The 118,739-nt window shown below is 42.8% G+C and overlaps 1 protein-coding gene across 1 annotated transcript; it reads right to left on the reverse strand.

Annotated features, from left to right (window-relative positions):
• Positions 1 to 12,395: 12,395 nt before the first annotated feature.
• LOC126272482 (trypsin-1-like) lies at positions 12,396 to 93,103 on the reverse strand. The gene is made up of 6 exons (XM_049975402.1): positions 93,058 to 93,103; positions 70,759 to 70,915; positions 39,343 to 39,481; positions 35,917 to 36,033; positions 17,256 to 17,405; positions 12,396 to 12,574 (listed from the first exon to the last, which is right to left on the reverse strand). The coding sequence occupies exons 1-6, from the start codon at positions 93,101 to 93,103 to the stop codon at positions 12,431 to 12,433; spliced, it is 753 nt and encodes a 250-aa protein (XP_049831359.1). The 3' UTR covers positions 12,396 to 12,430.
• Positions 93,104 to 118,739: the final 25,636 nt, after the last annotated feature.

Here is a 118,739-nt window from a genome sequence, read left to right on the forward strand (position 1 = left end):
ATACAAATTTTCATGTATTTAGCTTCAAAAAATTTGCATAATGAAAAATTTACTTAAAGACTCTCTATTTCATTCTCATAGGGAATGAATTTCCAAAAATAGTTAAACACATCTGTCTTACTTCGAGAAGCGAAATTCAAAATTTCATTAATTTAGCGTTATAAATTCATCATAATGAAATAATTTCATAAAAAATTACATGCCCTATTTCGCCCCCATAGAGCTTGAACTTCCAAAAACAGTGAACTACAATTTTTTCGTTTGTAACTGAGAAGACAAGTACCAGTTTCCATAAATGTAACTTCAAAAATACTTCAGTAATTCTTTTACAACGACTTATTTAAAAAAACTGTTCTTGTTGTTGTGGTCTTCAGTCCTGAGACTGGTTTGATGCAGCTCTCCATGCTACTCTATCTTGTGCAAGCTTCTTCATCTCCCACCTACTGCAACCTACATCCTTCTGAATCTGCTTAGTGTAGTCATCTCTTGGTCTCCCTCTACGATTTTTACCCTCCAAGCTTCCCTTCAATACTAAATTGGTGATCCCTTGATGCCTCAGACTATCACCCATTATTTCAGCCCTAGAATGTTATAGCACATATTTATTAATTTCCGACCGATAAGCAAATACAAATTTTCGTAGGTTTAGCTTCAAGTTTTCCCTCTTCTAAGGATAGAATTTCGAAAACCTCTTCTTAAACCACAGTAGGTATCAACAACTTCTCCAAATTTTAAGTTTCTATCGTTAGCTGTTTGAGCTGGACGATGATGAGTCAGTGAGTGAGTGAGACAGGCAGTCGGTACATGGCCTTTTCTTTAGAGAAGATAACAATAACTGTTTTTATTTTATTTACAGAAACTTCTCCTTTCATCCCAAGCAGATGACTATTACGAAGCATTTGAAAGCGGAGCCGACGGTATTCGGCTTAGATGGGAGCTGCTAACATACTGCGTGCTACCTCTCCGTTATGCGGGCGGATGCCACGGCGGCTGCGGGTGTGGCCCAGCTACCTGCTTGGAGCCGTAATTGCAGGCCGAGGCTGCGCCGTGGGAACGTGTGTGATTCACTGCTGCATTTAATCCAGCCGCCTCTTAATTAATCCGGACGGAGCAGCGGCAACAGTAATCCCACCGTAATATCTGAGAATGAAAGCGCAAATAGCAGTGTGTGCTGTTCGCTGAGTCGCCAGCGTTCGCCGCCTGGTGATCTTATTACGATTACAGCTGGCTTTTGTGTTGTTTGCAATGCGTTCTGAATGCCTCGCTGTTCAGCTTTGTGGTGCTCAGAGGTGCCGCTAAGGGCTGCTGTAGTATTTCTCTCACAGACTGGGGTGAGGCCGTACCTTAAGGAAATCACACACTTTGACACTTCTCAACTACAACGTAATGTTCCTCGAAAGATCAACCTCGAAGTCAAAGGAATATTAATGTTGCCATCTGAAACGACCTACGAAGCACAGGGGCTTGAAGCACTGTTGCTTCACATCTGTCCAAGTTTAGTATACAGGGTGAAAATTACTGAGGTATATGAAAAATAACGTAAATAAGTTACAAACTATGGCGTTCTCACACTGTATTGAACATATAAACCTCACTACAGATATTTGGATTCAGTGGCGATGATGTGGCGCAGACGAATAGCGAAATTCTGCATAACCCGCTGAAGTGTTGGTGCATCGATGCTTCAATGACCCCTGAACGGCTGTTTTAGCTCAGCAATTATTATGGGGTTGTTAGTGTACAACGTGTCTTCACTATAGCCTCACAAAAAAGAGTCGGATTATATGGTGTCCGGTCGAGGCCCATGGCAGTGGTCTCTGGGTGCACCAGAGCCAGAATGCGTTCCCCAAAGTGCTCCTCCAGGGCATCAAACCGCCTCTTACTTCAATGGGGTCGACCTCCGTCTTGCATCACTCGTCCTGTCGGAATCAGCGTCACTCTGAACAGTCGGGGTGAAATCATCTTCCAAAACCAACACGTATCGTTCAGTTGTCACTGCGTCATCAAGGAATATCGCACCAATTCTTCTGTGACTGCACATTGCACGCGACACAGTCACCCATTGAGGGTGAACAGACTTCCCGATCGCGAAATGTGGATTGTCAGTCCCTCACATGCGCCAGTTTTGCTTATTGACGAACCCATCCGAATGAAAGAGGGCTTCGTCGCTAAAACAAACCATGCTTGCTCATATTAATTCCCATCATATCCTGCGGCCAACTAAGCAGTTTGAAAATCCTAACGCAAACCGTTCAGAAGTTACGACTATTTTTTTCATGTAGTTCAATAACTGTCGCCCAGTATGGGTGACAGCGAAAGAAGTGTTGTGGATTACTATACACATAAAGTGCTAGACATCAGATGTGTGCCGTGCCACGAACATCGAATGTCGTGTCACTCCTTAAACGACGTCTTCGCTTAAGCGAAATGGAAGTGGTCTGGGACAGCAAGCAGAGGCGGCAGCTCTGAGTTGGTTCTTGACGGGCTTGGAGGAACGAGGGCGGGGACAGGCCTGGGTACGGCGTGTTTGCTGAGTTGGCCGTGTGGCATCGGCAGCGGCGCGTCCTGAGCCCGTCACTGCATCGAGGAGTGCTGACCATGCTTTGGGTATGCTAGGAAGGGTGGTAGGGTACGTCGACCAGGCTTGGATTGCTCGCACCTTTCCAGTGGAGTTCCCAGTCGTCTTCTGCGGCAACGTCTTGGTGTCAGCTGTAAGGCACACCCGTGTCCACTCCGGCCACTGCACGCTTCTGCCCTGACTTAGTTTCTGTGAATCGCCACAAGTTCTATTTATTTGGTGAACGGACTGTAATGTTACTGAATCTTCTCAACATTTTGTGGTACACGTAATGTTAGCCTGTCCATCGAGTTATGTTCAACTTCACAAAGAAAGCTAGTGATTTTCTTGGGATCTAAAAGTGCTTCCTTGAATTGTTAAAATTAATATTCACGATTTGCTGAAACATTTTCTTAATCAAGTCAGCTGTAAGGTAATAAGAAAACTGTGATGATATTAATAAATGCTTGTATATGTAATCGTTACAACGATGTTTAGTTTCTTAACGGCCCAGTTCTTAATTTCTTCCAACGAATGTGTGGGAATCAACGCTCCCAGAAAAGATGTTGTTTCATTGACGCCCTTTCTGCCACCCACGGAGGCCATTTGCGTCTCTTCCGAGCGTCGGTGCGTCTGAAGCGTTTTCCTCGGCAGCCCACAGTAAAACCGCGTGATTCCAGCTCCGGGTGTCGCGATTCTGAACTGCATCGCAGAGACCTCAAGAGAAGGGGTGAAATTTGGGCAAGATGTGGTGTCACGACTTCCCCAACGCGTGACACATCTACGGTGGCATTGGGCAGAATTGCGGTGAAATTTGATGCCAAAGCGATATATTGAACACGCCCGTCACTTCACATGAACCTCTGACCTGTGGCCATTTTTTCTCATGTCGACACCATGCTGTTTGAGGAATCTCAGAGTCCGAGGTGACGTTTCAGGAGGCACGCTTTTGGGCCATTAGAAACGATGGTTGTAGGGACGTTTGAGCCAATTTCAAACTTTTTCGTCTCCACTATAGAGAGACATTTACGTGGTTTGAAGGACCAACTTTTGTTGTGTTTCGCAGTGTAAGCAGAAATAGCAGTCGTGGTGGTAGTACTGTTCCTGCAGGTAATTTTCAGATGTGGAAATGAAAATATAGAGTAGAAATACGCCAAAATACCATTTACACCTCTGAACGCAAGGAACCCTATCGGTCTCGCATAGAACCCATTTAAAGTTCGACATCAAAAAATAAATTTTCCAATATCCTTCCAACCAAACCTCAAGGAAATTAATTCATCCTGGAAGGATCTTTGCTCTTGACCAGTCTGTTAATATAGCCGCCTTAGGCATATGTTGTTGGCCCGCCCTTAGCCTTGATGACAGCTTCGACTCACACAGGCATACGTCCAATCAGGTGCTGGAAGGTTTCTTGGGGAATGGCAGCCCATTCTTCATGGAGAGCTGCACTGAGGAGGGGTGTCGATGTCAGTCGCTGAGGCCTGGCACGAAGTCGGCGTTCCAAACCATCTCAAAGGTGTTCTATAGGGTTCGGGTCAGGACTGTGTGCATGCCAGTCCATTACAGGGGTGTTATTGTCGTGTAACCACTCCGCCATAGACAGTGCATTATGAACAGGTGTTCGATCGTGTTGAAAGATGCACTCCCCATCCCCAAATTGCTCTTCAACAGTGGGAAGCAAGAAGGTGCTTAAAACATCAAAGTAGGCCTGTGCTGTGATTGACACGCAAAAAAACAAGGGTTGCAAAGCCCCCTCCATGAAGGACACGACTACCCCATAGCACTACCGCCTCCGAATTTTACTGTTGGCATTACATACGCTGGCAGATGACGCTCACCGGACATTTGCCATATCCACACCCTGCCATCGGATCGCCACTTTGTGTACCGTGATTCGCCACTCCACACAACGTTTTCCCACTGTTCAATCCTTACACCAAGTGAGGTGTCGTTTGGCGTTTACCGGCGTGATGTGTGGTTTATGAGCACCCGCTCGACCATTAAATTCAAGTTTTCTCACCTCCCGCCTAACAGTCATTGTTATTGCAGTGGATTCTGATGGTGTTTGGAATTTCTGTGTCATGGTCTGAATAGATGCCTGCCTATTACACATTACGACCCTCTTCAACTGTCGGCGATCTCTGTCCGTCAACAGATGACGTCGGCCTGTAAGCTTTTCTGCTGCAGGTGTCCTTTCACGTTTCCACTTCACTATCACTTAAGAAACAGTGGACCTAGGGATGCTTAAGAGTGTGGAAATATCGAGCACAGACTTATGACACAAGTGAAACACAGTCACCGGAGCACCCCATTCTGCTCTCTCACGATGTCTAATGACTACTGAGGTCGCTGGTATGGAGTACGTGGCAGTGGCTGCCAGCACAATGCACCTAATATGAAAAGCGTAAGATTTGGTGGTATCCGGATACTTTTGATCACTTACTGTGAGTCAGTTCACTGAGATACCGTTTCGATATAAGAGAAACGGTCTCCCTCAAGAGCTGCAAGCGTAAGAAGGAAACCTAAAATGTGAAACAAAGATCTGCGGAGGTCACTGCGGGGAGGAAGTTGGGAATTTGGGCCTAACGGGAGGCGATTCCACATGTCTGTTGCGGTTATGGCTACAGTTCTAGAGAAACTAAAACATCCGGGTTCGAGTCCAGTTCCGCCACAAATTTTCAACTCTCGCCCTTACTCTGCCGCATTGCTCTCTGTGGCTGGAAGTCATTATTTATTCCCTATCCCGTGACCTTTCCATTTCTTTCGCCCCCGTTATTCATGACCACGGATTTTCCCAGAGCTGGAACTAACAACAAACATGTTACTATCAATAGGGCCATGAGATCAACTGTGTTATGTCGTGTAGTGTTTGATAAACATGATAAGTTTCTAGAACATGTGGTACAGTGCACCGTCAGCCCACTCTTATTCACCATAACACAGAGCTTTTAGTACTCACTGCTTGCAAGTGCCTTCCTAATAGAATGGGAACAGAGTCTTACAACAATAATAATAGTAGCTATGAAAGACTTTTACAAATTAGCTTCTGACGACCAAACTATTTATATAAACCTCATATCCGCCAGAGGCATGGCCACGCCGTCATTGGGACGCGTATTGTCAATATTTACTCCCCCTCAGGCTCCACCCTCAGACGCGACAGGGCACACTTCTATTCAGAAGAAATAGCCGCTTCGTTTCTTGGACGCTGTGATGACTACTTGCTTGGGGGTGACTTTAATTGTCCTGCACCCTGAGGGTAAAATGCCCCACTACAACACCTGTCAGCAACTGCGCCTTGTCGTCTGAGACTTGTTGCTCCGCGACACTCGAAAAGTTCGGCACGGCGACGCACCTGAACATACTTACCAGACGAGTCACTCCGCGAGCCGCCATGATAGGATTTATGTCTCTGGGGAACTCACACCTGCAGTTTAAGGTGCAGAACTCTGGCCCTTGACTTTTCGGACCACTGTGCCTACATGTGCAAACGATCTCCTCCCGTAACAAGTAATGTAGCGCGTTCGTGCATCGCGAAAGCTAAACACCTTCCCATCTTTATGATCCCGAATATCTTCAACGTCTTACCAAGTCATGGGCCACCTGTGAACGTCCATTACCTAAGTACTGCACAACCTTGACTTGGTGGCCCGGAATGTGCCAAACCTGCAATTCTGCGTATCTCGATTCAGTATGGCAAGGAAGTAGCTGCGTGGCGCCGGCACACTACCGACTATTTCTACGCCGTTCTCCGCGGACTGGACGCCCAGCCGCCCACCCCTGGAACCCAGAGGGAACGCAGCAGAATTAAGGCACAAATTGTAACGTTAAAACGCCGTAGACTGCAGGGGGCGATCGTGCGGAGCCGACGTCAAGATTCGGCGTAGGAAGAAAATCCCACCATGCATCATATAATGTCCGACACAAGAAACACCGACGACAACGACTCATCACCGAGATCTACACCTGTCGCGCCCAGCAAGTCACTCGCCAGGCCGAAATCTTCAATGCCTTTGTAGAGCACTACCGCACAAGGTACCAGGAGGAGACTACCAACAACCACGCTGAGTAGTTTGTTACCACACGTAACTCGTATCCTCGTCAGTGACGAAGCGGACGAGCTGATGGAGCCACGTACGCACGATGAAGTCCACGATGGAATCAACAAAGGTGCTCTGAATATGCCACCATTTGTCGACGGATTTCCGATAGAATTTTATCGCTCTTTCCTAGTGCTAATGGCGTTACGGTGGACGACGATGTTTCATGAACTGATGATTATGGGGATAACGTCACGGGAGTTATTATACTCATCCAGAAAGCGACCCCGGCAATGACGACAGCACATTACCGTCTCCTGACTCTGCATAACGTAGACTATAAAATTTCTACACGACTCCTGGCAACGCGATGCCGCAAGATCCTGTCTACCATTCTATCCCCGGAACAGGCAACTCCGGGGGGCGCAGTTAATAAACTGCCACGGGAGAACGTCGAGGTTTAATTGCACTGGCAGGGGCGAGCAGAATCCGCGCCGCGGTGGTTGCCGTTGCTTGTGACAGCGTATTCGACAAGGTGCGTCACCGTTTTCTGTTCTCAGTAATGAGCCGAATGGGTTTTCCACCAGGCTTTAACGATGTCATCCGGCTCCTGTACGGAACCGCTGAATCGCTGATTCAGGTTAATGGCAATGTGGCGCGACCAGTGACGACCCAGTGATCTACTTGTACAAGGCAAGGTTGCACACTTTCGACCCCACTCTATGCCATAAACCTGGAGCCACTCATCGGGAGTCTGACGAGCAACTTTTCTGGTCTCACTATGCGACAGCATAGTTTTCTATGTCGTCCGTATACCGACCATCTCCTCCTGTTGGTCTGCCCACGGAATGTGAGCCGTGGTAAAATTTGCCGTTTTGAAGAGCGCGCCACAGCGCGTAGTGTAAAGCAGTCGCCTTCCGTTTCTGGCTGTGGCGCCGCTGTGGCAATAGCAGCTTTGGTGTCTCCCACTGGTGGGAAAGGGGAAAACTTGCCTGTTCACGTGCATTTAAGGGCCGCTATGAGCTCGGTAGTCGGTCAGTCTAAGTCGGCGGTGCTGATTAGTTGGTCAGCCAAGTTAGTCTGCGTCTGTCTCTCGCCCGCATTGGTGAGGCGGTTAGTATCTGTCAGTCGTCCGGAGTGCTAGTATGTGTTAGGCCGCCAGTCTGCTCGAGTTGCCTCAGGCAATGGGCATTGGCGGTTGGATCGATTGGTTGGTCGGCCGCGCACTGGGACACAAGATGACTTGTCCGCCTGGAGCGTCGGCGCATGTGAGGTCGCCACTTGTGTCCAGTGGCCGCGCCGTATAGCGAGGGGTAGTGGCTTTGCGGCCGGCACGAGAGCAACAGGAGTGAACCCACGACCTCGGTCTGGCAGGGGCGAGCTGCGACGCCGTGAGACGGGAGATCAGAGCACCTTCTTGCGTCCGTTGAAGTGGCTCGCAGCGGAAGGTTCGAGAGAGCGTTTTGGAGATGCTGCGCCAGATATTCGCCAGAAATCGCAGGTTATTAGAAGTTAAGTGACTGGAGATATGTTGTGTCATTTAGTTGTTAAATTCTACTTGCTTTTTTGGCCAGTCTCTCATCTGTCTGTCGTCCGCATTTGTTAGGCATTTAGTGTCTGTCTGTCTCTTCGGTCTGTCGTACGTTAATAGCTGCGGATTCGGTGTTAACGAATTTATAGAATTAAGGTGTAAAGGCCTAATTCTTGAAATATGTTTTTATCTTGCCTATCATCTTGGCAGGCGGTATATATGTAATGTAGAACACGTTGTCCATTTTATGTGAGTCTGAATTTCATGGGTTTTATTTAAATAGCAATTTTTATAAAGTTGCCACCCTTCCACCGTAAGAGTCATTTTAAAAACAAATTGCACTTTCGCTGGCAAATAATTTCGTAGTGTGAGTGTTTGTATCATTTCCATCCATCTTACGAGGTGCATAGTTAATCTGTTTGTGTGAGTTGTTAAAATTGTTAGTTTAAAGTGATCTAGTGTGTTGCAGATTTGCACCAGTGCTGTCTTTTAGACGTTGTTGTGAGCGGTCGTGATTACGCCCGTGTTGAAAGGAAGCGGCAATCTTCTCAGCCCGAAGGCTCATACTGTCAATATTGTTCTTCTGCCTCGAAATAAAATTTTAACTTGATGTTTCGATTGTGCTTTTCTGCTTATAAATTTTAAATCTGTTTTTGAAAAGGATTTTATGAATAAAATTCCCATTTGTTGAAAGTAATTTCATTTTCATCAGTTACTCCATGGCAACTACATCCAAGCTCACCTAGTGTGATTAAATGTGTTTATGTTCTTGATTAATCGCTAGTAAATAAAGTAAATTCTTTAAGAAAAGATTTTAAAAGTAAATTCACGGTTCAGAATTAAACACAATCGGTGTTTGATTTGATATCAACGTACGGAACTGCAGCGGGCAGTACCATGAATGTGGCTAAATCCACTGCTATGTCCTCTCACACGACGACTTACCACCTCTCCCGTGTGTACAGCATCTACGATATCTTGGTATCATTCTCACCTCCACCTTGCGCCGCTCCGCTGCCATATATTTTACGTACACTTCAAATAATCCGCACTGTGCTGCGTCAAAATCTCCTCCGCCGACTCGATTCTTCACAACGGATCCAATACCTCAATCAACTTGTGGCGTCCAGAATGGTCCACATCCCTCAGGTACTCCTGCTGTCATCAACTATTGGACGCAGCCTCCAGGCTGCTTTCCGATACTTTCGTACCGCTGGTAAGCTCTTTAGGTCCGTTACGAAACTCTCACGCTGCCCCCATCCCCCTCCCCCCCCCCCCCCCCCCCACCTTCCCGCGAGCGGGAGGTCTCGGCCTTATCAATGTGCGACTCCGAGCGGCGTCCTTGTACGTGTCCACCATGCACAAGCAGTGGAATCTAACTTATACTAACTTACGCTAAGGACGACACAAACACACATGCCCGAGAGAGGACTCGAACCTCTGACGAAGGGAGGCGCGCGGACCGTCACAAGACGCCCAAGGCCGCGCGGCAAAACTGTGTGTCGGACAGAGACTCGAACTCGGGACCTTTGTCTTTCGCGGGCAAGTGCTCTACCATCTGAGCTACTCGAGCGCTTCGCAATAAACAGTTTCAATCACGGAAGAGGCACAGGCTTTCAAATACGTTCCAGGATATAATGACACAAATTAGCCGTCACAAACAGTTTTGCAAAGAGTATTGCAAACGTTTTGTTGAACGTGAAGTCCAACATACAGTGACGGGGCCGACCAGTGGTGGTTCTGACAAGTCCGGAGGAGAAGCGCATATAAGATGCTGGATGGACAGGAAGGTGACAGAGGGTGAGATTGTGACAACCTTATTTACTTAAGTATAGATTAAAGCATGTAATAAGTAGAAAGCTGCCTCCACCTTCAAAACTGCCAGTTAATTCTTGTTCATAAACAGCAGTAACTGGAATGAGTGTTTAGCCTATTAATGCAAATAAGTGGAGTAGTTATAGTTAAATAGAGTATAGGAGACTGATAAAGGACTAATTGTGCTGTGGTTTCGTAGATAGTAGATCAGGCCCATTCCCTTCGCAGTAGAGGCGAGAACTTGCCCTCTTAAGGTCGTGCAAAGTGCCGGATTAATATGGCTCTGAGCACTATGGGACTTAACTACTGTGGTCATCAGTCCCCTAGAACTTAGAACTACTTAAACCTAACTAACCTAAGGACATCACACACATCCATGCCCGAGGCAGGACTCGAAACCTGCGACCGTACAGTCACGCAGTTCCGGACTACGCGCCTAGAACCGCTAGACCACCGCGACCACCGGATTAAACTGCAACCGTTTATATCCCGTCTAAAGTAGGACAGAAACCACAAGAGCGATTCTTGGCGTGACTAGTAGAGTCCCATGTTGTATTTAGAGTGGGACTGTTTGACGTAACAATCAAAACTTAAGGAAAAGACAGTCTTCTTTACCTAAATGTATCCATATTTCTCCAAGTAGCTATGATTCATATCTTGTTACCATGGATGCTTTTCCAGTCGCCTGAACACTTCTTCATTGTAGAGTCCTAATTACTACAGAAGTGTAATATCAGCTTTGTAGACGAAGCAATTTAAATGATTCCGTACTCAAATTCGTGGAGCATAAGAAACGACAATAAACGTAACTCTCTGCCTATTCGCTATGCACCATATTGTCCGTGTATGTAGCGAATGCCACCGGGATGAAAATGTGTAACGGTATCGCCATGAGGAATCCGAGAAGGTCCTAATTAAAGTAAGGAACAAGTGGAGATGCTCGTGTGCAGACAGTAGGATATTATGTAACTATCATCTCCGCAGAAACGACTCTTTCATCTCTTTCAAGTGTTACGCTAACCATCTCAGTCGTAAAGTCACTTATTAAGTGTCCTCAGAAGCTTGTAGAGTGTTACTCAGCAAATGTGCACAACACTCTCTCCGTTTTGAATCACTTGTCACTTTAGTTTCTTCTTGACAAAAATTTAAAACAATTAGTTGCATCTTTCCATAAACCTAATATTTATGCCAACTGAAAAGTATGAGGGTTTAGTTAACACCATTTACTATCTCATCTGTATAGATCATGAACAGCAGTGACGAAACGCTTACCGCAATTAACCAATAGGAATATACTGTAAACAGTGCACCTGCCGATCGAAGTCAAACTACTCTAAAAAACTGAATAGTGAGTTTGTGTGTAGTGATATGTGACATTCATTAAAACACATATGAATAATATAAATGAGATTATACTTACAAGACTACTGTTAAACCATGTATGGAGACCGAAATCATAATTTTTACATGTTTTTTTGCCTTATTTATTACAAAATCTACACTATTACTTTAAACTTGCTCCTTGATTCATCCAGGCAAAATATAGTGATGTGGGACGGTGATTTTATACGTTATTCCTGTTTTGCATTGGGCCATTCTTCTTCTCATTCGTTTGTTGTTGAGGAGCATTGTTGCATATTTTGGTTTTAATTTTATATTGCTCGATTTCAGTGTCCTAGGACAGGGAGTAACTGTATCCTACTCTCAGTACAGCTAAGGTCGTTTCTTTGAGCTGCGACAAATACCGACGGATCTCACCCGTAGTAGTCACTGCAGTCTTCAAGCGTTGTGCTCCACACATAACTATACCAGAACGTAGCTCCCACTCTGCGGCACAGAATAAGCTATAATGTAACATCTTGAACTATGTCTAGGTTTCATGGTGGTGCTCTACCGATTGAACCATTCAGGCACTCCCAAAAGTTTGTTTGCCAGAGTACACTTCACTACGCCTCAAAGCTGCAGTCTGCAGGTATACATTGCGGAGTGGAAGATTCAGTCAAGGAAGTACCCTTCTTCTTTGTCTTTCGCCACAACATAAAGCTACCTGGAATATACTCTGTAGAGTTTCCTCAAAAGAGCAAGGGACCGTCTTGGACTGCCGGTTTTTATCTTTGTTTTCTCGGACTGTCTCATTTTGTTCATTGCATTTGTTCGGGGCGGACGTTCCGTGACACCCGTTCAAGTTCATAGTTGATCCAGTCACTCAGTTTTTTTTTTAATTATAGAGGGTAGCTAATTCTTTGACCGAACACGCTGAGCTACCATGCCGGCGGTCGGTCACATAGTTTCAGTTTTATCGAAACTATAAAAGAAGGAGTTACATGATAGTTTGGTCAGTAACATGAACTTGAAAAATGCTTTGGATAACGTGAAATGCAGATAAGTTGTTAATTATTGAGACAGCAAATAAGAAAGGGTAAAAATAAAACACCTCTTCCCATCGCCTATGATTTTCCTTTATTTATTTTTGAAGGCGATCCACTACTGTGCGTTTTCTTTGATCCAGTCGACAAACACTGGGACCCTGGTGTAGACGCTCGGTGGTGTGAGGCCTGAACAGTACCGAGAAAAGGAAACCAGGCCCACGAGCTGCTCGTTCACATAAAGAGGTCCTCCAGAATCACCCTGCAAACATATTGCTGCATTACAAAATAGAAATAAACAACAACAAACTTCAGCCTTATTCACATTATCAGAAAGCACAAATACACTGCGTATTTTGTGGTGAGCTTTCAATGCGTTAATGTTATGTGGCCTTGAATTCTAATATCTATTGAATACCTGTTACTGGGCGATGTTCACAGTCAGATAAAGCATTTTATCAAACATCTTTGTCTATCTCGACTGCTCATATTCAAACTTTGGCCTTTTTCAAGAGGATTGCTATTACAATTTACATACTTTAATACAAGTTAGAACTTAAAAAGCCATATATACATTGTTCGATATTCTCAAATTTAGAAATTTTTCGCTGTATTCCAACTGATAATAGGCAACGACCGAGGGTGCAGTTGTGGACATAATAAATAAATAATTTTTAACGGTGGCTTTTTAACGATGTCTTTTAAAACGCAATATATATATTTTTTTTACTTTACCTTGTAAGAACCCCCACTCCTACTAAACCTCCAGATATGTCTCAGTTTTGCAGGTGAGTCCGTAGATGGTAGTATAAGGGCGTACACTATAAGTGGCCACGGTTCCCCACCCGAGTTTTGCGATAATTAAGCCACTCCGTCCTTGAACTGGCTCAGTAAGCCGCCGCGTAGGAATTCTTTATATCCGTTATGTGGAGATGCTCTCGTAGTTTTGCGTCTCCTTGCAGAGCCGTAGCAACGCTGTCGTATTCCGGAAGTGCAATACTGCTGTCTATGTTTTACGCAATGTAGCGGGAAGGTCTTCTTTGTGCAAATTTTTTTTACACAGGATGCCACTATAGTTCGTTTATTTAAGAAACTCCATAAAATGAACTTGTTCACACTGATCATAAGCTATTAACGGTACGACAGCATGGTCTACCACATGGCAAAGTCGAAAAACATCCTATCGACGACTGCCGACTATGGCGCAGTTCTGTAACACGAGCGTACAATTGATGTAGTTATATAAGATCGTACATCTTCGGTTATGCTAAAGTTATTCATTTATTTATTAATGGCAAGAAGCAAATTTTCTTAGCAAATTTATTAATAACAATTACTTGATTCGCGTCAGAATAAATGTACATCCCCTGAATATCTCTTTGCTGACATCACGAGCGATTTCTGCAATACCGCCTCATACCACTGGCTCTGAAAGTGCCAGATGCTCAGTTGCACCTCCTAGCCTTACAACGAAGAGAACTAATCCAATAGAAACTGATTGCGATGTTGGTGGTGAACATCTGGAGCACATTACATCGTACAACCATTTAGGAATAATTGTAAGCCGACCGTAGTGGCCGAGCGGTTCTAGGCGCTACAGTCTGACCGCTACGGTCGCAGGTTCGAATCCTGCCTCGGGCATGGATGTGTGTGATGTCCTTAGGTTAGTTAGGTTTAAGTAGTTCTACGTTGTAGGGGACTGATGACCTCAGAAGTTAAGTCCCATAGCGCTCAGAGCCATTTGAATCATTGTAAGAAACGCTGTTGTCGGTATAAACAAGTAAACTCAGCATTGAGGAAAGGAAAGAGAAGGCTTCAAATAGTCTGAGGGGTTCTGCAAGGTGGCAATGCAAAGGCTCAGTTTAGATGTAGTAGGGGTCAGTGAAGTACAATGGAAAGAAGAGAAGGATTACTGGTCAGTTAAGTACAGGGTAAAATCAACAAAATCAGAAAATAGTATAATAGGAGCAGGACTCGTTATGAATAGGAAGGTAGGGCAGAGAGTGTATTACTGTGAACAATTCAGTGATAGGATTGTTCTCATCAGAATCGGTAGCAAACCAACACCGATAACGATATTTCAGGTATACATGTTGACGTCGCAAGCGAAATCTGAAGAGATAGGGGAACTATATATGAGGATGTTGAAACGGTAATACAGTACGCAATGGGGGACTGGAATGTAGTTATAGGGGAAGGAAAGTTTACAGGAGAATGTGGGCTTGAGGTTCAGGAATGACAGAGGACAAACATTAGTTGATTTCTGTAGTAAGTTCGATAAAGAAGTACTACGTAATGACGAGATATGCTTCAAGTTCTCTTAGGCTATAGATTCAGCAATAAGAATTTGTTCAGTAGGCAGTACAGTTGAAGAGGAATAGACATCTCTATAAAGGGCAATCACAGAATTTGGAAAGATAAACATAGGTACAAAGAAGGTAAATGCGAGGAAGCCATGGGAAAGAGAAGAAATGCTTCAGTTGCTAGATGAAAGACGGAAGTACAAAATAGTTTAGGGAAATTTAGAAATTCTGAAATACAAGTCGCTGAGGGATGAAATAAATAGGAAAGGCAGGGAAGCTCTGACGAAATGTCTGCATGAAAAAAGTGAAAAAATCTAAAAAGAAATGATTGTCGGACGGTCTGACTCAGCTTACAGGGAAGTCAAAACAACCTTCGGTGAAATTAAAAGAGTGTTAAGATTAAGAGTTCTACGGGAATGCCACTGTTAAATACAGAGGAAGAGTGGATATGTGGAAAGAGTACTCTGAGGGCCCCTATGAGGGAGAAGATTTTTCTTATGTGATAAAAGAAGAAACCGGAGTCGATATAGAAGAGACAGTGGATCCAGTATTACTAGAGTCATAATTTTAAAGGGCTTTGGGGGGGACTTGAGTTCAAAATAGGCTGAACGGATAGATAATACACCATCATTATTTCTAAAATCATTGGGGGAAGTGGCAAAGAGAAAAGACTATTCCCGCTGCTGTGTAGAATGTACGAGCCTGGCTATATACCATCCTACTTTCGGAAAAATATTATGCACACAATTCCGAAGGCTGCAGGAGCTGCCGAGTGCGAGATTTATCACACAAATGTCTTAACTGCTCATGCATCGAAGTTGCTGACAAGAATAATAAATAGAAGAATGTAAAACAAATCGAGGATCTGTTACATGATGATCAGTTTGTCATTAGGAAAGGTAAAAGCAGTACACCGCCAATTCTGACGTTGTGTTGGCAATGGAAGCAAGATTAAAGAAAAATCAAGACACTTTCATAGGATTTGTCGACCTGGAAAAAGCGTTCGACGGTGTAAAATGATGCTTTATGTTCTAAATTCTGAGAAAAATAGTGGTAAGCTATAGGAAGAGACGGGTAATATACAATGTGTAGAAGAGCCAAGACGGAGTAACAAGATTGGACGACCAAAAACGAGGTGTTCGGATTGAAAAGGAAGTAAGACAAGGATATGGTCATTCGCCCCTAATGTTCCATCTGTACATCAAAGAGGCAATGATGGAAAAAAAAGGAAGTTTTTGGAGTGGAAGTAAAATTCAAGGTGAATGAATACTAGTGATACGGTTCGCTGATGACATTGCTATCCTGAGTGAAAGGGAAGAAGAATTACATGATCTGCTGAATAGAATGGACAGTCTAATGAGTACAGAGTGCGGGTTGAAAGCAAATCGAAGAAAAACGAAGGTAATGAGGAGTAGTAGAATTGAGAGCAGCGAGAAAATTTGCATCAGGAATGATGGCCCGAAGTAGCTGAAGTGAAGGAATTCTGTACCTAGACAGTAAAATAACCAATGACGAACGGAGCAAGGAGGACTTCAAAAGCAGACTAGCACTGGCAAAAAGGGCATTCCTAATATCAAATATCAGCCTTAATCTGATGAAGAAATTTCTGATAATGTACGTCTGGAGTACAGCATTGTATGGTAGTGAAATATGGACTGTGGGAAAATCGGAATGGAAGAGAATCAAAGCATTTGAGATGTAGTGCTACAGACGAATGCTGAAAATTTGGTGGACTGATAAGGTAAGAAATGAGGAGTGCCGCGCAGAATCGGAGAGGAAGGGAATGTGTTCAAAATACTGACAAGGAGAAGGGACAGGATGATGGACATCTGCTAAGACATCAGGGAATGACATCTATGGTACTGAAGGGAGCTGTAGAGGGCAGAAACTGTACAGGAAATACATCCAGCAAATAATTGACGACACTGGTTGCAAGTGCTACTCTGAGATCAAGAGATTGGCTCAGGAGAGGAATTCTTGGCGGACCTCACCAAACCAATCAGAATATTGATGACCAGAAAAAAAGTAAGACGGATGGGAATGCTACAGGTATAAAAACTCATTTGGTAGGTTGGTATTGAAAGGTTTGTGGATCTATATTAGATCTGTGATTGAATAGTGAACGTGAAGGATGAAATGGGAGGTAAGGAAGGTAAGGACCGAATAAACAGCTGGCCAGCAATGCTATAAATGTTGGCAATATAAGTGGTTGTCTGTCTCGTACTTGTGTACAGTCATTTTCAAACACATTTACACACTCACTCACACACACACACACACACACACACACACACACACACACACACACAAACACACACACAAACGCGTGCGCTAATCAAGAAATATAAATGAAATATACAGAAATAAGAGAAACATGCTATCATTGATTTGGAGTTGTACAATGAATTACTTTTATATCTTCCATTTGGTGTTATTTGACAGGTATTTCCTTTGTCATGCCGTTGGAGAGAAGTGGATGTAACGTAAAAATCTCAGGAACACGATTTCCAGGTATTTCTGTTTAGTTTTAACAGAAGTTAGCAGAGTATTTTTTAGTATAAACAGTAACTATTATTCCCGTAGTTGTCTAGAACATCCATATGCTTGATTATCAAGGCAAAAAAATTGAAAATTACTTACACCACAAATCCCGGAATAACGGTCTCCCGCGCAAACGTGCTCTGGCAGGATGAGATTAAAACTGTAGTCTTTCTGACATTCCTGGTTGTTCACGATTGTTAAGTTGGTTTTCTGAAGCCATGGCGCCAGCGTGTCGTTCCCGTAATCACTCTGCAAAAAAAGTTTATTACTGGAATTCTGCATGTAATTGTGAAATGTTTTCAAAGGCACTTCATCATACCTCGGCCTAGAAGTAAAAGACTGCGCTTCTTATGTAGAATCTGTAATTATATGTGGACACAGTCCATTTTAGCTCAATTCTCATTGTCAGAAAGTTTCTGCAGTAAGTTGACTCCCTCACTGAAGTGTAGATCGGGGTTAGTGCAAAATGTATAGCCACAGTTGCCATAACCTAATTGCTAGAGCCAGAAACAGTGGCAACCACAAGCTCTTTAGATGTGGGCAGAGATGGAAGTCATAGGGGTCGACATCTAGGTTTCTATGTGGATATTAGCCCAATTCGTATATTAAATTCCTTAGAGTTCTGTGAAAGCAGGGGACTTGCTTTTCGACTTATCTCGCAGCTTCAGAGACATTTAAACCAAAACATCTTGATATATTCGCGCTTTTCAATTGTTAGTATTAGTACCCGTGCCATATAATTAATACACTGCATGAAATAAAGGAACATGATACGTGATATCATGATGCATAACATGACACACGTGTTCCAGTCATTCAGTATGGCATTTGTCATATCGTGCAGTAGGACACAAATAGCCATTAAAATTTAGGATGCATGCATCCCCACTCTTGGATACTACCTATTGTAGATTCTTCTCACTCTCTAGAAGCATATAATTTTGTGTCTGTTCTCACACCACTAACAATACGTGTATTGTGTATAGGGAGAGTATCTGGGGGGCCAAGTAGTCTCCTCGCGGAAAACTTAACCAATCCCACCTACAAAAATTTAAAAAAATTAGCGTCCCCAAAGAATATATCCACACCCAAATATTTCATCCTCGCAGAAAAACTTGTTTAGCTATCACATGTATGTATGCTCTTTATCCATATGATATTGTACAAGTATTTACTATGATTGGCAAATATTTTGAGCATCCCCCCCCCCCCCCTCCGAGAAACCATGGACCTCGCAATCGACAATGGGGAGATTAGCATGCCTTAGCGATCCGACGAAAGGGTACTTGTTGAGAGGCCAGACAAAAGTATGGATCCTGAAGAGGGGCAGTAGCCTTAACAGTAGTTACAGGGGCAACAGTCTGGATGATAGACTGATCTGATCTGACATCAACCGAAACGGCATTGCTGTGCTGGTACTGCGAAACTGTTGAAAGCAACTTCAAACTACAGCCGTAATTTTCCCGAGGGCATACAGCGCTACTGTATGGTTAAATGACGATGCTATGCCCCGGGTAAAATATTCCGGAGGTAAAGTTGTCCCCCCTTAGGATCTCCGAGCGAGGATTACTCAGGAGGGTGTCGCAATCAGGTGAAACAAAACTAATGTTCTACGGATCAGAGGCTGGAATGTTAGATTCCTTATTCGGGCAGGTAGGTTGGAAAATTTAAAAATGAAAATGGATAGGAGGAACTTCGAAATAGTGGGAGTTGGTGAGGATCGGTGGCAGGGGCAACAGGACTTCAGGTCAGGTGAGTACTGAGTCATATATCCAAAATCAAATACGAGTAATGCAGCGGTAGGTATAATAACGAATAAGCTACTACGATCAGCATACTGAACGCAGTATCGTACTCAAGACAGACACCACAGTACAAATTTATACGCGAAATAGCTCCGCAGATACGAAGAGATTAAAAAAAAGTGTGCTGAGATGAGAGAAATTATTCAGATACACTCCTGGAAATTGAAATAAGAACACCGTGAATTCATTGTCCCAGGAAGGGGAAACTTTATTGACACATTCCTGGGGTCAGATACATCACATGATCACACTGACAGAACCACAGGCACATAGACACAGGCAACAGAGCATGCACAATGTCGGCACTAGTACAGTGTATATCCACCTTTCGCAGCAATGCAGGCTGCCATTCTCCCATGGAGACGATCGTAGAGATGCTGGATGTAGTCCTGTGGAACGGCTTGCCATGCCATTTCCACCTGGCGCCTCAGTTGGACCAGCGTTCGTGCTGGACCTGCAGATCGCGTGAGACGACGCTTCATCCAGTCCCAAACATGCTCAATGGGGGACAGATCCGGAGATCTTGCTGGCCAGGGTAGTTGACTTACACCTTCTACAGCACGTTGGGTGGCACGGGATACATGCGGACGTGCATTGTCCTGTTGGAACAGCAAGTTCCCTTGCCGGTCTAGGAATGGTAGAACGATGGGTTCGATGACGGTTTGGATGTACCGTGCACTTTTCAGTGTCCCCTCGACGATCACCAGAGGTGTACGGCCAGTGTAGGAGATCGCTCCCCACACCATGATGTCAGGTGTTGGCCCTGTGTCCCTCGGTCGTATGCAGTCCTGATTGTGGCGCTCACCTGCACGGCGCCAAACACGCATACGACCATCATTGGCACCAAGGAAGAAGAGACTCTCATCGCTGAAGACGACACGTCTTCATTCGTCCCTCCATTCACGCCTTTCGCGACACTACTGGAGGCGGGCTGCACGATGTTGGGGCGTGAGCGGAAGACGGCCTAACGGTGTGCGGGACCGTAGCCCAGCTTCATGGAGACGGTTGCGAATGGTCCTCGCCGATACCGCAGAAGCAACAGTGTCCCTAATTTGCTGGGAAGTGGCGGTGCGGTCCCCTACGGCACTGCGTAGGATCCTACGGTCTTGGCGTGCATCCGTGCGTCGCTGCGGTCCGGTCCCAGGTCGACAGACACGTGCACCTTCCGCCGACCACTGGCGACAACATCGATGTACTGTGGAGACCTCACGCCCCACGTGTTGAGCAATTCGGCGGTACGTCCACCCGGCCTCCCGCATGCCCACTATACGCCCTCGCTCAACTTCCGTCAACTGCACATAAGGTTCATGTCCACGCTGTCGCGGCATGCTATCAGCATTAAAGACTGCGATGGAGCTCCGTATGCCACGGCAAACTGGCTGACACTGACGGCGGCGGTGCACAAATGCTGCGCAGCTAGCGCCATTCGACGGCCAACACCTCGGTTCCTGGTGTGTCCGCTGTGCCGTGCGTGTGATCATTGCTTGTACAGCCCTCTCGCCGTGTCCGGAGCAAGTATGGTGGGTCTGACACACCGGTGTCAATGTGTTCTTTTTTCCATTTCCAGGAGTGTAGTTAGGGGACACAAAAATTTAATAGTTATTCGGGACTGGAATTTGATAGTAGGAAAAGGAGGAGTAAAAATATTAGGAGACTATGGACTTCGGGGAAAGGAATGAAAGAGGAAGCCGCCTGGTAGATTTTCGAAGAGAACGTAATCCTCGCCAACACTTGGCTTAAGGATTACAAAAGAAGTATTCATGGAGGAGACCTAGAGACACCTGAAGGTTCTAGATGGATTATACACTGACGGAAAGAAATTGCAACACCAAGCCATAATTAATGTAGAGTAATAATATTTTGGGAACACATTTATCTAGGTAAAATATCTAAGTGAATAACACTGCAAGATCGCAGGTTAATTTAAGAGAGAAATAAGCCCTTGAAAATGTGAAATATTGGTACATTAATAACTAGTGTAACTGCCGGTACGTAATGAAAGCATGCAAACGTAAGCGCATTCTGTTTTATAGGCCCCGGATGTCACTTTGTGACGTGCTGTTCCATACCTGTTACACTTGGTCAGTCAATACATGGTCAGTTAATGATGTTTTATGGATGATTCTCGAGTTGTCATCCGATGATGTCGCATTTGTGCTCGAGTTTGGCAGATGGAGTAATCGAGCAGGCCAAGGCAGCATCTCGACAGTCAGTAGAGCACGTTGGGTTAAAACGGCGGTATATTGGCGAGCGGTATTCTGTTAGTTAAACATTGGTTCATAAATGATAGCAGAACAGGTCAAATAAATAGACCACATTCCAACTCGTAGCTCCACGTACAGAGGCCCTCAAATAGCCTCATTTCCAGCACATGACCAACACTGGCACCAAGGAAGAACGAGCTATCACCAGAAAACACAACCGATCTCCAACCTTTCCTCCTATGCGCTTGCGCTTGAAGTCGCAAATGGTGGTGGTTTGGAGTCAGTGGAATGAGCGCTACATGGTATTTGGATCGGAGCTGCCCTTGAAGTAACCGATTCGTAACAGTTCGTTGCGTGACTGTGGGGCAAACTGCTGACCAAATGTTGTTGTTGTCTTCAGTCCTGAGACTGGTTTGATGCAGCTCTCCATGCTACTCTATTGTGTGCAAGCGTCTTCATCTCTCCGTACTTACTCCAACCTATATCCTTCTGAATCTGCTTAGTGTATTCATCTCTTGGTCTCCCTCTACGATTTTTACCCTCCACGCTGCCCTCCAATTCTAAATTTGTGATCCCTTGATGCCTCAGAACATGTCCTACCAACCGGTCCCTTCTTCATGTCAAGTTGTGCCACAAACTCCTCTTCTCCCCAATTCTATTCAATACCTCCTCATTAGTTATGTGATCTACCCATCTAATCTTCAGCAATCTTCTGTAGCACCACATTTCGAAAGCTTCTATTGTCTTCTTGTACAAACTATTTATGGTCCATGCTTCACTTCCATACATGGCTACGCTCCATACAAATACTTTCAGAAATGACTTCCTGACACTTAAATCTATACTCGATGTTAACAAATTTCTCTTCTTCAGAAACACTTTCCTTGCCATTGCCAGTCTACATTTTATATCCTCTCTAGTTCGACCACCATCAGTTATTTTGCTCCCCAAATAGCAAAACTCCTTTACTACTTTAAGTGTCTCATTTCTTAATCTAATTCCCTCAGCATCACCCGACTTAATTCGACTACATTCCATTATCCTCGTTTTGCTATTGTTGATGTTCATCTTATATCCTCCTTTCAAGCCACTGCCCATTCCGTTCAACAGCTCGTCCAAGTACTTTGCTATCTTTGACAGAATTACAATGTCATCGGCGAACCTCGACGTTTTTATTTCTTCTCCGTGATCTTTAATAGCTACTCCGGATTTTTCTTTTGTTTCCTTTACTGCTTGCTCAATATACAGATTGAATAACATCGGGGACAGGCTACAACCACGTGTCACTCCCTTCCCAACCGCTGCTTCCCTTTCATGTCCTGCGACTCTTATAACTGCCATCTGGTTTCTGTACAAATTGTAAATAGTCTTTCGCTCCCAGTATTCTTCCCATGCCACCCTCAGAATTTGAAAGAGAGTATTCCAGTCAACATTGTCAAAAGTTTTCCTAAATCTACTAATGCTAGAAATGTAGGTTTGCCTTTCCTTAATCTATTTTTGATGATAAGTCGTAGAGTCAGTATTGCCTCACGTGTTCCAACATTTCTGCGCAATCCAAACTGATCTTCCCCGAGGTCGACTTCTACTAGCTTTTCCATTCGTCTTTAAGGAATTCGCGTTAGTATTTTGCATCTGTGACTTATTAAACTGATAGTTCAGTAATTTTCACATCTGTTAACACCTGCTTTCTTTGGGATTGGAATTATTATATTCTTCTTGAAGTCTGAGGGTATTTCGCCTGTCTCATACATCTTGCTCACCAGATGGTAGATTTTTGTCAGGACTGGTTCTCCCAAGGCCGTCAGTGGTTCTAATGGAATATTGTCTACTCCCGGGGCCTTGTTTCGACTCTGGTTTCTCAGTGCTCTGTCAAACTCTTCACTCAGTGTTGTATCTCACATTTCATCTTCATCTACATTCTCTTCCCTTTCCAGAATATAGTCCTCAAGTACGTCGCCCTTGTAAAGACCCAGTGTACACTCCGTCCACCTTTCTGCTTTCCCTTGTTTGCTTAGAACTGGGTTTCCATCTGAGCTATCGATATTCATACAAGTGGCTCCCTTTTCTCCAAAGGTCTCTTTAATTTTCCTGTAGGCAGTATCTAACTTAGCCCTCATGAGGTAAGCCTGTACATCCTTGCATTTGTCCTCTAGCCATCCCTGCTTAGCCGTTTTGCACTTCCTGTCGATATCATTTTTGAGACGTCTGCATTCCTTATTGCCTCCTTCATTTACTGCGTTTTTATATTTTCTCCTTTCATCAATTAAATTCAATATTTCTCCTGTTACCGAAGGATTTCTACTAGCCCTCGTCTTTTTACCTCTGCTGGCTTCACTATTTCATCCCTCAGAGTTACCCATTCTTCTTCTATTGTATTTCTTTCCCCCATTGCTGTCAATTGTTCCCTTATGCTCTCCCTAAAACTCTGTACAACCACTGGTTCTTTCAGTTTATCCAGGTCCCATTTCCTTAAATTCCCACATTTTTGTAATTTCTTCAGTTTTAATCTACTGTTCATAACCAATATATTGTGGTCAGAGTCCACATCTGCCCCTGTAAATGTCTTACAATTTAAAACCTGGTTCCTTAATCTCTGTCTTACCATTATATAATCTATCTGATACCTTTTAGTATCTCCAGGATTCTTCCATGTATACATCCTTCTTTTATGATTCTTGAACCAAGTGTTAGCTTTGATTAAGTTATGCTCTGTGCAAAATCATATCAGACGGCTTCCTCTTTCATTTCTGTCCCCCAATCCATATTCACCCACTATGTTTCCTTCTCTCCCTTTTCCTACTCTCGAATACCAGTCACGCATGACTATCAAATTTTCGTCTCCCTTCACTACCTGAATAATTTCTTTTATCTCATCATACATTTCATCAATTTCTTCATCATCTGCAGAGCTAGTTGGCATATAAACTTGTACTACTGTAGTAGGCATGGGCTTCGTGTTTATCTTGGCCACAATAATGCGTTCACTATGCTGTTGGTAGTAGCTTACTCGCATTCCTATTTTCCTATTCATTATTAAACCTACTCCAGCAATACCCCTATTTGATTTTGTATTTATAACCCTGTATTCACTGACCAAAAGTCTTGTTTCTCCTGCCACCGAACTTCACTAATTCCCACTATATCTAACTTTAATCTATCCATTTTCCTTTTTAAGATTTCTAACCTACCTGCCCGATTAAGGGATCTGACATTCCACGCTCCGTTCCGTAGACCGCCAGTGTTCTTTCTCCTGATAAGGACGTCCTCTTGAGTAGTCCCCGACCGGAGATCCGAATGGGGGACTATTTCACCTCCGGAATATTTTACCCAATAGGACGCCATCATCATTTAACCATACAGTAAAACTGCATGCCCTCGGGAAAAATTACGGCTGTAGTTTCCCCTTGCTTTCAGCGGCTCACATTACCAGCACAGTAAGGCCGTTTTGGTTAGCGTTGCAAGGCCAGATCAGCCAATCATCCAGACTGTTGCCCCTGCAACTACTGAAAAGGCTGTTGCCCCTCTTCAGAATCCACACGTTTGTCTGACCTCTCAACAGATGCCCCTCCATTGTGGTTGCAGCTACGGTACGGCCATCGGTATCGCTGAGGCACGCAAGCCTACCCACCAACGGCAAGGTCCACGGTTCATGGGGGTAGCTGACCAAATAGCTACTGCAAATGCAGTACGATCCGCCAGAGCCATACGCCGAACACGATGATCCTCCCTATCCGAAGTGCTACATGGCCGTATCTCTTGCGACCACACATTCTCGTGACCACCGCTGCCAGCCATCATGTTCAGTGGCTACATTCTCTCCTAGTCTTCCCGCTATGTCATACAAAGAACAACCAGTTTCTAGAAGACCTATTTCACGACCTAATTCAAACTCAATAAGGTGTTGATAATAGTGTGCACTTTGTCATCTAAAAGTTATTCCTGATTAACATCAACTGAACACGTCAACTCTCAAAGGTAACCGATGCTCACGGCCGTCACAGCGCATATTTAAAGAAAACCTGATTTGTATCCTCATAGCGGCGCTACTACCGCCACTTTTTTTGCGACTGGCGCGAAATCTGAGTGGATATAATGGTTCAAATGTAGAAATACGTCTACCAGATTTCATTTACATCGCACAACTCTTTATTGGTGTTGCCGTTTTTTTCCGTCAGTTTACAATGGTAAGACAAACTTTTCGGTACCAGATTTTAAACTCTAAGGCATCTCCAGGTGCAGATGTGGTCTCTGACCACAATGTTTTGGTTGTTAATTGTAAATTAAAACTGAACAAATTGGAAAAACGTAGGGCAACGAAGGACCTGGATAAGTAGGATGAACCAAAGGTTACAATTCAAAAAGAAGTTTCAGAGGGAGCATCAGACAATAGTTGACTAGAACAGGGGAAGTAGACAGTAGAATACGAGTGGGTAGCTCTCAAAGGAAATAGTGAAGGCAGTAGGGGATCAAATAGGGAGAAAGACAACGCCTAAAACCAAGAGTTGGACAATACAGGAGGTATTTAATTTAACCAATGAAAGGAGAAAATATAAAAATGGGGCAAATGAAGCAGGTGAAAGGTAATACAAACGTCTAAAAAATGCTACTGGAAAGATGTGCATAATATGTAAGCAAGAATGACTAGATGACAAATGTAATGATTTAAAAGGATATATCACTAAGTCTACAGAAAATTAAAGATACCTTTGGAGGAAAGAGAAACAGCTAACTAGTTCTAGACGAAAAGGGAAAACTGCACGTTCGAAGGCGTGTACGGGAGGTCTACACACGTGTGAAGTACTTTAAGGCAATATTATAGAAATGGAGAAGGATGTAAATGAAAATGAGAGGGGAGGTACGATACTACTAGATAAATTTCACAGAGCACCGAAATACTTAAGGCGAAAGAAGGTCCCTGAAGTAGAAGACATTCCACTAATAGCGTTGGGTGAGTCACACAAGGCAAATCTTCACGATCTGGTGCAAGACGAATGAGAGGAAAAATACGATTACACTTCAAAAAGAATATAATAATTTCAAATTCAAAAGGATGCAGGTGCCGAGGGATGTATATATTACTGAACTACCATTAAATAAGTCATGATTGCAAAATGCTAAGAAGAATGGAAAAACAGGTAGAAGACGGCCTCAGGAGAGATCAGTTTGGATTCCGGAAAAGTGCGGGAACACGAGAGGCAACACTGACTCTACGACATAACGAGAAAAGCCAAACCCACGTTTATAGCATTTGCAGGCTTCAAGAGAACTTTTCAGAACGTTGACTGGAATACCCTCTTGGAAATTCTGAGGGTATCAGGGGTAAAATACAGCGAACGATGGGTATTGACAGCTTGTACAGAAGCCAGACGGTTGTTACAACAGTCGAGGGGCATGAAAGGGATGCAGTGTTTAAGAAGGGAGAAAGACAGGGTTGTTGTTCAAATAACTGGTGGCTCAATTTGTGTGTAGGTATACAGACAGAGTATAATTATATTAAGAAAGCAACTGGTGTAACTGCCAGAAAAACAGCCCCTCTGAAGCCCAAAGCAAGTGAAGTCATTATTGATGTAGGTCTTGTCACTAGGGCCTTCCGTCGGTTAGACCGTTCGCCGATGCAAGTCTTTCGATTTGATGCCACTTTGGAGACTTGCGCCTCGATGTGGATGAAATGATGATGATTATGACAACACAACACCCAGTCCCTGAGCGGAGAAAATCTCCAAACCAGCCGGGAATCGAACCTGGGCACTTAGGATTGACAGTCTGTCGCGCTGACCACTGAACTACCGGGGGCGGTCATTGATCTAGGTAAGCAGGTGGAACGCTGGGTTGAACACTACCTCGAGTTGTGTACAGCGGAGAATGAAGTTGTCAGAGATAAAATGGTTCAAATGGCTCTGAGCACTATGGGACTTAACATCTATGGTCAGCAGTCCCCTAGAACTTAGAACTACTTAAACCTAACTAACCTAAGGACATCACACACATCCATGCCCGTAGCAGGATTCGAACCTGCGACAGTAGCGGTCGCGCGGTTCCAGACTGAAAGGCCTAGAACCGATCGGCCACAACTGACGCCATCACACAAATGGTACTTATAGAATAACTACATGCAATGCCTACTATGGAAAACCCAGTAAACCGATATATTCTCCTGCTAGTGGAAAGACTCTACGTGAAGATGGGATCTTTGCAGATATTATTAAATAAAACAAGTCTGCCCCTCTCAGACACCTACACTCACGTCTCACAACCAGCCAGGAAGAAGGTTACAACTCAGTGAGTATGCGGAATTGGAAGATTAGTGTTCTGTATAAAAAAAAAGAGGGCAGAAGTGATTGCAACAGTTACCGACGAACGACACTGCCAACTGTACCTGGTAAAGGATATGCAAGATCCATCTTAATATGATTACAGATCCTAGCTTCCAGGATCTGTCCAGCAAGTCTGTGCTGATTCATACCTGGCCGATAAAAGGTGGATATGATCTCTCTACGTCAGCTGCAAGCGAGGAGCCGGGAGAAGCAGTGACTACTTCAAGAACAGAGTACGCCACAATGGACTGCTGAAATAAAAACTAAATTACATGTAAACAACACTTGTTATCAGCACCCTTCTCAATAGCTGTGAAAAATGGGCATCTCTTGCTAAGCAAGAATCGCGGCTGAACAACTTCCACCTCCACTGTCTCCGAAGGATTCTTCAGATCACATGGAAGAGCTACAGTATGCAACTCCGAAATCGTACAGCTCGCAAGAACAACCAGCATTCAAGCCCTCCTGAGATATCGAATTCGAAGATCACAGGGGCATTTTACTATCAAAAACAGTCTTGATCACAATTTATTTTATTACGGTGTTTGTAACACATTGATCACCGTTCACTCACACAATATATTCAAAAGTAATCAACTGGGACATGTCTATAACATGTATTCTGAGCGAATACCGAAAAAACTGCTGTGTGGAGTACTCCAGGAGGGTGTGAAGCTAGTCGGAAGATCGCACCTTCGCTTCAAGGACGTCTGCAAGAGAGACCTGACAAGCCGGTATTAATACAAATCACCGGAGAAGTGTCTGGCCATGGCAGCTGAGTGGTCAGCTCTACGGAATGTCATATCCAACAGCCCGGGATCGATTCCCGGCTGGGTCGGAGATTTTCTTATCTCAGGGACTGGGTGTTGTGTTGTCCTTATCATCATTCCATCCCCATCGACTTCAAGTCGCCGAAGTGGCGTCAAATCGAAAGACTTGTACCACTTGAACGGTCTACCCGACCGGGGAGGTACTGCTGATCTGCTGATGATCGTGTCATGTGGCGACTAACTGCGCGAAATGGGGTCAAGCTTGCACAGGACGAACGCACACATGAACAAATCAGAACACTTTCGAATGGGACTTTTCAGCCACAGCTGATGCTGCAGGCTCTGAACTGCGTATTCTACACCATCACCCTTCGATGGTCGACGGATGCCACCACAATGAGCAAAGAGTAAAGAAACCAAAGAAAAATTTGGAATATGAATTAAAGTTCAGGAAGCAAAAATAAAAACTTTGAGCTTTACCGATTACATTGTAACTGTGTCAGAGACAGGAAAGTACTTGGAAGAGCAGTTGAAACAAATGAACGTCTTGAAAGGAGAATATAAGATGAATATCAACAAAGGCAGAGCAAGGATAACGAATCAAGTCAAATGAAATCAGGTGATGCTTAGGACAATACATTAAGAAAACAGATATTTAAAGTAGTGTCTGAGTTTCGCTTTTCGGCTGAAGTAGAGAGGATGTAAAATGTAGAATGGTAATGGCAAGAAAAGCGTAATAGAAAATATGGACGAGAGACAGTTTAGACAAGAAGAAAATATAGGCTTTTAGCCTATAAACTGCATGATGCAGGTGTACTAACACCTTGCAACTTGGAGTGCTCACTGTGCTGGGAAAATAGGTTAACTCGTGAAAAAGATCGAATACGTGAAGATGTTTTGTTTAAATGGTTTTGGTACAACCAGATAAGTCGGAAGGCTAGTTCCTTTCTTTAACATCCCAAACTGTGGACAGGTCGTACTCGCCATTTTTTGTGCTATAATGGGAGCGTTTTTCATTCCCGGCTCCAACTTTCACTCTGCTGCGAAATGCTGCAACAAAAGGAGTTCGGATTTTGTATGAGTATGATTGGCTGAAACAAGCAGAACTATGAAACAAATTACTCACGACAAAAGATCGTGAGCTTTTCAGACCTTTACGAAAACTGACAAAGTAAGCTTATCTTGTCTGGAAATAACTTTTCTACGAGACAGCATAGTATTTTTTTGAAGATATTACGTGTATTTCATCTGTCACTTTAGACTGCTAATCGTGAGAACGGATGAAGATTTCACAAAACAACAGGATAACCATTAATTACATGTATTTGTCTACTTGCTCAGAAAATTTGAACTGGTTCGCGCAACTCTGAAACACAGAAGTGATGCGTGAAAGAAACCTCACGAAAAAATGTTTATTGCACGTAATATCCGAATGAAGCTGGATTTCTGAAAGCGAGTTTTTAATTTTATCGTAATAAAGCATTTTTATTTATCTGATACACTTTAAATCGTTTCCGAGTACTCAGTTCACATACGAACGACATTTATGTGCTTTGTTCATCTCGACTTTAAGCCATTATATGTGGACAAGGGATGAAGATTACTGGATAGAAAATTTCATTTTGACTTTATCTCTGTGTCTATCTTCGTGCAAAATCTGAAAGGATTCCTATAAGTTTAAACTATGGAAGAGCATTGTTTTCATTCTGTTGTAGGTAAAATGTGGGTGGTAGCCGTAGTACAAACGGCGCCATTAGCTAAGCATTAATTTTAACACAATTGATATCTTTTGCAAAAGGAATTAATTGATTAGCACTGTTTCCCTTGGCACGATCTCCGGTTCGAGTTCAAACTTTGCTTAATACAGGGTGTTACAAAAAGGTACGGCCAAACTTTCAGGAAACATTCCTCACACATAAATAAAGAAAAGAAGTTATGTGGACATGTGTCCGGAAACGCTTAATTTCCATGTTAGAGCTCATTTTAGTTTCGTCCGTATGTACTGTGCTTCCTCGATTCACCCCCAGTTGGCCCAACTGAAGAAAGGTAATGTTGACTTCGGTGCTCACGTCATCAACACAGATTTTCTGTGAACGTATGGGCAGGCATTGTTGGTGATGTCTGGATTCGGCCCCATGTTCTTCCACCTACGCTCAATGGAGCACGTTATCATGATTTCATACGGGATACTCTACCTGTGCTGCTAGAACATGTGCCTTTACAAGTACGACACAACATGTGGTTCATGCACGATGGAGCTCCTGCACATTTCAGTCGAAGTGTTCGTACGCTTCTCAACAACAGATGCGGTGACCGATGCATTGGTAGAGGCGGACAAATTCCATGGCCTCCACGCTCTCCTGAACTCAATCCTCTTGACTTTCATTTATGGGGGCATTTGAAAGCTCTTGTATACAAAACCCCGGTACCAAATGTAGAGACTCTTCGTGCTCGCATGGCGGCTGGTGAGAGCTAAACCAAATGTTCCTGGCTCAAATAAGAACCGACCACCAAGACTCCTACGAAACCTCGATTATTCGCGCAGCCTTTTCAGTCCTATTTGTTACAGTACGGATTCTGTACTGTTCGGTTACATCTCTTTTTTCCGTTACTGTTAGTTGTACGTTATCAGTGATACAGAGCGAAATATGGATAGGTTCACTATTGTAGAGTTTGTCGGCATGCATCTCGTGCAATGTTCATTAAAGCTACGGAAGAGCTTCGCATAGACGCTTTGCTAAACTGATCCCACGGCCGTGGCAGTCATATCACAGTAGTTTTTTATCTGCCCATAGACACCTACAGGGAAGTGTATCCTTTTGTGTTAGAATGATTGGCATACTACACAGTTTATCGTTGTGTGAAGACATTCCAAAGAAACGTAAGTAATCTGTGTAACAAACCGAGTAAATCGTAATTACACTGAAGACTATTTGTCACCTGCACGAAAATACCCAGAAAGTATCCCTCTGGCGCTCAAATATTTTATCGGTAGAGTTCAGCTTCATCCTGTATGGAAATGTCACTTAAAGTACCAACACAATAGAAGGTGGCGTATAGTGGCGTATGTCCAGCCAAACATTGTGACAAATATCACAGGCTTAACTGAAAGATTAGTGTGCGAGTACCGGATGCTATATGAAGTACCTAAAAGAGTGTTTGTTGCATTTCACGACGAGGACGATACTTTTCTGCGTATGGGGGACGTTACTGTAATCAGTACGAAAGCCATACTCTTATAAAAGTAATGTATTCTTCTGTATTACTTCTACGTAAAATTTAGCTACTTATTGATGGTGGCATTCCAAGACTACACAATTAGTATTTATTTCGATTTCGTGTTATGTTCCGTGTCGTTAAAATATTTTGATCTTATTCATACTGAAACACATCAACGAAGGTAAATTTCTTTTCCACAATTCGACAACATTCCATATGTTTTGTTTTATGTCTCAGTTGTTATTAATGAGGTTATAAAGTTCGTTACTACTTTTATTGCATAAGAAGCTGACTCTGTTGTCCAGACTTAAATCACTGACTACTGTGCAGGGAGTTATTTGTCGTGGACGACATGACCGAATTTAACTACACTAGAGAAGAAGTGTTGTGTCTCTCGTGATGTTTAAGTTGTGTGACCATTACGATATGGATTTATTACTGTACGACAGCTCTTAAGCCTATTTAAACACTGAGCAAACCCTTAATAGTATCCACAATCATCAAACCAGAGGGCTGTGTGCTAATACATCGTTTTCAGTCCACTTAATTCAAGACAGTAATTTACCTGCTTGATAAGGAAAATATAATGAAGTAAAGTAATTGGAAATGATTAATTCTCAAAACACGGGTAAATCGCCATTTATGTGAATTAACAACTGTTACAATTCGTTATTTCATATCCAATACCATCTAAAAATTTTATTTGTAAAATATGTTCATCTAATTCGCCTTTGTTTCAAAAAGTCTTACATCAATAATTACTTTTGTCTTCAACCACTTGCTTACTCGTCGCGACCAGAGGAATGCAGGCTGGCTACGATGCGGAATGCTTCTGCGACAGCTTAATACAGCTGCATGTCCACCAGTGTAGAAAACTACTCAGGTCGTGTCATTGGAGAAATGAGATGCTTCCATACGAAATCAGTACCAGACAGAAATAAGCAAAGTTAGAAGTGCCCCTGTCTTCCTAAAAAGACGTTTGCCAGTGGAGTATCAGTAGTATCGAACGAGTACAATTTCAAGAATTCTGTTCAGTAAACTTAATGAATAGCCCCTTGGGGAAGATGTAAACAAATTTGTAAATCAATTTCCTTGTTCCGGCTGCTTCATGTTTCTTATTCCTTTAACTACCAACTAGCAGCAGAGGCGAGTCTGCCATTTTATATCTTTTCTATTAGCAGCTATACATTTAACTTGATCACTTCGCCTAATTTGTCTTGTCAGTCGAGAGTTCCGGAATATAATTACCAAAGTTTAATTATGGCTTTATGTTGACGTGTTGGTTCACGTTTCCACGCCAGCCTGTGTGGTTAGAAGCAATTTTTAAAAACCTGTATGCTCGGAACAGTCTGCCATTATATGTGGACTCTGCTCAAAGTTGCTATAAGAATTATATTATAAAAACACTTACTCATGGGAGAGTCTTATGTATGGACCACGGAATCTCAGCCCGAAAGTGTTAAGTGATGAAAACACTTACTGTTGAATAAGCCACCACTAGAAATATTAAATGTTTTTTTAAAATTCAAACTTCAAACAATCAACGTTATTTTAAATTATTTGTACCTATAAGGTGGTCTACGTCATAATTAGTCAATATGTTTTCAGTTTTTGTCAATTTAAACAACATATGCCCGAGGGGCCCGAGCAGAGTGATATACAGGGTGAGTCACCTAACATCACCGCTGTATATATTTCGTAAACCACATCAAATACTGACGAACCGATTCCACAGACCGAACGTGAGGAGAGGGGCTAGTGTAATTGCTTAATACAAACCATACAAAAATGCACGGAAGTATGTTATTTAACACAAACCTACGTTTTTTTAAATGTAGCCCAGTTAGTTTTGTTAGCACATCTGAACATATAAATAAATACGTAATCAGTGCCGTTTGTTGCATTGTAAAATGTTAACTACATCCGGAGATATTGTAACCTAAAGTTGACGCTTGAGTACCACTCCTCCACTGTTCGATCGTGTGTATCGGAGAGCACCGAATTACGTAGGGATCCAAAGGGAACGGTGATTGACCTTAGGTACAGAAAAGACTGGAACAGCACATTACGTCCACATGCTAACACCTTTTTATTGGTCTTTTCCACTGACGCACATGTATATTACCATGAGGGGTGAGGTACACGTACACACGTGGTTTCCGTTTTCAATTACGGAGTGGAATAGAGTGTGTCCCGACATGTCAGGCCAATAGATGTTCAGTGAGGTGGCCATCATTTGCTGCACACAATTGCAATCTCTGGCGTAATGAATGTCGTACACACCGCAGTACATCTGGTGTAATGTCGCCGCAGGCTGCCACAGTACGTTGTTTCATATCCTCTGGGGTTGTAGGCACATCACGGTACTCATTCTCCTTTAACGTACCCCACAGAAAGAACTCCAGAGGTGTAAGATCAGGAGAACGGACTGGTCAATTTATGCGTCCTTCACGTCCTATGAAACGCCCGTCGAACATCTTGTCAAGGGTCAGCCTAGTGTTAATTGCGGAATGTGCAGGTGCACCATCATGTTGATACCACATACGTCGAAGCGTTTCCAGTGGGACAATTTCGAGCAACGTTGGCAGATCATTCTTTAGAAACGCGATGTATGATGCAGCTGTTTGGGCCCCTGCAATTATGTGAGGACCAATGAGGTGGTCGCCAATGATTCCGCACCATACATTTACAGTCGCTGTCGCTCTACCTGTCTGAGCCAGCGAGGATTGTCCACGGGCCAGTAATGCATGTTCCGTAGATTCACTGCCCCGTGGTTTGTGAAACCCGCTTCATCGGTAAACAGGTAGAACTGCGACGCATTTTCTGTTAATGCCCATTGACGGAATTGCACTCGATGATTAAAATGGTTCAAATGTCTCTGAGCACTATGGGACTCAACTGCTGTGGTCATCACTTAAACCTAACTAACCTAAAGACATCACACACATCCGTGCCCGAGGCAGGATTCGAACCTGCGACCGTAGCAGTCGCACGGTTCCGGACTGCGCGCCTAGAACCGCGAGACCAGCGCGGCCGGCACACTCGATGATTAAAGTCATCACCATGTAATTGCTGATGTAGCGACACATGAAGCGGGTGAAAGCGGTGACGATGCAGTATGCGCATGACACTACTTTGACTCAGTCCACCGGCTCTCGCAATGTCCCGTGTACTCATGTGTGGGTTCATGGCAACAGCAGCTAACACACCAACTGCACCCGCTTCTCATGTGACGGGCCTGTTACGGACCCGTTTACGTGCTACGACCATACCTGTTGCATACAGTTGGCGGTAGATGTTTTGCAATGTGCGGCACGTTGGATGCTCTCTGTCCGGTTACCGTTCTGCATACACCCTCATACACCCTCAGGCTTCAGCTGCATTTCGTCGACAGTCGCCGTAGATGAGTATCATCTCCGCCTTTTCAGAGTTCGAATACATCATGGTCACAATTCCTACAACACTACACTATCACAGACGTCTGGTAACACGGTGTACTACGGTTGGTCTGCGTGCGGAGACGAATGCAGAATAACAATAGCAGCAAGCGCTACATGCGGACACTGCGACAGCTAGACCAAACCACAACAGTGCACTACAGCCACACTCGTGAACACGGTAGTAATCTTAAACATGTCCCTGCAGATGCTGCTCGCCGGCCGTGGCCCGTGTTTGTTACAACATGCAACTGAACGTCGGGGGTTTCAAGCGTCAACTGTAGGTTACAATATCTCCGGATGTAATTAACATTTTACAGTGCAACAAACGGCACTGATTACGTATTTGTTTATATGTTCAGATGTGCTAACAAAACTAACGTGGTTCCATTTTTAAAAAAAACGTAGGTTTGTGTTAGAAAACATACTTCCGTGCATTTTTGTATGGTTTGTATTAAACAATTACACTAGCCCCTCTCCTCACGTTCGGTCTGTGGAATCGGTTCGTCAGTATTTGATGTGGTCTACGAAATATATCGAGCGGTAACGTTAGGTGACTCACCCTGTATATGACGAAGGAAAATGTTAAAGCATTGTTTAAAAATTTTCTAACGAAGTGTTTAATCATTGCAATAACCTTAAATCTGACAATGGCATCCTTTATGAGATTGTCAAAGCTATGTTAATAGCTGTTATAACAGGGAACAAAATAGAAATAATAAATGAAACTGGGAAAGCGAATATTGTCTTGCGTGATTCTCTCTATTGGAACTACAAAGGAATGAAGATACAAAAAAGAAATGCAGGTGACAATTTTTAAACGACAGGAAACAGGAATAAAAGCAGTATAAACTGGTAGATGAGTATCCAGATGTGCAATCAGCTACTGACTCAAAGGAAACAATAGAAATAAAGCTGGGGGATCGGCGAGTGTAGCATGGCGGCAAGTCATTTTCCATCGTTCCCAGTGTAGCTGGAGTCACCCTCCTGGTATACTGTAGCTATGCTTACCGACAGTTTGCCCCAACCAGCAGCGACTGCATTCGCCCCGTCTTCTATCTCCTGTCCCTGCGCCGGCAGCTTCACTGTGGAAACGGTCACTCCATCCAGAGCTAGCGGAGGAGACACCTGCACACGAGACCACAGCTGTACTCAACTACGTGCGGGAAACAGTGTGTTCCACAGCAAGAAACTTTACAAGTGCACAGTGAATCACACATTAATTGGCAGTTTCATGAATCTTTTAATCTTATCTACAACGAAAATTACCAAAGAATTCTGAATATTTGCGTCATCTTCAGACGCTCTCAGTATGAAATCCTTGACCAGTATTACAGATGTTAAGGCAGTGTTGCATTTTAAACAAGTGTACTCAAGTGGGACAATGATTTTGTACCTTTTAATTTATACATTATCGTAGCTCGTTATGTTTACCTTTATTCTGCATTTCTACTTCTACGGTTTTCCGTTTTCTTTCTCTCTATAAAGACAGTTTACTAGTAGTATTGGTTCCTTCTTATAATATAAACAGAGTAACATCAGTAATTTTTACTAATTCAAGCTCTTCTATGAGTCAGATTTAGCAGAATACAAACTAAAGTGCCAAGGAAACCGGTACACCCGCCTAATATCGCGTAAAGCCCCTACAAGCACGCAGAAGTGCCGCAACACGACGTGGCATGGACTCAACTAATGTCTGAAGTAGTGGGAAATGACACCATGAATCCTGCAGGGCTGTCCATAAATCCGCAAGAGTACCAGGGGTGGAGATCTCTCCTGATCAGCACGTTGCAAGGTATCTCAGATATGCTCAATAATGTTCATGTCTGGAAAGTTTGGCTAGTGGAAGTCTTTAAATTCAGCCACTGGAGCCACTGAACGTGTGGGTGTCGCATTGTCCTGCTGGAATTACCCAAGTCCGTCAGAATGTACAATGGATATGAACGGATGCAGGTGATCAAACAGGATGCTTACGCAGGTGTCATCTCTCAGAATCGTATATATAGACGTATCAAGGTCCCATATTATCTAGACGTATCTAGGTCCCATATTATCTAGACGTATCAAGGTCCCATATCACTCCTACTGCACACACCACAAACCATTACAGAGCCTCCACCAGCTTGAACAGACCCTTGCTGACGAGCAAGGCCCATGGATTCATGAGGTTGTCTCAACACCCGTACACGTACATCCGCTCGCTACAATATGAAACGAGACTCGTTCGACCAGGCAATACGTTTCCAGTCATCAACAGTCCACAGTCTGTGTTGATAGTCCCAGGCGAGACGCAGAGCTTTGTATCGTACAGTCACCAGGGATACACATACCATTGATGTTATATTGAATGGTTCGCACGCTGACACTTGTTGATGGCCCAGCATTGAAATCTGCAGAAATTCGTGGAAGGGTTGCACTTCTGTCACGTTGAACGATTCTCTTCAGTCGTCGTTGGACCCGTTCTTGCAGGATCTTTTCCGGCCGCAGCGATGCTCCACAGCATTCCTGATATCCACAGTACACTCGTGGAATGGACGCAAGGGAAAATCCCCACTTCATCACTACGTCGGAGATGCTGCGTCCCAACGCTCGTGTGCAGACTATAACACCAAGTTTAAACTCACTCACATCTTGATAACCTGCCATTGTAGGCGCAGTAATCGATATCACAACTGCTCCAGACATATTTTGTCATATATAGGCGTTGCCGACTGCAGTGCCTTATTCTGGCTGTTTACATAACTCTGTATTTGAAAACGCATGCCTATAACAGTTTCTTTGACGCTTCAGTGTATCTCTTTAGGCACAATACAAGAAATTTTAATACTGATATAACAGTTAATGTTTCCTATATTTTCCACAACTTTCAGATAATTAACTGCTAATGAAATAACAGTATAAGCAGACAAAATATAGTTCACAGGTTTGGATCTATCTTGGTGTGTTCAGATAATTTGCTTCGTGTCCTTGCTAACTTATCTGTATTTCAGGCTCCCCAGTGAACATCCTGTACCGATTCGTGAAATATTATACAATAACTATTTCACAATTCTGTTTTTGCTCATTTTTCCACATTTAATAGAATGGTGCGTAGTAAAATGAGATTGTATTTCCCGTTATTTTCTATTAAATTTATAATAAATAGAAATTCTGTGGTGAGTGTCAGCATATGGGACCGAAACGTTGCAAAATTTGTTGTTTTTCACTGTTTTAACTGAAAAACTTATTTTTCTTTCAGGTATGCGTAAAACCAGAAAATTTATTGATTCTGTGTTTGGAAGAGTAGTACTTAAGATATTTCTAGATTTCTTTTTTTGTTTTTTTGTTTTTTACAGATATCTAAATGTTTGGAACTCTGTTTAAAAAATTTGGGTTTCTCAAACTGAAAGTTTTGCGGTATTTTACCATTTTTATCTAAAAACGTCTTAACTGTTCTGCACCTTGAAATTGTGGGTAACTATGTCGAAAACTTGTACGCCACAAATGTATCCACTCGTATTCGTGAATTCAGGCTATTAAGACCAGAACCGAGCGAGGTGGCGCAGTGGTTAGCACACTGGACTCGCATTCGGGAGGACGACGGTTCAATCCTGCGTCCGGCCATCCTGATTTAGGTTTTCCGTGATTTCCCTAAATCGCTCCAGGCAAATGCCGGGATGGTTCCTTTCAAAGGGCAAGGCCGACGTCCTTCCCTAATCCAATGAGACCGATGGCCTCGCTGTCTGGTCTCCTTCCCCAAAACAATCCAATCCAATCCAAGACCAGACGAATAATGGTTATGGAATGACTGCACGCAGAAGGTGCTGTATATATCCGTTATAAGACCACTCCATTGCTCTGGCAAACATCACTTTAGATATACTTGGATGTTTGTTGATTGATGGGGCAATTTTGAAAACAAATTTGTATTTTCTGTTCCCCGTCATTAGTTGTGACAGTACAAATATGTCTCTTGGTACAGAATAATTGGCCAAACATGTCATCTAGAAAAGGCACTAATTGTAATTACTTTTGGAAGAAAGAGGAAGTCTCAGTGGGTTTTAACGATGATCGTTACAAAAGGCCACAGTATCTGATTGTGAGAGGAATGGAAAGAGATATAGCCCATGCACTTTTCAAAATCATCATCTGAACAATTAACATGAGCAGTTTATTGAAGCCATTGAATACTAAATACGAATAACCCGATGGCGATATTAATTACCACCCTCTAATATGTATGTCCACTGAGAACTGTGATAGGAGAGGTGAAAGGCAGATCCACACTGTACTGTTTTAATAGTTACTGATAACTGACAATAAAATAGCGAGACTAAAATTTGGTTTTTGCATTATGGTCTCGAAACAGTGAGTGATATGCGACATTTCTCCTGCATTGGCGAATACTGTAACGGAATGTAAAGAAATGTATAAAATCCATCATATTTGTAAACTCACCCTCAGCAATGCTATATCTGCAGATGAGTCCACTTGACCAGTATAGTTCACGTGTACGATGTTCTGCTCCACTTGGTGGATGGAGCCTCCACTGGTCTGTGAGTTTGTGCCGGCCAGTATGTACTGCTCAGACGGTACGCTGGAAGCGATCACATTAATTGACACAACGAGATATGTGACAGCAGACTGCGCCCACTTAAGCACTAAGAAGACACATTCTCCATAACAATTCGTAATATCGATTCGTAATTACTAGCTTGTTAATACGTATTTCTTTCTCTTTTTTTAGGAAGTACCGGGGGCAGATAGTTAACATATGACCAATCTGATACATACGTTTAGATTTCTCCCACGGGTCAGCTTCACTGAAGCGAGGAGTTAGACGTCATAGAGAGACTGGGCGCCCCGCGATCTGGAATAGTTTTAAGCAGCGCACAAGCGTGGAAAAGGGGCCTTGTTTCGACTTTCGAGAAGGGAGTGGAGCGTTCGCTGGTCAATGATGGTAGCCTGCGCTTGCCGGTGTCTCGTGCTTGTTTCCACGCACAAGACGGCAGGCAGCGAGGGGCAGGGAGTTTTGTAACCACCGCTGACGGAAACAACTCACGGGAGTGCAACATGCCGTTGCTGGGCCAACGGGTCGTGGTGCACGGCGTGCGAAGCCTCACCGTGGGAGCTCGCCACAAACTCCATTTCGAGTAATGTTTCTGTAGGTCCACTGAATTGTTTAATTCACTTGTCTGGTGGAGTCTAATGTCAGTGATGATCTAAAGGACTTTTTTTTTAAGCGACGAACTGCATGCACGTTGTGTTGATCGAAAGAATGGCTAACAGTGTGCGCTTTTTGCTATCTGATCTATAATACTCATTTCTGCGCTGTATTAATGTGGTGTTAACTAATACGGTAGTGATTTGCTTAGGAGCTATTTTTTCTCACTGGCAGTTTCAACCATGATGCGTGGGCACACTGGAGAACTAGACAAGTGGCTGTCTTACTTCAGCCACATGTGACAGAGTAGATACCATTTTTCTGCATGCTTGCCACTAAGCCCATGTCTGCACACCTGGGTAAAAATATGCGTACAATTTAAATTTAATGAACCATTTTTTTATTGACTTGCTATCGTCTATGTATTCGTATCTTACCCATTGTTCTTAATTAGTAAGATTATGGGTTAATATCTTCTTAAAACCGGTAAAACTTGACCATGCGCTAAATTCTGAATTCCGTACGGAGTAGGGTGCCAATTACAATTTTTGGGGTTCGAGATTTTGAGTGATTGGATATTATTCGATGTTCACCTTAGGTGACTGAATGTTGACTAAATGCAACAAAGAGTTTTCTTCTTGCAAGTCTGGAGCAGCTGTATAGATTTTTTATAAAAACAAATTTTTAGTGACTGTTTTCTTAGCTGTTTTACAGGCCAAGAACCGTTGTTCCTTCTTAAGATTGGTTTGAACAATCTTAGTAACTGTTTGAATTGTTAATTATTTGAGAGCCAAAACCGGCTGTTCTGTCGCAGGAGATGTTTGAAAATACTAACGATCAAATGAACCAGCTCATTGGTTAAATTCCGCCATTCCACAAACTTTCCAGTTACAAACATAAATAATCGTAATATTTTAAGAATATCAAATACATAAGACAGCACTTGAAGAGATTTTATACGCAAATGGAAACATATTATATCATAGTATGCTTATACGTCGCTCCTTGGTGCCCTTTGTGTCGTTCTAAATATTTTGATACTACATGGACGGGTTTGTTTCATGACTAGGATATTCTCTGCCACTTCCATTGGGAAACACCGCTCCAAGGAAAAACACAGTGATTGTTGCTTTCTTTTAAGAATGATACGCCGTGTAGGTTATACATTATTAGTTAGAACTGTTTGTCAGAACATCAACACCTAGTTAACAGCCTTTAGAAAGGGAACACTGCTATCCGTCCATATTCCCAAATGTGCCTGTGCCACAGCATCGTGGAGAAGTGCGTACGGACGTTTGGCGGAACTGAAATGAGCCTTCGCTAAGTTGTTGCTTTGAGCTAGTCTCGTGAGGCGTGTACGACATGTGCAGCAGGTAACGCATTGTGCCCAAAGGGCAGCTATACAGGTTTGAATCAGATTCTCGAAACAGCCCGTTATAAAAGTTACATATAAAAGTACTTAATTCACTACTAATGGATAACGACACATCTGAAGGTACTAATACGAAAGCAACGATACTAGCATCACCTAAGGGTCTGATGAATGTGTTACCCGTGCCATGGTGCAGCACACTCCTTATTTTACAAAAATAGAGAAACACCGTATCACTTCATTTGTAAATTGCCGGTCCGTGTCAGCTCGTTGTAAATTGCAGAACAAACCAAGAGAATAACGCAGATAGTCCAGTTTCAAGCAGATCCGTCAATAATCCATAGAACTGCAAAATCCAAAACATAGTCCAGTTAACAGGCAGGTCACGATGTAAGTGAGGTACAGACTATAGCATAACACGTTTCGTAGTGCCTCGCAGCCGCCCGGCGGCCGGGTTTTATCTCATGTCCGAAGTCCGTGGCCAGGACTACACAACCACTTGCTAGCCACTTTTACAAGCCCCTGCCTGTGAAGTTTACAGTGGAGGTCGTTGGATATCGATATTACTGACGGATGACAGAGGTGCAGCATCCGTGCCTCTCCTTTTAATCGGCGCTTAGGGCCAGAAGTAGCCCGGTCCACATCGTGATCAGTGTATGGGAAGGGTGGGCATGTCATCTAAATTTTCACGGGCAATCTCGGCATCTCGATATGTGGAGTCAATGAGACCTCGGTTGGGCCGGCCATGATGGCCGAGCGGTTCAAGGCACTTCAGTCCGGAAGCGCGACTGCTACGGTCGCAGGTTCGAATCCTGCCTCGGGCATAGATGTGTGTGATGTCCGTAGGTTAGTTAGTTTTAAGTAGTTCTAAGTTCTAGGGGACTGATGGCTTCAGATGTTAAGTCCCATAGTGCTCAGAGCCATTTGAACAATTTGAACCTCGGTTGGCGGCAGGGAGAGCAGTGTTGATCCTGGAGTACGAGGAAAAGGACTTTTGAGACGGTGGTGGTTGTGTCGAGATAGAAGCCGTTAAATGTAGGCTCAGCTGGTTTTAACATGAGACTGACAGGCCCTTCCGCATCAGCGCTTTAAAGATGAGAACTAACCACTCGGCATTGCAATTTGTTGCTGGCTACAATGACTCCAATGTCAAGAGCACTACGACGTTACCAGAGCGGAAAACCTGAAAGATACTGGATAAAAATTGAGGAACGTTTTGCGAAACGATTGTTTATAGGGTCTAGTCAATGACAAATATATTCCGCAGTGCGCTTTATAGTTTCCTTTTATTTGGTATTTGACGTTCAAACGTGAGGAAATTTGAGTAATAAGTTTATGACGAGGAGTGGCAACTCGGCGAAGAGAGCGCCGGCTGGATTCACATGGACGGGATAGTCAGAACTGGAACCACTGCAGGGGTGCTGACTGGGTTGATGGGCAGGTCTTGCAAGGGCAGACTGTCCTCTCGATGATTTTCCAGCCTTTAATGGGGCGTATTTGTCATACAGTTGAGCTTAGTAAACCCGTGAGGTTTTTCATTTACCCCTGAGAGAGAAAGCGAACGAGGCAGCACAATGATTAGCACACTGGACTTGCATTTGGGAAGACGACGATTCAAACCCGTGTACGGCTATACCGATTTAGGTTTTTCCGTGATTTAGGTATATCACTAAAGGCAAATGTTGCTTCCTCTGAGAGTTCAGGACCACTTTCCTTCGGCATCCTTTCCTAATCCGAAATTGTGCTCCGTCTTTAATGATTTCATTGACAACGGGCCGTTAAGCGCTAATGTCCTCCTCTTCACCTCCTGAGAGAGTAATAGCATAAGCCCACAAATTGTTCTCGCCCCTCAGTTGCAAGTTCAGGTAAATTAATGTGTCTGAAGTTTCTTTCTGGCACATTCTAGCGTGTACCATTCACTCTCTTTGGGGATTTCGTTGTAAATATATCTATGAGAGAGTGTGACTACTGTTCGCATGATGGGCAGGAGCAAGCTGAAGTAGAGACACGTTTTAAAAAGAAAACACCCACTTAAATTTCATACTGGATGGAGTATTGTATAAATGACTTACATTTGTGTTACCAGCTGTTATTATATGCTAATATGTTCATCTGAGACTTGAAAGAGCAGTTTCGAAGCAAGCAAACTCGTCCGGTTTAGAAGGTTTGTAGATAGTTAGAGATGTAAAAGAAGGGAACTAGGTACATGGCTTCTCTGGCTGCTTTAAAGACATTTAAACCAATATAGCTGGATATATTCGCTCTTTTTTACAAGTTAAACCTTCCTTCCCAGCGCAGTGATCTCTCTTAGCTCCAACGTGTTGGTACACCTGCATCTTGCAGTTTGTAGGCCAAAGTCCCTGATGTTGTCGTTGTTGTTTTGGTCTTCAGTTCGAAGAATTGTTTGATGCAGCTCTCCATGCTACTCTATCCTGTGCAAGTCTATTGATCACAGAATAACCATTGCACCGTACATCCTGAATCTGCTTTCTGTATTCATCTCTTAGTCTCTCTGTTCGATTTTGAACCTACCATACTTCCCTCTAATACTAAATCGGTGATCCCTTGACGTCTCAGAATGAGTCCCACCAACCCATAGCTTATTTCAGTCAGATTGTGCAACGAACATCTTTATGCCGCGTTCTAATTAGTATATTTCATAAGTTAAATCCCTACCCATCTAACCCTCACCACTGTTCTACAACACCATATTTCAAAAGTACCTATTCCCTTCTTGCCTAAACTCTTTATCGTCTCTTTTTTACATTCATACGTGGCTACACTCTATAAAAATATTTTTAAGGAAATGTTTCCTGACGCTTAAATTTGTATTCGATCCTAACAAATTTCTCTTCTTCATTCTCTTCTTTCATTGCCATTCTACAATTTATATCCTCTCCACTTTTTGCTATAGTCAGTTACTTTGCTGCCCAAATAGCAGAAATCAGCTACTACCTTCAGAGTCTCGTCTCCTAATTCCCTTGGCATTACATAATTTAGACTACCTTCGATTATTATTATTTTGCAGTTGTTTATGTTTATCTTATATCCTCCTTCCAAGACACTATCCAGTCTCTTGAACTGATCTTCCCAGTCCTTTGTTGTCTCTGACAGTATTATAATATCATAGGCAGATCTCACTTTTTCTTTTCTCCTTGACCTATAATTCCTACTCCAAATTTTTCTTTTTTTTCTTTTACTGCTTGATCAATGTGTAGACTGAAAAACATTGGCGATCGGATACAGCCTGTCTCACTTTCTTCGCAACCACTGGTTCCCTATCAAGCCCCTCGACTCTCATAACTGCCGTTTGGTTTCTGTACAAGTCGTAAATAGCATTTCGCTCCTTGTATTCTACCGCTGTTGCTCTCAGATCTCCAGAGTATATCAGGCAACATTGTCAAAAGCTTACTCTTAGCCTACAAATGTTATAAAGGTAGATTTTCCTTTCCTTAACCTGTCTTCTTAGCGACCTCGTAGGGTCAATATTGCCTCGCGTATTCCTACAGTTCTTCAGAATCCGAACTACTCTTTCCGAACTTCGGTTTCTACCACTTTCTCCATTTTTATGTAAGGATTTCGTGTTCACATTTTGGAACCATGACTTACTAAACTGATATTTCGGCAATATTCGCACCTGACACCACTTGCTTTCTTTGGAAATGGAATTAATATATCCTTCTTGAACGCCGAGGGTATTTCACCTGTCGCATACAATTTGCTCACCAGGTGAAAGATTCTTGCCATGGTTGGCTGGTTCCCCCAAGGCTAACAGTCGTTCTGATGGAATGTCGTTTACTGTGAGGGCGTTGTTTCTATTTCTCTTTTGTGCTCTGTCAAATTCTCCTCGCAGTTTTATATCTTCCATATCATGTTTACCTACGTCCTCATACAACTTTCCTTCGGAGATGTCTTTAATTTTCCTGTAGCCGGTATTTATCTTTTCCCTGGTGATATGCGTCTCTTGACACTTTTCAAAAATGGTTCAAATGGCTCTGAGCACTATGGGACTCAACTGCTGTGGTCATCAGTCCCCTAGAACTTAGAACTACTTAAGCCTAACTAACCTAAGGACATCACACACATCCACGCCCGAGGCAGGATTCGAACCTGCGACCGTAGCAGTCGCACGGTTCCGGACTGCGCGCCTAGAACCGCGAGACCACCGCGGCCGGCTGACACTTTTCCTGTAGCCGTTCATGCTTAGACATTTTTCGTTTCCTGCCAATCTCACTTTTAGAAGTTTGTATTCCCTGTTGCCTGCTTCCTTTGTTTCATTTTTATATTTTTTCATTTTATCAATTAAATTTAATATCTCATCCTGCGTTATCCAAGGACTTGTGCTAGGCCTTGTCTTTTTAAGTATTTAATTCTTCACTATTTTATGTCGCAGAGCTACCCATTCTCCTGTATTTCCTGTTCTAGTCAATTGTTGCTTGGTGCTCCCTCTGAAACTATCAACAACCTCTAGTTCATTCAACTTATCCTGCTCCCAACTCCTAAATTTCATACCTTTACCCAGTTTTTCAGTTTTAATTTAAAGTTCATAACCCATACATTGTGATGAACGTTGACACCTACCCATGGAAATTACTGTTTAAAATTTGGTTCCATAATCCCTGTGTTACTATTAAATAGTCAATATGGATCCTTCATCAGTCTTCAGGGCTTTTCCACGTATTAAACCAATTGTTAGCTGAGATTACACCATGCTCTGTGCAAATCTACCAGGTGGTTCCCTATGTAATTCATTTACTCCAATCCATAATCATCTTTTATTTTTCCTTCTTCTCCTTTTCCTGCTATCGAATTTTAGTCACCGGTCGCCATTAAATTTTCGTATCCCTTAAGTATCTGAGTACTTTCTTTTACCTCATCATTCATTTCTTCAAGTTCTTCATGTTGAAAGCATCTAACCAAAATTGTTTCCTTTTTTATTAGTGAAAGTATCAATGACAAGATTGTTCCAAATTAATTATTCAACAAACCTGCATTTGACTGCGTCTCTGAACTTGTTTCTTGTACTCCTCCATTTTGCCAGAAATACAACATGTATTTGACTCAGCAATCAAGTTTAAGAGAATAATGCCGTTGGTGCAATGGCATTAAGATGTCTCTGAAAAATTAACTTTTGGCCCTGATGTTTACTTAGTGAAATTATATCTTGGCTGTCATTGTTTTGTCTCTGGTTCTGACTTGGATAATTGTCATTACGATTTGAAAAATTCCGTTGACTGTACTGATGAGTGGGTGGGCCATCATTGTCGTCGTTGGTAGTAATCATTGGTTCAGTATGGTTGATGGTGGTTCTGGTGCCACATTTGGTTTCTTTGTACAAAATATGTGTTGGAATTATTCCACTAATTCTCCCAGTTTTTCTGGTTATTACTGTACCGCCGATTATTTTGTGGGGTATTGCCATATTGACCATTGCAGAACGACATTGATGGAAGGGGATGATAATTTTGATTAATGAATGGGTAGGCATTCGCAACATTCTAACATTCTGCTGATACAGGTGTTGTGGAAGAAAGAGTCTTGCATTTCCATATTTAGGTCTATTATTCGGAAACTGTCTGCCGTTATTACTTAAACGGTTGTCTCTATTCTTTTGTGTTTCCGGGAAAGAATGTTGACTAGATCGTGGATTGTGTGTTTCATCCAGTTCAAGAAGCCGTAAGACACCACGAACAGTGCTCAAGTTTTCTGTGCGTTTCCCTTTCAGTAACGGAACCTTCAATGATCTAGGTAATTTTGAAATACAAAGCTGAACGAGACCGGGAGGGCTGTAAGGTTCAGTTAAATGACGATTCTGTTGAAGCATGTGGTCAAAATATTGTGTCAAAGTGCCAAATTGTGAGTTATAAAAAGGTGGTATATTTAACAACTGACATTTCACAGCACGCTGTGAAGTGGGATTCAAGTAAGGATCAAGAAATTGTTGTTGGTATGGCTGGAAAGACAAACATTGCCGTGCAATGTATTACATACGTGTTGCAGGTTCGCCTTCCAAGAAACTACAGACAAGTTCTAATTGATGTGCCACTACCGGCCAGGTTGGCTGTGCGGTTCTAGGCGCTACAGTCTGGAACCGCGTCACCGCTACGGTCGCAGGTTCGAATCCTGCCTCGGGCATGGATGTGTGTGATGTCCTTAGGTTAGTTAGGTTTGAGCAGTTCTAAGTTCTAGGAGACTGATGACCTGAGAAGTTAAGTCCCATAGTGCTCAGAGCCATTTGAACAATTTGATGTGCCACTGGCCAATTTTGAGGAAAAGCGAATGTAAGTTGCTGAATCCAATCAAGAGGATGTAAATCATTCGGATTATGCCGGAACGTTTTAAATTTCTTGATTGACAGGAAGTGTTTGTAATCTACATTGTCTTGGGTGGAAAAGATGAAGCATCATGGGGCAAAGAAAAATTGCCTGGAAAAGAATTACTTTGTACAGGGTAATATTGTGTAAATGGAGCCTGTGTACATAAGATTTGGGGCTGTTGTTGCTGGTACGCAAACGGATTTTGCTGCTGTTCTGGGACAAAATTACGAGGCGCACTGACGTCCTGTAATTGTTGCTGAATATCGGAAAGTTTGCTATGAATGGAGTTCTCGTTTTTGTTGTTCCTTAACAGTGATTTGTGTACTCTTAAATTTAGCCAGCGCTTGGTATTCAGTTGTTTCTGAAAAAGGAACTAGGGTTGTGTGATCTAATTCATTTTCTGCATCAGCTTCCAAAGTGGCTACCCCTTCCCTTATGTTTTATAATTATGAGTGGAATTGCTCACCCCGTTCATTGACTTATGTTTTACTTTGTTTTAAGTTGAGTGACGTCAGATGTCAGGGATTGAGTACATGATTATACGGCCTGTGTGTGCTCAGAATGAGCAGCGGAAGTTTGTTACAACTGTTCAATAGACTCAGGTGGAAGTACCGCATTGGCTCCGTCCCTAAGGTCAGCAACGTTTCGATTATGCATTTCAATGATATCCTGTAATTTATTGTCAGTTACTTCTTTAAATGTGTCGATGGTTTGGGTTAATTTATGAATGTTACCGGTAAGGTATTCGTCACGTTTTACGTTCTGTTCGTCACGCTTAGAGCTCTCTGCACAGTATTGGCCAAATATTTCATCTCGTTTAGCATTGTCTGCACGGTATTGCGCAAATTGTTCATCATGCTTTGCGTCACGCTTGCTCGGTAGTCGAAGAAAAGAATCTAATTTATCTTCAGCTAGAGCTGGGGATGTCACCTCGGGATTTGGGTGTTGCAACTCATATTGCTGGGGAGGTTGCTAAAAACTGTTTGAGAATTCTCAGATGAAACAATTTCTCTGTCTGTGGAAGAATATTGCAAGAGAAATTGGCTGTTCGAAATAAAACACATGACTTTGTGAAGATTGAATTAACATGAACGACTCACGGGAAACTGTTTCTAATTGGCTTACTACGTTCTGAGAATCCGAAGGCAGAAGAGACGCCGTTGCGGAATTTTGTGACTCTATGGCGTCATTACATGCCACAGCTTTGCTGTGAAATTCCGGATCACTTTGTGAAGTAGGAGGGTTAGCTGACAAACCTAAGTCATTTTCCGGTTGCTATTGCTTATGCGATTTTCAGGAACTGCGTAATTGCACTTTATCACCCTGTCGATTTGTTTTGGACATCTTGACGGAGACAATATGCGGACAAAATCTCAAAATGGTCGTAATTCACAAGACGATATTTTGTACACAAAAAGTAAAAGAATTAGAATGGACACACAAAATCAGTATAAGCAGAAGCTAGAGCTCAAACAAATATTCACAAGCGCAGCAGCAATCTCAGTATTACGAAATTAGCGATGCAGCACACAGCTGAAACAGTGGTGTAGCAGCAAATGCAATATTACGCAACTAGCAATGCATCGCACAGCTGAAACAGTGGCGGGGAAAGGAATGCTCGAAAACAAAGTCCACAGTTACGGAAAATATATCCAAGTACATCACCACAGAGGATGTCGTTAAGTGAAAGTATCTAAGCAAAATTGTATCCTTTTTTTATTAGTTAATTATTCAACAAACCAGCATTGACTGCGTTTGTGAACTTGTTTCTTGATCTCCTCCATTTTGCCAGAAATGCAGCATGTATTTGTCTCAGCAATCAAGTTTAAGAAAATAATACCGTTTGTGCAATGGAATTAAGATGGTACTGAAAAATTAACTTTTGGCCCAGATGTTTACTTGATTTTATCTTGAATGACTAATGCCAGTTGTGCAATGGCATAAAAGTAGTTATTTCAAATAACTTTGCTCTGGTAACTTTAGTTACACCAAAATCGAATTCAAACCATCAACTGCACATATATATTAACAGAGTCCTTATTTTCCTTACGTTCTTTCATTGGTGGGTAACTTTACTGTACTACTCATTTTCATATTCAATACAAGCACTTGATGTGGATTAAGATTCAGGCTATTAAATTTAAATACAATGTTGATCTCAATACATATATTGCTAAAATTTTAAGTCATACACAAAACCTACCATTTCCAACATTTTTGTAGCACGAATCACTCTTATGTTACAAAACGTCAAACCTTGGACATACAAATCATAACTCTGAACATTATCTAACAAAAACCATTTTGAAATCATTATATATCTTCTCTCATTTACGTGCTAAAGTTTTCTTAAGGTATCTGTGCAGCGATTGCAACTCCTACCTTAAAGCTGTCCGCACACGTCTGCTTCTTTCAGGCACGTAGCTGCGTCTCCAGAGTTTTTTATTGCGCGCGCCCGGCTCTCTTAACCACCAAAGATCCTCCTACTCAAAGATGTTATACTCGTTCTACCTTGCGGTTGGCAACTACCGACTTTATTTTCTGGATCTACCTTGATCAGTCCTTAGCACATACCTTTCAATGTCTGCGGAGCTAGTATGCGTATAAACTTGTGCTACTGTGCTGGTTGTGGGTTTCGTGTTTATCTTACCTATGATAACGCATTCACTATGCTGTTCATAGCAGCATACACACTTTCATATTTTCTTATCCATTATTACCGCTACTCCTGCATTAAGCCTATTTAATTTTGTGTTCATAGCCCTGTTCTCTGCTGACCAGAAATTTTGTTCCTCCTGCCACTGAATCGGTAATTCATACTATATTGAACTTCAAGCGACCCACTTTCCTCTTTCAGTTTTGTAACCTACCAACCTAATTAAGGGATCTAACATTCCACACTCCAATCCTCTGAACGCCAGTTTTATTTACCCTGATGACTCCTCCTGAGTTTTCACTGCCTTGAAATACAAATTGGGGCCTATTTTACCACCGGAATATTTTATACAAAAGGAGACCATCATCATTCAACCGAAAATACTCTCGAGAAAAATTACATCTATAGTTCCCCTTGCTTTCAGCCATTCACAGTACCAGCACAGCAAAACCGTTTTGGTTGATGTTACAACGCCACATCAGTCAATCATCCTGAGCGTTGCCTCTGAAACTACTGAAAAGGCTGCTGCCCATCTTCGGAAACGACACGTTTGTCTGGCTTCGCGCGTGCTGTATGGCTATTAGCGTCAAGGAGGCATGCAAACCACACCATCAGACGGCAAGGCCAGTGGTTTATGGGGTGAAATATTGTAATGTATGCCCATCATCACTTTTGTGATAAAATTTGGCGCCGATGCCATAGTGAGACACGCCGGTAGTCAGGATAAAACGTTTTGTGTGTCACAGTTGTTAGCATATTGGACTCGCATTCAGGATGACGTTGGTTCAAACCCACGTCCGGATGTCCAGGTTGAGATTTTCCGTGATTTTCTTAAATCGATTCAGGCAAATGAAAGGATGGTTCCTTTGAAAGGCCACGGCCGATTTCCTTCCCCATCCATGAAAATATCTCAGCCTGTTCTCCGTCTCTAGTGGCCTCTATGTCGACAGGACGTTAAACCCAGTCTTCGTTCCTTGATAGATCATAGGTCGCCAATGAGCTTATCTCAGACAATGTTTTAACTTGTGAAACGTCACGTGACACCGCTTCGGACATTCATATTTTGGACGTTTCTTGCTTAGATTATCAAGGGGTCAGTTGAAAATTTTACATAATTTCTGGATTCTTTCTGCGGCATCCACGTGTTGCTTAGTCCGCTGAAGTGCTTTTATCACTTAATGTGCAGTATAATTACACCATTTAGTCTTGAACGAACTTGAAACATTCGTAGGTTGCTGTTCAGTTCATTTTATTGTGGTGTTTGGAACAGCAGACGTCAGTTCGCCAAGTATTGCCCTCTCATATCAACACATAATATCGTATCATCCAGATGATTAACTGTATTCAGAAATTCGATGAGATTTCGGGATTGCAGCCGGATCACGTTGACTTCTTGCCACGATATTTCGGCTGGCAATCGTCCAGCCATCTTCAGGTGAGTGTGCGTCACTGGAGACTGCAAGTTCCGGGAGTCAGCTTTATAGCAAAAAAATTGGCGCGAAAACGCATGCGCATTGGCCACCGTCACAGGAGCGTCCTCTGTCGAAGTCCGCGCCCTCTGGAGCTACTGTTCTATCTTTGGAGCGCAGGCACATGCGTAAAGGTGAAAACTACATGTCCGCCCTCTGTCGGAATGCGCTCCAAAGATAGAACAGTAGCTCCAGAGGGCGCGGACTTCGACAGAGGACGCTCCTGTGACGGTGGCCAATGCGCATGCGTTTTCGCGCCAATTTTTTTGCTATAAAGCTGACTCCCGGAACTTGCAGTCTCCAGTGACGCACACTCACCTGAAGATGGCTGGACGATTGCCAGCCGAAATATCGTGGCAAGAAGTCAACGTGATCCGGCTGCAATCCCGAAATCTCATCGAATACTCAGTACGCCGGGAAAACTTCAAGAATGTATTCAGAAAGTTTTCGATCATCTATTAGAAAAAATCTTTGCAATATCTTTGGTGCAACAACAGTTCGGAAAGACAACCTATTGTGCCTGTACAATCTAGCCGGCCGGAGTGGCCGCGCAGTTCTAGGCGCTACAGTCTGGAACCGCGCGGCCGCTACGGTCGCAGGTTCGAATCCTGCCTCGGACATGTATGTGCGTGATGTCCTTAGGTTAGTTAGGTTTAAGTAGTTCTAAGTTCTAGGGTACTGATGACCTCAGCAGTTAAGTCCCATAGTGGTCAGAGCCCCTCCTTTTGGACAGTACAAATGAAGTGTTGGTGACCATGAATTGGTCGTTAGCAATAATTGTAAATAAGCTTCGGATCTACTAATACTAGAGACTTACTGTCCACCTGATAGTCCTAACATAAGCTCTTCTGGCCTTGGAATGTGGTAGACGTTAATTTCTGATTGTGCATTAATTCACCACCAAGGTGTAGGGAGCCATTTTCTCTTCGTAACACTACCAGGCATGTTGTCTATAGTATGTAAGTGGAACAAGATATTTTGCAGCACCAGAATATTTAACTTGGACTTGACGTCATCCCGCAACACTGCTCTCACTGGTGTAACTCTAAAGTAGGGAAGTGTTGCGGAAACCGTAGCTATATGTGAGCTACCTAACTGTATGCACATCTTAAGCCCGTTGAAAATAAATATAAAATGTGTTACACAGTGCCTGAAGGTCATCGAACGTACAATAGCTGATAGAGTATTGATGACGTCTAATATTTTCAAACAACAGACATAAAAGTGTCCAACGCAAAAACGTTTTGTGCCTGACATTGATGGTACGTAATAAATTAATCGGGCTGATGACAGTTTAATACAACCCCGCTAGTTTGCATTTAACGTGCAAAGTTATGCACTGCTTGCTGTAGGATTGTAACCTTTGTGATGTTGGCTGATAAGACAAAGAATTAATCTGTGTACAGTTTTCTTCACTTTTAATAGACCTAGTGAAAAGGCATGAACAAGGAATTTTATTAATTGGTTGTTGATCGACAAGTCTGTCTGCGTGGCCATAATTTTATGTATCAGGATCGTTAGTGACACAGAAAGCTTTTTCGGCTGCTCTATTATAGATTTTAGATTCAGTTTTCCTTCCATAGACCCAAAATATGAGAAGATTCTCGTGGGCGTGGAGCATGTAAGAACGTATAACGTAAACCATTTGAATATAATACTTACTTCCCTGGTCATTTGTCAGGAGATTGTCGAAACAGGTGAATACAATGCTGTAAACTAGAAAAGCTAATACTTACAGAATTAACATGCTGTTAGAATGAAACATTGTTATGCCTATTAATAAATTTATCATACAAAAAAATACCTAATCTTGACTGTTATTACTAATTGTAAGTCTGTCAAAACTGAAATATGACAGACATTTTTACTTAAGCCAGCTCAATAGATTCTCGTGTACCCGTGGTCTGCGGGTAGCGTCTTTGATTCATAATCCATACCCCTTCGGTCCCGGGTTCGATCCCCGCCACTCCCTAAATTTTGATAAATTATCGGCATTGGCAGCCGAAGACTTCCGGCATAATAAGTCAGCCTCATTCTGCCAACGGCCTTGTCAAAGAGGGCGGAGGAGCGGATAGAGGTTCAGGGCACTCTCATGTCCTAGGGGTGGGAAATTGGCCCTAAAGGCAGAAGAATCAGCCATGATCAACGACATGAGGATGCAGAAGGCAATGGAAACCACTGCATTAAAGACACGTAACGTATATCCACAGGACATGTGGCCCGTAGTTGAAGAAGTGTCATGATGATCTCTCCATTGGCAAAAGATTCTGGAATAGTCACCCATTCGGATCTCTGGGAGTGGACTGCCAAGGGGGAGGTTACCATGAGAAAAAGATTGAATAAACAACGAAAGGATAATGTGGAATGTCAGAAGCTTGAACATGGTAGGGAAACTAGAAAATCTGAAAAGGGAAATACAAAGGCTCAATCTAGATGTAGTAGGGGTCAGTGAAGTGAAGTGGAAGGAAGACAAAGATTTCTGGTCAGAAGAGTATAGGGTAATATTGACAGCAGCAGAAAATGGTATAACAGGTGTAGGATTCGTTATGAATAGGAAGGTAGGGCAGAGGGTGTGTTACTGTGAACAGTTCAGTGACCAGGTTGTTCTAATCAGAATCGACGGCAGACCAACACCGACAACGATGGTTCAGGTATACATGTCGATGTCGCAAGCTGAAGATGAACAGATAGAGAATGTGTATGAGGATATTGAAAGGTAATGCAGTATGTAAGGGGGGACAAAAATCTAATAGTCATGGGCGACTGGAATGCAGTTGTAGGGGAAGGAGTAGAAGAAAAGGTTACAGGAGAGTATGGGCTTGGGACAAGGAATGAGAGAGGAAAAAGACTAATTGAGTTCCGTAACAAGTTACAGCTAGTAATAGCGAATACCCTGTTCAAGAATCACAAGAGGAGGAGGTATACTTGGAAAAGGCCGGGAGATACGGGAAGATTTCAATTAGATTACATCATGGTCAGACAGAGATTCCGAAATCAGATATTGGTTTGTAAGGCGTACCCAGGAGCAGATATACACTCAGATCACAATATAGTAGTGATGAAGAGTAGGCTGAAGTTCAAGACATTAGTCAGGAAGAAACAATACGCAAAGAAGTGGGATACGGAAGTTCTAAGGAATGACGAGATACGTTTGAAGTTCTCTAACGCTATAGATACAGCAATAATGAATAGTGCAGTAGGCAGCACAATTGAAGAGGAATGGACATCTCTAAAAAGGACAATCACAGAAGTTGGGAAGGAAAACATAGGTACAAAGAAGGTAGCTGCGAAGAAACCATGGGTAAGAGAAGAAATCCTTCAGTTGATTGATGAAAGGGGGAAGTATAAACAGGTTCCGGGAAAGTCAGGAATACAGAAATACAATTCGCTGAGGAATGAAATAAATAGGAAGTGCAGGGAAGCTAAGACGAAATGGCTGCAGGAAAAATGTGAAGACATCGAAAAACATATGATTGTCGGAAGGACAGACTCAGCATACAGGAAAGTCAAAACAACCTTTGGTGACATTAAAAGCAACGTCGGTAACATTAAGAGTGCAATTGGAATTCCACTGTTAAATGCAGAGGAGAGAGCAGATAGGTGGAAGGAATACATTGAAAGCCTCTATGAGGGTGAAGATTTGTCTGATGTGATAGAAGAAGAAACAGGAGTCGATTTAGAAGATATAGGGGATCCAGTATTAGAATCGGAATTTAAGAGATCTTTGGAGGACTTACGGTCAAATAAGGCAGAAGGGATAGACAACATTCCATCAGAATTTCTAAAATCATTAGGGGAAGGGGCAACAAAACGACTATTTACGTTGGTGTGTAGAATATATGAGTCTGGCGACATACCATCTGACTTTCGGAAAAGCATCATCCTCACAATTCCGAGGACGGCAAGAGCTGACAAGTGCGAGAATTATCGCACAATCAGCTTAACAGCTCATGCATCGTAGCTGTTTACAAGAATAATATACAGAAGAATGGAAAAGAAAATTGAGAATGCGCTAGGTGACGACAGTTTGGCTTTAGGAAAAGTAAAGGCACGAGAGAGGCAATTCTGACGTTACGGCTAATAATGGAAGCAAGGCTAAAGAAAAATCAAGACACGTTCACAGGATTTGTCGACCTGGAAAAAGCGTTCGACAATATAAAATGGTGCAAGCTGTTCGAGATACTGAAAAAAGTAGGGGTAAGCTATAGGGAGAGACGGGTCATATACAATATGTACAACAACCAAGAGGGAATAATAAGGGTGGACGATCAAGAACGAAGTGCTCGTATTAAGAAGCGTGTAAGACAAGGCTGTAGCATTTCGCCCCTACTCTTCAATCTGTACATCGAGGAAGCAATGATGGAAATAAAAGAAAGGTTCATGAGTGGAATTAAAATACAAGGTGAAAGGATATCAATGATTTGATTCGCTGATGACATTGCTATCCTGAGTGAAAGTGAAGAAGAATTAAATGATCTGCTGAACGGAATGAACAGTCTAATGAGTACACAGTGTGGTTTGAGAGTAAATCGGAGAAAGACGAAGGTAATGAGAAGTAGTAGAAATGAGAACAGCGAGAAACTTAACATCAGGATTGATGGTCACGAAGTCATTGAAGTTAAGGAACTCTATTACCTAGGCAGTAAAATAACCAATGACGGACGGAGCAAGGAGGACATCAAAAGCAGACTCGCTATGGAAAAAAAGGCATTTCTGGCCAAGAGAAGTCTACTAATATCAAATACCGGCCGTAATTTGAGGAAGAAATTTCTGAGGATGTACGTCTGGAGTACAACATTGTATGGTAGTGAAACATGGACTGTGGGAAAACCGGAACAGATGAGAATCGAAGCATTTGAGATGTGGTGCTATAGACGAATGTGGTTATTAGGTGGACTGATAAGGTAAGGAATGAGGAGGTTCTACGCAGAATCGGAGAGGAAAGGAATATGTGGAAAACACTGATAAGGAGAAGGGACAGGATGATAGGACATCTGCTAAGACATGAGGGAATGACTTCCATGGTACTAGAGGGAGTTGTAGAGGGCAAAAACTGTAGAGGACGACAGAGATTGGAATACGTCAAGCAAATAATTTAGGATGTAGGTTGTAAGTGCTACTCTGAGATGAAGAGGTTAGTACAGGAAAGGAATTCGTGGCGGACCGCATCAAACCAGTCAGCAGACTGATGACACAAAAAAAAAAAAAAAAAAAAAAAAAAAAAAAAACCAGTTGACACGACTCTTTCCTAAAAATAGTGCTGAGCTGCATTTCGTTTCTCAGAATTGTTTGTTATTTTTTAAATTTCTTCGAGAGTGCAGGAACTACTTTTGCCGGATAAATACTTAATTAATACATAACACACTAACGAATCAGCATAAACCTGTTTATAGCTACCATTCTTACACAAAAACTGACACTCACGGGACTGCCTACCGAGGTAACTTTCCCAGGCAGCATGTGAATAACATCATTTGTTGTGATAATGAAAAATGCTAACATGGACGACACAAGATGTGGTTGCTGGTCGCTGTGCTTAGAGAGTAAATTGTACTTCAGCTAATTTCAAGACTTGGGTGTTTCGAGAGGACGTAATTTTGCTGTCGCTGCCACAGTTACATGAATTTCGGTTTCATGATCACTGAACTTAGTGGCTGTGTCCTCACACACATGATCAGTTAGAATCCCCGTCGCCAACGTTACACGTTGGACTATAAGAAATAAAATCGTCATGACCTCTAAACGGTTTGCGCTAGGACGTTGAAACTGCACTTCTGACCACGGGGCATGAAGGAAATTAATATGCGCTTGAGCCTTGTGCTTTAGCGAAGCACGGTTTCATTTGCACTGGTTCGTCAATAAGCAAAATTGGCGCATCCGGGGTACTGAGAATCCGCATTTCGCGATCGAGAGTCTCTTCACCCCCAACGTTTGGTATGTGGTGCGCAATGTCCAGTCACGGAATAATCGGTACGCTATTCCTTGACATCACAGTGGCTACCGAACGGTACTTGAAGGTTTTGGAAGATGATTTCACCCCCATTATCCAAAGTGAACATGATTTCCACAAAATGTGATTGTTGCAAGATGGAGCTCAACCCGATCGATGCAGGGGAGTGAGGTCCTGGAGGAGCACTCTGGGGATTCTCGCTCTGTGGTACTCCAAGACCATTGGTTTGGCCTCCATTGGCCGCCATATTCTCCAGATCTGAACACAAGCGCCTCTTTTTTGTGGGGCGATATTAAAGACAACGTGTACAGCAATAACCCCAAAACCATTGCTGAGCTGAAAACGTCCATCGGGAGGTCGTCGCTGACATCGATATTCCGGCACTTTCGCGGGTCATGCAGTATTTCGCTACTCGTATGCGTCAAACCATCGCCAAGGGTAGCACCCATATCGAATATGTTGTAACCTAAATCTGAATGACTGTGGTAACGTTTACATGTTGAGAAAAGTGTGCCGGCCAGAGTGGCCAAGCTGTTCTGGGCTCTACAGTCTGGAACCGTTCGACCGCTAATTTTGTTATTAAAAGAAAAATAGTTGTGTGATAGTACTAGTGTTAATAGATCAAGGAATTCATATATTTCTGGTAATGCCAAATTTTTATGTTTAAGTAAATTGTTTTTAATTATTTCTATTGTTTCTTTGACCGGTATGTTTGTGTAGAGGTTTGTGATGTCAAGTGATGCAAACCTAGCAGTATCAGGAATCTGCATTTCCTTTAGACAATTAATAAGTTCTTAACTGTTCTTTACGGAGCATGTCTCTTCAAATTTGAATGTGTTGCTAAGGATCTCATTCAGTTTCTTGCTGATTTTATAAGTTGGGCTGCTCCGAGAATTAACAATTGGACGTATGGGACAGTTAACTTTATGGGTCTTAGGTTGTGCTTGTAGACATGGTGCATAAGGGTTCATAACAGTGCATTCACGTATATCTTTTGCATTTAAGAGGAAATCACTTTTTTTAATTATATTTTTAAGTTTATTCTGTAACTTAAGAGTGGGATCAGACTGAATTTCTACTATATTATTGTTACTGAAAAATTCAATGGTTTTTCTTTCTTATTCACTTTCATACATTACAACAATAGCATTGGTTTTATCTGTTTTTACTACTAAAGCTTTACTGTCACTTAGTTTCTAATTAACACTTTTAAGTATTGTTCTGTCATGGTGCTTTATACTATTATTATTATTTGCTTTCTCTATTTGTTTGGTGATAAAATTGTTAACTTTATTAGCAGACATGCTAATATGATGGCTTTCTGATGCTGTCGGAGAATTCGTTGACAGCGGAATCGACTTCACTGTCGAATGACAGAGATATAGCTATGAGGATTTGCAGATCCAGTTTGTATGCTTCAAAACGGTTAAGCAACTAAATTGAAAACGTATATTTAGAGCTACATGAGCTTGTTCTCCTGTATCCATTCCTCCAAGAGGACGCTGATAGCTGAAACACAGCCCAGTCTTTCACATACCAACAAAAAAGGCAAGTCGTTGCGTAGGACAACATTCATTCATATGCATCTATGGTTAACTGTCATGAAGCCTGCACAATTCTTTAAACAGAGCACTTTTTCGACGAACGTAATGTTTGTACAGAGCAATTAATGTATAACGCAGACGAAATTTTAGTTTTAATGGATAACTATAACTATATGGTAGGAAAACGAAGAGAAGGGGAAATGCAAGGAGAACTGGTGGGATTATGTGAAGCAGGAAACTGTCTATCAGAATTTTACACAAAGCTCAGGTTAATAATAGCAACCATTTTGTTTGACAACCACAAAAGCAGGTTGTATATGTGGTTTAGATCGAGAGACTCTGAAACGTTTCAGAATGATGATGTGATGGTAAGCCAGAGATTTCAAAATCCCATTTTAAACTTGTGTTGCGGTATAACGGAAATTCGCGGCAATTGACAGCAGGTTTCTGTCCATCCCGATGTGTGCAGATGACGAGATAAAGGTACGATAGCTATTAAGTCATTGGATTCCGAAATGGTTTTCTTATTTAAATATGATGTTTTGGTAATTTTTGTATATCAATATTTTTTCCATTTGTTTCATATCCATATCGTGTGGCTTGGCTTATTATCTCAGGCATCATCTTCATCGCTGACGCCAGAGACAATAAGCCGACCACTGTCACACAGAAACCGACGGCCAGCGTAGGGAAGAAGATTCTACTTACTACTGTTGCTCTCTGCCTTCAACTGAATTACTTACGAAAAATGTTGTAAATGAAAAGTAAATGAATGTCGTTGTCTTCATTGACTAACACGTAACGTGATTATGTATCAGTGTGCATGTTGATGTCTTGCTGTCAAGAGCTGTCACAAACCTGTGTGTATTTGCTGCAATATAATAAAGTCAGCTAGAAGAGAAGAGTATTGTGTTCGACTCCTCATTCAAGAAGCAAACAGTAATTATTTATTTTGCAAGAGCCTGCTGTAATATAACTTTCCTGTTTTAAGTGATGGTTTGGATGTTTGAAAATAGTTGGAGATAGATAATCTTACGAAAGTCTATAGTTTGTTTACGGAGCTGCCCATTCCAGAGATAGGCTTCATTACTGAGAATTTTCGATGAAGTTAATGTTTTTAATAGGTCAATGCAGAGTGTTTCTGCTCAAGCCAGAGCCTCTCAACGATAGAATCTGCAAATTCCCTTCCACAAAACAAAAATATAGTTAGGGCCTACACACTGGGTAATCGAACACGGTCAAGAAAGATTAAATCAAATATTTACTTGAGTGCAAAACTGGTTAATGAAAATACAACTACTGCAATAATTATTCACAGGAACCGGAGGCTGTAACGCAGCAAAGCAGACCCTCTTAATTATTTATTGATTAGTCATTGCAAATTAAAAGTACAGGAACAGTAAGAAGTAAAAAATTTGGATGATGTGTGGTTAAGATAAGAGAACCAGACGTAGTTCAAGGTTTTATATGATTGATTATGCAACGACTGAAAGAAACAGGAAGAGAGACGCAACATACGATGGATGGGAAGCGTTCAAGGATGATGTGATGAAGACAGAAGAGTAACAAATGACAAAAAAACAAGGGACGAGAGGAGAAAATATAAAAATGAAACAAATGAAACAGGCAAAAGGGAGCACAGATCTCTAATAACAATGGGCAGCAAAAAAATAATTTTTCAATGTTTCGAGCTCTTCATGAGGCAGTTCCTACTAATTTTGGGTTGAGAAAACAAATATGACATGAAAATTTTTTATTAGCTCTAGTTTCTATGATACACACAAGGTGGAAGTTTTACATATTAACGGATTGAGAGAAAAGGATACATTTTAATTACATACATGCTAACAACAATGAAACTGTAATTGATTTTTGTAACTGGTAATCACATGCTAAGAGTTCTAAATTGTTGGAAAAATACTTCGCAGATGGTCGTGTCTGAAGAGAATCATGTGGTGGCCTATTGATTTCGACGTCTTATAGCTTGCCTCTTGTAATGGAGTTCTGCAGAATCCCTACGCGAAGACCAACAGTAATCCGCAAGCATTACTTCATTAGAATGGCCCTGATATCTTTGTTCCATAACAGAAATGTCCTGATGTATTCTCTCACCATGCTTATCACTAACAGCTCCACAACTAGGAGGGAAAAAGTCTAGGTGGGAGTGGAAAAAATGGATCTTAAGGAACATGTTGCATCCAAGGTCACGGTATTTTTGCAGGAGCAATGCTTGTAGTTGTCATTTCTTTTGTTGCTTTAAAATCCATGAACAACATCCTTGAAGGCTTCCGAAGCTTCCTTTTCTTTCCCCTCCAAAACTTTGTCAAATGCAGAATCCTGCACAAGTTCTCTTATTTGTAGTCCGACAAAATTGCCTTCCTTAACTTTTGCATCACTTAATTTCAAAAATTTCTCTCTTATGTACTTAAAGGCCCGTCCTTCTCGGTTCATAGCTCTGACAAAATTTTTCATCAAACCCACCCTGATATGCAGAGGTAGAAGAAGAACATCTTTTGGGTCCACAAGAGGCTTGGCAACGACGTTTTTCTCGCTAGGGTGAAGATTTCTTGCAGGCCAGTCTCCTTTAATATAATGAAAATTCCTATCCCTACTGTCCCACATACATAAGAAGCAGCAGTTCTTTGTGTAACCCAGTTGCGTTCCTAAGAGTGTGGCAATGACTTTTAGATCACCACAGATTTTCCATTTGTGTTCGTGATATTTAATTGAGTCCAAGAGAGCTGTCATATTTGCATGTGTCTCCTTCATGTGGATAGCATGACCTACAGGAATAGATGAAAGAAGGTTCCCGTTGAGAAGTAACACAGCTTTCAAACTAAGCTTCGAGAAGTCTATGAATAGCCTCCATTCAGTTGGATCATGGTTCAAATTCAAAGATTTCATCAAGCCATTAATGTCGTAGCAAACAACAAGATTATATTTCTTCTCAAAAAAGGGAAGCAGTTCCATGCGACGTTTTCTGTACTGTGAGATTCTCACATCACGTTGTAGAAGATTCCGTTCCTGTAGTAGATACCCAAGAATTTCTGTTTTCTCCTTTGACTGGCGAAGGTCTCTAATGAGATAACTCAATTCCGCTTGACTCAGTCTGTGCGGTTTATCATCTTTTTCCCTCAAAATCAGGGTCATGGGATGTGGAAGGCTTGTTTGGTTCTTCTTGTTCCACACTGTCTTCATTTCCTACTTCAAACACACAATTATCGGGTAGAGTAGGAGCTGGTAAACTATCCGAATGTGGAATGGGTCGAATAACAGATGGAAGATTCGGGTACTGAACTGTTCATCTTTTCTTCATAGACCATCCTGCCTTTATAGGTGGAGTCAGGCAGAAGTAGCACTCATCTGTATGGTTTGTAGGCTCCCGCCAAATCATAGGCACAGCGAAAGCCATAGATGTTTTTTTTTTTCAGCCATTCTCGCAGTGTAACTGAACATGCGTTGCAATATATATGACGAGCCCAAGACTTATCCTGGTCACCTACTTTCATATCAAAGTAATACTGATAGGCAGTCTTTACAAGAGGCGTCAGATTGCGTTTCTGTGAGCAAAATGTTATTTTACCACAAACATAAGAAAAACTGTTCACCATATTTACACATTTTCGTGGCGTTTTTACAAACTTTACACTAAAAAGCACTCGCGAACGAGAAATTTTTCATTACTTTGGGTAGAAACTACGTGTAATTCACAGTCACAGCAACAGAATCTATGTTTACGACTTACAAACAGCTGAAGAGCATTTGTGTTTAGTTATTTGACAGGTGCGCCAAATCCGCCCCTCCTCATATTTAAAATCTTCACTCTAAAAAATGAAATATCAATTTATTTTCAAAACAAGAGCTAATCTGTTATTTTTATGGTGATTTTTGAATTCAGTAGATGGAAATACATGTAAATTTACTATTTTTAAGCCCGAAACATTTTCATTGTTGCCCAGTGTAATAGAGATTGACAGCTAAAAGCTGGAAATAATATATAGAAGAGCTTTAGAAAAAAATGAACTTGTTGATCCAAGTCGATACAAGGCATCTAAAGTAGACCAATTAAATATCCTTGGGAGAACCAATCATGACAAAAAAAATTCCACCTGGCATGCAAGATATATGACACAGGCGTATAAGCCTCAAACTACAAGAGGAATTTAGTAACATCAGTTCCAGATATGGCAATTACTGATAATTATGATCATCACCGAGCCTTCATTTCAATAAATAGTAGTTGCAAAGTGATAAAACGATGTACTTAGAGGAAAGCAGAAGCACTAGTAGAAACTGCCGTCGTGGATGATCGGTTTACGTTCCTGAGATAGGTTGGAACATGCGAAGCAATGATGATCCCACGACTTCTGTTAGACAGTTGACTGCAGACTGGTGGACTTAAGTTTGTTGTGCTTCTAGTTCCAGAGAAACCGTTTGGCAGTGTTGAATTCAATAGATTGTATGATATTCTGAAGGTAGCAGGGATTAATTACAGGGAGCACAATTCTATCTATAACTCGTATGTTACCCAGACTGTAGTTATAGTTGTTGAAATGCTTGAAAGGGAAGCAGGAGTTAAGAAGGCCACGACACGGAGTTGTATACTACCCACGTCATTCAATCCATACATCGACCCACCATTAATATTTCCTGGAGCAGCTGTTACTTATTGCAGGTCAAAATTGAAGAAATAGCAGAAAAGTAAGAAATTCAGAAGGGACCCGGATGAGCTGAATGAACCAGATGTTGAAAGTTTCAAACCACGCTTTAGGCAGCTGATATAGGGGAAAGAAATATAAGAGAAGAAGAACAGGTATCTTTGCTTGATGACGTAGAGAAGGAGGAAATTAAAGAGATTGGATTTCGATATGTTGAGAGAACCAAAGTTCCTTAAGATATTTACACAGAGTATCAACCAACGATTGGCTGAAACAGAAGTAACGAATACTAAAGATGGAAGGATAACGAGAACAGCAGAGGATCGAATAGGCCAAAAGACAAGGTCTAGTAGAAATCCTGCTTTGTAAGATACATCAACCTTGCTAAAATTCAACAACTTCTGTTAGAGCGTAATAACATGAGGAACTGAATTTAACTGTTGACAAGAGAAATAAAAATGCAGGTAATGAAACAGCAAGAGACAATACAGATATCTAAAAAAATAAAATTGATGGGAAGTGCAAAACGACAAAACAGTAATGGATAGAGGAAAGTGGACAGCTGTTGAAGTACGCATCGCAGTGGGAAAGATAAATGCTGCCTACAAGAAAATAAAATAAACGTTTGGAGAAGAAAGAGCAAGGTGTGTGAATATCAAGGGCTCAAATGGCAAGCGAATGCTACGTGATGAATGGAAGTCTGAAATTTAGAAGGGCAGTAGACATGAAAGGAACTTAAAGCAAATATTATGGCACAGGAAGAAAAGTAGTTGAAGACAGGGGATGCGATGCTACGAGGAAAGTTTGACAGAGTACTGAAAGATCTAAATAAAAACAAGGCACCTGTGGTAAACAACATACCCTCAGAATTAATAATATCCTTGTTGGGAGAACGAACTACGGCAAAACTGTTCCTCTTGGTGTTTAGTATACCGGGTTATTCAGTTGAGCTGCACATCTCGTATTTTTCCAGAGCAGTGCAGCATTTCATAATTATATTTACATACAGACCAATTGTGAATAAGTCCTCCATAAATGACTTATAGTCTCTTTTCATTGCCATATTAATTACAGAGCTGTAGTATCAACTTCACTTTTTGAAGCGAATCTGTAACAAATGTTGCAGTTGTTACCATTGTTCTAAAATAGACGAATTCAACGCCATTTCACGTTTCAAAATCCGATTGCTAGTTTCGGAGTAATTACAATATTTAGTACTTAGGAATTATCTGTTATGAACATGAAGCATCAAGATAGCATAATTTTGGTAATTAGCTTGGGGGTAAAAATTATAGGCATAGACTAAGGTTACAGCATCTTTGCAGAGAAGAAGATACCAGTACAAGGTAGCGTGGACTTTATCGTCGGCATCATCTACCGTGGTAACGATGCGTTTGCTGACACATGTTCAAAGGACCTTTTTTCCTCAATTTCCAATCAGTGATCCATCCTTATTGTCGATTGCATTAATGTCCATCCTATAGACGCTGGTCAGGGGATGACATTTGTGTTGTTGGCGGCAGTTCAGCAACTCACCAGATACCATCAGCTTGGCCTTGAGATGGCCTGGTGGTAGGAGACACCCAGGTCTTCTCACCAACGGTGGAAGCGAGGTGGCAGCAGCCCATAGCAGATACGTCCTTCAGGCCTGGCTGGCTGCCAGTTATGTAGAGGCCTGCCGATAGAGCGTCACAGACCCCACCTCAGGACTGATTAGCTGCAGACTGAGAACTAAACGGTGGAAGTCAGTGTACTTCTGCCATTTACGTTATCGTATGGCTAGAAAGAACGACTGTTCCACATTTTTCATAACCTCTCACCGCTCCACACTGGGCCATGCTGTCCCAAATCCGCTAGTCAGGCTTTCTGTTCAGTTATTTCTGCAGCGTCTGTATACTCAAAGCTCTTACTAGGCATTGTAGCTTCACTAAGCGTGGACAAATGAATGACGTTAAACGTCCTTTTCAATGAGGTGAGTTTGCTGCATCGGCACCTTGGTCCCCCAGCTTGGGTGAAGTGTGGCAGTTTAGCTCGGTGGTGTGCATACAATATCGACTGTTTTTCCTGGTTGTCATTTCAGTCTACACATTGCGTTCTAGACTGCCTTGAGTTTCGCTCTGGTTCTGGCAGTGACCGAGGACCGAGGAAAACTTCAGAAAGTACTAGCCAAGTTTCAGGTGGAGACTATTTTCAGACCTACTAAGAAAATTAGTGAATGCCTAAGATCAACAAAAGATGCTCGTCACCCCCTAGCCACCTCAGGGGTATATAAAATTCCGTGTAGTTATGGCAGGGTTTACATAGGAACTACAAAAAGAAGCATCAATACACGTTTGACGGGGCACAAAAGAAACTATCGCTTGGGACATATCGACAAATCCGCAATAGCGGAACATGTTTTTAAGGATGGAAATCACGAAATAAAATTAGGTGAGACAAGCGTGCTAGCGAGGACGTCGCATTATTATACACGTACGTATAGAGAGGCAATTGAAATCCACAAACATCAATACAATTTTAATTGTAAAGAAGAAGGATTAAAATTGGACAAAATATGGCGGTCGACGTTGCATCAATCACGAGACAATCGATTGCCTGCAATCGAGAGAACGGACGATAGCCAGAGATAGCTACACATCGATGCCACGTGACGTGCGGGGGCGCCCTCTACGATCTCCATATAAGCGGTGGCCCCAGCTCCTAGCAGCCAGTCGTCGACTCACCTCGCAAGATGTTCTCAGTAGTTGAGAACGAAACGTCAGGGAGAAGAAGTTCTACAGATCGACCGCGGCAATTTAGCCCGGAAGTGTTTACTGATGAAGCCAAGATGCTCTTTGCGTACGGCCAACTAGATGGAAAGTGCGGAGAGGCAGCATAGCTGCATCAAAACAAGACACCAATCACAAAATTTCAAGCTTTTTTTGGACGTTTGTGTGATCATGTGTCCTTTCAGACACATCAACGTGTAGGGAGGCGGCTTACTGTGCGTACAACTGATTTGGAGCTCGTACTATGGTTCACCTGAGTATCCTGTAGAACACGGTCCTCCGAGTCTGGTTTACTCATAGTTCGCCGCCTCCTTGCACATTCTTGTGTCTGAAAGGACCTATGATCACATAGACGGCCGAAAAGGGCTTGAAATTGTGGGCAATGTGGTTGGTGCCAATCAGGGTACTTGCTTTGGTGTAACCTCTTGGCCGTTTCCATCTGGCGCCGGCCGCGGTGGTCTCGCGGTTCTAGGCGCGCAGTCAGGAACCGTGCGACTGCTGCGGTCGCAGGTTCGAATCCTGCCTCGGGCATGGGTGTGTGTGATGTCCTTAGGTTAGTTAGGTTTAATTAGTTCTAAGTTCTAGGGGACTGATGACCACAGCAGTTGAGTCCCATAGTGCTCAGAGCCATTTGAACCATTTTTTTGTTTCCATCTGCTTGGCCATATGCAAACATAACCTCGGCTTCTTCCTGACGTGAATGCAGGACCATTCTGCAGCTTACAGTATGCTCGCAGCGTCAATCACACAGCCTACAACACGCAAGGAACACACAGTTCTTGAATACAGGTATTTCCATTTGCCAGAGCCATCTACTGTGGCAACCATGCGTTTCCAGACACATGTTCGTATTTCCTTTTCCCATTTCGAGTCAGCTACCCGTTCCTGCAGTTTGTCTATTTTATTAATGTTCACGCTGTATCAGCCGACCTGCATCACTGGTCGTTCTCTCGCCCAGGGGCCGTGACGTAACACTTCACTACCACAACCACTTCATGCAGAGCTGTTGCCTGTCTCTCCGGGACGCAGTTTACCAAGTCAACGAGAGCGCCCTGACTGCTGGCCGTCAGAGGCAGCAGAGCTGCGGGTAGCTGACAGTGACATCGTGGTGTGCTGAGTATGCACCTCCCTTCCGCCGGCAGCTGACACTGAGAAACGCGCCGGTGTCAGTGCATGCCATCATAACCAACGTACTTCTGTTCGCCCAGCTATTGGCAGCCGTCAAACAGGACAGCTAATGTATTCATGAATAATAAATCTGTTTTCTGACAACTGTGTCTCATTAGCGGCTTCGGGCGGCCGACAGATCCTCACCACCACACTCCACGCTACACCATTTAGAGAACAGAGAAGCCAAAACTCCAGTCCTCTACATCACACTCATAAAAAAAGAAGGAAAAAATGCACCATGACGGAATTATCCGAAAGGGACGGAAAACGGTAAATGTGATGTACAAGTAGTATGAAAAGTTGGATGATTTGTTCAAGAGAAAGAGCTTCATAAATTGAGCAATTCAATAACGTATTGGTCCACCTTTGCCCCTTATGCAAGCAATATTGATTTATAATGTTGTTAAGTGTCGCTCCTTTGCGATATCGTGCCCAGTTCTCCGCAATACACACTTTAGATCGTCGAAATCCACGGATCGGTGAGGGCCGTACCCATAATGCTCCAAATGTTATCATTCGGGAAGAGATCCGGTGACCTTACTGACCAAGGCAAGCACGAAGACAAGCAGAAGAATCTCTTGCCGTGTTCGGGCGGGAATTATCTTGCTGAAATGTAATACGAGGACAATTTGCAGTGAAGGGCAAAAAAGCACGGCGAGGAATATCGTCGACGTCCCAGTTGTCAGGCTGGATGGTGGGCGACAGCCGGATTGGCATCCAACCACTTTTCGGGGGGTTTCCAGACACGTCTTCCCTGGTCATCTGGGCGCAGTTCGAACCGGGATTCGTCGCTGAAGACAACTGTACTCGAGCCGATAAGATTCGGGGCAGAATGTCCCCGACACTACTGCAAACGTGCTTATTGCTGTATAGAGGTCAACGGTAGTCGTCGCTAGAAGCCCCTATTAATGGTTCTTGTGTTTGCTGAAGCTCCATTTGCAGGTCGGACTGGTGATAATGATTTATCTGGGACTCTTAGTGCCTTTCTGACGATTGCTAGGTGCTCTCGTTCAGTCGCCTCTACAGGTCGACCGCTTAGTTCTTCACGCTGTGTGCGACCATGGTTCACCCATTCTTGCCAACATCGTCGAATAGTGTCATGGCTCCTATTCATATGTCCCAAAGATCCAGGTGTCATATGTCGCAAAGACTCTGGCATCGACATGTCCTCTGTTTACTACTCTTCCCAGCTGCTCGATGGAATAGCGTTGCAGTGTCACACATTCATCCATAGGCCACCAGAGTTTACAATTATGCGGTTTTCGTCGATAACGATATGGATATTGATTTGTGACCAATTTGCATAACTCCATCGCGGTAAGCCTTTTCTTCCAATTAGAGTGTTTATTAGTTAGAAGTCAGACATATGTACAGTATTATTTCCACAAACCTGTCAGCCACTTTAGTAAAATGGAATAGATGAATTGTTCACGAAATTTAAAAAGACTTATAATGGACGTGTAAGTCGTGTCTTCTTAAAGGAATTTTCTTTGTAATTCAAAAAGTGATATTAAATTTTACTAGTCTATAGTATTTCCAAACTTACCGAGACTTAAATTAGGGTCTATAATTCAATTATACTAAGTTAGCTGATATGTTTTAGCTACAGTTGTATGTGTATAACGTGATATTTTGTCTTACAGCATATGCTGAATAAATGTTACTTTTCAAAACAGCTCTTTAATTCGCTTTTAATATTGCAGAACAGCATCTTTTGTTAATTCGTGACAACGCTTTGAAATTAGTCAAATGGGAGGGTCCGCGAGTCATTCCTATGACTCTGGTATGTTCTGAAGTCGTTATCGATCCTGAGTTCACGGTACTTTGGTTTGAGGCAATGTATTAAACTGATTTCAACACTCGAAATATGGATGTCTTATAGGAATGCAATGTAGCGCGACTGCGATGCGGGTATGTAAGAACGGACGTAAAGACAAGGGATTAGTGTGTCATTCGTCTTTTTCCGACTTGCGTACGGTAAAATCGGAAACGTGAACTATGGTGACGTTATTACCAAATGCGTCTATACAAGACCAACGTGTTATTCTCGTTTTGGCTGCTGAAGGGCATATATCCTTAGACATCGACAGACGAATCAAGAATGTCTGTTGATAACCGTCGTAGCCAAAGGGTGCACCAAGTTGTGCTGTCCGCGATTCGACACAAGACGCTGTCGATCTGGGAGGCCAGCCTCAAGCTCGTCGTCGTGGAAAAGTTACGCAAACTCAAGTGGGAGACACTCAGAGCACCTGCCCTGTAGTATTGATATATCTCTGTGCCATTATCATGCCTTCGGTCACTTAAAAACCGCCTTGAAGATAAGATAATACTCGTCGGAAGAGGATGTGCAGCAGGCAGTTACGGAATTCCTTGTGCAGCAGGACACGCGGTTATACGAGTATAGTCAACCTGGTGCTTCGGTGGGATAATTGCCTCAATTCTCAGAGCGGTTTTGCCTGATTGGCTTACCGATTGTTGTCTACACGGCCTAAGTACGGAAACTTTTTCATAGCCTTTGCACATTTTCCGGATTACTGTAAAGGATGAATGGAATTAGCAAGCAATCAGGAACGTTATGTTGCAGCCATAAATGTGTCTTACGTATACAAATAAACCGAAAGAATTTAGTATGTATTTTGCACAATGTCAAAGACTTGGTTGTTGGGTGTTCCGAATGGCTTTGTTTTTATAATGGGGAATCGGTAATGAAATTATATTAGGTAAAGTATGAAGTATAAAAATGTGTATTTTTCCGAATGGAAAGTATTATAAGTGCTGCCAGGCACGCAATTCGCAGCTGGTTTACCTGGTCTTGACGCAGTGTGCGGCGGTGACCAGCCAGTTCTGGGAGAGCACGTTGGCGCCGCAGTAGTGGCTGCCGTTCACGTGCAGCGACGCCAGCGCCGGGAACTCGTGGTCTGCCGCCGGTTTGCCGTTCACGATCCGACTCCCGTGTCCAGACACTGCATCGGAACAGACAACTCTGAATGTCTATCACTACACACGTGGTGAACAGTACCTACTACTCATGTGTAAGATGGCCTTCAGACTTAATATCCATTAAATGTACATGCTGTTACGCGACGTCCCTCTAGCACTGGAATCAAGTGAGATGGTGCGAGGTTGGGAGCCACACCATTTAGTAAACTTCGGTGACGATTTCGTGGCTAAATATCGTTCCTTTTTCCGTCCTCTTCTCAAGTAAAGTTCTCACGCTCAAATTATTCTTGGGACTAGCTGAAACCTGGAGTAGAAAGCTCTGAAATATTTAGCCGGTCATGGAACGTGTATCGGAAAGACAAATTAGAGGCAATAGCAGAGGGAGTGTTCATTGCAGCTGAAAAGAATCGTTTTTTGTTGAGGCAGAATTTGAGTGTTGCAGTGAAGTTATCTGGTCGCGTATAAAAGTCTAGGTAAAACCAAGTAAATCGTTGAATATTTTTACCGACCGCCCGTTTCAACTATGAACGTTTTAGTGTCACTTACGGAAAGTCAACGATTAGTACCGCGGAAGTGCCAAGATTATATAATATTACTTGGAAGCGACTTAAGACTACGTCAATGGATTCATTGCGGGGGACAGAGGCAGAGTCTTGCGAAGCAGTTTCAACATTTTTTTTTTTTTTTCGAAAACTGCCTAGAGCAGCTAGTTCGATTGCGCATATGCAGAGGAAATATCAGAGACCTTGTAGCTACAAACAGCCTGACCTTATCGACGACGTCAGGATAGAGCCGGCGACTTTTTGTCATGCCATCATGATAGCCACTATTCGATAAAGCTAATAAATACACTCCTGGAAATGGAAAAAAGAACACATTGACACCGGTGTTTCAGACCCACCATACTTGCTCCGGACACTGCGAGAGGGCAGTACAAGCAATGATCACACGCACGGCACAGTGGACACACCAGGAACCGCGGTGTTGGCCGTCGAATGGCGCTAGCTGCGCAGCATTTGTGCAGCGCCGCCGTCAGTGTCAGCCAGTTTGCGTGGCATACGGAGCTCCAACACAGTCTTTAACACTGGTAGCATGTCGCGACAGCGTGGACGTGAACCGTATGTGCAGTTGACGGACTTTGAGCGAGGGCGTATAGTGGGCATGCGGGAGGCCGGGTGGACGTACCGCCGAATTGCTCAACACGTGGGTCGTGAGGTCTCCACAGTACATCGATGTTGTCGCCAGTGGTCGGCGGAAGGTGCACGTGCCCGTCGACCTGGGACCGGACCGCAGCGACGCACGGATGCACGCCAAGACCGTAGGATCATACGCAGAGCCGCAGGGGACCGCACCGCCACTTCCCAGCAAATTAGGGACACTGTTGCTCCTGGGGTATCGGCGAGGACCATTCGCAACCGTCTCCATGAAGCCGGGCTACGGTCCCGCACACCGTTAGGCCGTCTTCCGCTCACGCCCCAACATTGTGCAGCCCGCCTCCAGTGGTCTCGCGACAGGCGTGAATGGAGGGACGAATGGAGACGTGTCGTCTTCAGCGATGAGAGTCGCTCCTGCCTTGGTGCCAATGATGGTCGTATGCGTGTTTGGCGCCGTGCAGGTGAGCGCCACAATCAGGACTGCATACGACCGAGGCACACAGGGCCAACACCCGGCATCATGGTGTGGGGAGCGATCTCCCACACTGGCCGTACACCTCTGGCGATCATCGAGGGGACACTGAATAGTGTACGGTACATCCAAACCGTCATCGGACCCATCGTTCTACCATTCCTAGACCGGCAAGGGAACTTGCTGTTCCAACAGGACAATGCACGTCCGCATGTATCCCGTGCCACCCAACGTGCTCTAGAAGGTGTAAGTCAACTACCCTGGCCAGCAAGATCTCCGGATCTGTCCCCCATTGAGCATGTTTGGGACTGGATGAAGCGTCGTCTCACGCGGTCTGCACATCCAGCACGAACGCTGGTCCAACTGAGGCGCCAGGTGGAAATGGCATGGCAAGCCGTTCCACAGGACTACATCCAGCATCTCTACGATCGTCTCCATGGGAGAATAGCTGCCTGCATTGCTGCGAAAGGTGGATATACACTGTACTAGTGCCGACATTGTGCATGCTCTGTTGCCTGTGTCTATGTGCCTGTGGTTCTGTCAGTGTGATCATGTGATGTATCTGACCCCAGGAATGTGTCAATAAAGTTTCCCCTTCCTGGGACAATGAATTCACGGTGTTTTTATTTCAATTTCCAGGAGTGTAGATCAAGAAGGCTAGGGGAGTATATCAGCCAGAAAGAGCAGGTAAGGAGTTATCAGTATTTCAAATAGGCAATGGATTGTCATCATTTAGTTCAAGTGTGATGGATGTAGAGAAATTATTGACAAAGTCTGAACGGATTGTAAATCGTGCTGTGGATTAAGGACAGAAAAGAACAACCGTGGTTGAACAAGGAAATTCGGAAAACACGAAGAAGCAAAGCCTTTGCAATCTCGTTTCATAATACAACCCACAAATGACGACAGCTAAAGGTTAGTAGAGATTAGTTCTTCTGTAAAAAAAATTCTATTTGCGAAGCATACAAATACTACCATAGTACCTTATCAAAATATCTGGCAGAGAATCCGAGAATGTTTTGGTCCTACGTCAAATCACTAAGCGGCTCTAAGACTTTTATCAGTTACTCGTTGATCATTCTTGTGTGACAGTAGAAGATATCAAAAGGAAAGCCGAAGTTTTAAAGTTTGCTTTTGATAAGTCGTTTACGCAGTCGTCTGACTTTAGTGCAGACTCCCGGGGAATGGATGACACAGAAGAGAAACAGCTGAAAATGTTGAAAACAAATAATTCACCAGGTCCAGGTGAAATCGCAATTCGGTTTTACAGAGTGTGCTCTATTTCAATGGCCTCTTACTTATCTTTCATTTATGGCGAATCTTCCGCCCAGCGCAGAGTACCAAGTGACTGACAAAAAGCGCAGTTGAGTCCTGTTCATAAGAAGAATAAAAGAATGTACCATAAAAATTACAGGCGAATATCTTTGACAGCAGTTTACTGCAGAATTCTTGAATATGTTCTCAGTCGAATATAACAAACTTCCGTGAAACGGAGAAGCCTCTTTCCATAATTTAGCGCTGTTTTAGAAAATATCGCTGGCGCGAAACTCAGATTGCCCTTTTCTCAGACGATATATTGAGAATCGTAGAAGCAGGGCAACAGGCAGGTTCCATACTTCTAGATTTCCGAAAAGCATTCAACACTGTACCGCACTGCAGGCTCTTGAAAAACGATACAAGTACGTGGTTTCCCAGACATGGAGTGCCCCGGGGAAGGGTGATATGACCACTATTGTTTTCTATGCACATAAAAATCTGTCGGACAGGGTAGCAGCATTCGGTGGCTATTTGTCGCAAATACTGTGGTGTACTGGAAAGTATCACCACTTGATGAATGTAGGAGGATACTTAGACAAAATTTCTTGTTGATGTGATGAATGGATGTTAGCTATAAATGTATAAAAATGTAATTCAATACGGGTGAGTAGGAACAACAAACTGTAATGTCCGAATACAGCATTAGGAGTTTGTTGCTTGATACAGCAACCACGTTTAGAAACCTAGGCGTAACACTGTACAGCGATAAGAAATAGAATGAGCATGTAAGGTTTTCAATAGGGAGAACTTTAGAACAGTGTGGTTCATCCGTAAAGGAAACCGCATCTACGACACTAGTGCGACCTGTTCTTGAGTACTGTTCGAGTGTTTGGGATCAGCGCTTGTTCGGATTGAAGGAATACACTGAAGCAGTTCAGAGGCGTGCTACTGTATTCGTTATCGGTAGGTTCGAACAACATGCAGGTATCACAGAGATGCTTCTGGACTTAAACTGGAGACCCTGGCGTGCTGTCGACGTTGTTTTCGAGGGACACTGCTGAGAACATTTAGACAAACGGTATTTGAAGTCGACTGCAGAACTATACTCCTACAGCCAACGTACACTTTGCGTAAGGACCATGAAGATAAAGAGAAATTAGGGCTTATATGGAAGGATACAAACAGTCGTATTCCCCTTGCTCTGTTTGCATGTGAAACAAAAAAGGATATGACTAGTAAGTGGTACAGGATAGCCTCCGGTATGCACTGTACAGTGGCTTGCTGAGAAAGTATGTAGACATAGATATAAAAGATTCTATCGTCGTTGGAGAAATAAAGTTTTAACGTTATCCGATGCTCTCTCGACGCAGTTAAATAACAACACGGAGTAGCAGCAATGGAATAATATATTATATCTGTCTACTGTGAAAATGCTGAATTTTATATGCTTACCGTCAGAACTGAGAAGTGGTAACACACTGCGCAACGAAATCGTAGTATTCATATCGTGCCTGTACGAATTCCACGAAGAGCTCTCAAACTGATCATCCATCACGTCATCTGGTATGTAATATGTTCTCAGTTGTTTAACTGGTATTATTCTTGGAGCAGCCAAACAGTTGCACTAATGAATCTTCATATTACATCATACACGATGCACGCGTTTTCTTCTTGTGGCTACTTCATGCATGTTCATCAAAGATAAGATTCAACATTGTCCTAATGGCAATGCGCACGATAGAACTGTATGTTCGTGTATCGCTCACCATCAAACTGTAAACTGTGGCACGAGCTCCACTTCAGTTCACAGCAACATCTCCGACATAGAAGTTGGTGTCCCATCGGCCGGAATGTTATCTGTCAGCAAACGCGATTGTTCGCTCTGATTTTTGACGTACTTCGTCGTTTAGCAATGTGTACTGCAAATAACCAGCAGTTTTGATGCTTCAAGCGCCCACTGGTGCGTTCCAGCGTTACTACTAATGCCTATACAGTGAGGTATGTCTCGGACGAGGGATTCTGTATACCATAGGGAGCTGTCAGCTTAAAACTACCACTTCTTCACTCTTCAGTCTTTGCTAATAGTGACTAATGAATTGACAAGGGATCTGCTGAAACGACTAAACGCCGAAAGCCCTGTGCCTGTGTAACCTCTAACATGGTGTTCCATGCATCTGGAAAGCACATACCGAAATACATTTATATCGGACATGATGTCCATCACGTCACGCTGACGACCACTAAAACCTCTTACGAAATCTCTGTCACACTTTGACAGAGTGAGAGCTAGCTAATACTTCAGTATTTCCAACGATCTGACATACGTTCATTAAAAGCTCGTCCTCGCCAGACCTTATTTTCAGCCAGAAATTAATCATTCCTGCCGATGAAAAATGGTATCATTACGTGACTTTCGGGCGTATTTAATGTTACTGATACTTTCTAGGAGAAGTATGTGCACGTGCAGGTTACCATAATCTTTCGGATTTTGTAAAAGGTAGAATCACTGGAATTAATGTCATAGGAGTATCAGACCGACTAATCGCAATGATAGTTGACCAGCAGTGAAATAACGAAAGATGAACTTACGACGACAGTGCGGGAGGAAGAGAAGATACAAACGTCTTTACAGAAGGACTACAGCACGAGATGATCGTAGGAGTGTTCGAGTGGCTCTTAGGGGTAGACGGACGATTACAGCTGAAATCTGGAAAGATGTCACAAACAGAAGGTCATGAGGAATCGTTGGAAACATTAATGAAAGCTGAGTCGAGTTCCCAAGTTCCTGGATGTCGTTTACCGCGGACTCTATACCACGGACTACAGAGACTTGCATGACATGGTGAAGAGTCACAGGAACAGCGATTCTCCAGACTCATACCTCTCCAACTCCTCCTGTAGACGGGTGCCATGGGAAATTCCAAGAGGATTGACAGTTGTTGCTATACCCTCCGGGAACAGGGTAATAAACGGCGTATTGTAGCAGGCTACAGCTGTACCGTACACTGCAGTTCACACCACAAATACAGTGAGGAATACAAGAATCACTGACAGATGTGGTGTCACCCTTAATGTATCATCCGTAGATAATGTCTGAGGTGCTGCGGGAAGACAACTTTCATGAATTGAGAAAGTGTTCCAAGTAGACAAGAAATTCTTTCTAGATGACCTTCAAAGGGTTTTTTGTTCCACGTCTATACGAATGAAAGACTGTTTTCGTGACCATGCGGGCTACATCTCATTCCGATGTTAATAATCGACATCGCTTCCAAACCAAATAAAAGTTTGTAAACTGAAAGTCCCCACAAAGTTTGAAAAATAATAGACAGGTGCTTCTTTTCCCCCAATTTCATTCGTTCTGTAGACAGTGGAGCCATCACTCTGACACAACAGCTGAACAGCTGTTTGTTGTTCAGTGTTTGGATGCACTTTAGTTTTCTGTTAGTAAATAAACTAAAATATATGTTACAGCACAAAATCGTTACATGTCATGCATGATATGTGTAGAAAGTATTGTGGCGTAGCTGCGAATGGCGTATAGTATAGAAAAATAAAGCGACGATAAATGGGTAGCAGGAAATGCTGTATGGGGTGAACGTTATGACAGTACCGAAACTCAGCTCACGCCAGCACCGATGAGAAAAGCTAGGGTAGTCTCGTACAGAAAACACGCTATCAAACTAGAGTTCCAAATCGAAGTACAGAAAAGCGAGATAACGTCTTAGAGATTAGGCGAATGCAGGATTCAATATCGAGATACGAGCTGCCAATCTGCCCTACAGATCAGCTATTTACTTTGATGTGAGGTCTTTACCGCGAACAGTAGAGACATAATTGAAAGCCTAGAGCAAATTTTTCCTGTTTCTTCCGTGGTGCGTTCGGTATCTGAGCGGTCAGCATGGCATTCAGTCACGAGAGGACGCGACTAGAATTCCTGGTACTCCACGAGATTGATTTCTTGATGGGACGCCTGGCAAGGGTTCACCTCAGCCTCGTTACACTGTTTGAAGAGCTACTTGAATGAGGAGTGGCGGCTCCAAGACTTCAAAGCCGACAACGTTCGGGAGAGCTGAGTGCTGACCCCACGTTAATCCACAGCGCTTCAGTGTGACGCCATTGACTGAGGATGATATGGCGGTCGTTCGCTCCCGTCCCACTCGTCTGAGGCCGGAACGGTGCAACTTTGCTTTCCTCCAGCAATCTTCTGCCCAACACTCTTTCCTCTCCCGTGCCAACCCCTTCACTTCAGAGTGCTACATCCACCCATTGTCCTCACTATTCTTTGATGTATTCCAATCTCTGTCTTCCCCTTCTGCTGTTACCTTGTGCAGATCTCCCTAGAGCATCAAGGAAATTATTCCCTCATTTCTTACCTTATCAGTCCACTTATTTTCAACATTTTCTTATAGTACCGTATGTCATCGTTTCAGTTCTCTTCTTTTCCAGTTCTTCCATAATCAATTATTCACTTTCAAACAAAACCATTCATGAATTTCTTTTTTAAATTAGACCCCATATTTGATACTACTAGACTTCTTTGGTCAGCATTATACAGCGTGCAGATAATATCGTCAGCTTTCTTCGAATCTGTCTCTATATAGCTGGGCTGCGATGTTATCGTCAGCTTTCTTCGAATCTGTCTCTATATAGCTGGGGCTGCGATGTATTAGAGCAACAAGCAACATACTGAGAGTCACCCCTGATATGTCTGTAGTACACTGGTAATTTATATTGTTAAGACATTTCATTTCTAACACAGCAAATACTTTGTATATCCTTGTTTAACGATGATCCTTCAGAAAGAGCCTGAGTTTCAAAGCATTATTTTTAATTCTATCTGGAACGCCCTGTTTGCTCAGTAAATGTGTTAATGTTATCGTGTGTACGACGAGTATAGGATAACATTAAAAAGCAGCAACAAATAATATAAAAAGAGCAGGATTCGTTATGAATAGAACAGTAAAACGGAGAGTGAGTTACCGCAAACAGCTCAGTGGTAGTGTTATTTTCATCAGAATCCGCAAACTAACGCCAGCGGCAAGAGCTCTGGTGTACTTACCGACGTCCAACAGAAGATGAAGAAAGAGAGACGAAGTATGTAAGGATATTTTACTAGTAAGTCAGTGTGTAAAAGTAGGTAATCTAATAAATAAGGGGGTCTGAAATGTGGTAATAGACGAAGGAATAGCATAAGGAGTAACGGGAGAATAAGAGCTTTGCAGTAGCAATGATAGTGGAAAACTATGGGTTGTCCAAAAATTTCAGCTAATAATAGCGAATACACACAAGACGCGCTGATGTACCAGAAAAAGGCCGTGAACACAAATTCCGAAAACAGATACGGACTGTAAGGAATACACAGGGACTCGCATCAGAACAGTAATGACGAAGAAGAGACTGTATTTTAACAGAATGTCAGGGAACCGTCACTGTGCAAAGAAATAAGATACAGAGGTACTGTGGAATGATGTGGATACATATGTAAATACTGAGACAGTGAATACCGTAGTAGGCAGTTCAGTCGAAGATAATTGGCTTTACTAAAAGGGGCAGTCACATAAATTGGAAAAAAATAGGTACAAGGAAGTTGAATAAACCCTTTATTATAAAATTCGCTGGTAACATTGCTGGTGAGTGAAGAATATGGACTGGGAGTAAACAGAAGAAAGAAGATAGTAATGACAAATTGTACAAATAAGATTAGCGATAAACTGAACATCAAATGTGGTGGCCAGGAAGTAAACGAAGTTCCACGTTGGTAGCAAAATAACACATAACAAACGTAGATAGCACATAAAAGCACACTAGCACTAGCTCAGGCAAAGAGGGAATTCCTGACCAAAAGAAGTCTACTAAAGTGTGCGTCATTTATGACGGCGGCCAAGTTTAGGTTCGTTCTGCGCATCTGACGTCATAAAACACAGTCAGCCAACGAACAGGGAACGACGTTGCCAGAGCTCGACTGCAGTGCATAGCACGGACGAGTGTCTTCAGTTTTAGAAACGTTCAGTAATAAATAAACTAGCTGAACAAAAGCAATGTCTTGATAGCAGACTTTCTTTTATAGAAAGTTTGGAAAAAGCATTCTTTATACCAATTGCTTCATGTTCTATTAATTAATTAAACCAAACAAGAAATAAGCCTCCTAATTCAGGCGATAGCAAGGAAAGGTGTTTGTATCATTCTCACTTTGCTTTTTCGCAATAAGGAACAGCGGCAACTATTTCTTTCCTATTGTACTTCGACGAAACGTGAGTAATTCATAATCATACCAACAGTGTTTTTCGGTATTTTGCTTGATTTTTATGGACTTCTGGGAGCAACATCAAAAATATGAGTAACGTTAGCGTAATGGGTAAAGTGTATGGCTGCTAGCTAATAAGTTGCGAGTTCAAACCTTGTTTGGTGCTTAAAATTTTCTTTATTTAAAAATAATATCGAAGTCTTATTTCGTGACTTTTATTCGTTTGAATGTAATTTTTTGAAATTTCTAGTAGCAACTAAAATCGACCATATGGAAAGTACACGTTATGGACTTTCACCTCTGCAAACTTTTCAAAATTTCGTGAAATGGTTTACTACATCTAATGGTGCACAATGACAATTTTGTTTCGATGTTCAATGCAGCTATTTATGGGGGGAAGGTATCAGTCAAGAAGATGTGTAAAAATCAAATATCTGGGCCAAATAGTTTCTCTGAAACCGAATGATAAAGTGTGTCAAAGCAGTCAAAACACCGTGTGTCTGCACAGGCGAGCAGTGCAATGATAACAAAATCGCGCACATCGTGGAATGCGGGGAGCACGTCTCTATAGCAGCGAAAGGGTTAATGCGGCCATGGTGGCTTTACTTCATAAACTGCGCGCTCCCCCCTAAAGGTAAGTTTGCGAACTGGACTGTGGCGTTGCTTCCCTTGGCGCGTACAACTGGCAACGCAGCAATCTCCCGGGTCTGGGCGGGCATGCGCGAACCGCCAAGATAAAAGAATTGAACTATAGTATCGAACATAGGCTCAATTTAAGGAAGAAATTTCTGGGAATTTATGTTTGGAGCACTGCATCGTATGGCAGTGAATCAAGGACTACGGTGAAACCGGAGGAGAACTGAAGCATTTTAGTTGTGGTACTATAAAATGATGTTGCAAGTTAAGTGAACTGATAAGATACTGAATGTGGAGATTCTCCGAAGAATCAGCGAAAAAAGGAAGACACGAAAAACACCCACAAGGGAAGGGGACATGATAATAGGACATATGTTAAGACATCAGAAAATAACTTCCGAGGTACTAGAGGGATCTGTCAACGAAGTTAAGCGCTGTCCGTTTGGGCTAGAACTTGGATGGGTGACCATTCGGTCTGCCGAGCGCTGTTGGCAAAGCAGCATTCAGCCTGTGAGGCAAACTGAGGAGCTACTTGATTGAGAAGTAGCGGCTCCGGTCTCATAAACTGACATACGGGCGGGAGAGCGGTGTGCTGACCACATGCCCCTCCATATCTGCAACCAGTGACGCCAACGGCCGATCTATACCGTCGGACCTTCCAAGGCCTGTTCGGGCTGAGTTTAGTTTAATTTTAGAGGGATCAATAGAGGTGAAAAACTATAGAGGAATGAAGCGACTGGAATATATCCAACAAATAATTGAGGACATAGGGTGTAAGAGTTACCATGAGACGAAGAGGCTAGTGCAGGCGATATTTTCGCCACGGGCCACTTCAAAGCAGTCTGATGACTAAAAATATTGTTTGTAAAACAGTACTACTGAAATTTTGGTTTCGAATGTCAATGAATATCTCCTGGCGTTTCAGTGCCTGTGAAGAAGTGCCGAATTAAATTTCTTGATCTGCTGCTCATGGTGGTGAGCAGAAAGTTATGCAGTTGACGTTTTCAAGAGAATATTTCCTTGCTATTAAGCAACGTTGCCAGATTGGTGAGAACAAAATTCACTATCAAAGAAACAGCGCACTTGGGTGCTGTAAGAATCAGTATGGAGGAAATACGTCATCTATCCTATGATTAAGTTGTGAGAAAATCGGAGAATAATTCGCATCTGAAAATGACGGGAACATACAATCCCCTTCAAATGGAATTTAGCATGTAAAAGCTGGTGATGGTATGACATGTCTGATTTTTATTGTTATAATTATCATTGTACTACTGTTATAATCTCAATTTTTTTTTGTTTAACATCAATACTGCATAATACGTTAAATGTCCTTAATGTTATTTAGAAACTGTAACTCGTTCAATCTGAGTATGCCTGGTTAGGTGTAAGAGAGGGCCTGAAGGCCCTAATCTTGCCAGGTAAAATAAATGCATAAATAAATAAATAATTTCTGGTGATGGCCAATTCACCTGGAATGTCGCGGTGGAGTCACAGTGAAAGTTTAAGGTTTTTAAAAGTTTTTTTTTAAATATTCACTTTTCTACAGTTCAGGTTGTGCTAACAACCACTAAGTTAATATATAACGTCTCATTTTACATCACGTTCCACATACCTGACAACTTCAAAACAAGAAGTCAGCTGGTTTAACACATTTTTATAATTTTCCCGTTATTAATATCTTCCCAAGACTTGTAAATGTGTATAATAACTTCACCGACAGTGTTCGAGCTTCCATGCTTCTTCTTCATATTAATACATTTATTTTTCGATCTATAGATCTACTTTTCCTCCATTTGTCTATAGTTTTTGATTTTTTTTCTAGTTTTTTCTTTCAAGATCGATGTTCAGCTGCGTCAGGTCGCTCACCGTCTTCACTTCCTCCTATGTGCTTCTAAAGCATTTCGTATCATCTAATCTCCATCGTCATTTATCTTGACAGCACCATCTCCATTCCGGCATTTGCCTGGAGCGAAATGAGGAAGTCATTGGAAGCCTAAATCTGGAGCTGCCGGCGGACGAGGATATGAACCATCATCCCCCCTCCCCCAAATTCGAGTCCAGTGTGCTAACCATTGAGCTACTTCACTTAGATCCTTACTTGAAGAAAACTTCCTATTCCCTCCACCACGTCCGTTACTTTACCTTTGTGTAGTTCATGCAGATCGTGGAACGATTCACTAACACTAAACTCTTTGTGCTTGGAGCCTTTTAAATGTGCAACAAAATGGAACAGCTATTGTCGCTTATCGCCGTGTGTTCTGTGAACCTTCTTTCCTCTTTGATCAATATAAAACTGAAATCATTTCCACAGTTAATTTAATGTATTATCGGGAAAGCTCTGGTTTACGTGGCGTGTGTCTCAACAGGCGTTGCAAAGTATTATAGTTTCTCTGACTGGTTCTCAGTTTCGTATTCTTAAAGCAACGAGCTATGTTATCGGAAAAAGTGCCTATACAAGGACAAACAAAAATTTTCATTTCCTTCTTTTTCCCTGTACCCCTAATCAAAGTAACGGGATTAAGTAGCATTTTATTGATTTTCTAAATAACGTGTAACCTATCTACTCAGGGAAATCGTCATTTACAGCTATGTTCCGCATAATTTGTAGTCAATTTTTTTTTCCAGTGGTAGACTCAGCTATCTATGAATCATAGTGTAAGCTTATGCAATGTTATGTGCTTCGTGGTGTCGGTTCTATCTGTGAATAATAATGTACGTTGTGGAGGAGTTACGAAATATATCGACTATATCTTCAAATTTCACAATCGAAATTTTGAGATAAGGAAATCTGATGTTTTCTGATTTTCTCTGGTTCCATTGCGAATTTAATCTGATGACACAACCTACTGAAATGTGAATGTTTAATAATATGTTCATTTTTTGTACAATGAAATAAGATTAATATGTCGTCGACACGCTTGTCATAATAAACTATTTTCTCGGTTTTCCAGTGAACCTGCAAAAATCTTTTCAAGTAAATTATTAATAAAAATGTCACCTAAGGCGCCCGCGAGGCAAAACCCAATGCCACTCCATCCTCTTGGGTACAAATTCCGTTCTAGAACTAGGAATAGTCGTGTGATCAACTCTAGGAGATATACTATTCATAAACTTATCTAGGCGTTTCTTTTATACTTAAGGAGATACGTTGTGATGCTGTATATAGTCTCCGTGGCGTAATATTTTTATAAGGGTTTGATACGTCGAGTGAATGTAAATCCCGCTACCGGGGATCTATTTTAATTTTGTTAACTACATGGAAAGAATTTTTTATGATGTATGATTCTCATTTGTGTAACGTTCCTTAAGGAGGGATCACGTGGCTGTACAATGAACATTGTATTTCAAATACACTGCCTGACATTAAACTGAAGCACCTGTATACACACTGCCTGTCAAGGAAAGGGAAGTATCTAGAATAGGAGGAAATGAATCTTCACGATTTGAGACGACATGTGACGTAATTTTAGTGATTACAAAATCAAGTCAAATTTGTGATGAACTTGGTAGTATGAGATCGCGTTGCACCTGTGGTCTGGATGCATGCACTGAATCGGTTGAGAAGGATGCCATGTATAGGGGCAGGCAAAGTAATGTGAACAGCGGTAATAACGGGATGGTTTTGTTTGATGGTGAGCACAACAAGCAAGGCTCGTGTCTTGCTCGACTGTGCGTGTTCAGTACTGTCTAGCCATCAGTACAGGTTGTTTACGAGTAGCGCACACGTCGTATTTGCATTCAGAGGACGAGCTGGACGTGCAATGAAAGACCTAAAAGAGTTCCTAAGAGGACAGATTGTGGGAGCCCGATTAGCTGATGTATCAGTAACCAAAACAGACTGAATGTTTCAAGAGCAACTGTTTCAACAGGCCTACACAAAACATGGGAAGACATCATCGTGTAAAGATAATGGTGGGCGCAAATCAAAACTGAATGACAGAGATCGTCGTACACTAACTCGAATTGTGTGAAAACAACATAAAACTACGGTGGCTAAAGCAGCTGCAGAGCTCAAAGCCATATTCGGGACCTTTATTTATAGACGAACAGAAATACTGAAACTGTTAGTGACGACAACCAACGCAAGGAAGTCTAAAACATGGTGTCAGAAGCATGAAACCCGGACGGCTGATCAGTGTAAACACGTCTTATAGCCCGATGAGTCAACGGTTTCGTTATTTCCAACATTGGGCTGGGTTTACGGCTGGAGAACGCAAAAAAAAAGAAAAACTGCAATCCTGGTTGCTTGATTCTAACGGTTGAGCATGGAGGTGGAATTGTAAAGGTGTGGGCAGCAGTATCATAGTATTCTTCTGGTCCCATCATTACTCTCAAAGCCCGTATTAAAGCCAAAGATTATGTGAACATTTTAAGTGATCAGGTGCACCCCCTTACTCAAATGCTATTCCCCAACAATGACGCCATATCTCAGGACGATAATGCACTCATTTACACAAGAAGGACAGTACAGCCATGGTATGAGGAGCATGCAACTGAACTGCAGTGTCTTCGCTGGCCAGCACAGTTCACGAACTTGAAATTATCGAACGTTTGTGGGCGGTATTGGAATGCAGGTTCCGGAGCAGATTTCCGCCTCCCTCGTCACTACGGGAGTTAGAAGAGGCTCTGATCGAAGAGTGGCATTACATTCCACTGGAGACTATACAATCACTATAAGCCACAGTTCCAAGAGGAACCGCAGCTTTATTACGGGCTAATGGGGCTCCAACGCGGTATTAATAAACCATTCCCAAGTACGTGCAGGTGTTCACATTATTTAGCCTATCCCCTGTAGTTATTGTATCCTCTCCTCAGGCAAGCTGGCCCACAGCTGTATTAAGTATCCTTGATATATATGGGATGGTGGGAATGGGATTGAGTTGACCGAGCAGGTCCTACCTATGTTCGGTCAGGAACAGATCTTGGGATCTTGCTGGCCTTGAAAATACCTCTGCATCACGCAGACACTTCATAGAGCTGACATAGAGACCACAACATAGACAACTGTTGTCCTGTTGAATAAGTGTACCTCACCACAACCGCGTGCGAGGTTCCACATGAGAATGCACGATGTCCTGCCGTACTTCCGTGCCGTCAGAGTTCCCGCTGTCATTAACAGGCGTGACCTGAAGTCATACTGGATGGCTCTTCACACCATGCTGTGAGTAATGTCCCTGCGCATATCCGAAACTGAAAGAAAAGGAGCTCTCTGAAGGTCGCCGCCATACCCGACACCCACTGACGACGGTCAGCTTGCTAGTGCAGAACTGTGATTCATCGTCGAAGCCAATGTGATGCTATTCGATAGCAGTCCATGCTTCCTGTTATTGTACCTCTCGAATCGCACCCTTTTGTGCTGCGGTATTAACGGCATCTTACTACGATTAGGACAGTAATTCCCTGGCCTGGCTGGTGTCAGTCTCCGGCTAATGGTGACACAAAATTGTTGAAACCATTTAAAAGCCAATATTGCACAATATACGGATTCAATAGTCATAGCCGTAATCTTCAGTCTTGAACAAATCTTGGAATAACACATGTTCACTTTACTCTGAACCTCGTGCAAAAGGAGTCAAGTGAATAAAATTCAACACTGTTGAAACCGGGTGTCTTGAATAAAAAAATATTTTGTGCGATATTTGCTTTTGAATGGTCTTTAACAATTAAAACAGATCCACTTCAATGAGAAAATTCGGTGTCTCAAAATGTTGCAAGGGGTCTCTGATGGCCTGGGCAGCTTTATAGGGTTTACGATGTGCCTGGTGCACAACACGGTGGTGCTCCTTTGTGGTGGTCAGACGTGGTGGAGAGGAAACTTGATAACGAGCTTGCTCGATCTTACGTTGCCATTCCGTCCAACATCAGGTCACTGTCGTTTACGAATGAGCCACGCATCTGGATATTGCACTATTATACCAGACGGCCGCACGGAGACCCACAGCGAGACCCTTCCCCGGGCCTGACCACACTGACGGCCTCCTCCGCAGTGGTCGCTCCACCTGTGATGCTCTTCACGTCATATACACACCACCATGTCTGGTAACAACGTTAAACACGAACAACCCTAATGCGTCCTAGTCGTCGTTCGGCCTGTCATAGGGAATTTTCTCTTAAATTATTTACATACCCGCCGATGTTGTGTGCATCTACGAAGTTACATTAATATCCGACCATGCTTTTTGTGTACTTCACTTTTGTTGTCTGGCAATCTTACTGAATCTATCTTATCACTCTTCAGTACACATGAACCAGAACACCTGAGTGCTTCGTATTTGTACGTCTTCTTGATATCTGCGTGTACTTTAACACAAGATCCTGATAACAATTTATCAGTAGCCCCAAGCCGACATTAAATTTAGTGCGATGATACGTGTAATATACAATAGCATGCTGAAAAGTAATGGGTCAAATGGGTCTGAGCACTATAGGACTTAACTTCTGAGATCATCAGTTGTTGTTGTTTTTGGGGAAGGAGACCAGACAGCGAGGTCATCGGTCTCATCGGATTAGGGAAGGACGGGGAAGGAAGTCGTCAGTGCCCTTTGAAAGGAACCATTCCGGTATTTGCCTGGAGCGATTTAGGGAAATCACGGAAAACCTAAATCAGGATGGCCGGACGCGGGATTGAAGCGTCGTCCTCCCGAATGCGAGTCCAGTGAGGTCATCAGTCCCTTAGAACTTAGAACTACTTAAACCTAACTAACCTAAGGACATCACACACATCCACGCCCGAGGTAGGATTCGAACCTGCGACCGTAGCAGTCGCGCGGTTCCAGACTGTAGCGCCTAGAACCGCTCGGCCACTCTGGCCGGCGAAAAGTAATGCCTCTACAGCTTTGTTCTTCATGTCCACGTATCTACAGCCCTCTGCTGCTAGAGGTCTGCGAATTGTAGCGTGTAGCATGGACGTGTGTAACGTGACTACGTCACTGTGTGACAAGTAGCGTGCTGTAATCGTGTTCCGGTTTCGAAGAGTTCGACCACACATGCAGTACCCTCTCCAGCAGCATGTCGAGTCCAAAACACACAGGCCGCTTCAACATATGGGAGTATGCGTGCGGAACGATTTGAAGTGGAATGATAATATACAATTAATTGTTGGTAAGGCGGGTGCAAGGTTGAGATTCATTGGGAGAGTCCTTAGAAGATATAGTCCATCAACAAAGGAGGTGGCTTACAAAACACTTCAATTTCGTAGTGCTGAAGAGGTGCAAACAGAGGTGAGGTGAGGTTGTGGCTCCGACAACAAAGTCAGACATTCTATAGTGACGGTATCAACAAACTGGTCACTCGTTACGAGAAATTTGTTCGTCACCTGAGTGACTGTACTGAAAAAAAAAAACTGTATAGACATGTAGAATAAATATATGGAATATTAATAGCATTTGTTTAACAGTATTAACTTAAAAAATTTGGAGGCATTATGTTTCAGCAAGTCCTAGTATTTAACTATGAAAACTGTGACGTGCAACCGTACTAAGGAGCTACAGTTATGATGACTATGCCACCTGCATTCATAAGAGCAGTCGCGGTGGGCGATATTTAAATATGCACAGACACAGAGACTTGTACGCCATACAAGTGACACAGAGTCACGGGATAGCGATATGGATACATGCAGATGGCGGTAGTACCGCATACATAAGGAATAAAAGAGCAGTACATTGGTGTAGCTGTATTTGTACTCAGGTGATACATGTGAAAAGATTTCCAACGTGAGAATAACCACACGGACTGAATTAACAGATTTGGAACGCGGATTGGTAGTAGGAGCTACACGCATCGAACATTCCATTTCGGAAATCCACAGTCTCATGAGCGCGCCGAGTATACCAAATTTAAGGCGTTACAATTCACCATAGACAACGCAGTGCCCGACAGCCTACGCTTAACGACCGAGAACAGTGGCGTTTACGTAGAGTTCTTAGTGTGAACAGACAAGCAGCATTGCGTGAAATAACCGCAGAAATCAATGTAGGACGTACGAAGATCGTATCCGTTATGACAGCGCGGTGAATGTTGGCATTATTGGGCTATGGTAGCATATGACCGGCACGAGTGCATCGCCTTCCTTGGGCTTGTAACCATATCGGGTTGGCCCTAGACTGGAAAACCGTGGCCTGGTCATATGGGTCCAGATTTCAGTTGCTAGGGTTAGAGTGTGGCGCAGACACCACGAAGCCTTGGATGAAACTTGTCAAGCAGGCACTGTGGAAGCTGGTGGTGGTATCATCGAATAATAGAGAATAATAGAGAATTCAGTTCGAGCAAAAAATCTTGCACAAGCAACAGTTTCGCATTTATAAACGACTGTTGAGGCAGCATGATTTATTATTTATGTAGGTGACTTCCAACGACTTTTTGAGCGCATCCCACATCCCACATCATAAGTGACCTAGTAGGTAGTGTCGGAAGTTCCATGCGGCTTTTCGCAGATGATGCTGTAGTATACAGAGAAGTTGCAGCATTAGAAAATTGTAGAGAAATACAGGAAGATCTGCAGCGGATAGACACTTGGCGCAGAGAGTATTGCGAATACATAGAAAGAATGATCCTTTATTGTATGATTATATGATAGCGGAACAAACACTGGTAGCAGTTACTTCTGTGAAGTATCTGGGAGTATGCGTGCGGAACGATTTGAAGTGGAATGATCATATACAATTAATTGTTGGTAAGGCGGGTGCAAGGTTGAGATTCATTGGGAGCGTCCTTAGAAGATGTAGTCCATCAACAAAGGAGGTGGCTTACAAAACACTCCTTCGACCTATACTTGAGTATTGCTCGTCAGTGTGGGATCCGTACCAGATCGGGTTGACGGAGGAGATAGAGAAGATCCGAAGAAGAGCGGCGCGTTTCGTCACAGGGTTATTTGGTAACCGTGATAGCGTTACAGAGATGTTTAGAAACTCAAGTGGAAGACTCTGCAAGAGAAGCGCTCTGCATCGCGGTGTAGCTTGCTCGCCAGGTTTCTAGAGGGTGCGTTTCTGGATGAAGTATCGAATATATTGCTTCCCCCCTACTTATACCTCCCGAGAACACGAATGTAAAAATAGAGAGATTCGAGCACGCACGGAGGCTTTCAGTCGTTCTTTCCGCGAACCATACGCAACTGGAAACTGGAACAGAAAAGGGAGGTAAAGTGCCCTCCGCCACACACCGTTGGGTGGCTTGCGGAGTATAAATGTAGATGTAGATGTAGTTACCGAGGTATGTCGGGAAAAAGCAGATCAGGAGGTATCCCATGACCTTTGTGACCTCAGTGTAATGTGCTATTGGTAATTGTGTGTGAAGTAAGGTGTAACGTCTTACTATGTGTAACACTTAACTGACTGCGGATGCCGGAGATTTATATAGCCTGTATAACAGGACACTTAACAGTGGTTTAAGACCAAACATTCGCAAACATGCAAAGAATAACAGAAAGCGACAGCTACAGGAGGCATTGAATCATTTTCAGGTACTGATAACGCTGTATCACAAGAGTACGCGTCATCTCATCTTTCTTCGAAGTGATCCCTCAACATCGTAGGGTGTCCACGCCTCTTATACCCACCAGGCCTGGTAACTTGTACCCGGGAAGCGCAGAACAGCAAAGACTGGAAGCGTTAGTGGAAAAAACAAGTTTAATCTCTCAACTGAAGTTCACGCAAGATCTGAAAAGGAACACTGTCAGCCGGAATTGTACACTCAGTCCGTATCACTATCATACATATCTGTCACTTCGACTCTGGATATGTCTGCAGTTACGAGCGCTGCGTCTAAGTGCGCAGTACTGTTCGTGGCGGAGCGTGCGCTTTTAGCTAGTCGGGGCATGCAGGAGTGCACAGACCCCCGGTGAGCCAGCTGTAGAGTAGTATGGCGTGATTCGCCTGTAGTCGGTAGGGAGCTATTTTCCCTGTGTACGGCGGCCGGTGTTACCATTAAAGCGGCTCGGGGGTGGTTAAGCCTGCGCTGTATTGCGGCGGTGGTGACACCGCCTTTCGGCCGCAAGCTGAACGCCGTCTGATTCCTGGCCCCGAAACGCTGTGCGCTACGGTGCAGTCATAGATGTCACTGCAGTAGCCAGCCGCGGTGGGCGAGTGGTGCTAGGCGCTTCAGTTCGGAACCGCGCGACCGCTACGGACGCAGGTTCGAATCCTGCCTTGAGCATGGGTGTGTGTGATGCCCTTAGGTTAGTTAGGTTTAAGTAGTTCTAAGTTCTAGGGGACCGATGGCCTCAGATGTTATGTCCTATAGTGTTCAGAGCCATCTGAACCATTTGAACACTGGAGTAACAACACCAAACACATCAGATGCGTACTCAGCGTCGATAACCAACATAATGTAGAACTGCGTTATTACTGTCTCCATCACATCCAGTATCATAATAAACACCATCGCGTTTCAAGACGTTTCAAATGTTGTGACATACCATTTCTCGTCTCTGTCGCCATCGGCTCCTCTGTGGTCTTGATACATGCCTTTTCAGGTATCATAAATTGTAATATTACTTCACAGTTTGAGTCAACAAGTTCCAAATGTTAGAGTTTTCTCCAGTTCTACTTTAACTAATGCGACAGTGATAGTGACAAGTTATTTACTAACAGCAGCGTTACAATGAACATTTCCAATATGCGCTTTTGCGAGCTTTACTTGCATTCTTCATTGTAATTACCTTAGATAGTCAACGGTTACTGCTTTTCAAAGTAGATTTTTGTGTTGTTCTGTATACGGGGTAGTCAAATGAAACGAAGCAGGTGAAAATTGTAACTGAACACTTTATTATTTCAAGAGTAATCTCTGAAACTGTTAACACGTTTGTCCCATTGTGAGATAAGTGGGTCATCGCCTGGCTAGCCGCGTTGTCTAACCCACTGCCTCCCGAGCGGGAAGGCGTGCTGGCCCCCTGCACGAATCCGCCCGGCAGATTCGTGTCGAGGTCCGGTGTGCCAGGCAGCCTATGGATGGTTATTAAGGCGGTTTTCCATCCGCCTCGGCGAATGTGGGCTGGTTCCCGTTATTCCGCCTCGGTTACACTATGTCAGCGATTGCTGCGCAGACACTGTCTCCACGTATGTGTACACAATAATTACACTACCACGCAAACATTTGGGGTTACACTCGTCTGGTACGAGGCGTTCCCGGGAGGGTCCACTTGGGGTCCAACCGCACAATAACCTTGGGTTCTGGGGCGGTTGTGGGTTGGGTGGGCTGCTGTGGCTTGTTGTGGGGTTGTGAACCACTGAGAGCTATGGCGGGACGAAGCCTCTCCGTCGTTTCTGTGTCCCCGGAGCAGTACACAATACACAAGTGGATCATTGCCTTCACGGAAAAAATCTGCTGTTGCCTAATTGTACCCAGTCGTGCACTTCGTCGTTCGAAACAAATTGACGGCCTCTCTTTAGGGCTCTAAAAGTATGTAAATCACACGCGGAGAGATCGGGACGATAAGAAGGATGTTCAGTAGCGAAAGTTCAGCAGCGTATTCAAAGCAGCCTTGGCAACATGTGGTCGGGCGATAATTTTTAAAACAGTTAACAGTTTACTTACCCCTTTTCCTTCCGTATCGTTTTCATTTGACTGCCCCTTATACTACCTAAGTTCCACGCTATGCTGACACTCTAGGAGTTCGAATCCCTTCCTTAAGCACTCAGTAAGTGCATACGCCTGCCAACACCACCAATTCCACGGGCTCAGATGTCGGTTTCCGGCAGCGGTACTTCAAGTATTTGCGTCAGTAGCGCTGTCGGTGCGTGCAAGTCCTCAGGCGGCGCACAATGGTTTCCCCAACACCGGCAGTGACCGTATAGTTTACATACCCAATCGTACTTAACCAACAGGCAGGCATAAACTCAGATTGATCTCACACTACGATATCGTATCTCTCAAGTCAATCATTCATCAACATATTTAGAAAAGTACTGCCTCGTTGACTGCTACGTAATGTAAACAAACACTGAAAATGTCTTACGCTGGTAATTTGTCTATTATATCCCTCTCAGACTCCCCGACATGAAGATTATGAAAAAAAAAATCTTCATGAACAACAACACACAACATTACTAGCACTTTGATAAAGACCTCCAACCACTTAAAGTACATCTGAGGTTGCTCCGGGAATAACAAACATTCAAGTTTTACCTCCTTCGTTGAGGCTATAACGAATATCAAGGAATTTTGAGAATGAGAATACTACATTGGGTCATTTGAGCACCTTAAAACCTATCAATAAAGAAAATAAGTAAAGATGCTTTTCGAATAATGCTGCCTAATTTACTGATTTTTTGTGTTCAGTTTTTCATGTAACTTGTTTCATCTGTTTAGAAGCCAAGCTAAGAACTTCATCAACAAAAATTGAGCGTTTGTGTGGGGTAAACCTTATTCTAAAGCAGAAAATCGACCGTAAAACCCACTTACCTGAGGCCGTCGCTCCCAAGAAAATACAAATCAGGAAGCTCTTCATTTTCGTCAACACTTCGCTCTGACAAGACATCATCTGTATTCCCGTTTTATATACTAAGTTTTGCTGCAGTTTCAGAATTACCGGTGGCAACCTTATCTTCTGCGTAACTTCATATCTTTCTGATGACACACCACTTCTACACTCTGTAATTCATGTCATGGTTTATATTATCTCTTGTAAGCTGGTGCAACTTATCTACTAATTACTCTGTCTTCCACCTTTATACTGCTCATTGAAAAATTAGTCTGGACACAGGACTTCTTGTTTCCATTCTCCCTGTATATTCATTTCCTTGTAGCAGCAGCTATTCATGCTGGTCTCACAACTGAAATTCTGCTAGAGTAGTAGCGTCATATGCTGTGACAATACAACAAAGAAGATATTTTCCTTAACAATCTAAATAGCTGTATTTAAATTGGCTAGAAGGTTTAAACTATTTGAAATTTTTCTTATCTCGTCTTCATTTCCAGCATGGAAGTGTCGTAAGTATTCTTGGTATTGGAACTGTCTGGCAGATTAAAATGTACCCCGGATTGGGACTCGAACGTGAGACTTTTGCCCTTCGCAGCAAGTACTTATTGCAAACTTAGCATTGTCTCATTCTGAGCTTACTAGTGAGACAAGTTGTTCACTGAGTTTCTGTGATTATTAAAATGGCCAGTTTAGGACGAAATCTGCACTCGTGTGGCTAATTACATCAGACTTTTCTGGCCTCTGACGCTATGTCAAAATAGTATGACATTGTCAAAGGCAAAGTAGCGACGCGAGCCAACCTACTTGGAATCGGAATGGCACAGAACCAATCTTACATAACGTGCACTCTGCAAGACACCATCCGACCGTTGTGGCCGAGCGGTTCTAGGCGCTTCAGTCCGGAATCGTGCTGCTGCTACGGTCGCATGTTCGAATCCTGCCTCGAGCATGGATGTGTGTGATGTCCTTACGTTAGTTAGGTTTAAGTAGTTCTAAGTTCTAGGGGACTGATGACCTCAGATGTTAAGTCCCATAGTGCTTAGAGCAGGACACCATAGCACACCGTTTATGGTGCGCCTATTTTAAGGAAACTTGGTCGTAGGATTGTATTCGACTGGCCCATTATAACCTTTACAGCGCCTTCAGCAGTTCCGCTAGAAGATGTATTACGACCGCAAGACCGCGCTTGTTTGACCGCAAAGCAGGTCACCTACGTGTGGTACATGGCTTACTACGTCTTCTACGTGCGTGCTTAAGACTTTAAAAATCATGCACATAAGATTTTAGAGACTGCTTAAGTCGACTGTATGAAACACTGCAGATTTTAGAGACTGCTTAAGTCAGCAGTATCCATATGAGTAATATAAAGGAATTTAAGTTTGTGTGTACATATGTATCTATGTTTTCACATCTCCTCCGAAACCAGTGGACTTCAACCAAACATATCATTTACAATCTGCGAAGAATCACTGTGGGGGCATGAAACACATACCGATCAAACAGCTTTTGTGCGTGAGTGTAAAATAAGTGTATCCCATGACTCGAGAATACCCATACTTCAGTCCTCCAGTGTTTGTACGTGATAGAGACTTTCAAAAAAATTTGGACATAATTTCGAATCTTTACGAAACTGTTTCACTTTGACAACCCCCACAAATGAAACGAAAGAAGATTATCGCTTACTGCGTTTTCCCTGTTTATGCTTTAAAAATGCTACATGAAGCATGACGTTTGAATTTACTACTAACTGTAATGGTGACAAATTTTTCAGACAGTATTCACATACACCACTGACTGCACTAGAAACGTCACATCATTGTACGACCCTTAGTTCAGGAGGTAAGATGTCATAAACACTGAGATGCGTGAAAAACTACCGCATCATGCATGAGAATTTAATTTATTACTTATTTACTACAGCATATTAACTACAACACATCTAGCAGACGATGTACACATATATCGCTGGATGTACTTGCAACATTATGTTATTGTACAGCTCATAGTTCAGGAGATACGACGTCACAAACATTGAGGTGTGTGAAGATAAAACTGCTGGGCAAAATTCGCTGGACACAGAGATGAGATATATGCACAAATGCATGTGAAATTTACTAAACATTTGTAAAATACAGGGAGAATATTTCCATCGTATACTATATCGCGTGCTGATTAACGAGAAGATTCGGAACAGAAAAGATCTAATAAACTTATGTCCGAAAATGTTTGATTTATATGCTAAAGACCATTTATTGAATCATACATTGTTAAGGAGACTGCGCTGTAATAGGTGCTGTACCATGCAGCCACAAAATGGCTCTGAGCACTATGGGACTTAACATCTGAGGTCATCAGTCCCCTAGACTTAGAACTACTTAAACCAAACTAACCTGAGGACATAACACATGTTCACATGTTCACATCGGCAATGTTGAATCCGAATAGTGTCAAAGGCAGCATAAATAAGCTGCTCCAGTGTATCCATAACTGGAATGACCTGTGCATACGCGATACTCTTGAGATGGCCCGCGTGACCAGAAATCGCACGGCTTAAGATGCGGTGAACGACCTGGGCATGCAACTGGCAACTGTACTCCTTCGTCGTATCCATCGACCAGGGAAGATACGATTTCGATGTGGCCGGCAAAATTGGCTGGAGCACCATCATGTAGGGGTCACAGAACTCTTCAAATCATCAACGGCACTTCTTCCAGCGGAGACAAAGTCATCCACAAGAAAAGCCGATAGTTCCGTCCTGTTAGGCGACGTGGAAGGAAGACTGGCCACAAAATACGGTCGCCAATTATCCCGGCCGATACATTCCTGCTGCATCTATGCTAATGATTCGCTATCACCTTATCACGGGGGTTCTGCATACTATCCCATAGATGACTGTTATGAAAGTCGAAGATACGTCGCCGCGTAGTAGTGGCGGAGAACGAGCAGGCCATGTCTCTGTGAATGACACAGATCCCGGAATCGCGGTTGCCTGGTGAAGAAAGCAGTGAAAAAATTGCTCCTGATGGGGAAAGTCTGTCGCTAGTAAGCCCTGCACACGCTATAAGTGGCAAGGTAGTAAGAATTGTCTTGCAGAGTGTTCCACACGATTGTCTGGCTTACCTTGTCCTGGCGAGCAGAATGCCTGGTACTTATGTTTAGTTCGCCTTAATTACATATTCATCTAAGTCTGGTGTCCGAATTTTTTGGATACGCCCTTTATCATTTTGTGCTTCCTGAAAAGACCCTGTCTCAGACAAACACCGAAAAATTGTTGCAAACATTGAATGATGTGGTTTTTGTCGGCAGGGATAGCTCTCCTGATACAAGCTTGCTGCCCGTCGCCTGTTGTCAGTTGCCTTCCCGTACGTAAACACCTTGTCGGCACGCTATCAACTGGAATACGAAGCGTTGTGTACAACTCTGTATAAGATCCACTACAACTTGAGTCATCAAGAGAAATCGGACACAACATTACCAATTACTGTGGCAGGAGAGGACGCTCGGGCATAACGTAAGAGGAACAGTTACCACCCTCTAGGAGGAAACCACGTACACACTATATGTGTTACACCACAGTCTCAGTGACAAAATATGATTGAATAAATGATCTCTAGTGTGGAAACCATGCTTGTGCGGACATCATTAGACTTTTTTGTCCCGTATCCTCTCATCGATCAATCCCTAGAGTTTGTACAATGTGAAAAAAGTCACCCTATATGTTTGACATGAGGCCCCAGGGGCATTCAAGGGTAAGGGTGGGAGAAGGCAATGGATAGTGAGTCAAGTAGGAGGAGATTAACAAGTAGAGGGGGAGGATGAAATTGAGTGTGGAAGAGAAGATGTACAAAAGGGGAAGGAGCAGATTGACAGAGATAGAAGGGTAGAAGGAGAGTGAGTGGGCAAGAAGAGATGGACAGTGGGGGGTGTAGACGTACAGATGGAAGGGATGAGGGACATGGACAGAGAGAAAGCGAAGGAGGAGGTGGACCTCTCGTCCTAAAGATAAAATTAAGGCTTATTACTTCCCAGTTAAACTGAAAATTTTATTAAGAGACAGTCGATTTCTTGTTGGGATGAATGAAAACCAGGGCAATGTCGGTACTCAGCTAGTAGGTTGATAAAAACCAGTTTTCAACAGCACAGCCGGAACTGGGGATCTAACGATAAAGCGTGGCCGGCCGCTGTGTCGAGCGGTTCTAGGCACTTCAGTCCGGAACCACGCGGCTGCTACGGTAGCAGGTTGGAATCCTTCTGGGGCATGGATGTGTGTGATGTCCTTACGTTAGTTAGGTTGAAGTAGTTCTAAGTCTAGGGGACTGAAGACCTGAGATGTTAAATCCCATAGTGCGTAGAGTCATTTGTACCATTCGATGAAGCGTGGGATGGAATCACGATCGGACCACGGATTTTTCAGTCTGAGTTTTAACTATTCAGCGTTGTAAAGAGGCACTAGAAACGTGTTCTAATTCAATGTCAAACTGTAGGTGTCTTTCTCTAGCTAGTTAAAAACTTCCAGTCAAGGACACACAAGTTGCCGAACTGGATGTGTAGCTAAGCCTGCTCAGTCCAATCTCTGTTATAAAAAAACTGATTGAAGTTTTCATCCATGAAATTAAAGGACGTCATGCGACATTCGCATACAGCTGATGTAGGCAAAACGTCGGAGATACAGACGGATAAGAAAAGTGGCGTCTCATTGAAAGACTTGCACCGTACCACTGGGCCACACGAGATTAGTACACCAATGTTGCTAACGAGAATACATTTCCATTAAAAGCTTATTTTTCTCCTTAGAAGAGAGAAGAATTAACTTAATCAGCTAGAAAAATGCTTCTGGACTAATTGAGTGTAGAAAGTAGAGCTTGAGTTGATGAAGGCTTTTTTTCGCGAGCTTAGGGCGAGATTGAAGATTCTAAGGGCTTCCACAAAATATATTACCGTGGCTAATGACGCACGCCGTGCCGAGGTTCTCGCCTCAAAGATGGCCGTTTCTAATCGTGGTAGGAAAAAAACTGAACCAACCAGTATTGGGCCGGCGAAAATAGAAATGGTGTAAAATTACTGAACACCAGACTCTGTGCTAGTGCTCTGAACTTAATTGCATTTCATATGTCACAATCTTGATGCTGATCTGTCGATCGCATTGAGGCGTTAAATTCAGCAATGAGCAACAGGACGAGGTTCCTGAAAACCTTTGACAACGCCGACACTCCTCTGACGATCCAATCCTACTCTAAGGACGTCGTACGGTTGCAGCTCCAATGAAGTGTTCTGACCTCCTTCGACTACAATGACCTCAGTCCTTAATCTGGTACACAGACTGGAACCACTAGATATCGTTCAAAACTCTTCGACGAAATTTGAAAGCGATCTGAAGCAGCAAGGGGTCGTTTAGCACTCTCTTGCAGCGTGGGTGACTGCGAACATTTTTTTTTTTGGGGGGGGGGGGGGTAGGGTGGGTGTTGAGCGCGAGAGGGGGGGGGGGGGATAGCGGACTGGTGCAATATTTACATTTACACATGCATGTATAAAACAGCGAGAGTCCTCCTAAGACGTCCTAGTTCTGCAACACTGTCTGTACGATACTCATTACTCTGTTGAGGACCCAAAAATGCACCTGTATAGAGACAACTCGGGACCGATATCTGGGCTGCTGCGAATAGGCAATACATTCGACATCCCTTAGATTCTGTAGGGAGTCAGAGGGGTTGTCTCTCATACGTGCCGAAGAATCAGTCAAGCATTGTCTCTTTCCAGGTACACATTTAAAGTGCGCAACAAAGATGCGTAGGAAAAATATTTCAATACACAAAATCGCATAAATTAGTCTTTAGTGGCAACAACCGGCTTAGACTATTGTACCTGCCATCTCCTTGTCTGTAGCGTAATGCATATACATGGAAAAATTTTCGTATCATGATGTATGAAAAAAATATGAGAACAAATTTTTTGTTTGTCATTACAAACACGGAACTCGAAACTGCACATTTAATACTTTGAAAAAATTTTGGTTATAGAACGTGTTCCATAGCGAGTTATCCCCTCATGCCACGTTGTCATCATCGTGGTGCCACTCCATGGCATGCGGTGTAGCACGTCTTATGACAATTACTTTTTGAGGATATGCAAATGTACAGTTTCCATTTTCGTATTTGTAATGCGAAACAATTTTTTCTAAATATATTTTCCTAAATGATTATAGGAGGTATTTTCCATGTATATTCACTATCAGCTGTCGAGAATTCTTCCGGGTTGCATGGCCGTGGTCCATGAAACTCTTCTATTCCTGACGTTTCGTCCAAAGCTACGTTGGACATTTACGGAGGTGCTCCTGGCTGTGCTGAGTCTTGCCGACCGAGGACTCAGCACAACCACGAGCACCTCTGAAGATGTCCAACGTAGCTTTGGACGAAACGTCAGGGATAGAAGAGTTCCATGGACCACGGCCATACAACTCGGAAGAATTCTCGGCAGCTGAAACATCCCATAGTGAAAGCCTTCATTGTATGTGCACTCTTTTACAGAGCAGAAAATGACATATACAACAGTCTAATTTATGCCACATATGACACAAAGTTTTTCGCAAGTGACATAGAGATTTCTCTTCAAAGATCACAGTATCTGAAAAATCAGTCAAAGTTGCATTGGTGGCTGTCGAATTCATGCACATGTCATTGTCGCCTTCAGCTTTCCCTACCCCCCCCCCCTCCCCCATGCCCTCCCTAAAGCCCTAAAGTGATCACACGAAAGAGCGCGTGAGACAGGAGGGATGAAAAGCGTAAACACCCTTTGCTGCTTCGTATTACTTTCAAATTTCGTCCAATGATTTTGAACGGCCTCTAGAGATTCCACCTTGTATACTACAGCCTACAGAAGGATTGAATCATCCGTGAGACTGTTGCACGTCATTTACGATCATGAAATGTGTCTAAATGAAAGCCCCAAGGGAAGAGGTAGATTTATTGACACAGCTTATGCCAACTGCTGAGACCTTTTCACGTCGATTCTGAGCGGAGGTGTGTTTGAGATATTCTCCTTCACCACTCAAAAGAAAATCTTCTCATCCTGCGACACGTCCACGGTGGTATAGAGCAGAATTTTGATGAAATTTGGTGTCACTGTGACCTCGGTAGCCCACCTTACAACTCTCATGAACTTCTTAGCTCTTACCGTTTATCTTACGTGTCGACTCACTGGTGACTGAAGTATCGCCAAACCCTAGCGTGACGGTGCTGGCCGCCACGCTTTTGCTTTGTTACAGATAGGGGTTGTACGCATCTTTGAGCCAAGTGTCACACACCTCCGTCACAGTGGGGTAAAATGAGGGGGTATCAAAAAAGTTACCCTTTCACTGTGTATTTAGTAGATCATTTAAGTACTTCCACAACTGATTATTACTAACATAAATATCCACTGGTAATTAGTTATTATAGCAATCTTATCTTGCATCTAAAATCGGCTATCTCGTGTTTTTTGCTTTTAATATATTAATGTCTTTCCATTACCAAAACACTTTACACTTGAGAAAAAGGTTACGCGTGATAATGGATCACTGACGCAAATTATTATTATTAATTAATTATATTTACAGAGAGTAAACACATATCACGTGTTGCAGTAACGTCAGCAGCATATATTTGTTGATTATGAATTAGCTTTGCAGTTAATTTGTGTGTGACGACAACTCACACAACAAGACCGTCTCTAATACTAATGGAAATTTTATCTCTTCGTGCGTCATTCTTGCTTTTATTGACATCGCTACTATAGCCGCTTGTTAGAAACGTTGCAGTAGTACTAAGAAGATAATTCACAAAATCAGACTGCTTCTAATATTAATGGGATTGTTCACAGTTCGCGGTCTAGTGGTTAGCGTTGCCTGCTTGGGGATATTCTGTGCCCGGGGACTGGGTGTTTGTATTGTCGTCATTTCATCACCATCACTATCACCATTCGTGATAGTGGCTAGAATGGACTGTGTAAAAATTGGACTGTGTCAAAATTGGGACTGATGACCACCCAGTTGAGCGCCCTACAAGCCAAACATCATCATCAACTAATTAGATTTTTATCTCTTAATGCGTTGTTCTTGCCCTTAACGACACCGCTACCACAGCCGCTTGTTACGAAACGGTGCAGTAATACTGTTATCTTTTGCTGACCCTCAACCTCGATAATATATCCGTCGCTGGCCCATGCGTCCAACTGAGCAGGCAATGGGTGATATACCGTTCATGAAGACCAAACGGTGTCCTACTGTCTCGCATTATTTTTTTGACATCGTCACTACTCTCTTTACACACTGAAGGAAAAAAGAAATTAATGTAGAGTAATGAAATTTCGGAAATGCATTTGTTTAGGTAACATATACAAGTGATTAAAAATTGCAAGATCAAAGGTTAAAGTAAGTGCTAGGTAAGTCATTGCAAATGTGGAATACTGCAACGTTAAGAACCAATATAACAGCCGGAGTGTTGAATGCAATCATGCAGACGTTCGTTTGTTGTGTTGTACAGGTGGCGGATTTCAGTTTGTGGGTTGGAGTTCCATGCGTGCTGCATTTGGTCGGACAACACAAGGACGGCTAACGCTAGGTGTGGATTACACTGGAGTTGTCTTCCCATGATATTCTGTATATGCTCGATTGCAGACAGATCTTACGATCGAGCCGGCCAGGACAACATGTCGACACTGATGCGTGGAAGTGAGTTATCCTGTTGGTTAACGCTGGTCGCGGTGGCCGAGCACTTCTAGGCGCTTCAGTCTGGAACCGCGCGACTGCTACGGTCGCAGGTTCGAATCCTGCCTCGGGCATGGATGTGTGTGCTGTATTAAGGTTAGTTAGGTATAACTATTGTTAAGTTCTAGGGGACTGATGACCTCAGATGTTAAGTACCATATCACACAGAGCCATTTTTTGTTGTTTAACACCACCTGGAATTGTGTCCGCCTGTTTAACTAGGTGGTAACGTGCTCTCCTCCCATGCAAGTGGGCCCGGGTTCGATCAGACAGCGTGTTTGTATTTCTCCGCACGGAGATTGGGTGTTGTGTTGTCCTCATTATCATTTCATCCTCATCACCGGCTCGCAAATCGCACAATGTGGCGCCGAATGAAATAAGGTTTGCACTTGCCGGCCGAACTTCTCCTAATAGCAGCCTCCCGGCCAAAGATGCCATACGCTCATTCCATTTTTTGGTGGAATGTCAGCACAACAGGTCGAATGACTAGACTGAGCTACAGATTGCAGTCAGGGTGTGTGGGATAAAAACGAGTGTGCTCCTGCTGTCATACGAAATCGCACCCCACCGTAACGCCATGTGTGGGTCCAGTGTGTCTAGCATGCAGACAGAATGGCCGCAGGCCTTCAACTGACTTGCTTCTAATCAATACACAGCCCTCACTGGCACCGAGGCAGAACCGGCTTTCAGCAGAAAACACAACAGACCTCCACCCCGCTCTCCAGTAAGCCCCACTGAAGTCGAAAATTGTGGTGGTTTCGGATCAGTGGAATCCGCGTGACTCGACCCTGTCCTTGAAGTAGCCGATTTATAAGAGTTCATTGTGTCGCTGTTGTGTCAACAGCTGCTGCAGATGCAGTACGGTGTGCCACAGCTACACACCGACATAATGGTCTTTTCCTCTCTGAAGTACCACATGGTCGTCCAGACTCTGGTCTTCTTGTGTCCGTGCGAGTACATATCCGTGACCATCGCTGTCGTCTATCACGTAGAGTGGCTGCATTCCTGCCAGATCTTTCTGCGGTATCGCGGAAGAAACGTCCAGTTTCTCGTAGCCCTATTACACGACCTCATTCAAACTCAGTTGTAAGTAGGCTGTTTAGGTTTTCATGTTGGTAACGTCACCTAGCGCTCTGTATGAAAATCACTGGCTCTGCTGTGTACAGTCTGTGGCTGGTTGGCATTGATGGAATATTCGCCTTTGTAGTGTTGGGCAGTTGGATGTGAACAGCGCATAGCGTTGCGCAGTTGGAGGTGAGCCGCCAGCAGTGGTGGATGTGGGCAGGATTTTGTGAGCGGACAATCTGGACGTATGTCCATCAGACAGCGTAAATTTTTAATATTGGACATGACATCATGAACCGACTTTGGAACATTATTAAGGTAAATACACTGTTTGTTCTCTATCAAAATCTTTCATTTGCTGACTATGCCTATCAGTAGTTAGTGCCTTCAGTAGTTAGAATTTTGTTATTTAGCTGGCATTGAGGCGGTCGCTGTATTGCAGTAGTTCGAGTAACGAAGATTTTTGTGAGGTAAGTGATTCGTGAAAGGTATAGGTTATTGTTGGTCAGGGCCATTCTTTTGTAGGGATTTTTGAAAGTCAGAATGCGTTGCGCTAAAAATATTGTATGTCAGTTTAGTGTTGATCAGAATAAGTAAAGAGAGAAATGTCTGAGTACGTTCAGTTTTGCTTAGCTGTTTGAAAATTGAATAACGTAAAGGTTTATCAGCACAGCCATTCATAAATTTTTCTAAGGGGACGTTTCACTGTGATGTGCTGAAATGCCATCTTTGTCTCCTAAAAGGCATTCTTGACTAAAATCAACTCACCACGTCCAGTGACAAAGGTAACTAAACTTTACGACGAGTACACAGTGTGTTTGACGCAATCCTAATTTGCATCTTAATGGTGGAGCTACTAGCGCCAGTCTAACGCGACTGGTGAGAAATTTGAATAGACATCGTCTTTCAGCTGTAGAAACAGGCCTACCAACTTTTCCTTACGTCGTACAACTCCTTTTTGGTAGTGATATTTTTTTCCGTTACTGTAGTTGGGATATGATAGATTAGTCAAACTTGATCAAAAATGTTTGTGCATATTGTCACCCATCGAATCACAAACAAAATACTATATTTCTGACGTTCTTATGTCAAGAAACGGTAGTGCACTTTAATTTCATTTTACTGAATAATGTGGAACGTCCATTTAAGTGTCCCTGTGTGGACTTATGAGCCAGGAGGAAAGAACGGCAATACCACGCTACTTGCGTGGGCTACAACACGCAGTCAACGATGGCCACTTTTTACTTATCACTGTCGCAACGTGTGGTTCAAAAGTTCTTAGGCGATTTCTGGTAATGTGCGATGAGATAATGTTTTCCTATATCTTGTCGGTGCAACGAAGCAGAACTAAGCTGCGACATGGAATGCATGTGTGGAAGAATAATATATACTCATTGCAGTATGAGGTTCCGGAGAGTCTCACTGAATGGCTAACTTTTTCTTTATTTTGTCAGCAATAATTAAAAAGAAAAATATGGGTTGCTGATTTTTTGTACATAGCAAAATGCAATCTTCGGAATATCGTTCCTTAAAGTATAGGGTTTTCCAAATAAGCTGATCTGAATGACGCTCAGAAATTATTATAGATCTTTGAGGCTTACTATTCCTACTGATTCTCTTACGCAAGAAGAGGCGAAATATCCTCGGTCCCTGTGGAACGCTGGATCTCTTAGGAGAAAGACAGCTTATTTGACGGGGCAATTCCCAGTCAGATAAACGCAATTTGTGCAACGTTTTTCCAACAAGTAGATTTCATTCCTGATATGCTATTAGGGAAATGTCTACAAATTCCTATATTCTTGTACCACTACCTAGCTTTTGGACATAAAACGTTTGCTAGAAGGATTCCAAACTAGGCGAGAATTGAGGATCTTTCAAACATTCGTACTTCAAGTCCCATGGATACCACAGAACGAAAGTACGTTTGCGGGCTGGTTCACTATCCTGAGCAGCAATGTCAACCACTATTGCAGTGCAGGTTGTCAATAAGTAACAAAAATATCTCAATCTCACAAACACTTCCTATAAGCTTTCCCTTAAATGAACGCAACTTTTTCCTTTTTTCCGTGTTGGGTCAACGGATATCATTTTGGTAGCTGTTTCGATTTTAATGTGAAATGGTGTAACCATGACTGACCTATTGTAACAAAGCAGCTCTCAAAATTAGCTTTTCGTTGAAATAGTCCGAATGTTTCTTACAAACACAGTTTCATATTTGTTTCCAGTTTGTATTAAAAAGAACTGAAATTTACATTGCACATAGCTTGTTTGCAGTTAACTCTTTGGTTCAAATGGCTCTGAGCACTATGGGACATAACATCTGATGTCATCAGTCTCCTAGAACTTAGAATACTTAAACCTAACTAACCTAAGGACATCACACACATCCATGCCCGAGGCAGTATTCGAAACTGCGACCGTAGCGGTAGCGCGGATGCAGACTGTAGTGCCTAGAACCCATCAGCCACACCGGCCGGCAGTTAATTCTTTATTTCAAATATTTAGCGCTTCTTCTTCTGAAAAGTCAAGGACATCAGCTGTTTCGTACGTGTTCAGTCTCTGATAAGTCACTGGCATACGAAGAACATACCTGGCGTTTTTATTAGTGGGTGCAATTTGTGAACGCATCCACCTCTAAATTCCTTAAATTCCTTTCAATTTTATAACTTTTAAAGACTAAGATATTTCACTTAACCCAACTGAACAAAACGCGATAGTTTCAATTTACTATTAACACAGAATGAATTAGGGCAAGTATCAATTAATAACATTCTGTTGTATTCTTGTTGTCTTCCACCAAGCCTCTCTACCCAGGGCAACCTCCTCGCGTACACTGCAAGGTTCCACTGGTTCGCTGATATCATTTGTCCAAGAACATGGTCGTCTGCCACGTTTCCATTTGCCATCTTCTTATTTTTGCTGGAAACGTTCTTGTCCCACCAAAAAAAGTTCTTACAACCTGTAGAGGCCAGCAGTGGTTGGTCTCTACGGTGGGAATTGGAGCTGAGCTGTCAGATATCACGAAGTCAATACACCTCCTTGAGTGTGATAACTGTGAAGCGGCGAGTAAAGGCTTTTGAGTCATCCGACGTTTTGTCTTGAAAACACTTTTGGTAAAAATATTTATTTTTCTGCTCAGCATACCACAACAGGGGTGATGATGCTCGGAAAAGGAACGTCCCCAAAGTGTAAATGTATACAGACGGCGAGAAAGTGCTACCGTGCGAGTGGCTTGTTCTCAATGGTCACCTGTGACTCCGCACTGCCAGTGAAATACTGACGGTAGCGACTCTGGAAAGGACGCTGACTCCAGCAGCGGGCAGCAGCTAGAGTTGTAAAACCACCGTAGGCTACCGTAGAGTATCGGAAGCAAGCATAGAATAAAGTATTTTTCCTAGCAGCCTTTGTCAATTAAAATCGTAAACAAATTACTTGTGCTTTACGTGTGTTGCATATTCATCGGGAGTTACCTCATTTCGATCCCATTTCTTTGCGTATGCGATGAGTGTCTTACCAAATTCCCTTACAAACTGGAAGCGATGAACCGTCTAGAAAGTAAGTGAGGGTATACACACACCAGAAAAAGTTTTGCATCACACCAGTTCGCAGAACTCTTAAAGATAGACGTTGACTAAGGATATTGTATCACACATGGTCCCTTTGACTGTTCAGAGATGTCACTAGACCCGTCCGCCCGCCGGTGTGGCCGTGCGGTTCTAGGCGCTTCAGTCCGGAACCGCGTGACCGCTACGGTCGCAGGTTCGAATCCAGCCTCGGGCATGGATGTGTGTGATTTCCTTAGTTTCGTTTAAGTAGTTCTAAGCTCTAGGGGACTGATGACCATAGATGTTAAGTCCCATAGGGCTCAGAGCCATTAACTAGACGCTTCCAAAGATGTAAACAACCATTCATGAGCAGTTCCAATTAGACGGAGGGGGTACGACAGCGGATCAGTTCCAGTCATTCCATCAGGAAGGAGGTACATAGCTCATGTTGTCTGTAATTCAACCATGCCTAGACGGTCAATACCGCGGTTCGATCGCGTCCGTATTGTTACTTCATGCCAGGAAGGGCTCTGAACAAGGGGAGTGTCCAGGCATCTCGGAGTGAACCAAACCGATGTTGTTCGGACATGGAGATGATACAGCGAGACAGGGATTGTCGATGACATGCCTCGCTCAGGCCGCCCAAGGGGTTACTACTGCAGTGGATGACCGCTACCTACGGATTATAGCTCGGAGGAACCCTGACAGCAACGCGAGCATATTAAATAAAGCTCATCAGTCCCTAAGCTTACACACTACTTAACCTAAACTATCCTAAGGACAAACACACACAACCATGCCCGAGGGAGGACTCGAACCTCCGCCGGGACCCGAGAGCTACTGATTTGCAACGGGAAACGGAGGGATGCTGTATTAAAAATAAAGAAGTACAGATTTGTCATACAATATTAGAAAACGCAATTGCGTCAAGTAGAGATAAAATTAATAAAGATTGCGAAGCAAAATGAGATCAAAGACCACTTCAGTACTTCGAGCAGCTTATATAATACATGTTTCTGCTACTCGTAAACAACTTCGAAGTTATCGGTGATAACTAGAAACTCTTGCCTTTCAACACCATGTGCAACATTGTATTTGGTTCAAAATACCAATAATATTTTTTATGTTGCATGGGGGCTTAATTAAATGAATAAGTGAATAAATGCAATAATTTTAGTAGCTGTAGCACTGACTAGTATTAGCACGCAATCTGATTGCATAAAACAAAAATAAAGAACGACAAGGAATTTCCATTAATACAATTGATTAATTAAGTCCCCTGCAACAATAAAAGCTACGAAACAACAAAGCAAAAGTGTAACTGTTCTGTGTGTGGTAGTGTGACTCAACGTACGTGTATCTGGCTCGGTTCTTTCTCAAAACGACAAAATATTTTAAACACCATTAACAATGAACTAATTGAAAAACAAGAAATAGTATAATTGCACATAGAAACCAAAATTACAAGTCTAACACATAAACACGAGCCAGATGCTTTGTTGACTGTACCTGTGACCAAGAGGCATTGTCATTAAAGGAATGTGTAATATCTTTTTACCTCATTATATATTGACGAAAATTTTCCATTACACCAGCATCATAAATCAAAGCCCATCTCCTTTCTCAAATACACTGTGATAATTACAACATCTTCCATCTATACATTACACCAACCGAACAGCATCTACTCTCTCGCCTAACAGAACAACAACTGCCCTCAACATCCTCTGAACTACTACTGCACCAGTGGAGGCGACGGAATAATAATCTTTGGCGCAATCTCTGGCGCTGTGACTCAGTGTAGCCACCTTCCAATGTCTGTACATGTAAACTGTGTTATATCAAAAGTAATTGCATGGATATATAACATCGCTTAAGTTACGCAAACAAGTAATTTTTATTACTTATAAAATGCTATTCATATATTGTATAAACATAAAATACGCAATGGACTAACGTTGATCGTATGCGGTTCTGATTATGACCAAAACAAACAAAAAGACGACAAAGAGAAGTCGTCTGCTCTCATTTTGTCCATCAGACATTCATTTATATTTCTTTTTCTGACAAAGCTAAGAAAACTACCACTAACCATACCATTTAATACACAATGTGATCAAAAGTATCCGGACATCCCACGAAACATGCATTTTTCATAGTAGATGCATTGTGCTGCCACCTACTGTCAGGCACTCCACATGAGCTACCTCAGTAGTCATTAGACATCGTGAGAGAGCAGTATGTGCCGCTCCGTGAAACTCACGACTTCGAACGTGATCAGGTGACTGTGCGTCACTTGTGTCACACCTCTGTACACGAGATTTCCACACTCCTAAACATTCCTAGGTCCACTGAGTACGATGCAAACGTGAAGAGCCAAGAACAGCAGAAAAGCGTACAGGTCACCCTCGTTTGTAGACTGACAGACACCGCCGACAGTTGAGGGTGTAAGCAAACTGTTTAGGTTTTTTATTGTTAGCGACACGTGGCGCTCTGTATGAAAGTCACTAGCGGGTGCTGTGTGCAGTCTGCGGCTGGTTTGCATTGTTGTTTGCTATTGTAGTGTTGGGCAGCTGGATGCGAGCAGCGCGTGGCGTTGTGCAGTTGAAGGTGAGCCGCCAGCAGTGGTGGATGTGGGGAGTGAGGTGGCGGAGTTTTGAGAGCGGATGATCTGGACGTGTGTCCATCAGAGACAGTAAATTTATATATATATATATATATATATATATATATATATATATATATATATATATATATATATAATGACTTTTGAACACTATTAAGGTAAATACATTGCTTGTTCTCTATAAAAATCTTCCATTTGCTAACTTTGTGTATCAGTAGTTAGTGACTTCAGTAGTTAGAATCTTTTATTAAGCTGGCAGTATTGGCTATCGCTGTACTGCAGTAGTTCGAGTAATGAAGATTTTTGTGAAGTAAGTGATTCATGAAAGGTATAGGTTATTGTTAGTCAGGGCTATTCTTTTGTAGGGATTATTAAAAGTCAGACTGCGTTGCGCCAAAAATATTGTGTGTCAGTTTAGTGATGATTAGAATAAGTAAAGAGAGAAATGTATGAGTACGTTGAGTTTTGCTTAGCAGTTTGAAAATCAAATAATGTAAGGGGTTTACCAGCACAATCATTCAATAATTTCTCCAAGGGGACGTTTCAAGGGTCGTAATGTGTAATAGGTAGACATTTATCCAGACCGTTACACAGGAATTCCAAACTGCATCAGGATCCACTGCAAGTACACTGTTGAGAAAACTTGGATTCCATGGTTGAGCAGCTTCTCATTGCTCGATTGAACATTGCGAAAACGTTGTGTGGAGTGATGAACCACTGTACACAATGTGGCGATCCGATGGCAGGTAGTGTGAATGACGAATGCCGGTGAACGTCATCTGCCAGCGTGTGTAGTGCCAACAGCACAATTCGGAGGCGGTGGTGTTATGGTGTGGTCGTGTTTTCATGGAGGGTGCTTGCATCCCTTGTTGTTTTGTGTGGTAACATCACAGCACAGGCCTACATTGATGTTTTAAGCACCTTCTTGCTTCCCACTGTTGAAGAGCAATTCAGGGTTGGGGACTACATCTTTCAACACGATCGAGCACCTGTTCATAATGTACGGCCTGTGGCGGAGTGGTTACACGACAATAACATCGCTTTAATGGACTGGCCTGCACACAGTCCTGACCTGGATCCTGTAGAATACTTTTGGGATGTTTTGGAACGCCGACTTCGTACCAGGCCTCACCGACCGACATTGATACCTCTCACAGTGCAGCACTCAATGGAGAATGGACTGCTATTCCCCAAGAAACCTTCCTGCACCTGACTGAACGTATGCCACCAAGAGCGGAAGCTGTAATCAAGACTGAGGGTGGGCCAATACCATACTGAATTCTTACATTACCGATGGAGGGCGCCACGAATTTACAAGTAATTTTCAGCCATGTGTCCGGGTACTTTTGGTCACATAGTGTACGTCATTTTTGCACTGAGCCAAAACTACCGAACCGTAGTTTTGGTAGAGCACAACTCTAGCGGCAGCCCACAACGGCTGCCACTCAGACTGACCGCAGCGCATGACGGCAGCCACACAGATAAAAAGCAGCTGAGCAGCTTGTGGCAAGACGCGCCATTGCATGTAGAATCATGCTCTCAGCAACAGTGCCTGTCCACACAAGAGGAGGCAGACAGACAGGTGTTAGTCTGCACAGGCGATGTCCAAGGAACAATTCCATTACCCTAGGCTCAAACTGTGGACCACCAGCGTAGGCCACAGCTGTAGGAGGCCTGCAGTGACTGAATTAGGCCAGCAGGAGGTCCACTGGTTCGAGGGCGCTAAGATTGTGTTAGCGTGAACAGCAGGGCTGCAGCTAGTAGCGGCCGAGTATGGTCGTGGCAGCTTGCAGGCTCCTGTCAACTCCTCCTCGCCTCGAAGATGGCAGCTTGCAGTCTGCATACTCCTGTCTATAAACGAGATTTATACTGTCGTTGCCCATCCTTGCCAAGGTATCGATTTCCATCAAATCGGCCAAAACCGAATCATAGTCTTTCTGCTGCGTCGACGCTATCACGACACTTGTCCTTCTGCTGTGACAGGTTATGTGGTAACTACTCGAAGCGTGGAGACCATAGATGTTGCATACCAGGTCACTCCTGGTGTAAGCGCCTGGCCAACCTTTGGTCTTTCCCGCTTCCATGGGGCTCTTACATTAACCATAACGGTATCTTTATTTTATTCAATTGTGCCCAGTAGCACGCCTTTCTTCTTAAGAAAATTAGGGCCACTGGATCAGGCTTACAGAAAACTTATAGGCATGATCCATTTCTTTCTCCTTTGACAGGAATGCAGCATGTAAGATGACGTAATTTCTAAAGTTATGTCGTATTTACTATCTGTGCTAATTCTATGCCACACTATGTCTGCAAGCTCATGCAACTATATAATTCTGTTGGGTAATAGATTTGAGCTTTTGATTTTGATGCATATATGCCATGTGGAAAGAGTGCCATGTGGAAGGAGTATATAGAGGGTCTATACAAGCGCGATGTACTTGAGGACAATATCATGGAAAAGGAAGAGGATGTAGATGAAGAAGAAATGAGAGATACGATACTTCGTGAAGAGTTTGACACAGCACTGAAAGACCTGAGTCGAAACAAGGCCCCTGGAGTAGACAACATTCCATAAAACTACTGACAGCCTTGGGAGAGCCAGTCAAGGCAAAACTCTACCATCTGGTGAGCAAGATGTATGAGACAGGTCAAATACCCTCAGGCTTCAAGAAGAATATAATTCCAATCCCAAAGAAAGCAGGTGTTGACAGATGTTAAAATTACCGAACTATCAGTTTAGAGAAAGCTTTTGACAATGTTGCCTGGAGTACCCTCTTTCAAATTCTAAAGGTGGCAGGGGTAAAATACAGGGAGCAAAAGTCCATTTATAATTTGTACAGGAACCAGATGGCAGTTATAAGAGTCGAGGGAAGCAGCTGTTGGGAAGGGAGTGAGACAGGGTTCTAGCCTCTCCCTGATGTTATTCAATCTGTACACTGAACAAGCAGTAAAGGAAACAAAAGAAAAATTCGGAGTAGGTATTAAAATCTATGGAGAAGAAATAAAAACTTTGAGGTTCGCCGATGACATCGTAATTCTGTCAGAGACAGCAAAGGACTTGGAAGAGCTGTTGAACGCAATGAACAGTGTCTTGAAAGGAGGATATAAGATGAACACTAACAAAAGCAAAACGAGGATCATGGAATGTAACGAATTAAGTCGGGTGATGCTGAGGGAATTAGATTAGGAAATGGGGCGCTTAAAATAGTAAATGAGTTTTGCTATTTGGGGAGAAAAATAACTGATGATGGCCGAAGTAGAGAGGATATAAAATGTAGACTGGCAATGGCAAGGAAAGCGTTTCTCAAAAAGAGAAATTTGTTAACATCGAGTATTGATTTAAGTGTCAGGAAGTCGTATCTTAAAGTATTTGTAAGGAGTGTAGCCATATATGGAAGTGAAACATGGACGATAAATAGTTTGGTCAGGAAGAGAATAGAAGCTTTCGAAATGTGGTGCTACAGAAGAATGCTGAAGATTAGATGGGTAGATCATGTAACTAATGAGGAGGTATTGAATAGAATAGGGGAGGAGTTTGTGGCACAACTTGACAAGAAGAAGGGACCGGTTGGTAGGACATGTTCTGAGGCATCAAGGTGTCACAAATTTAGCATTGGAGGGCTGCGTGGAGGGTAAAAATCGTATAGGGAGACCAAGAGATGGATACACTAAGCAGATTCTGAAGAATGTAGGTTACAGTAAGTACTGGAAGATAAAGAAGCTTGCACAGGATAGAGTAGCATGGAGAGCTGCATCAAACCAGTATGAGGACTGAAGACCACAACAACAACAGTAACATGCCATGTGGCTAAATGGGTGAACTTTTTTACAATTTGAAATGTGAGAATGCCATTAAATATCTAGAGAGCAATTTCTTATTTTAAAATGCTAGTAGTGTTGATTATTATTATTATTATTATTATTATTATTGTGTACTCTGCAGAGACTAGCTAATTTTAATTGTCATGAACTCTTTTGGGTAAAGTCATGGGTGTTCTGGTAATCTGAGTGAAGACTTGCTTTGTACAGGTGCACCATTAGGAATGGCATCTTGAAATTTCATAGCGCAAACCAAACACATGAGTATGTTAAACACTGAATTCTTATGTCAGTACATCGTGGACTATGACCCATACCTCATTTTCTAGGTATATGCCAGGTGCTGTATCAGTACAGTCCATTTTGTTTTGCTTTTGTACATACGTTCTGAACAATGGATCAGGATTCGATGTGAAAGCTAGACAGGAGGTGATCATAGGTGCTGGGTAAGATACTCAAGCATCTGTCAAATACATCAGTCTTGTGACTGACATTTGTAAACTGCTAGCTAAGAAATTATCCCATATGCATAATTCTTGCATTTATATAAATTTCAAGGAATTATTTGTTTATAATACAAGTCACTGCTATGGCCAGTGTTATTCCACATAAATGTTTGTTTTTTCAAGTAGAGGGATTAACTTCCCAATAAATTATGTAGCTTTAAATTGTGTTTGACGTAGGTTGATGCTCTATGTTCTGTGGTTGATGATTTGTTATGTTCAACACAGAAATGTGAAAACTTAAAAAGGTCAGGAGTATGTTCTATGAACCGTGTTGTAAATAATTAACAGAATCTGATAAAATTAAGCATTGTTAGGTTAGTAGTCGTAGATTTAAATGAATTTTATTATTACAATAAACAGTATGATTTTTTTTATCAATTGTAAACGAAACTTATAGGCTTCTATGTGCATAGGTTGGTTTGTGTGAACAATTAGCAAATGGTATGGAAGACATTTACGTTTATGATCATGAATTGTGTATAGCCATATAACAAGTTGTATATTATTTCTTATTTCCGGTCTTATTTTGGTCCTCATGCTACTCGATTGTGTCATAATTCAAAGTTATTTATAAGTCTGATTACCTGCATTTATCCAGAGTACTGCATTATTATATCTCATTGGTACTTAAGTTGTGTGCAGACTCTTGGTTAACTCAGTTGTGGGTACCCCTGGTCATAGCAAATGTGTGTGTATGTGTGTGTGTGTGTGTGTGTATTTGTATGTACTCAAGGAGAATGTGCAACTATTGACTGACGCTAGACGATTCCTCTCATTTTTCTTTACATGTGATTGAACTTATTGATATGTCATTATGAACATTATCCATTTTGTTGTTTCGAATCATTTCTGCTGGTGTGCACCCAGTGTGCTTGGCATTCATGGGTCGGTCCTAATATATTTCATTACTTTCTTTTTTCGTGAGTCAACGTATCTTTACATACTCGGGTTTATGTGGCTTATTGTTTTTGTGCTATACTCGTACTTCAGATTGAGTATATTTTATTCTGGTCAGTACCCACTGTTGTGAGTTCTTCGAGTCTGCTCACTTGTGGTGCACTTAGGCTCTTAAATTCTTTTCTTCTCTTTTGACGATTTTAAAGGTGTGATTTAATGGGTATAAACTTTCATTTTGTAATTCTAGTACTGTACATTGCCTCTGATCTTATTCCTATAATTTAGTGTTGTAATGTTGTAGTTTTAACTTTGCATAATTTGTTTTAAGACAGAATGTTCCACTGATCTGAAAATGTGAATGCCATATTGTCATATATGAACAGTTCTCACTTGCGTAGTAGATATTTTTCTTACGTTATATATATATATATATATATATATATATATATATATATATATATATATCAGAAACTTCTATGCATTTCAATGCATCTTTACGCTGCTTAATATGCACACACCTGTGTTATTTACTGTGTTTGTTGGAACAATGTTTCACTATGTTCATTTACATTATGTTATTACAGTAACATTTTTCTATAATATTTAATTGTTCATTATTAGGTACAATTAACGGACACTTAAACTTCTTTCATTACAGTGCTGAAAGAGACTCAAAAATTACACTAGACTGGACCGTTCTGTTTGAAGATAGATATGTTAGAGCAATTTCATGCGAATTTTGTCCATAATTTTGGAAATTTGCGCCTTACGTTAATTTTATCGTTTCACTACTCATGTTCCACACTTATTTGGATTATAGACATATTGTAAGCAAGAATCTGTTGTAATCAGAAATTTGTCAGAGGATATGTATTTCACTGTATACTACTTGCAGTTTTTTGTAAGCTAACCTTTACTCATGTTCATAGGGAAGTAATGATCATACAACCTAAAATTATCTTATAACTGTGGAATTTAGTTTCGACAATCTGTATTTTAACTTTTGGCATCATTTTGAACAGCGTTTGAACACCGTTTGAACAGCGTTTGGCAAACCTTATAATATGAAATTACGAATTGTTGGCACACTTAAAATTTCTATTATTAATTATGCAATCCTGTACTGTTTGCTACGTTGATTTCTGGATTCACTTATGGAATAATAATCGAACGTAACAGATACTAGACCGCAGTGGTTAGCGCACTGGATTCGCATTCGGGAGGACGACGGTTCAATCCCGCGTCCGGCCATTCCGTGATTTCCCTAATTCGGTCCAGGCAAATGCCGGGATGGTTCCTTTGAAAGGGCACGGCCGCCTTCCTCCACCATCCTTCCCTAATCCGATGAGACCGATGACCACGCTGTCTGGTCTCTTCCCCCATCAAACCCAACAGACTAGCTAAGAATAATTGTAAGTCTTTTGGAATATTATTATTTCCGCAGAGTGTGAGGGAGTCGCAGGCTTGACTGACGTGTTTTTGTATTCTATGCGAAAAAAGTAATTTCGGCTTTGTTAATGTGAAAATCGAAACACTGTATACATACCAAAATGTGAGAAAATATATTTACGTAAAAACAAAAGTTATGCAACAATAATCCTTAAAATTATTTAATGCAATGGATCTGTAAATACCTAAAATCCGACATTTTAAGCTTCAACAACCAGACCCCTAGACAAGAAGAACTGAAACCAACTCCAGCTAAGTAAACTAGAAAATCTTCATAAAAGTCTGGAAAGTGAGAATTACGGAAGAGAGCGGAGATTACAAAGTGAAAAGACAGTTGTTTCAAACGGTTATGTTATATTACATGCAGTGTTGCAGGCTTCATTATTCAACAAGTCACAAAGACACGTAAACCTTTTTCAATTCGTGTGCCTTTGTTACTAATTTGTTGGAGTGTTGTAGAACCTTCGATTCTGCCACGCGGACTGGCGACACTGTTAGAGGTGCCATGTCATGGATTGCGCGGCCCCTCCCGTGCATGGGTCTGTGTGTTGTTCTTAGCATAAGCTAGTTTAAGTAGTGTGTAAGTCTAGGGACCGATGACCTCTGCAGTTTGGTCCCTTAAAAATAATAAAAATACAATAAAAGACTGGTAGGGAGAAATTGTCTCAGAGGTGTACTGCACCAGAAGAATTTCACGAACTCGTAAATTCGGCCTACTGTAACATCACAGCAGTAGCGACGAGGCCTCTACAAAACTGGTGACGTGGACTTACAAAATTACTGCATTCGAACTTTCTACATAATTTTTCGGCTCCCTTAACTACACTCCTGGAAATGAAAAAAAAAAAAACACATTGACACCGGTGTGTCAGACCCACCATACTTGCTCCGGACACTGCGAGAGGGCTGTAGAAGCAATGATCACACGCACGGCACAGCGGACACACCAGGAACCGCGGTGTTGGCCGTCGAATGGCGCTAGCTGCGCAGCATTTGTGCACCGCCCCCGTCAGTGTCAGCCAGTTTGCTGTGGCATACGGAGCTCCATCGCAGTCTTTAACACTGGTAGCTTGCCGCGACAGCGTGGACGTGAACCGTATGTGCAGTTGACCGACTTTGAGCGAGGGCGTATAGTGGGCATGCGGGAGGCCGGGTGGACGTACCGCCGAATTGCTCAACACGTGGGGCGTGAGGTCTCCACAGTACATCGATGTTGTCGCCAGTGGTCGGCGGAAGGTGCACGTGCCCGTCGACCTGGGACCAGACCGCAGCGACGCACGGATGCACGCCAAGACCGTAGGATCCTACGAAGTGCCGTAGGGGACCGCACCGCCACTTCCCAGCAAATTAGGGACACTGTTGCTCCTGGGGTATCGGCGAGGACCATTCGCAACCGTCTCCATGAAGCTGGGCTACGGTCCCGCACACCGTTAGGCCGTCTTCCGCTCACGCCCCAACATCGTGCAGCCCGCCTCCAGTGGTGTCGCGACAGGCGTGAATGGAGGGACGAATGGAGACGTATCGTCTTCAGCGAAGAGAGTCGCTTCTGCCTTGGTGCCAATGATGGTCGTATGCGTGTTTGGCGCCGTGCAGGTAAGCGCCACAATCAGGACTGCATACGACCGAGGCACACAGGACCAACACCCGGCATCATGGTGTGGGGAGCGATCTCCTACACCGGCCGTACACCTCTGGTGATCGTCGAGGGGACACTGAATAGTGCACGGTACATCCAAACCGTCATCGAACCCATCGTTCTACCATTCCTAGACCGGCAAGGGAACTTGCTGTTCCAACAGGACAATGCACATCCGCATGTGTCCCGTGCCTCCCAACGTGCTCTAGAAGGTGTAAGTCAACTACCCTGGCCAGCAACATCTCCGTATCTGTCCCCCATTGAGCATGTTTGGGACTGGATGAAGCGTCGTCTCACGTGGTCTGCACGTCCAGCACGAACGCTGGTCCAACTGAGGCGCCAGGTGGAAATGGCATGGCAAGCCGTTCCACAGGACTACATCCAGCATCTCTACGATCGTCTCCATGGGAGAATAGCAGCCTGCATTGCTGCGAAAGGTGGATATACACTGTACTAGTGCCGACATTGTGCATGCTCTGTTGCCTGTGTCTATGTGCCTGTGGTTCTGTCAATGTGATCATGTGATGTATCTGACCCCAAGAATGTGTCAATAAAGTTTCCTCTCCCTGGGACAATGAATTCACGGTGTTCTTATTTCAATTTCCAGGAGTGTATATGATGAATTCCATTTATCTCATGAAATATTATTTTTATAGTATCAGTAGCTAGTAGGCATAAAATCGCACTACTGCCTTGCTTCTTCTGTCCAGGCTACCACAATGTGTTCACTACGCTGTTCACGATAGCTTGCACGCATTGCTGGTTTCTTATTCAATAACAGAGCAACATCTACATTACATTTGATAGCGTATTTATAGCTCTGTATCCACCTCACCAGAAGTCTATTTCTTACATTACATTACATTACATGTATCTTCCACCTATACATTTCACTTTTTAAATTCTATGCACTATATACCCGATTAATGAATTAAACCAACGTCTGAGGGCAGCAGTTCCACAGAACGTAGAACTACTTAAACCTCACTAATCTAAGGACATCACACACATCCATACCTGAGGCAGGATTCGCGCCTGCGACCGCAGCGAACTCTCGGTTCCAGACTGTAGCGTCTAGAACCGCTCGGCCACAGCGGCCGGCGGAGTTACACAATCCGATCCTCAGAGCACCAGCTTTTTCTGGTAACATCATTTTGATTAGTCCTCGCCCCAACATACTAATGGGGGACTATTTTATTTCCATCATATTTTACCCAAGAGGATTTGTCTTCTTTAAGTCATAAAGTAGAGCTGCATGCTTGCGAGAAAATAACGGCTACAAGGAAGTTTGCATATAGGAAGAAGGGAGATATTGAAGTCTTGTGTGCATATTAATTTTTAACGAGTAGTATAAAAGTGGAAGGCAGAGTAATCAGTAGA

The sequence above is a fragment of the Schistocerca gregaria genome, chromosome 1 (assembly GCF_023897955.1).
Source record: "Schistocerca gregaria isolate iqSchGreg1 chromosome 1, iqSchGreg1.2, whole genome shotgun sequence".
NCBI lineage: Eukaryota > Metazoa > Arthropoda > Insecta > Orthoptera > Acrididae > Schistocerca > Schistocerca gregaria.

Coding starts and splice junctions, on each gene's coding strand:
- LOC126272482 (XM_049975402.1), bottom strand. CDS start 93,103: ATGAAGAGCTTCCTGATTTGTATTTTCTTGGGAGCGACGGCCTCAG. Junction 70,916..93,057: donor CTTGGGAGCGACGGCCTCAG/GTAAGTGGGTTT, acceptor GTTCCGATGCAG/TGTCTGGACACGGGAGTCGG. Junction 39,482..70,758: donor GCACACTGCGTCAAGACCAG/GTAAACCAGCTG, acceptor GATCGCTTCCAG/CGTACCGTCTGAGCAGTACA.